At 45.3% G+C, this 144,179-nt stretch overlaps 1 protein-coding gene and 1 long non-coding RNA gene across 3 annotated transcripts; one reads left to right on the forward strand and one right to left on the reverse strand.

The window, feature by feature from the left end:
- Window positions 1-3,844: 3,844 nt before the first annotated feature.
- LOC140216340 (uncharacterized) lies at window positions 3,845-11,711 on the forward strand. 2 transcript variants are annotated; one of them, XR_011892990.1, is made up of 4 exons: window positions 3,845-4,943; window positions 5,935-6,039; window positions 8,711-8,855; window positions 11,602-11,711. It is a non-coding gene; the product is annotated as an uncharacterized lncRNA (long non-coding RNA). The 2 variants fall into 2 exon arrangements; XR_011892986.1 differs by lacking the exon at window positions 3,845-4,943 and having other exon boundaries at window positions 5,630-6,039.
- Window positions 11,712-32,612: 20,901 nt separating this feature from the next.
- pnut (septin 7-like protein pnut) lies at window positions 32,613-111,882 on the reverse strand. The gene is made up of 11 exons (XM_050193649.3): window positions 111,624-111,882; window positions 94,199-94,406; window positions 88,928-89,062; window positions 88,538-88,655; window positions 85,049-85,141; window positions 78,467-78,563; window positions 77,575-77,626; window positions 76,002-76,118; window positions 55,364-55,499; window positions 50,229-50,392; window positions 32,613-37,455 (listed from the first exon to the last, which is right to left on the reverse strand). Exons 1-11 carry the CDS (start codon window positions 111,631-111,633, stop codon window positions 37,365-37,367), a joined length of 1,221 nt encoding a protein of 406 aa, XP_050049606.3. The 5' UTR covers window positions 111,634-111,882; the 3' UTR covers window positions 32,613-37,364.
- Between the last annotated feature and the right edge of the window lie 32,297 nt (window positions 111,883-144,179).

Consider the following 144,179-nt stretch of genomic DNA (forward strand, 5'->3'; position numbering starts at 1 on the left):
TGTGATAGGACAGGATCCGTTCAGGCTAAGGTAACTGTACCAAGTAGATTTAGCGCTTTTAAGATGTAGGCAAAAGGCTAGACTGATAAGCATGCATAGATTACCCGATTACTCAAGCAGGCTAGGCGACTATTTGTGACCACTTCGTTCCAAAGGCGATGCCAACAAATCGTGTAGTATATCGCAGGCATACCGGACACCGGACACCACCAATATGCCACATGCTAACGGCCAGCCCTCTCATGAAGAGGTTGAAAAGCGGCGCACCTTCTTTTCTCACAGCCCTATCGGTCACGCAAACGTGAGCCAGGAAGAACTGGCTGCTTCGAAAAGGTCGCGTTACTTGCTCGGTCCACCGTTCCCTCGATTTCCAATATAAACTCCACGTGGCTTATTTGATGTGGTGCACCCAAGTACCAACACGCGGTCTAGAAAGCGATTTCAAGCTTCCACCGAATCGTTAAATATAGTTATCGTCCTGTTGTACGCATATTTCGATCGATAAGCCACTGAGGTCTCTCTCCTTCACCTCTGCCACCCCCCACAATATCTCTCATACTGGCCCTACTGTGGAGCAAAGCATACATTATACCACTACACCTGGGAATGCCCATACCCGCCGGGCTCGCGACACGAGGGAAATACCACGGCCGGTCGTCAGTAGCAGCGGTGGGCGACCGTGGGCTAAGTCTGCAGCAGACTCTTCCACATCACCGACCACTGATGCAAACGTCCACACCGGTGGAAAGGTGAGAAAAGTTGAGTCTACGATTGATCGGCGTATCCGGCGTGAAATCAGCCACCCACCCCATTCGAAGTGTTAACTCTTCCATCAGTTCATCGAAACTTGTGGTCAGAACTCCCTCACCATTGATATCGGGCTGTGCAGACAGTATCAATGACTCCTCAGGAAAGCATATCTCCGTTACAATCATAGCAGCGGATTTCTTGCGCCATTTCAACCTGCTTATCAACATGAAGCACCGCAGCGTGCATGGTTGATGCCATCACCGGTCTACTTGTCAACGGTGGTGCTTCGTCCGCTGCTGCCTTAAACCTCACCTTAGCCAAACCTCTTTCAATATCTGAGCCGCCGCGGTGGATCGGCGGCTATGGTGTTGTGATGTTAAGCACGCGGTCGCGGGATCAAATACCGGCCGCGGCGGCCGGATTGCGATGGGGGCGAAATGCAAAATAGCCCGTGTCCCGTGCATTGAGGGCTAGGGTGCCTCGATGCGCGCGCTCCCCTCCGCCGCCGTGCAGGGTGAAGACAACCGGGTCGTCTGCTACGGCGTCCACCATTATGATGCCCGCTCCGTAGGCAGTCAACGGGCGTCGCGCAGCTGCATGTACAGTTCGCTTTGATAGCGTGTGCTGCTTTAATGATTTGTCGAGTACACAAAATTTTCGCATCAGCAGTGTGAAGGTATCAATTTAATATTCTGTCATTTTTATTTTAAAGCGGAATTTCCCACTGGACTTGCTGGCAGCAGAAAACTGCCGTCCACGTCAGCCGCGTAGACCTTAAAAGAACGTCTTGTTCGGCTAGCTGGTGACTGTTCACCTTGGTTAAAGGCACGAAACATACGCAGGCACGAGTCCCGCCGTCTTTCGCTGTGTCTGTGTGTGAGTTTCGTGCCTCTAACCAAAGCGTAAAGACTGTTTGGCGGCCAGCTGAAACCCGAATTTGTTTAACAAACCGCGTGCCGCAACGGGACAAAAGAATAATTGTTATCGCACACCCTACTTTCAAATCTTGTTTTCGAATCAGTCATCAGTTGGACCATATACGACTGAATGCTGCAACGCTGAGTAGAAAGCAATGATCGTAACACTCAAATAACCACTCTGCGGTTGAAACGAGACCGTGTGTAATTGATGTTCTACCAATATTGAATGGTTGTTTCGGGGTCACGGAAACTGCAGTGAATGTGGCAGCTTTTCATTTGTGTCTGTTTTACCTGTCTGTCTTACCTGTTTGTGTCTGTGTTACCTGTGCTGACATTTGCGAATTTTTTAACGTCGCATATTTCAACCAATATCACATCCACGGCCTTTCGTTGTGATTTCGTAGCATCGGGTGTGATGGATCTGTGGTAGAGGGCATCGGAAATTTCGACCACCTGAGGTTTTATTAACATGCACCGATACCGACCTAGTAGACAGCACCATGTGTTTAACCTCTATAGAAACTCGGCCGCCGCGGCTGGGTGACTCCCACGTCCTCAGGATCAGCAGTCGAGCGCGATAGCTACGGAGCCTATACATCCGGGCCGCATTTATTGCTTCATTGTAGTTCGAAACGTAATTTATATTTGTTCTGTGGGATATTACACACTAATATTACGAAATGAACCCTTTCTGGCGCATTTTTTGTTTAGCTTGAGTATATCCCTATTGGAAAATCCTATTTAAATTCAAACTGGGTTATACAGGTTTAAACTGGTTTTAACAGGGACCTGTTTAGCAACAAACAGGTATAAACAGGACCAGTTTACACACGAACAGGTTTGAACGGGGTCCCGTTTGGCATGCAAACAGGTATAAACTGGACCAGTTTACACACGAACAGGTCTGAACGGGGTCCCGTTTGGCATGCAAACAGGTATAAACTGGACCAGTTCACACATGAACAGGGCTGAGCGGGGTCCCGTTTGGCATGCAAGCAGGTATAGGCACGACCAGTTCAAGCAGAAATGGGTCTTAACAGGGGCCCTGTTTGCAACTAAACTGGCTTATACTGGACACAGTGGCACCATATAGGGTCGCCTGTTTGGCACAAAAGCTGGTTTATTCTGGAGCTTTGTGGCAACCATACTGGATGGTATCATGCATACGAGTTTAATGCTTGAATAGAACTGGGGAGGAACTTTTTATTGTTCGACATCCTGACAATTTAGCCCCTAGTGCTAAATTGGGGCCATTATCAAGCTCTACAGAAATTGCGTGACCACCTCGGAACATTCACAGACCAAACTGCGATATGCTAGCTGCGAATTTCAAACCGATTCCCGGTCCTGCCCAGTTGAAAAAGACACAGGAATTCCTGCTGCAACTACAGCAATTTCTGTTGTACGACAGAAGTTCCTAACGTTTCTGAAGTTGCGACAGACATTTCTGACGTTACGACAGCGATTCTGACGTCGCAACAGAAACATTCGGTCGCGACGGCAAAGAGTTCTGAAGACGCAACAGAAGCACTTTCCGTCGCGGCCCTTTAAAATGTCAGCTTCGCATCGGTGGTGTACACTGTACTTTTTTTCTTGCGCGGTATTCAATCGTGCTTCTTTGGAGCCGGCAGTACTGATAGCACCGACACCGGCATTAAAGTCGACGTTGCCAATTGTTATAATTGTGCCGTGACGACGCGGCACCAGCAACGCCCTACCGGCCTCCTCAAAATCGGCCGCTGATCAAAATCATACCATCTGCGGGAATGGCTGCGTATCCGCTTTGTTTTATTTGGTAAGATGGGGCACACAGGCCTGTGGACTTACATGTGCGGTTACACTGACACATTAGTTAATTTCCCAGAAATATTGCACAAGCATATGCGAACCGGGAAAGAAGTTTTGGATTGTTCCACAAAGTTGCGTGAAAAGCTGTCTCGCTCGGGTCTCATTAATCTGGTACAGCGCTGCCGTGAGAAGCCAGTATTCTGTCGAGATGAAGACTCACCCACGAGTGTTTATGTAGCTATATTGTATTGAACACACGAATTATATGCGAGCTCAAAAGTGTAAAGAGCAAGAGACAACTGTCGAAATTAGCAGTAACAACCCTCAGTGTCCCCGGTCACCGTTGTCTGTTTCTGAATTTCGTATGAAATATGGATATCGTAACAGCAAAATCGATGGTCTAGCACTCCACGATGTACCTGTCGATGGTAACAACACTTTTGCTCATCTAGAGATGCGGCAGTTGACGCGGTGAAGTGAAAGCGCATCGTGGCTTTTAAAATGCAAATGTAAACAGCAACCCAGACAGCAATTTACACTCTTGACATAGCTTCAACATACGCCAGCAGTGATGTTCGGCGTGGTGCAGTGGTAAGATGCTTGTCTCGGAACCGTCAGGTCCAAAGTTCGAATCCTAGGCAAAAGGCATTTTTTTTTCTACTTTTATTTTTTTATTTTATTTCGTATTAATAATTTTACATAACCTTAAAATGACCTCTGTCAATTTTTAATCAAATATTGATCAGGAACTACAGAATTTTCGACTACAGGGCGTCACACTACAGAGAACAGAACGACAGTCACAACGTCCCAAAATACGACAGACTGAAAATTTGCTGTTGTGTTATTCAAGTGGGTGAGACGTCTATACGGCGTATACGCAGATTGCTGTCCTCTCTATTAAAAGCAACGTTGCTGAAACACGTCGTACAAGACGCTGTACGACTCGCATAACATCGAAATACAACGCCGTCACCATCCATGAGATCACCGAAAGCACGGTCGCTTTCGGTGGCGGCCTACAGATGGCAGCACAGGTAGCGCCGGTAAAGTTACAGGTGATATTATTTTGCCGTCCTCAGTTGTCGACACATGTGAGTGCTTGCTGCATTGACGCCGTCCGATGTAGTTGTTTAATCGTGTGTACGCTGTGCCGAGAGAAATTGTGGTGCATTTTGTATGCATTGAGAATCACAAAACCCCTGGGACCGCGTAATGTAGCCCGCAGTATCCTTCGTGTGGTGCGCCGATGTCGAAGATATGACCCTTCGCGCTTCCTTTGTTCCGGGCTCATGAACAGGATGTCCTCCTCTGGCACTGTCGCATCGTATCGCGCTGTACGGAAGAATTTGGTGAAAGTTGTGCTCTTACGTCCTGTAGTTGATCCGCAATTCAACAGTGTGTGCGCCGGAAGGACCGTTGGTGCAGTCGATGCCGCGGCACCTGTGACGCTAAAAGGAGCGTTTTCCGAGTACGCCTAGAAAGGTAAGTCCGGCGCTTGCGCGCATTCTTCCTGTCTATGGTTCGTGAAGTGTGCGTTGTTGTACGTATCGCAAGATCCGTACAACAACCGGATCCGGATTTGTAAAGCAGCAAGAATTATAAATGTGCTTTTCAAATGGTTGTTCTTCATGTCGCAGTGCACATTTAGCAAAAAGTTCCATGGAAATTGCCCTAAAACGTATTCATGTTACCAACAGCTCTATCTGTGGTTTATTTACTTTCACCTATGAAGCACGCTAGCGCGGGTGGTTCTTTGATCTAAATGGGCACAAAAATTCAAGCAAAGAAAGTTACTGTTTGTGTACATAATTTTTCATTAAGAAATGGTATAGTCATTTCTAGAAGTAGTACGTCGATGTGTCGTCGTCACAGCTAACAGCTGCGCGAGATAGCACCCGATTTCTTCGTCGACGCATGGCCAGATTTTTAGCTTGTATGGAAATTCTTCTGTTTATAGTGTGTCGTCAGATGACGTGTATTAGTGTCCTGTGTGTTTTCGTGTACTTGTAAAGGATTCCGATCTAGCAGAGAAGCCGAAATTACATAAGCAATGTTTCTTTTTAATCGAAAAAATCTTTCTCTTTTCTGTATTGTCTCTCCAGAAATGAGGTGGTCTGTTGTAATTTTAAGCGCATCGTCCTTTGGGAGCAGTGCTTTGTTGCGCCGCATGGACAAGTTAGGTTTTGGAACGCTTTTCATGTCCTAAGGAATTTTTTGATAGTACAATTCACATTTCACGTTATACAGCTGTACGTTTGTGTGAACCTTTTCATAGTAGATTCATGTTCTCTACAGTTCGATTTACGTGTTATTTAACCGCCTGTGATGTTACAATCAGATATTTGCACAACCAGTTGCAGCTTCATGTAACTGGTTGTATGAGACTTTTTTCAAAATATGACGTGATCTTTTTATATCACAAGTTTGCAGTTTCAGCAGGGATTACAATAAATAAGTATTTATTATTGTTTAGGGATGGCAAGATTTTGTGAACCAGAGGCACCTCCACATATGCACCTGCGGCACTTCTGCAGCCTCAACAGCACGGAAAAGTACCTGATGTGCATGCTGTGACAAGGTGTGTGCAAAGCAGTTGCTGCCACTTACAAGAGCTGCAGATTTTGTTGGTATCATCCATGTTTGGAAACTCCTGAATTTTTCGTGGGTTTACAAATGTGGGCTCATTTTACAATTTTATTAATGTCATTTTAGAAAGACAATGAAGTTGTGTTGGTTAAGATGTTTTAAAGCTGTTGAGAGATTGACGGTATGAAATTGTTAAAATGCATGTAAAAAATTAATTATAATGGTACTTGTACTGCTTTATTATTAGCGATGCAATATCTCTAACGAGAACATCAGAGGGGCACGTGCTTTTAGGAAGTTTAGTCAGATAAATTCCTGAAGCAGCGTAAAGCTCTGTAATCTAAAAAAAAATGTTGTCAGTTACTGGTTTCAAGTTCGCTGCTGCTTTTCGTGCTGCACGACAAGTTAAATAATGGTTGATAATGTGTGTGTGACGTAATAGTTCTGCGCAAACACACGAGGTGGAGAGAAGTAATTAATAAAGGGAAAATCAGACATCCACCCGCTCGTACCATTTGCAACAAAGGAAACCTGTATGTGTTCCTCAAAAGGAAAGCCGCACAGTTGAAGAAAAATTCGTCCTGGTCCGGGACTCGAACCCGGGACTACCGCCTTTCCGAGGCAGCCACTCTACCATCTGAGATAACCAGCTGGCTAGCACATGGCAGGGCGAAGTCGAATTACTTGACAACGCGAAGCAAAAGCAAGGGTTTGACATAATATTTTTTTCTCCTTTATTAATTACTTCTCTACACCTTGCGCATTTCCGCAGAACTATTACGTCAGACCCTTGCCTTTGCTTCATGTTGTCGACAAATTCGACTTGGCCCGGCCATCTGCTAGCCGCCTGGTTATCTTAGATGGTAAAGCGGCTGTCCCGGAAAGGCGGTGGTCCCGGGTTTGAGTCCCAGACCTGGACGGTTTCTTTTTTTCAATTGTGAGGCTTTCCTTTCGAGGAATCCGTACGGGTTTCTTTTGTAGCAATTGCTACGAGCGGGTAGATGTGCGATTTTCCCTTTATTAATAATGTGTGTGTGTATGCAACAATGGGGGTGCTGAGAGCAAGCTTTAAAATAATGTGTGCTATGTCCCCAACAAAGAATTTAGTGTCTGCAGCATTTTTACAAAATATTATGTTCACAGGTTGGCAGGTATGACATAATGTACAACAATAATGTACAACACTTTTGCTGTAGATGCATTTTCATAACGTCCATTTTCTGTCTACTTGAATCGTATATTTAGAATTTGGCCCACCTTCAGTTTGATCAAGTTACATAGGTAGCCCCCTCTGAGTTAAATATAATTAGGAGCTATTGTAGATATGCATGATATACCTACTCACTGTATTGTGACAGATATTTTTAGGGACTGTGTTGTGAGGCATGCTTTACCTGTATGTCTTGCTGCAGCTTGCCCGACAAAAGCATAAATGCTTTGCCCACCTTTATTATTATGCTTTCATGTAGACTTCTAACATCTGTGCCCACATAGACTCCATGTTCTTAATTACATTTTTCTAAGTATTCACTGTTGTGCATTACATTATTGTGTTACATTACTGTGCATTACATGTTTTTCTTTGTTTTATTTTGGAGGGGGGTATTCATTTCTATAATAGTACAGAGAATAGGAGTTCAAAACAAAAAGCCACGAAAGGTGGCTTAAAAGTGTATGAAGCTTGGAATTCTACATTCCATCCCCTAAAGCGCTACCAGTAGTAAAAGATTCCTAATTGTCTTTTTTAGAAGCTAGCTGCCAGATACATAGTCCCATTAGGAGAGTATGTTATTTTTTCTTCTTTGGTCTGACTTGTTTTTTTGAATGTTCTCCTTGTTCAGAATTTGTTTTCTTGCCACCTCATGCAATACTCCAACTGGAGCCTATGAGCTATGTGTATAATAAATAAGTAAATTCCTAAAGCATGCAACAAACCATGCAGCATAGCATTTAAATGTTGCCAGTTTATAATGCTTCTTGAGTGCAGCGCATCATGGAGCTTGAGGCTGATCTCTTCAGATGTAAAACAAATTGCAGGGTATGAAAATGTGGTCCTACAAACTGCTGGTTACACATGTCAGTCAGCCTGTTGCAGTGGTCACAAGTGAGAATGTAACCAGAAGCTGGGCGTGCTCGGCCATTTTGCATATGGCACAGGATAAAGCTTCACCTCTGCCATTGCTTCTCTTATAATAATGGCCTCCGAGTATACATGCCGAGTTATGCTTCTGGGGACACCTATTAGTTAACCTTATCAGGTAATACCATTAGCCTTATGGGTGCTATAATGTTGCAGTGCCTGCAGGATGGCCAGCATTACAACACATTAAAATTATTGTACAAGTCATGCAATGGTATCGGGATTGGCCCACCAAGTGACAACCTTTAATTACATTATACCTGGGATCAGCTCACTCAGTCAGGGAGACATCCATGCATAAGGGGAGGGGTATGGCAAATAGAGGGCGTTCGATTAATCTTTCTCACATAGATAGCTGATACATATAATCTTTCTTAAATTGGATGCTTTGTTGCTCAAAGTGAAGTTACTTATGGGCATAATGTCAGCATTTCGATCCTATTTATGCTTAACGAAAGTTGCTTTGTTCAGTGTCACTTTTTTTATTGTTTCGCTTGTGATTCTAAGCTCACTTGTTTTATAGCTGCTGTAGGTATGGCTGGACCTGGAGAAGAAATGTAAGCAGACCATGCTATGTTGCTGATCTGCGCTGATCTCCACATCCAAGTTGGTCCCGCGACAGTTGGGCACCATTGTGCCTTGCTTCATTGACAAGGTGATATAATATGGTGAGCTTGTACTTCAATATCGGTATTGAAAATATTGTTAAGGAAAAAAGACAAGGATTGGTCTTTATGATAGATACACTCATGTTCTTTCTTTAAGGTGTTCTTTTGACACTGTTCTGCATGGACAAATTTTTAGAGAATTATAACAGTCCTTTATTGCAAAGTGCCATGGCGCTAGTTTATGCGTTAAACTAGCACTCTTTCACCAAAAAAAGCCTTATTTAGCACACAATTCACAAGGAAAGAAAGGAGGCAACAGGACAGAGTGCTACTAACAGTTCAGTATTATTGCTCGCACAGTGATATTGTGCAAAAGGTGAAAGGGGGAGAATAGATCTGAATACATGCTGTTCGCACAGAAACATGGTGAGCGTGACACTTGTTTTACAATGATAAGAAGCAGTCTCACTGTCTAGTAATTCTCTGCATGGGGAGCTAGCGCTAGGTTCCTCGTCATACATATAAGAAAAGCCTCAGATATCTCTCCAGCGCTTTTGTCTTTATATTTTGTCACGATCAAGCAGCTTTCAAACATAGGTGCATGTGCGCCGAGAGCAGTGCACTACCACTGCTAACTGACCCATGCATCAAGTTTGCTTGGTCACGCTGCCAGTCATTTATACATTGGCCGGTTTATCCGATGTAGCCTCTACTGCACGAAATGGTGTGATAGACACTGCACCTGTGTACTGTACGTGCTTTGTTACATGATTTTTTTTTCAGAGATAGTGATGCAGGCCTTTTCATTATTTACATGCCTACACAACAAACCAAGCCAGCATGAGGCAACTGTTCTCGGCACGAAACAAACTTGATTCGTTAGTTTTCGTTCATTGGTGCGATCACACTAAGGCAGACAAGCTTGTAGGCTGTGCTTCTGCAATTTGTACAGCACACTGACAGCACTGGTGTGGGCTTCATCTGTGGGCTGACTTATGGCACCTTCTACAGCGCAGACCACTTGTGTTGGGCGAGGCACCAATGTTGACGTTTGTTCCCTTGTGCAAAACAGCAGTCCTAGGTTTTGAGTAGTTGTAGGAAGACAAGGTAAACACAACTTCCATGGCTTGAGTGGGCTCATTTCTCTTGGGGCATCTAGCTTTTTTTCTTGCAACTGTGCAGAGGTGCTTCCCTAGAGTCTGTGTGAAAATGGCATACAGTTGTGCATTCGGGAACTCCTGAACAATGATCTGCTATAGTTAGGGCTTTGCGAAAATGCACTGTCTACCAATTGGTAGAAGGTGCATTATTCAGCCACTGATTTCCTGTTGGCATGCTTGCACTCGTGCTGTCAGTAATTTCTTGGCTTGCCGAATTATCTTGAGGCCCCACGCTGATGATGCTACCGATGTCGTCATGTGCAGACTTTTCAGGATGAGGTTTTTTGCTTTGCAAATGTTGTTGAAAGGTAGGTGGTGCTTACAGGTAGCTATTCTAGATATTAGTGGAATGAATTGGCCCATCTTGCTTAATCAAACATCGTCACGCCGACATCAGTTGCACAAACAAAAAACCTGGCCTACTCGCAGCGTCGTGCACGAAGAAACAAACAAATCAGCTGCTGGATTGTCTTGACATGGCATACTAAGCTGAGACCGGAACTGCTGTAGCTACAAACCAGGCAGAGACGATGATGATGAGCAGGGATTTGCAGTAGCGCCACTTCGTGGGGCAGCAAGGAGGCTCCGTTCAAAACAAAAATGTCGTTCAGCAAGTAGAACCATGCAACGGTCAGAGTCTGTGCATGGTGCTCTCGATCAAGTTGGCTCAAGGAGTGTCCGAAAAATCAGACGAGAGGTTGCAAGGCGACCGAACTTTCGGAAGTTGTTATACATTATGGTCCATGGGGAGAATGGCGGTGCCGTGAAGCAGACCGAGTAATCAAGTCCGAATTTTCGGAGTCCGGAAAATCAGTCGGCGACTGTACCTATACCTATGTGTCTATGTATACCTAGGTGCAACAGTGTTTGCTATGATCTGTGCAAGAATTGCTGTTGCCAGTAGATGCCCAACATGTCGGGTGTCAAGTTGTAAAATACCTTGCAAAAGTGATCTACGGAAAAATACCGCTTCTGCTATATTTCGCTTTTGCAAGAAATTTTGCGGCTGCTGGCACCTACCTTAAAAGGCTTTATATGGTCTTCGCATTGCCAGGGCCTTCTACTTTTGTGAGTTTGCTTATCTCGAAATTTACCCCGGTTTTTATAACTTCAAGTTGGCGGGATCCCTAGTCTCCTTTAACGTGTACCCAATAGACCTTACATAGGGGTTTTGGCATTTCCCTGCCATCTAAATGCAGCCATTGTGGCCGGGATTCAATCCCACGCCCTCTGCCTGAGCAGCGCAATGTCAAAGCCAGTACACTACGGTATTTTGCTGGCAGAAGGGTTTAGTTTCTGAATAATTTATTATCTCAACCTGTCGGTGTTGTTTTTAAAGGTATTTCATGTTTGTATTCTGTTGCTTCAATACTAGTAATTATTGCTAATCAAACGATGTGTCCATCTTTTTCCTATAACACTTGCTTCAATCGCCTGCTAATTATGACAGCTTATTCTCCCACAGTACTCCATGTTCCCTTGAAACATAGGCATTGCATGAAACCACATATTTTTCAATAAGATTTATTCATTATCTCCTATGACCAGAATGCTGAACCTTTCTTATCTGTGGGAACATAGGCGAATTTGCCTATGTGCCAACCTGTTGCATGAGTCAAGATAAATTATTGGCTTTACTTTTTCAGGTGCCCTGCTCGCTCTCACCCAAGCAACCCACTCCAGCGGTCTTCTCTCGGCAGACTGGATGCATCGAAATACCGTTAGAAGGTCCAATAAACAGTGCTTGGGACATTTATGACATGCTTTTTTTTAAGCCGGATGACTTCAGGCTTAATGAAAGCTCAAGTTGGTGTACAGAAATACCTACGTAAAGTATACTTGTCTTTTTCACTTACAAGTACATGCCAATACTTTGCCTGACATTTTTCACCCCAAAATTACGCTTTACTGTGGATTTGTGAACAAACCATTACAACAAAAAGCACTGCATTAAAACGAGTACAAGTAATCGAACAAATACTAAATCTGCAAGAATTACATTTACATACTAGTAGTAAATATGAAAATGAGGTACAGTCTTCTTCAGGGTGCATTTTCTTGTAGGTCATACATAGAGAACGTACTCGTGGGTCATACAAAACTTGTTCATGATGTATCACATCAGTGTTGGTAGTGCTAATCAATTTATGCCGAAAATTGTGTTTATCTTCGTATCAAGCAATGTACCAGGCAAACCTACATGTGAAAGTGGCATTCTTGTTGCAAACAATGCAGATCTACTGCTCTTCAATGCTGATCGCAAATACACAAATGTACAAAATAGGTTTAAGAGTAAATTATATTAAGCAACATCAATCCATTCTGAAAGGACCAGGTATGAATGCAGCAAAATATAGGTCTGAACAGGGGCAAACAGGTCTGGGTTAGATAGGACGGGATTAAACGGGTCAGGATTAAACAGGATTTAAACGGGTCAGGATCAAACAGGATTTAAACGGGTCAGGTTTAAACAGGATTTAAACGGGTCAGGTTTAAACAGGAATAAACAGGATTTAAACAGGTCAGGACTGAACAGGATCAAACGGGGTCCCGTTCCATAACCCTATTTGATGAAACCCGTTTGAAAACAAATAGGATTTTCTAGTAGGGATAGCATGCGCTTTCACTGAACGTTTTATTTTGTGGCCGTATTCTGTTTAGCAGTGCTTCCATAGTTATTCTTAATTTTGTGTTGAATTCTTTTACCTTACTGTAAATATGCAGATGAGGGTAAACAAAATATTGAATGCATACCAGATTATTTGCCACCTTACATGTGGCATATATAGCACTAAATCACGACTCTCACGTAGTAATTGACTATAAGCCAGACTGTTTAGCATATTTTCTGTACGAACATATTGTCAACTGGTAATTGCTATAAACCGGTCATCGACGCTGCTAAAATAAAGTGGCCACACGGCTTCTCAACACTGAGAAAAAGTGTATTCAATAGATAGCAATTTCCGATGTGGTAGCCTGTTTATTTGGTCGGGAACGTTAAGGATTTCAAAAACAACAACTGCTACAACTCACTACAAATTAACTGCAGCGCATGTCTTGCTTCCATGCCCACTAATTCTTGCAGCTTCGAGCTGGCGCAGGTGAATGCGTAGCCTTACTCTTGCATAACTTGATATCAGTTGTGTTCCAGAGAATGTCACTGGCATGCCTCCAGTCTGCACTGAGCCCTCTTGATTAAATATTCTGTCACAGCCTTTAGAGGAGACTTAGGGTGAACAGGTTGTCAGTCCAGGACGTGAGTCCTCTAAAGTGCTCTTCGCAGGATGTGAGCAAGCTCATAACTTCACCGCTCGGATAACATAAGTTCTTACCATCATGAACATACTCCTTTAGTGCAGTTAAATATGCATGCTCATGGCTCGTTGAGCCCAGCATTGTAGCCCTGCGCTGCTCGCAGTTCTTCGTTTTTTTCAAAACTCCTTTCACAAGAAAGCCACCAATATGGTGCAAAATGCTGCACTTAACTGAAGTCACTGCTTCTTCCAGTCATTCCGTGAGTGGTTCGTGCACTGGGGCACGCAACACCCGGGCATTTCGGACCAGAAAACGCCGGGCACGTGTCTCCCTCGACCGACCGTAACGAAATGTGGGGAGCGCAATTGGCGGCCGGCGGTCGGAAGGTAGTACTGACCCCTTCACAGAATGACTCCACCCTCCGAGAGGGCGCGCGCATCAAGGCACCCTAATTGGATGGATGGATGGATGGATATTATGAGCGTCCCCTTTGGAACGGGGCGGTGGGTTGCGCCACCAAGCTCTTGCTACTATGCTGTCTAATATCCTACCTAGGTTAACCAATGAAAAAAAAAAAAAAACACTATGAACTACCGCGTCCAAACTTTCTGATCCCCTATTGCGAGTTGTGCTTTTGTACGTCTCCGTCTTTTGTCGTTTCCCTACTTTTCTTCCACCAATCCTCAAATCGCCTCTTACTAATGTCTATTGCGGACCTGTTTGCTTTACCACTGCTCCCGCTGAACCCAAGGGCTTCAAGGAGGCCAGTGGTGCCTAAATCGACCGCTGGGTAGACGTCTTCACATTCTAATAAAATATGCTCCGTCGTTTCCCTAGCTTTACCGCAGCAAGCACATGCTTCTTCTTCCTTCTTATATCTCGCTTTATAGGTGCGTGTTCTAAGGCATCCCGACCTCGCTTCGAAAAGTAATGAGCTTCCCTTTGAGTTATCATAAATGGTTTCTTTCCTGATTTCGTTTTTTCCTCTTAAGTAGTTACTCATGGCAGGTTTCTTTTCCATTGCCGCCACCCATGAGATTAATTCAGCCTCTCTGACTTTCCGCTTGACCTTCCTTGTTGCGGTGTTGCCCACCCCACAGGCCGCATACTTGCTGGTAAGCTTCCTAGTTCTTTTCTTCCACTGTGAATCAATGTTTTGCCTGTACAGATACCTGAACACTCTCCCAGCCCCTATACTTTCTTCCATATTCCTCAGCCGTTCTTCATACTCAATTTTACTGCGAGCTTCCCTCACTTCAAAACTAGTCCAGCCCATATCTCCCTGCACAGCTTCATTTGTAGTCTTCCCGTGAGCGCCCAATGCGAGGCGACCCACTGACCTTTGGTTCCCGTCGAGTCCTGATTGTACCCCTGATTTAAAGCAAACAACCGCATTTCCAAAAGTAAGTCCTGGAACCATTACCCCTTTCCACATACCTCGGAGGACCTCGTACCTATTGTATCCCCATAGCGCTCTGTGCTTCATTATGGCTGCATTTCTCTTCCCCTTGACTGTTATGGTTTTTTTCCTGTGTTTCCATATATCCATTGCCTTCGTTTATCCATATACCGAGGTATTTATATTCTGTTACCCGAGGTATTTCTTGGCCCTGTATCTCAACTGTCTGTTCACTGTTTTCATTGAATACCATAACACCTGATTTTCTAACACTAAATTTCAAACCTAAATTGTTGCCTTCCTGTCCACAGATATTAGCCAGACGTTGCAAATCACTTTGCTCATTAGCGAGCAACACAATGTCGTCCGCATAAAATAAACCTGGGAGTTGCTGCTCTATTACTGTACCTGCCTGTTTGTATGAGAGATTAAACCCGATATTACTTCCTTCCAGCGCCCTCTCCATCCTCACCATGTACATCATAAACAGCAGCGGGGATAAAGGGCACCCTTGCCTCAGTCCCTTGTTGATATGAACTTTCTCCGCGCTCCTCATCCCTTCCCATTCAACGCAAACGGTATTTTCTAGGTAAATCTCTCTCAAAAGCTGTATACAATCGTTACCTAAGCCTTCCCCTTCCAGAATATCCCACAAAATGTTGCGGTCTACGTTGTCGTAGGCTCCTGTAATGTCTAAAAAGGCCACATACAACGGTCTGCTTTCTGCTTTTGATATTTCAATGCACGGAGTAAGAACAAACAAGTTATCGTCCAAACGCCTACCTATTCTGAAGCCATTCTGAAGCTCTCCCAAAATGCCATTATTCTCTGTCTATGCTTGAAGCTTTAATTTGATTGCCTGCATTGCTAGCCTGTATATTACCGATGTAATGGTCAACGGTCTATACGAGTGAATTCTGTATTTCTCCCCCTTACCTTTATAAATTAAATTCATTCTACTTTGTCGCCTACTGTCTGGTATCCGTCTATCTTTTAAAGTTTTTTCCACTGCTTTCACCAGAGCTTCCTTACTTTTTGGTCCTAGTTCATTTATCAGCTTAACGGGAACCTCGTCTAGCCCTGTGGCTGTGCGCTTAAGAATTTTCTCTTCCGCTTTCTTCCAGTTTAAGTTTGTCAGAACCAGCTCCTTTTCCTGAGTCTCTTTCATGCTCTTTTTTTCCTCAAATACAACCTCGTCATTGCCTTGGAAAGATTCGGCTGTTATTTTTCGGATGTAATTTATTGCCGCTTCTCCTTCCAGTCTGCTTTCATCTTCGTCTAGGATATGTTGTTGTATTGTTGTTGACTTCCTGCCTAATAATTTTATGTGGTTCCAAAATATTCTAGGTGCGGCCTTCTTTTTCTTACGTATTTCTGACAACCAACGTTCACTTTCACCTTTTAATTTTGCTTGCACCAGTATTTGAACCATAGACTTTTTCTCCCGGTATACTTCCCATTTACTAGTTACTTCATCCTGTGACAACTGCGCCTTATTTGCCTGCCTGTGCTCTCGAGATGCTTTCTGTCGTTCGGTGATCGCTTCTCGTATCTCCTTGTTCCACCAGCTTTTTGGTTTCTTTTTTCCTTTCCAACGAACATGTTGTTTCTCTTTCCGTATTTCTGTCGTTATTACACCTAGAAGCTCACCATATTCCCACTCTTTACTTGGCCATTTGCCAAGTTCTTCCTCAACTCTAGTGATTGTATTTGCTATTTGTTCAGCGTTCAACTTTGGACTGGCCATTTTGCTCTCCTTGCTCTCTTTCCCAACTACATATCCCATTTTCAATATCATGCGTTTATGGTCACTCCCTATGCTGTTAAACCCTTCCTCATCGATGACCATCTCTCTCAACTTATCATGAATTCCTTCTGTCATCAGACAGTAATCAATGGTTGATTGCCGGTTTCCCACTGCCCACGTGACCTGTCCTTCACACTTAGGCCCTGTATTCACGATCACGAGGTTATGTTGCTCACAAAGGTCCAGCATTGACTTCCCGTTATTCTCGGTATAGCCATCTAAATCCTGTATGTGGGCATTCATGTCACCTAATAGGACAATTTCAGCACCACTCCCGAAACCCTTAATATCAGCGCTTATGCATTCCACTAACTCTTTATTCTTCTCTGTGCAATTTTTTCCGGTCCACAAATACGCAACACCCAGCCAAGTTTCTTTCCCACTCATTGTACCTGATAACCAAAGATGCTCTTGACATTGTGAATTTACTCTTTTCCATTTGGCTCCCTGATGGATGAGCGTTCCGACTCCCCCTCCCTTTCTTTCCGACTTAGTTCTGTTGCACCCTTCCCAAACGTAATTCTCAATAACTGGCGGCTCTTCTGAGTCTCTAAGGTGCGTTTCTGTAACCGCATACACCCCTATTTGTTCTCTGTGTAACTGCTCCTCAATCTCTGCCCACTTTTCCTTTCTTATGCCGCCCTGCATGTTTATGTAGCCTATTGCATGGCGAGCTCTTTTTCTTGTTTTCCTCCTTTTTCTATTATCGACGGCGATGCTCTTCTGATGTTCCCCTAGGAGACCTTCTTCATTACTATCTACTCTGACCTCCTGAGCGCCTGCGGGCCCCCTAAAAAAGCAACAGCGCGACCCCCAAGTCGCCAGCCCACTTCTCGTGCTAACCTGTAATTGAAGTGGATCCCGTCTCGTTTAAAACCACCACAACTTCTCACTTCCCTGTTTACTTCGACAACCTCGAAGCCTTTCTCTCGGCTCATTTTCCAGATTGCCTCATTAGCAGCCACTACGGCTCTTTGTACGTGACTGTCACGCACAGGCACCTCCGGTACCGTGCACACCACGATCTGCACCTGAGGGGATAGCTCACGCAAGTCGTCCACCCCCTTCGCCAAGCGCTGGGCTAGTCCTGGCCCTTTCCTGTTTAGGACGTCATTTAGCCCACCTGCTACTATGACGAGGTTGCGCACGTGGGCATTTTCCGCGAGCTTTTCTTTTGCTCGCTCCATGATAGAACCAAGTGTGCGCCCTGGAAATGTCCCTACCGCCACTCTTCTGTCGCCTTTCACCCTCTCCACAATTGCTTTTGAGCACCCAGCCAGGTTTGAATCGCCAGCGATAATGACCATTTCACTTTCTCCTACCTCTCCCTGCTTCCCTTTGTCATTTTCCGCGTGATTCGGACTCGACAAGGGGGATTGTCCCCTGGGCTCCTGCTTTTTCCGCGTAGCGGCCTCAAGGTAGGTGCTGCTCTTTCCAGCTAACACTTCATCACCCTGCCTGCGTTCGACGTATTTCTCTGACCCTCCCTCGCGTGTCGCGTCGGGGGTCTGCGTTCCATTGTCACGCGCATTGTCGTTCACAATGGCGGCCCTGTTCAGCTTTTCCTTGGCTGCTTCAAGCCTTTTTTCAACTACCTTCCGTGCCACGCTCCCTGTTTAGCTCATTTTTGAGCTCTTGCACCTGTGTGAGAAGCTCTTCCTGGAAAGCCTCCATTTTCTGCAGCCTAGTATCGACATCACATTGTGTGCCGGTTGTTTCGACGCCCTCTCCATTCTCACCCGTCTCCTCATCTGCCTTGAGGGACCCCCCCCCCCCCCATACTGCCTGCTTTACCGGCTTTCTCGCCATGTATTGCACGGCTTTTTGCAAATACTATAATACTATATCAATGCAGAGCACGTGCCTTTAGAAAAAAACGATACGCACAGGATCCAAATCCTCAAAATGCCGCAAAGCAACTGTCACCACTGTTTCAAAAATAAACAATGTCGCGGAGACCGAAGGTATGACACGCTCTCGCACGCGCTCAACCACGCGGCCACGCTCTCACTTTTCTACCAAACACGCACAGTAAAACCGCTAATAGCTATTTGTCTTGCCACTTCCAAGCTACTAGTTAAAGACTACAAACACTCAGCGTCCCACCCGGCTGCACGTGTTGAAACACGTGGCACGAAAGGACGCTCTAATCATCCTGCAAAACAAATTTACACGAAGCACACCCGCGCACTCGAAATACGAGACAAAAAAAGGGAAAAAAAGGAAAACCCCCCAATTACTATTTAAATGCAAAAAACCAGCAAATAAAAAACAGAAGCAAGCTCAAGGCATGCACAAAAACTTATGATTTCGTCGTCGCCACGGAGCCCCGAAAAGCACGTCCATCCGCCACAAAATCCAAATTGGGGGCACGTTAAAGATGCCCCCTGGTGGCCAAAATTAATCCCGTGCCCCCCCCCCCCCCCCCACTACGGCGTGCCTCATAATCAAATCGTGGTTTTGCCACGTAATATCCCAGAATTCAAGTACTCTGTGCTACTCGCCAAGTTTATTGAATTGCTTCTCGGGCACCGCTGGACAAGCCCCCAAAGTAAACCGCAACGCGCGATAGTTTTAGAATAGGGGCCCCAAAGAAATAGCGTCGAAGCCACTGCGCATGCGCGAGACGCAAACTGCGTTTGGGTTTAGCGTTGGGAACGCTATTTCACCGATTTAGCCGGAGCCCAAATAGCGGCCCCAAAAGCTTTGCGTCAGCAAACATGGCGGCACCCATCGAAGCGACGGCTCTAACCTAGCACTAAACTGGGTTATATTCGTGGTAACGCGTGAAGTTCGCAAGCTAGAAGTGACTGCGGTTATCGCTTTCTCTCAACTGGTGTGTGTTATGAAGATTGATTCATTAGACGCCGCTGATCCCGAATTCGATTGTGGATCTTATGACTCATAGGCCTAACACGGCTAAGCTTGGCTGGTGAAGGCACGTAAAGTTGGTTAGCTCAAAACTAAGCGCAACTAATTGTTTGCTGCTTACAGAATAACCTCTAAATTGTAATTAAACGCGAATACACGCAAGTCAAAATTACTATTCCTATCATAAAATGGTATATTTTATTTAATTATTTCTAATAGCTTTTCTTTGACGCCGTAGTGGCGCTGTCAGCGCAAGACGCTATCCGCAAATGTAAAACCATATTCTAAATCTCTTCACTCCTGCGTGCCCCAACGCTAACACCCGCAAAGCTCTTTGGGGCCCCAAACTATTGGGGCCCCTATTCTAAAACTCTCTATTGTCACTAAAGACCCACCCATGCACTGCCACCCGCGCCGGCTAGGCCTCGACGAGCTCCGGCTTACTCGCCACATGTTTGAGCGACCCCAACACGGATGTCGCTTGCAATTCACATCCGTCATTGCCAACGGTGTGCCCCAAAGCAGAAGGAGATCTTAAAATCAGTCTTAGCGAGCTGCCCACACTTCGTATCGGTTGTGTGTTTCTAGCCTCTCTCGCGGGCCGATACGCGACTAGCGGAGGACGTAGAAAGACACACAGAGTTTAAAGCACTGTCTTTGTGTGTCTGCTTCTTTCTACGTCCTTGTTCAGTCGCGCTTACACATTCTATCATGGATTCAAACCAACTAGCCCGTCAACGTGTTTTAACTAAATTAACCAGCACGGTGTCACGCGCGCACAGGTAATATGAACACATCTCGCTCGATGACAGCGGAAACTATCTGTGATAACGCTGGAGTTAGGAATCGCGGCAGCAGCCACGAGCCGATTGACCTACGTGCATCTGTCGCTTCAACGCGAACGAAACGTCGAAAGCACAGCGTATACGAAGCTATCGGCACTACGCGCACTCTGCAAACATCGCAGATCGCTTTGAAGATGGGGCCCACGCGGGCGCGCACTTTGGCCACGTCGCAGATAGCTTTCAAGACACACGAGCGCCGGCAACGCGTCCCTACGGCGTTCGCGATTCGCGTGGCCAACGCCATAGTAGACGCTGAGGTTGTCTCCACTCTGTACGCAGCGGCGGGCGACGACGTCGAGGCACCCTAGCAGCCAGGGGGCGCGAAGTAGTACTAACGTGCTGTCTTCGCGCTCTGCATTTTCATGATTTTTCAGTGGTCTTTCGCTTGCAAACGCCCGGAAAACTTTACCACCAGCTTCACGAAGTTCCTAGGAACACTGGACGTCACCCAAGTGGGCCTACGACTTCTTGGAAGGACAGGGGGATTCCAGACAGCTCGCCACCACGTGAACGCTAACGCAACGCCGACGCGGTGAGCCGACGGCAGCTTCACCGACGCCGGAGATTCCGGCGTTGGAGGTGTGGAGTGTCGAATGTCGGAGGTGTGAAAGTCGAGAGCCATGGCTCTCGACGCGGCAACCGAGCGAGAATCCCGCTACCTACAACAGGATGGAATAGCGGACGACCAAATGGACCAAGCTCAATACTACTATGACTCGGTGAGTCAAGACGCTAACTCTCACTCCCGTGAAGATGAGAACGCTAACTGGCAGGCAGTGAAATCCGCCAAACAACGTAAACAAGAGGCATTGGAGCGGAGACACGACGACGCAGGGCCCCAAAACCAATTTCAGACGAGCACGTCAACCTATAAGAAATTGCCATTGCCGAGGGACGATTACAATATCGTCATTCGCCCGAACCAGGGCCTCCCTCTAAGGAACATTCTCACTCCCACGCTTGCACAAGCAATCATAGAGGCATGTCAAGCAAGCTTCAAGGATGACCAATTCATCTTTAGAATTAATCCTGGATCAAACATAGCGATCCTATCGACCAAACACGAGGAAATTGCGGACAAAACACGCCTCATACGCAAGCTCGTACTGAATGGCAGGGCCCACGCCGTCCGCGCCTGCGCTGCAAACGGAGACGACACTCTAGGAAGGGTCAATCACGGTGTACCGATGAACACCTCGACAGATACTCTCATGGCCCATCCGAGTGAGAACGCAAGGGGTAGAGATCATCAGAGCCCGAATGATCAGCACAACCAAAAGTGCAGCCATCACCTTTTTCGGTCCCACGCTACCTCGAACAGTCTGTTATTATGGAGGGGAGCTCCGTTGCTACTCATTCAGACCCACAATTCAAGTTTGCAAGGTCTGCCGAGAGAAAGGACACCGCACGGACGTCTGCCCAAATCCGGACCGCCCTATTTGCTGGCTGTGTGGACTGACAGATCCAACAGATGGACACCCATGTGCTGTTAGTTGTCCCTCGTGTGGGGAGGCCCATCCCACAGGGGACCCAACTTGCAAAAAGAGACTTAAGCCACTGAAACCTCGACAGCCACAACAGGAGGCCACCACGCCCATAAGACCCCCCGGGACAGCAACAACCACCCACAGAGGACCAAGAACATGCGCTGGTTCTGCTCTGAAGAGGAAGAAGAAGCCTACAAGTCGGGCGACGACAAGCGCCGCTCCCGGTCGCGGTCCCCGGGCCGACGACCCCGAACGCCACCAAGGAACAAGGCACAAACACCCAACTCAGCAGAAGAACCACCGCAACAATTCGCCAGCAGCAGGTGGCAAAAGCATCGGCGGGAGCCATGGACACACCCAACAAACACCATCGGTCAAGGTAAGCTGGACGGAGGTTGTGGCTCCCAAACCTGCATATACTACACCCATCACACAAAACGTAGAATATCAAAGAGTAATCACAGAAAACAAACAACTTAAACAACGCCTAGACAGATATGAGAGCAAAATAGCCAACCTCGAAAAACAGCTGGCCCAGCTTATGGGAACCACAAGACCCATAGTACAGGCTACCCAACAGCAAGTAAGTAGCCCAAACGAAAAACCACCAGACAACGGGCACACACAACCACAACCTACACCACCTGGAGATACTGTAGTTAACACAGGGACACAACAACCAGAAGCAAACCTCACGGTACAACAACTACAACAAATTCAACAACAAATACAGCAGCAAACTCACGTACAAATGCAACAGTTCTTGGTAGAATTTCAGAAACTAAAGCGATACGTTCATGAAACCCTTAACAAAGAATCGAATCGTAAACGTAAGCACACCAAACAGCGTTCCCAGGAGTCCGATGACAAAAGCATGCTAACCTCGGACGCTGAAAGCACAATCACCACCTCTTATCATGGCAAATAAGCGGCCTCGAACAAAAGAGAATCTCACAATATGGTCTTGGAACCGTCATTCCTTGCACAACAAACACGCTTCACTCACACTATACATACAGGCGGCGCTGATACCCCCAGACATAATCTGTCTGCAAGAGCTGGGAGCTGGGAGGAGCTGGGAGCTGGAAGGCCCAAGGCGATTACGGGCTACAGATTACACATAGAGCCAAACCACCAGAAGGTAGCGACACTCGTTCGGAAGGAATTGGCAGCAACACTTACAGCGGTACCACATGAACACACTCCACACCACATCGTCACGATCTGGCCAGCCAAAAAGGGACGGCCAAAGCAGATAATATGCAACCTATATAGTCCCCCGCAAGACCGGAAAGCAGAGTTTGGCCACATCTTCCAACATCTGAACACCATGCTTCAACCACGTGACCGCTTAATCATCACAGGGGATTTCAACGCATGGCACACGACATGGGGATATGCAAAACAGACCCAAAGGTACGAGACTCCTAGAGGCGATACAGCGATGTGACTACGTACTCCTCACGAAACCGGGCAGACCGACCCGTATGGGAAACAGCGTAAACAGGGATACCACAGCCGACCTTATAATCACCAACAACGCCATATCCATGCACTGGAATGCGTTATAGACGACAACCTGGGACTATGGTGTTAGGCTGCTGAGCACGAGGTCGCGGGATCGAATCCCTGCCATGGCGGCCGCATTTCGATGGAGGCGAAATGCGAAAACACCCGTGTACTTAGATTTAGGTGCACGTTAAAGATCCCCAGGTGGTCAAAATTTCCGGAGTCCTCCACTACGGCGTGCCTCATAATCAGAAAGTGGTTTTGGCACGTTAAACCCCATAATTTAATTTTTAACAACCTGGGAAGCGATCACAATATAGGGGAAATAACCTACGAAACAGCTCAACTACGACGCCCGCTCGGAAAAGCCAAACTCACTAACTGGACTAAGTATCGAGAGCAACAGCAAGTAGGAAATGGGCCCAAACCAGAAACAATAACTGAATGGACTCACTACATCAAGGGAATCTATGAAGAAAACACTAAAATATATCAGACTACGCCAGACACCCCCGCCATTGACAACCACTTGACACACCTTTGGGAAGCTTGTCGGGGCCTAGCCAAGCGGTGGCGCCGACAGAAGCTAAACAGAAATCACAGAGGAAGCAAACGTATACGCCCAAGAAATCTGCCACAACAACTGGCGTACATTCTGCGACTCATTAAGAGGTACATTAAGCACGAAAAAGACATGGAACATCCTACGGAGTTTTTTGGACCCCTTTACCACAAGAACTGAAACAAACGCTACCCTCCAACGATTAGCGGGGGAATTTCAAGGAGAACAGGTTCAGTTAATACAAGAACTGAAACAACGGTACACGGGAGAACGCAAGCGAGGCGCAAATCCGATACCAAGTCAAGAATACAAAGGAGCACCTATAACCACGAGCTGGACGCACCCATAACCTTTGCGGAGGTGTATGCAGTGGCACAAAGCTTCAAAAGGAACATAGCACCCGGATTGGACGGCATTACAAACGCCATGATACGGAACCTTAGCACTGACACATTACAAGCCATCACGGAACACTTCAATCAAGAAATCGATCTGGACACCGGGTGGAAAACTACCCAAAGAATAGACACTGGCGCAGATTGTACTCATACTCAAACCAGGAAAGCGGAGAAGCCTTGATCAGCTACGACCAATCTCACTGACATCCTGCATGGGCAAAATCTTTGAACAAGTTATCCTTGCCCGTCTCGAACAATGCACATAAGAAGGGGGCTCCTACCAACATCTATGTACGGATTCAGGCGAGGGATGTCTGCCCAGGTCACATTCTTATTGCTCAAAGAGGAGGTGCTCAACCCACCACCAGGTAGCCTCAACAACTTACTCCTTGCGCTCGACACCGAAAAAGCCTTCGACAACATCGCGCATTCTACCATACTAGACTGTATCACAGCCACTGGATGCGGGGAGCGCATATTCCGCTATGTTTCTGCATTCATTCGCAATCGCAAGGCACAGATTGGCATGGCCGGCACAAACTCACCACCATACGACCTCCCACTGAAGGGCACGCCCAAGGGTTCCATCCTGTACCCGTTCCTCTTTAACATCGGCCTCCGAAAACTAGTCCTGGAAAACTGGAGGATATACCGAACCTAGGCTGTGCCTTTTACGCGGACGACATTACACTATGGGCAACCAAGGGCTCCTATGGAGAACGGCAAGATATACTGCAAACCGCTATAGACAAGATTCAAAGCTACCTTCAGGCAGCAGGTATGACCTGCGCCCCCCCCAAAAATCAGAATACTTGCAAATAAGACCACTGCGCACCCAGTCCAACCGTGCGCCTAGCTCACATTCACCTGACGATTGCCGGACAGGGCATCAACAGGACCCCGGTAGCGCGAATCTTGGGCATGCACGTACAAGAAAATCGAGAGTTTTAGAATAGGGGCCCCAAACGTTTTGGGGCCCCAAAGAAATAGCGTCGAAGCCACTGCGCATGCGCAAGACGCGAACTGCCTTTGGGTTTTGCGTTGGGACAACGCCTCCTCTAGAAAGATGCCTGCGGCGTCGCTCGCTTACCCATTGTAGCCGTCGCGCCTTGAGTTGCGGTGAGTTGTCAAGAGATGGCGCCACTTACGTCCCTATCTCCGCCAAGGGGACTGGGGCGGTGTGGTGTCGCGGCGGTAGCGGCGGCCGCGCTGCCATGCGGTGATGTGCGCATGCGCGCATGTGTTGCAAGCGACCACCGCAACGATCGCTAGCTACCGCCTCGAGTGGAAAGGAGGAAAAGGGGAAAGGTAAGGGCAGAAGGTTTTCGGCGCACGCGGCAGGCATCTTTTTAAAGGAGTTGGTTGGGAACGCTATTTCACCGATTTAGCGGGAGCCCAAATAGCGGCCCCAAATGTTTTGCGTCGGCAAACATGGCGGCACCCATCGAAGTGACGGCTCTAACCTAGCACCAAACTGGGTTCGATTCGCGGTAACGCGTGAAGTTCGCAAGCTAGGAGAAGTGACTGCGGTTATCGCTTTCTCTCAACTAGCGTGTGTTATGAAGATTGACTCATTAGACGCCGCTGATATTGAATTCGATTGTGGATTTTATGGCTCGTAGGCCTAACACGGCTAAGCTTAGCTGGTGAAGGCTAGTAAAGTTGGTTTGCTCAAAACTAAACGCAACTAATTGTTTGCTGCTTACAGAATAACCTCTAAATTGTAATTGAATGCGAATACACGAAAGTCGAAATTATTCCTATCATAAAATGGTATATCTTAATTATTTCTAATAGCTTTTCTTTGACGCCGTAGTGGCGCTGTCAGCGCAAGACGCTATCCGCAAACGTAAAACCCTATTCTAAAACTCTTCACTCCTACGTGCCCCAACGCTAACACCCGCAAAGCTCTTTGGGGCCCCAAACTATTGGGGCCCCTATTCTAAAACTCTCTAATAACAGCGTAAAGACGGCAATAGACAAACTCAAACACACTGTCAAGAGTATTACAACCCTCATAGCTAGAGTAGCAAGAAGTAAAGATGGAATGACAGAAGTTGAGACACTACGCCTCGTACAGACCTTCGTCCTCAGCCGAATCACCTTCGCCTCACCCTTTCAAGCTACACGCAAGACCGAAATAAAAAACATCGACAAGCTCATAAGAATCGCATACAAAGCTGCACTGCAACTTCCGAACGGCACGAGCACAGACAGACTCATGTCGATCGGCATAAATAACACATATGAAGAACTGGCCGCTGCCACGCTAACACCACACACCAGGACAGAAAGCTGCTGCGAAGACTGGGATACCCACTCACCCTCCAATACTGCGAAGACGAAACGGTCATCGTACCGATGCACCTACGGGAACGCATCATCGTGGAACCGGTCCCCAAGAACATGCATCCGCTCTACAACCAAAAGCGGCGGCAAGCGCGAGCACGGAAACTCCTCGGAGAACGAGCGATCCCGGTACCTACTACACCGACGCTAGCCTTTACACCACTAAAAGGCCGTATAGAAAACAGGCATTCGCAATGGCAGTAACCAACCAAAACAAGGTGGTGTCCTGCGCGTCTATACGAACCAGATCAAGCGCCACCGCGGAGGCAGCAGCCATAGCCCTAGCAATAAGAGCAGAACGAAGGGGTCGCCTCGCATACATCCTGACAGATTCACAAGCCGCCTGTCGGTTATACCTCAGAGGCACACTTCCCAGGTGCGTCACTGATATCCTGGGCCCCGGATTGACCGAGGACCATGCCGTCGCCTGGTGCCCGGGGCACACGGGCCTAGGGGGCAACGAGGAGGCGAACTGCGTAGCTAGAGGACTTGCTGGCCGAGCTGCAGAACCCTCCTCGGGACCCCCTTCAGATTACCATGAGGAAACCATCACTTGCAGGCAGATTTTGGAGCACCAACGCCCGACGAGACGGAAGTGCGCCCTCATCCCAACTTAAGCAGCCAACAAGCCAGGGACTGGCGCCGCCTTCAAACAAACACATACCCGCACATATCGAGACTACACGCAATCTTTCCAGAGGTATACACAAGAGAGATATGTCCCTGGTGTAACGACCACTGTTAAGAACGGCCAGCTGCAGTGCAAGTTTGCCACCCAATTGCGACTGGGGAAGCAACATCTCGGGAGCATCGCCGCCAACCTCTAGCCACAGCGCGACTAAATCGACTTTGTGTCGGGGAACAAGACGCGCATCCCCCACTCTCCGTCGCTCCAGCTAGGATGCGTTCGGTGAAGCAGGCTTTGTGCTGAAACCGCCGCCAACCTCTAGCCTCATCGCCGTTGTGACGGAATGAGTTCGGCGGGCCAACTATTGTTCCCAAACTCCCCAACGCGGACCTGATCTGCTACGGGTGCGCGAGTTGCCGCGGGAACGCCGTTTGGCGCTGCTTCCCATGCACCGACCAAGACGCAAGACAACGCGCTACTCGGAACGGCTCCGAGTTCTACGGGGCCCCTCTGACGTCGGTTCCGGACCTTCGCACGTGTGTGCATTTGTGTGTGTAGACCGTCCTGCGGGGAGGCGGCTAGTTTGCAATGACGAAACGAACGTTTGCATCACCTTGTATCGGGAGAGGACCGAGTGTTTAAAAACCGCTGTTGTGCGGCTGCTCAGGACATTCTCTCTCAAACAGTCATGTTAGACTGATATAAATACTGTAAATAAACCCATATTCCTCGTTCTCGATGAGAAGCAGTCCTTCCCTTCATCAACGTCCTCAGCGTGGATAGGACGACGGCATGGGCTAGCTACCTTCCAATTCATGCCCGACTCCAATCTTGACAACGGATCACGAGCGATGGGATTGAACCCCAAATCCTGACACCACACAGGCACACTGACACACATTACTTACCAGTGTACGGAGCGCCCAGCCCAGGCAGTATCCAGGCTGGTGAGCGCATCACAAACGCTCAAGACGTGGTCTTGGGAGGCACGGCTTTCCGAGCTGGCACTGGGAAGCCAACTGGCGACCCTGGACCAGGCCCGGCGAGCCGCTACGGCCAGTGGGGCTCTACAAGAAGGCTCCACCCGAGATTAACCCCACGGAGTTCCTTCGTACAATAAAGTTTATTCTCTCTCTCGCTCGCGCACGCGAAATTGAACCGCGTTCGCTGGCTCACCCTCGCACGCAACCTCACGGCGACGCCGATGGCAGAAAAGCGCCTGGAGTGTCCATGTAATTGATATTGCAATAAAAATTAAGCAGTGAGGCGCTCCTCCTATACCCCTCACGTGAGAGGTGACATGATAGAGTGCCGTGCGCCGAGACTTTGCTCCATTGTCAACCCCAACTCACACGGGAATACATTGTTTGATTGACCGTCAACTAAGTTCGAAATCGCCTGTACACTTTGTTTTTCACCAGTGATAGCCCAACATTAGGGCGCGTCTGTCATCTGTTCATACCAACCACAATGCACCAATGCAGCCCGCCTGGCGGATTAAAGAAAGACACACACAAAAGGTGCAAGGGGAATCTTAAGATACTGTTTATTTGTTTCATTTGTACAAAAACAACAAAGCAAATTTTTTACAGGTCTGGGAAGCTGACAGCAAGTAAAGATCGGTCACTTTGAAGCACATTTCTCTCGAGTCGCCTACCACACGACACGCGGTCGCGGCATCGAGTATAAATAGTGGACGAGTTACACGTGGCTATAAATAGCGAGACGCACACACACACACGCACGCACGCACACATAGACGTAAAAAAAAAAAAAGTTCGAACGTCGCGAATACCAGAGAAGCAAAGCAGAGAATTCTTTGGCCACCTGAAACAAGTCTCTTTCTCAACACATATTTACTATATTTATAATTTGTATATATATAGTATGTGCAAATCGAAGAAAAAGCCGCGGGTGTACAGGTCGCGGCGCTCTAACGTTTGCCGCTGCCTCGAAGCAGGGCTCGGGCGGCGGATTGGAAGAGCGCCGCTCTCCTGCGGAAGGGAATGTTGTGTGGCTGTTCCTCCGACAGGTGCGAACACGCCGCGAGCCTATGGCACACGCTCTCTCCCCTCCCTGGCAGTTTCCGCGTCCGGCGGGGAAAAAGAAACGCAGCCGATTAAAAACAGGCGCCGACACAGAAGCACGCAACGACGACACACAAGCTTGAGCTGATTTCGGCCACCGCCTCCCCCTTGATACACCTCCTCCTGTGACCGTTGTTCACTATCATTCTACACCCATCTTGGGGATGTCACTTTCTCCACGCAATAATAATCATAATTCTTGTGGGCTCGACACGACAAACTACACCGGAAGGTCTTTTCAACAGCTCACGCTGCGCGGTGACCACGTTGCGATCGCAGGCCACTGCGCATTTTCATCGGTAACGGCGTGGTTCACATTACAGCCGGGAAAACAACGCTACCATTGGACATTCAAGCCCTCTCGCCCCATCAAAAAAATCGGGCATGCGTAGCACGCGGTTGCCCCCTTTAGCACGCGGTTGCCCCCTTTAGATACCATTAGCATTGCTGGTAAGTACCAAGCACACAGCGTTGAAATAAAGGAAGTGCACCCCGAAAAGTGCACACATTCATGAGCGCCGAGTGAAGTACGTGTACAGCGTGCGAGGGCGGCGCCGCGCTGCGACGAACTGGCGCAACGGCCTGAAAGTCGCACGGCTGTCCGGAGACAGTACGCAGCAGCAACGCCGCCTGTGCCAGATAAGGTCACAACCTTCTGGAGGAAGTATGTCATACAGCGTCGGGCATCGACGCTCTCCCTACCTACACAGCGTCCGAACTGTAAACCACGCGCACTCGCAGAAAAGGCGCGCGGCACGTCCGTCGTGCGTCAAGTTGAACGGGCCGCGACGAACGTCGACGTTAGAACTACGTAAAGCAGACGTGCTAGAAAACAGACAGCGCATTCTGAGGTGAAGAACAAATCTGAGGCGTGCTTGAGCGACAACAGCGTCCAGCAGTGGGACGCTGCCTGAGCAGCGAGGCGCGTCGCGTGCTCGGCTCGCCACCTTTAAACCGCACATAGGCTAGGAGATCTGAACACAGCAGCGCGCGAACCCGGCTCTTGTTTTATATAGAGGAAGGATCATAAACCGGCGAACGGCGTTGGCACAAAATGACGTCGTTGAATTCTGCGCTAAAGAAAAGCGCGCAAGCAAATGCACCCCCCCCCCCCCCCCCCACGCCTGCCACACACGTACCGACCCCCGCGTGTAGAAACAAGAAAAGCGAAGGCTGTATCAGTTACAGAAACAATTCCATGTGCTGCACAGTTCATTTGCTTTACCAATGTCCACACGCACGACCTTTCGCCGAAAGCTGTGCGCATGTCCTCACATTTGAACTGACGGCGAATGATCGCACAAAGCAGCTTATCTGGGGTGCGTTAGGACTGCTATCCACTGGTTCCTCCCGACGCCTTTGCCATACGAGTGTGCACCGTTCACGCAAGCGTGCGCATACGGTGGAGATAGACAGAAACATTAAATAAAAATAAAGATCCCGCCGCCTTGGTCAAGCGCTTCCCAGGGCTGAAGGAACCCAGAGTGCAGACAAAAAGAGGAAAAAAAAAAAAAAAAGAGAAAAAGAAGCTGATGCAATGGAAGCGTTGGGTCCCTTTCGGCTGGCGGTTCCTTCCCACGGTCGAGCAGGCTCCCTCCAGACGTCTAAAAGAGGCCTTTCTTTTTTTCCTTACGCTTCTCCTTCCCGTCGAGTTGTCTGCGAAAACACAAGCAGGGAGGGAAGGGAAACGGGTGCTTCAAGTCAGTAACACTTCAGAGGCCCAGCTTCGTCGTCGCGAGCCACCTACGCAGCGACCAGGAAACAAGCTGCCTTTTCTCACTTTCAGTCTTGCAGCAACTAACAATTTTGCACAAGCTCAATTCTAGCATTCCACTATGCCTTTTTGTGCTTGAGGGCATCTTCAACAAAGAATTTCCACTCCTACAGCACAAGCCAATTAACTCGCCCTTCAACCTTCACCTGCTGGCTCACCATGTTTTTTAAGATAAGACTGACAATCACGCACAATGCACTACGATCTTTCTGGGAATGCCACGAGCTGAATGCAATGATATTTGTCAAATAAAAGGAAACAGGGCTGCCCAACAGTACTGGAATAAACAACGAAAACTGCCTAACATTTTGAACTTTGGAACTTGCAAACTTGAGTTGGTAGCGTTTTCCACTTGGCCTGGCACCGCCGACACAATTGTGGCTACTCTCGCAGTAAGCAAGTTCAGGCTCGCAGGTTATTACTTGAAGCAAGAATGGTAAAGTGGTACATGTGCAAGCTCTCCCTGCTTATACCGGGTGTTTCAGAGAACGCTTTCAAAAATTCTTAAAAATTGCCTGTGGCAAATAGTGCAATTCTAGTACTTGATCTAGTCTACTTGAAGAGGCAGACATTACTTGCACGATAAATTGAAATGCATAATAGACTAATTAACAAATATGCATTAATTAAGTTTTTAACTAGTTACCTTATGGCACATATTGCAATTTACAAATTCTATCCGTGGAGTTCACAAGGCGGATCCAATTTAAATTTCAACCAATTTCAATATATTAATTCCCAAAATTTGTGATGAAATACATTGGCGGTAGTTACTTTTGCACTTCAATGCATAAAATGGACGTTTTGTTAAGAAAGTTGGTGGAACAACGTGCGCCTTTACCGCAAGTTAGATGGTGCATATCTTGAAGATAGCGTCATCCACACAGTTCTTTTCAAGTGGATATGCCCTGCAGTTTCACTGGCTACAATTTCTGAATTGCAATACGTGCCATAAGGTAATTAGATAGAAAGTTAATTAGTACATTTTTGTTAATTAGGCATTAATGCATTTCAATTTATCGTGCAAGTAATGTTTGCCTTATTGAGTAGACCAGCTCAAGGACTGCAATTGTACTATCTGCCACAGGCAATTCTTAAGAATTTTTGCAAGTGTTCGCTGAAACACCCGGTATGTACTTGCAGTGCAAGTATCATTGTATTCATGCACTCACAGCCATGTTAAGCTTGCCTGCAGGGTTTCACAAAGGGCCTTTCGTGGCAGTGGGATATATCGGCAGAAGCATTAAGATATATTGTTTCTTACCATGGCTTTTGAAAGTTACAAAATGTCTGAGCTATGATGCACTTGATTTAATGTTACCCCAATTCTCTTTAAATATATGTATGTGCAGTACACAAAAAATAAATTGCAACTTTTGGTATCATTCCAGAGAAAACTGAAAGCCTTAATCAAAACTCAGACCATCAGTACCAAGAACTGAAATTTAGCTGTGGCAATAACCATCATAGTGGCTGCCAAATAAAACCAGAGTTCAAAAGGAAGTTCTGGTTTCCATCACTAAAGACACACATAACATACAGCAAGGTTATCATGCGAAGGTTGTACAATAACTGATCAGCCTTCCTCCTGCACCAGGATGTTCTAGAGACTAATTAGAACAGACTAATATTTTTGCTAGCGTCCCAAATTTATTAAAGGGAAAACAAAATTCACATTTGAAATTTCTGCTTTACATTACCAAATCAATTTATTTTTCAAGGCATATACATTTTGGCAATGGGTACCTGGGTAAAAAGCTCGTCATCTTATTTTAAATAAAGCAAAGCAAACCGAAACAAAATGTTTCCAACAGCATTCAAATGAGCAAAACTTAACATTTCAATGTGATCTTTCAATGACTATATGCAACGGTGAAATGCAAGAGCAAAATATAAATATGTTGATTTTTAAGACTTCCAGTGGCAACTTCAATGCCTAGACTAAACCAGTCACTAAGCTTTCATTCCCTCCTTTTAATTGCAATAAATGATTGCTCACCACTGCTTATGCATGCATTGGATAGCAAAACAATGCCCGAGGCATACTCACAATATAGTCATTACAATATGAAAAAAATCTGCATGATAATGATGCAACAAGGCCAACATGACAACTGGCTATTATTTTAGACCACGAACAAGAACCATAGGATCTACGACAAATTAGTTTGTTGCTTTTTGCCCCTAAGGCATGAGCCATGTGTGACCTTTGCCAAGTTTATATTGAGAGATGTGAAATTCAGGCCCAGGGAGCCACAATTTATTCATGACAACATGATATAACACTACTTAAGGCACGAGTTTCTAAGGCCCAGGTCTGACATGAAAATAACAGTGCCTATGGTAATGTTATTTAACAATGTTGTGAATAAATAAGCCCCTAAGGCATGAGCCAAGTGTGACCTTCACCAGGGTTTTATCATTAGTGGTGAATTTCAGGGCAGCTACAATTTATTCACCAAATCATGAAATAACAGCACCCTTGAATGATGCAGGTATGAAGTAGTTGAGGATACAGGTTTCTTTTGGCCACATTCCTCATTTATGGATTCAAGCAAAACCTTTAATTTGCTCATGCCAGTAGATATTCAGAAAGCTGGTCATACTTGAGAACACTTCAAGATTGGCTGGTACTTTCATAGCTGGCTATCATCACTGATTGGCAAATTAATGCCGAGTGATAGTGAGCCTGTTTCACATCAAAATTGTTTTGTTAGCCCTTTCTATACCACTAATAAGTATAGTCATGAGGCCAAGCTCTTGGAAATCGCTGAAAAATTGGGTATACTTTGGTCTTTTCCTCTGGTACAGATAGGGTGATGTGGCCCACAATGCGAATGGGTGACAGATTGCAGAATATACTCAGATTTGAAACCATGGGGACACATGTGCATACACAGGTGCAACTGATAGAAATGCATGACTATTCTTTCTCTATGCATTCTCATCTTTTAACAGAATAGAAAACTTGTATCAAACTGAGAATGTGTGCATTTTTTGGTGGGATTACTTATTTTTCTTTTCTTACACCCTAATATGGCCCAAACAATTTCATGAATACTCATTCATTAGTTTTTTAACCTCAAGTTGTTCCTTCCTCAGAAACTTCAAACTTCTGATTATCAATCACAGGCTCTGTGTGCTCTTCATAAAGATATGAACTCCCAGGCTTTGCTAGTCCCGATTAAAAATTCAGTACTGTCCTTCAACTTCAGCCAATGGAAAGGCGACACACACACACACACACACACACACACACACACACACACACACACACACACACACACACACACACACACACACACACACACACACACACACACACACACACACTTAGTGAAAGGAACTGCAACCCTGTATGCTACGCAAACGATTTCAACGGGTTATTGGTAACTTTTAACACAACTAGGTGGTTCAAGCTGAAAAGCATAGCAATTCATGACCCTACAGCACTAATGAAGCCAACAGCAAGTGCTTTTCTTAATATGACACCAAGAACTAGGCAGAGAGGATATAGAAACTGTATCACTCACACAGTCATTTATTCGACAATCACCCCAGAGTGCCAAACTTAGTGCTATAAATAAAATTTGCTTACCCCCCTCTTATCTAAACTTAGTGGATGTGTATGTCACATAAAATTTATCATAGCTCTGTGTAGCTTTATCTTGACATCAATTGGAAATGGAAGGTAGGAGCACAGCAAGCTTCAAGTGAAACTTTTTATCTGAGCCTCTAGCTAAACACGTAGTCAATTATCTACACTGACGGTATTAACTAGGCCGTCGAAGAAAATAAATGTGCAGACTATTTGTGGAGCGGTCAAGGTCTTTTAACACAGGTTTATGCCATGAACTACTGACATGAAGGCAGTGCCTATTACGAAGTAAACAGAAGAGGAGCTGTAGGTAAACCTTGATGCAAGTCAAAATGAGGGCTGCCTAGGGGCTAGAATTAGAATATAATGCAAACAGTCAAAATGCAAACAAATGCACATTTGTAATTTTTGGGAGCACAGGATATACAGCCAAGAATATGAGCATCAAAACTGAAGGAGAGCATGCACTGAGGAAGCATCACTTGCTGCCTAGTAAGAATACCATGAGAAAAGATGCAAACATGCAGCCGATATTTTAAGCTGTAGCATGCTTAACTTCCCTCATAATGAGCCACAGGAGCCCACATTACTCGAGCTTGAGCACTTTGGTGCATGTATTTAAATTTAGTGGTGACACACATGACAATTTCTTCTAACACAAGACCCTGTCATTACTTTTTAAGATTGTTTTTGTTCTGACAGAACATAAAACTATAAAACGAAACATAACATAATCAACAAAATAAAAAATAACTTTTTGGTATTTGAAAGCCCACCAAAAGGTAGTAATGGGAATGCAAAGAATGATGAAACACATTATCAGGAACATATTACACTTCATACCAATATGTGCGCAAGGCTGAAGCAATGGGTGACATCTGCAAAAAAAGTAACACCCCCTTTCTTTGTTAGAAAATAAAACATTCACACAACACACTGATATCAATGTGCTAGTTTGTTTTGCTAAACACAGCTTATTGTCAAGGTGAAGCTTGAAGTTTTTACTCCTACAGACTGCAGTCAAGATTATCGGCGACAGCATACTAGCAGTCACCACAACCAAGCGAAAGGCCACCAGTATAAGGCCACTTACTGAGATCAGGCACTTGCTTCAGCTGTACATTAGTTTGCAGAAGCAAATATGTGTGCGTAATCTTAGGCATGTTTGTTGATGACCACTGGTGTATATAAGTTGTGCTGGTGGTTGTGCTGAATCTCCCACTTAGTGGATGAGAGAATTCAGATTATGTGGTAGACTGAAAGTGTTATGTGGTGAAATCTAAAGGCACATGTGCAAGATGGGAAGGTACTGGCTTTCCTGACATCTTTAATCTCTAGTGTGTGTTCTGCTGCTCACAAATCCCTTCTAATGTGACAGTACAAAATGTCATGTTCGAGGAACAGCTCATTCTCTAGAGTGAGCTGTTATCTTTAAGTGGAATGCACAGATTATACTCTAGTTCCCCATATCACATACTACTTGTCACAGCTATAACAAACAACCCATACAGTTCTTGTGCTTATTACTTAGTTAAGAAAGTAGACTTTGGAAATGTACAGATAATAATCAGGTCACACATTACCTATCTCATTTCTCTTTTCCAACACTGACAAAACAAACCAACTTGTAAGTGAAATGCTGGTTCAGAACTAATAGGTGTTGGACTAGAAGAAACAATTTGCTATTTGGTCATGTTTATCACAAAATCATGCCCCAATTATTGTTATGTACAATAAAGGTATAAATATGTTAAGCTACAACAAAAGCAGAGAAAAGGAGTGAAAGTTACTAGCATTTCTTCTGGAGGAAAGGAAATAAGTTCAAGCTGCAACACAGTACCCAAGGCATAAAATGCTTGAGAACAAGGAAGTCACTAACATGCACATATAATGGGCTGATAAACAAGATACACAAAACTTTAACATACTATATAATCAACAGTAATGGCAATAAAATATGTAACAATGCAACAAAGGATGAAAACAAAAATAAAGTAACAACAATGTGTGAAGCATGTGTGCACTTAAAAACAGTTGTGACCAGATCATTTAGCTCAAAATGACAAGGATGTGCTGCTACTGAAATAAGGGCTACAGTGTTATTTACAATGCAGACTTAAATAACCAGAGCTCAACTGTAACACGTAATGAAGACTGCAACATGGGGGAAATGTCCAACCTTGACATAATGCCACCGAAAGTGCAAAGAAAATAAAACATGCAAGAATTTCTTGTCATAAATATCATGTGCATGATGCTCAGTGGAATAGCGCTGCAAGTTATGGAGGCATGTTTTTTCCCCTCATCTTTTGGCTGGCATGGAGGGCTGTGGCACAGAACACGCAAGAAAATGCAGAATTGTGAAAAGTGTCACGAGTTTCATAATGAAATGACGAAAGCACAATCAAAGAGGTGCCTTTCAAGAGATGCAAGAGATGTAAAAATAGAAATTAATATTGTGAACAAGAGTGAGTGAACCTGCATGCCTGGGAGAGTCTGCAAACAGCGGTTCTATAGGGTGTTTGAAGGACACCAAAAGGGGCAAACAAAATCAGTAATCTTGCACATATCATTAAGCATTCACACACCTTTAGAAAATCATCACAGAAGTGAAGAACTCAAGTAAAACATGTAACACTGACAGAAAAATGATAACTTGATAGTGTGCTGCATACACAGAAAAATAAGCGCAGATAGACAGAGAGAGAGAGAAAAAAAAAGGGGGATGTGCCGGTCCATTGAACTCTGGGTGAGACGTAAGAAACTATAGCCGGCCAAAGGCAAGGTGGGTGCCGAGGTGACGGCAGAGGGGTGGTAGTAGGGGTGTGCATCGCTCTCTACATCTGCTTGCAGTTCTTTCGGACGGGCGCAGCATACTGCATGCATTTGCGGCTACTGAAGTGGTCCTCAGAGACAGAACGGCGCAATCTGAAAGAGCCCAACAACATCGACAAGGGCCACTGTACAAGCAGGCACTGTCACAAGCTGCTTCCTCTGCACTTGCACTTTGTGTTCATAAGAGTGCACAATTTCAGATGCAAGTGCAAATCCCCTCCTGTCAACGATTAGTGCTTGGGCATCGCATGCCACAAACTGAGGTTGGTAGCAATGACCTGTATTTCAGCAAGTCCATTATCTACAAAGTATGCAATGAGTATGGACCCTTTTTTGGGCGCTGTGGCAGCAGTGTGTTTGTGACACCTGAGCCTTCGTGGTCGTATGTTTTCGGCATCCAAATTTGTAGAGAAAACAAGTGTTTTGACCTTTGGTTGACTATAGGTATGTGTTCCTGATGTGTTAAAATATTATAAACGTGCTTCCTGCGTCGAGACCACATATGTAACTGTCTTATGCATTTCAGAGTTTCATTATCAATGTATGCTTTAACTGCATAGAAAAAGTGGTGCCAGCAACACCTATTTGGAGGCTATTGCCACTTGCGATTATCTTCGTTACCCATTAAATTTAGTGGGCTGCTCCAGAGGGTTCCAGAGGCCGTACCAGAAGTCTTTTGGGAGTTCTGCGTGTATACATTAAAAGGGTTCTCTGCAGTGATCCAAAAATATTATTTGGACCAAGGTGGACAATTATCTTTTTTGTGCTGCTCTTCTGTCAAGATGTCAGTTATAAAAGAAACACACAACATTCAGAAGTGCACATAGCCAAGAGAAGGAAAAAAGCAGTGTCTATTTGGAGTCTGTACATTTCAGTTAAACAAGATGATACTGAACGAACCACAATAAGGGCTTCGACTACGTGCTCAACTATGTGAAAATGCTGACAATGTTTTGATAGATGGTGTTTATTTCGCTTGAAGTATTGAGTGTACATTGCCAAGCACTACAACATGAGCATGAAAGATCAATATGAACTTTTTGTGTGCTCATAAAAGTTGAAAATTTGGATAATGAATACAAGGAAAGCATAAAAAGGACTACAAGCATTAGGCGAGAGCCATAAGGTGTACAACACTCTGTAAAATAAACCTAAATGTATGCTGCCTCAATATCCAGCACCACTTATGCTAACAGCTTGAAGAGCTTCAAAGAATGGGAATGTGTACTGCCGAGAGGCAAAAATGAATGTGGCTGAGCTATTCATGATTTGAAAGGCAAGGCGTAAAAGACATGGGGAGAAATGAAAAGGACCACACTAACTTCTCTTGCACTTATGTCTCATATGGCTAACCTTGCAAATCATCACTGTGTACACATTATCCTGTTTAACCACGTCTTTTCTTGCAACCCAGTGCAGCTTGCCATCACAACAGTAGCTCATTTTCCTGATCAAATTGACTGAATCATCTGGAGTACGGAGAGCATTTCTGTGCTAAAAAAATCTTGAAAGTAGCCAAGTGTAGTGATAAGGCCAGTGTTACTTCAGACAAGGGCACCAAAATGCACAGCCTTCGAGTAAATCCAGAAAAATAAAGTTCAGAATATAACAGAAACTGTTATGTTCCCATGAAACCTGCTACAAAAGTACTAAATTCCTTCAATAAGTAAGATATTCAAAATAGCTTTCCTGAGCACAAGTTCCTAAAGATTGGACAGAACCTTGTGCAAGTGCACCTCATGTGCTGCTCATTCATGAGCAGTTTTATGCAGGCCTTGTGGGCATTTTTGGTAGTATGTAACGAATTTTGTCCATGCTTTTTTTTTTTCTTGCTGTGTCTTGTGGCAGTTGGCTGCATTTGTAGTTATGGTTTGGTGGCAGCTTGAAGCCAAAGACCAGTACATAAGAACAGTCTAATGAAGCCAGCCTTCAGTGTTACTGCAAAAGCACACAGTACATTCCAGCAGCCACCTCCTCCACCAAGAGATTCAGGACAGTTCTGAGCAAGCTGATGTAACTTCAGCATTCAGTTTCATTCCATTTTCTTTTTCACTTGTCAAATGATATACACACTTGGTTTGTGTTTGGCTTGTTTTTAATACCATGTCCTGCTAGAGGCAATAATTCCTAGGTGCTTAGCTTTCCTGTGCTTCTGCGAAACAAACTGTGCTCATCTAGTCTCATCAATCTAAAGCTATTTTGAGCTTATTTCTTATGCAAGGAAGACTTGAGTATCATTGCTAAATCTCCAGCTAAGTGTTGAAAAGTTCACAACACTGCTGCCAGAAGAAACATGACAGGTTATCATGGTGTATTGTATCAGCAAGGTGCAATATTTTTCACGGATATCACAATAAATTAGTGGCTTTACAACCTTGCTAACAGACTAATTGTGCCATTCCTAAGCCAACCAGAAAGAACTTAAAAGTTTAGGACTTCTACGGAGGGTGATCCCTGGCTGAATAACTGCAATGTGCAACATAGCAGCAGAAAACATTTGTACATAGCGACACATTTTTTATGCACGTCAACAAAACTGGAGGGCAAAAAATACGAGTGCCTCTACTACCGTGAGCATAAGTGTCCGGACTAAGACTGTTGAAAAACAAATTTCTCAGCAGCCTAGGCATGGGCAAATAATTGATGAGTGAACTGTGTCCTCATAGCCCATTCTTCTGCATTTGGCTTTGAGGCTCTAGCTAGGTGACCAAGCAATTAAGCTTTTCCATGGAACCAGTGTCCACATACCTTTGCTTTGGAGTATACAGTGTACTGTAGGTACCAATCCTCCATCTCCTGAGAAGAACTGACCTTTCATCCTTACAAATTTTGTTTTCTGTTAAATGCTCGCGCTCTGTTTGAACAGAGTGAAATCATTGGCTATAAAACTGTCTAAATATACTATCTAGTTTGCTAGTTTTCCTGCACATAAGTGCTACAAACACTGACAAAAATTGTTCATCCGTTCACTCACAATACCTGAACGTAGTATAAGGTTGCTGACTTGACCCCTGCTAATTAGTGCCGATCACATAGACTTGCGGTCCAGTCTCAGCAAGTGTGTCACTCTGTGACATAAAAACTGACAGGCTTGTGCAACCTTTGAGAACCACAACTCAATATCTAAACTAAAGCTATTACTGCAACTAGTACCCCCCCCCTATTTTCTCCTCTGCGAAACCCCTTGAATATAGGGTAATCTCCAGAAATCACCGAGCTCATGCTCCCTCAGTATGCCAGTGGCTCCTCCAGTAGTGGTGACCTTGGAAGCACATCATCTTGGAAAAAACATTGTTAAACTAGCATTTCCAAAACTCCAAAAATTTTTTAATATATACTTGAATGCTTAGAGTGTCTGAAACGTTCATACGCAAACTTTCTTTATGAATAAATTCTTACACAAACAATTTTCGAATTGTCTACTTTAAAAGGTGCTTTTGCGATTTCCACAGTGCTTTGCTGATATATCATGACTGCAACAATTGCTCAACATTTTTTAAATCATACTGGTGCCTTTATGGCGCACACTATCCCTACGAATTGTCAAGCCAATACATCTAGTACAGTGGTGCCTAGCTGGGTGAATGAGGTACATTGTTCAGGAAACATTTTTCAGATGGAAGCAGGCTCACTCACAATATTTAACTCGCAGAGCAAACTCAGTCCCTCTGAATAAACCAGGATGTGTCCACACATTGGCATGCCTGTGCATTGCCTGGCCTCCATTCTCCACTGGTTAGCCTCACTCTCACGGCACTCTCATCTTTCCTTCAAAAATGTTTAAAGAAAAGGGTAATCAAAGTCCGGGAATTAATTAGTAGGCTTTCCACAGGAAAAAACGAGAAAACATGTCCTGCAGAATGAACGTCTCTCAGAATGAGCCTGCCCAAGAAACAAATTAAGTTCATGTGAGGCACCACTGCAGTAATTTTAAAGCAAGCTCTGAACTTCCAACAAGCCTCAGTGTGCACCATAATTAGCACAATCTTTATTTTATCTCGTGACTCCCTCATATGTCCCGAAACTTTGCCAGCATGTCCCCAAAGGTACATACACTTCTTGTACATTGCATCCCCCAGAGACACCAAATAATTCTCTCACAGCGCTTCTATACAGCCTTGAAATGGGTTAATGCAAGCAATACCAAAAGGTAGGATTTCCCACAATGCCCCCACCCTATTCGCATTAGCACTTTCCCCAAAGGGTGCGCTTGTGCTATCGTACCTTTGTACATGTTAATGTTTTCGAGTGCTTTTAGTTACAGTAAGAGCTTCACCACAAAACCTCACTAGTTTTGGCCACATAATGGATTTGGCCACATAATGGCTTATTTGGATGAGCCTCAAAGAGCAGTTAAGTGTGAAGCACCTCATAAGATAATGCTTTGGGACTATGCATAGGTGTGCCTCTTGATCATGCAAAGGTCGCTATGACTAGCACTAGGCAGGGCAAAACAAAAGAATACAAATGTGACGTGTCTTGTGTCGTGTGAACGACATGCATGCGGCACACAAGTAGGATGGAACACATGCCACGCAGTTCTCTTATTTTCATTCAGTGGTAGGCCGGCTGCATTAAAAATGCTGCAGAAACCATCAGCTAGGAGAATTAAATGTACTTTGAGATACGAGTGTAAACAGAGAGCAAGCAGACTACATCACAATGGAGGACATTGCTGGCTGGATAGCTGATGATGAAATAAATGGGCTGTGTGTTCAAGTGCAAGAAGCATGCTCTGGATGTAGACACATCTATCATGCTACAAGCACTGGAGGAAGTCACAAGGCCTTTGCCCTCCTGGAGGAGCTCTATATGGGTGCTCCTTATTTCCCATGCACTGCACCTAGTGCACAAGTTCAGAAATATTGTTTCACTGTGGGTTTTGTGTAAAACACAAATAAGATCATCTGAAAAAGAATTCCTTACTAAGGGCAGTTGATGCAGTAAACATTTGGAAACTTGGATACTTTATTCAAACCAGTTCTCTGAAATTTCATGATGGTAATACATCTCCCTCAAATAAGTCTGGCTCTTGACACTGTATCCACAGTGAGGTCCATTGGACCAATCAGCCAAACCGAGCACATGTGTATGTATAAGTCCCCTAAGAAAATAAAATAAAATTTTACAGACGTAAGGTGCCAGTTTATACAGTAAATTTCCTGGGTATATATTTTGTAAAATGTGAATTTTAATGGAGGATCAAATGCAACCTTACAATGCTTGGTAGTGTGTGTGTGTGCTCCCGAAGCTTGGAGTGCCTAAGTTGCTCTGTGGCATAGTTCACAGGCATACGCACATTGGTTCATTAACATAGATTGAAAATTCGGATGTAATGTTCCTAAACTGCACATTGGGTAATGTGGGAAATTGTAATGGAGGGCTCGGCATTAACTTCGATCACCTGGGGTTCTTTATTGTCCACCTAAATCCAAATACTATGAGTGTTTTCGCAATTTCACTCCCATCAGAATGCAACTGCTATAGCTGGGAACCGAGCCAGCCACCTCGTGTTTAGCAGCAGAAAGCCACCGAGTTGCTATGGTGGGCCATTTACATAGCTTAAAGGGACACTAAAGGCAAATACAAAGTCGATGTGGACTGTTTAAATACCATTCCAGGAAACTTGCAATGCTTGTTTTGCGCCACAATAAAGATGTAGTTTACGAGAAAATTGCATCTGAAGGGTCTGAATGCCTTTTTCGAAATTCAGATGTCCTGCCACCCAACCAGGGGAGTGGCGACGTTGCATACGCCATCACCACCCTTTGCTGCTGTCAACAAGCAAAACGGCACCCGACAGACGGTGGTACCGAGTCAAGACGGAGCGGTGGATTTGCTGCTGCAGCTGCTTTTTTGGTCAAGTGCTGTAGAGCATTCGGGCATCCCGTGATATCACATAGAAGTTGAATTCTCTGCTACTTGCAGTTTGTGCGAGTTTTGCAAGACAACACAACCAGCGCAGCACTATGCAATAACGAAACTAGTGAAATGCGAAAGCGTGGGAAGTGCGGAGTTGAGCGAAAATGAAACCTTTTGACCGCCCGTATTGTTGTCAAGCGCAATTTCAATGAGTTCTTTTTTCTAAAAAAATTAAATAGAACTGGACAAGCAGCATTTCATTTCATCTTATAATACAAAGATTTTTTTTTGCAACGAATGGTTGAGTATTAGTGATAGAATTTAACTGAGGAGTGCTTTCGTTATCGGGCAAGAAATTGAATGTCTCGGGGGAGTTTCTAACAATAGGTAGCTTTAGTTTCACGCATGCAGAAGTTTTGTGCACGTAAACATGCGAGTTCTAGATGCGCTATGCGCCGCATCCGTGGGACGCTTATAGTTTTGCGTACGGAAGAGTCTGCTAGTGTAGGCCTGGCAAACATTTAGATTGTTACTTCCACGTGGTCTATTGGCACCTTCTGCCGGCATATGGGAACGCTACTCCTGCCAAGTTCGTTCAGACGGTTCAATCGGAGCCGTTGTGTGTTTCTCGCACTTCGCAAACTGCGCGTCCATGTTGCGTTGTGCTGCATTCTCTGCCTGGTAGCTCGCAAAGCCCATCATGTATACGTCGGACGCGCGACGCAAGGGCACAGATTTCACATGCGTACGCGAGACACGACGGGCCTCCCTGCATTCAGTGCATGTGCATTTAGATCCCGCAAGATCTTCACGCATGTAGCGCTTCTCGTACGTGAAACTAAAGCTGTCTAATGTCCTGCATTTAGCTCACTTTCTCCATTATTAAGGCTCTGTTCGCAATAATACTGACGCCTTAGAGATTCTTGAGCATTAATCTATCACTTTAGCTTGACTTAGTATTTGCCTTTAGTGCGTCTCTTTAACAACATGCTGCTGGGCTGCTAGGTGCACTGCTGATATGCCAAGTACCCCGGTAGTATTTCATTAGTGAGCCAGGCTGGTCCTGATTTTGGCAAAACCGCATCAACTAAGCCATAACCAATTTGTGATAGAGAGTGAGTGAAGTTTGGTTCATTTTGCCAACCCATATCCACCAGATAAGCACTGTACATCACACAACATCCACTCTTACACCGACAGTGGTGCATTGGCTAGCCTGCAGTGTAGGAACTAAATGTTGGCATGAGTATTTTTCTCTGCCGTCATGCTGCCAGCACAATTTTCTTTTTCATGCGATGTGGTTCTCCTTATCTCTGTCACTCAAAACCTTATCACCTTTGGAAGCATTATGATAACTGGAAGGAACAGAAACTTACTAAAGTGAAACTTCGCTTCAAACGAACTTCAAAGGACATCGGGAAAATGTTTTTTAAAGTGAAAGTTAACTCAACTGAAATAAGTGTTATCACGAGCAGGGGTGGGTTTGCCCAGTCATTTTGGAGCAATTTTTGGAGAAAGTAAAATTGCGTTTTGGAGCAGTTAGGAGCAAACAAAATTGCATTTTGGAGCAGCTTGCAGCAAACTAAACTCCATATTGGGGCAATTTGGAGCAGATAAAATTTCATTTTGAAGCAGTTTGGAGCACGCCAATCTGAATTTTGGTGCAATAATGGAATATGGAATATGGCGGGGCACTTCGAAACCACGGTGAAACACAGAATAAACCAACATAAAGGGAGTAGTAGAAGCCTGCTTTCTAGCTATAGCGTACTAGAATATGGAAGTGTGTGTCGATAGGCGGCACGGTGCATGCTTTCCTATAAAGCCAAGAACACCAGTAGCACTACATTCGAAGTATATATCCCCATGCCGATGCTAATGATGATAACAAAAAATGTTTTCTAATTATGTAGTACAATCGATGCGGTAACAATTTCTGGGTCACCATATGTGATTGCAGACCCTGGGCTGGTATAACGTAAAGCTATTCCAATCTGTTTTCATTGCGATAGCAATTGCATGGACACACCAGGCACATTTCTGCCATCAGCATCACCGTGATGTTCCTTCCATGTAAAGTCCAGGGGCGATAACAACTGCGCCACACGCCGTACGCTGTACAGTATGTGTGAGTGAAAGCTTGCAAGGGAGCAAAGTGGGGAGGGTGTGCACCATCTTCCATCACGCACAAGGCACCGGGGGGAGGGTCTACTCCGGTGGCTGCTAGCAGCTGCTGGGTATGGCACGGCTGCACAGGCCCTATCTTGAAAGCGATCTGTGATGGGGACAGAGGGCGAGTGCGGAGAGCTTCATGTGTGCTGTGTTTTCGCCACTTAGTCTGGTTCTTTATTCTATGGTTTAGTTCATGTTGAAGCCGAGAGGCAGCACGAAGGTCAATTCGCTCGCTGCTGCTGCCGGGCTTCCTCACTCCAGCGTTTTGACACTGAGTTTCCGTTGTCATGGAGTGAGACGTGCTAATGTCTGTCTGCTTGTGACACCATGCTTGTTAATTACTACGCAAATGTTAACAAGATTATATGGCCGATAAAGCTACTATCTTTACTTCGTATGGCTGTCTACTAATTTGCTATCATAACTGATGCTTCACCTTTTGGACAGAACTGCAGCTTTTTATTCCAAATCCACCAATAGGTAAAAATGGCTCAGGTCTCACCCATATGAGCATAAAAACAGATTGGAATACAGTTTACGTTAAAAAACAGTTTTACGTTATACTGGCCCTGGGCACAGAGACGCCAGCCCGCTGAATGCGCTGCAACGCACGCTTCCATCATATCTAGTTGGCTCACAGCGTCGTCAGCCTACTTTTTTGTTGTTTTGTGCCTCAACTACAGATAGCGCCACCCTGCTTGGCCCACTCAACTGTATTCTAGTAGACTCTAAATACAGCTGCCCAAGTGAACGCGCACACGCCGGCAACTTACCACAAGCGCCGAAAAGTCCAGTGCTATAAGCATGAAAATTCTGTGCGAGAGGCGCCATCATGCGGTGTGCAGCATGTGAATGGCGGCACTCTTTTTTGGAGAACGAATCCGCTCGCTGTTTGCGGTAGGACCAACTAGCTCAACTTTCAGGGATTATAAACCGAAACTACAGATGGATCTTGACATAAAGAACATTGACATAAATTATCAGCCAGAACAAAGTCAATTTAAAACTTGGCTGGCATGCTTTACATCAATGGTTTTTCTACGACTAAGACTGAAAACACAAGATGCAGCATATCAGCTACAGTGATGCAAATGTTTGTTCATTTGCAGGTCAAAATATGTATTCTGACACCAAAAAAGTTGAATTCTCAGCAAGAGCAACTTGAAACAATAGTTTTCTTAGATATGAAGGATATGACCCAGAAAGAAGTACTATGCTCATGGAAAGAAACCTGATAGGGAAACTGAAGTAGAACAACCCATATGCACAATTACTCAAGTGTACGATGTGGACTTTGATCTAAGTGTACGAGTCAAAATTACACCGATGCCATACAAACTGGAGATGGTGTAAATGAAAGTATGGACGTTAGTTAGCCCTAAATTGATATGTTTCATTTTGTGAGCACCGTACATTCTGGATGTGCTTGCATTTTAGTTATGCAGCTTAGTACACAAAAAAAATAAAAAAAATATTTATGGTTCCCTCAGATTCCCTGAAAATCAGACACATTTTGGCTCACTTGGATTCACAAGAAACCAGACCGTGCGGGATCACTCATACACATTCTCAGGGATGGCTCTAAAGGGGGCGAGTGGGTTGGCCTATACCCCAATATATTTTCTCCTGCTTATGCATAACAAGGATGCTGCACAGACTGCCTTTGTCATATCGCCAGTATACAACATATACAAAGGGGTGTTCAGATAACGAGTAAGGAGAATCAAAGGGGTGTCCCAACCATATCTCTATAATTTTGTTCAGAGTACAAGAGAAAGCGATGACTAGTTATGCACAAGCTGCTGTTTTTGGCCCCTTGCAGCCCCCAAAACTAAGCGCAGTTCTGATGGAGTAATTTTGTTTTGTTATATTAACATTTTATTCAAACAAATAAATGAAAAAATTGCTGGACATCCCTATGACTGCCCTTATATATGAGCACACCCATAAGTTATTCTGCGACACACTTCCACAGCTGCATCAGCAGACATCAGTGCCAATCTGAACATTAGAATACCAATACTATGTGTACATGTTTTTTTGAAACTGTACAATGACAAAAATCAGCAGCCAAATGATACCCAGCCTCCAAGCCCCCGGTTTGAGTGTAGCTCACCAGTCATGTTCACTTGCCTCCATGACGGCTTTGCATTGTGGTTACCGAGCTGCTGATGCGAAGTGGAGCAGCAGTGCACAGCATGCATTGACAGTGGTTGCACAAAGCAGCAACGCATAACATGCATAATTTTCTGTAGATGATGTGTGCTGTGCGGGCGACACAAGTTCCCATGCATATAGCAGTATGACAGTGCTGGATTCACGTGGCGCTTCTGCAGTGACTGCGTGCCATTGCTCGGTAAAGAGGGCACCCATGGGAGGTATTCTGTAAGTGTTCACCTAGTGGACTCTCCATTTTGCGGGCTGCTGACTATCTGGAGCAGTACGAGTGAGAAGCAGGTAGGCTGGGGGCACCTGCCTCATTCTTGCTAATGCCTAAGCCCAGCCAATCAGCACTTCAGCAGCAGCCGAAATGGACAGTTCACTAGGTGTACACTTATAAAATATCCCTCCAGATGAAAACAAAGCACTACAGGTAGGAAAATGACTAGTTTTGTCTATAGTCTGCCTCAGACTAATGCAACCTTATGGCACTTGATCACTTGCACTGTGTTAGCCTTGATAACCTGTTGGAATGGTACCTATAACAGAAGTCTCAATTCATGAAAAGTGGTTGCAGTCAATTGAACCAGTGCAAGCGAGTGGAAGTACAGTGGATACAGGAAGCGAGTGGATATTACAGGGGTTCACTGCTTTGTGTCATTTGGCACATCAAATATCCTGGCAGATACAATTCGATAATGGTGCACAATGTTTGTGTGCAGTTACACTGGATTGGTGAGGGAATATTACCACAGTCCAAAACAGACATTATTCCAAAATATAGGCTTGACTGCAGAACATCTGCCACTGCTAGCAATCCCGTGATCTTCCATTATCCCTAATGTCTGCCTCTTAAAAATTTCTGGACACAACTACAAACTACCTGAACCGAAGGTCTTCACTTGAAAAGAAAAGCTGCAGCCCATAGCTGTGAACTCCAGCATATTACCGTTGCCCACAGAAAGCAATGTGATATGGAAGGCCGCACTTTATGGATATTAATGAAGTGGCTATTCCACCACACTGTTTAGAACACAGCCACAGGTATCACAGTCAATCAGCACAGCATTCACACTCATGACAATAAGATGTACTTGTACCACACATGTGCAACCTACACGTAACTAAAATGGCACATGGGAATCTGTCTCAACAAATACATGATCACTCCAATCACAAGTAATTATCACAAAAATATCAGAACAATCTTAGAACCTCAAATCACCATGCGAATTCCCCACATTTGCACTAGCTGCTTCCTAGACTCCTACCTTAACATCAGTGTGCCAAGACATGTGAAACACGTCAATAGTAAACAAAAAGTAACAGCCGACAAAAACTGCATATCTGGATAAGATATACCTATCTTCCATTGCAATGCATTCTGAATTAACAAACTACACCATAAAAACAAGAGCACTAAAAATTTGATGCCAATGTGCACATTGTTTCTTAGAAACACAGAACCTTTCATGGCTTGTTTCTGCGACAAAATATGTATATATACAGTGGAATCTTGATAAACAGAAATCACTTAAACGGAACTTTCTGTTAAATGAAACACCATCCTCATGGCTGGTTGGTTTTGTATTCATGAAATTGTAATCAGCTTTGTCTCTAAGTAAATGGAAATCCTGATAAATAGTACCAATTTCCCTGGATCCCTTGAGGTTCCGTTTAAAGAGAGTCCACTGTAGTAGAATCTCGATGATATTGATTTCACCAGACCTCTCAAAATATTTTTATCTGCAATTCATATGATCCATAACAAATGACAGCCACAGCACCAATGAGAAAGTCAGACATTTTGCCTATTCATGGCGATTCCTTTAGGTTGAATAAATCATTAATGGCTTTCTGGACGATTCTTCTGTCAATGTTGTAGAGGGGTTTATTTTGAAATGTTTAGCACTGCTCTTGTTTCTTGTGTTGTCAGTGCTCACTAGATGCCACAGTGAGTATCTTTAAAGTGCACGAGTCTTCACCACAATCATGGAACAGCAATATTGGAACCTCTGATTTCGCAAATGCAAGCCGAAGCTACACTCCCCTGAGAATTAGAGACCTTGCAGGCACCTCAGAAATTAGCATCACCCACCCACTATGGCCCAGCATTCGCGAGTGCTCAAGTCATCTTTAAAAAGAATGCAAAGCATTTAATTCCTTCTGGCCGGGACTTTTACAAAATTTATATCACCCCAAAATTCGGAACACACAATGCACGAAATGCGCACCTTTAAAAGAACAGGCAAGCGAGCAACGATCACGCAAGAAATCTGAGCTTACAAGCGTTGCGACAGCCTATGGATGCACCAAGTGGACGAATTCAAACGATAGTTACTACAGCGGCACAGATAAGGAAATCGATAAAGAAGGAAAGAAAAATGGCAGTTAATAAAAGGTTCTTGCAGGAAAGAAGGGACAGGGAACAAAAACAACTGTTAGCAAAGGTCCACTTGGTCTCTTGCACTTGCAATGTCTAGTTGTCACATGTTTCAATGACCACTGTTTGGACAGGGGAGCACATGTTAATTTCCATACAATAAACACAATCTGCTTGGATGCCTTTCCACTGTTGGTTACACCCCCATCACACTTTACTTGGCACTGCTCTACTCCGAGCCCCAAATACTGCAAGAAGAGTATGGTCTCTATAAAGAAAAAACACTCACTCTTTAGAGCTGCTGTCCACAGCCATTTTGCGGAAGACATCCTCCATATCCCTGTGGGCTATTTCAAAAGAACTCTTTTCCTTGTCGAAGTTGCGCCGCTTCTCTTCTAGCTCAAGCTTCTGCTGCTCCAGCCCCTTCTTCATCTGCTCGTGCCTTCTCTGCAACTGCATACATACCGTCCCAATATTAGTCACACAAGCAGGATACGCTTCCTTTAAGTGTCAAGTGAAAACATTTTTTTTTGTTCAGTTTTCTGTTTCATAAAGCAGGTTCTGGGTGTAACAAAGAACACAGGATATGATTTGAGAAAACATTAAATACAGAAGACGAAGATAATGATGAGTAGCCGGGCAAGGGAACAAGAGTTCAGGATCGCCAGTCAGCCTCTAGAGTCTGTGAAGGAGTATGTTTACCTAGGTCAAGTACTCGCAGGGAACCCTGATCATGAGAAGGAAATTCACAGAAGAATAAAAATGGTTTGGAGCTCATACGGCAGACATTGTCAGCTCCTGTCTGGAAGCTTACCATTATCATTGAAAAGGAAGGTATACAATCAGTGCATTTTACCGGTGCTGACATATGGGGCAGAAACTTGGAGAGTGACAAAGAAGCTGTACAAGTTAAGGACCGCGCAAAGAGCGATGGAACGAAGAATGCTAGGCATAACGTTAAAGGAGTACTGACACGAAAATTTTCGATCTTGTTTTTTCTGCTGCAATAATTAGCTGACCCAGTAATCCCGGCAAGAAACATCATTAGCTTCAGAGTGCGACAGGTAATTATTTGGAGCCGTGTTTGTAGCGACCAGGCCAAGTTTCAGTTTGAGAGAGCAACGAGATGGGCCAAAGAAGCAATGTAAACAGAGCTGGACACGTGATCGCACAAAACTGTGATGTACGCACGCCGGTGCGCAAGCCATCGTGAGCTTTGTGTTGGTAGTTCGTTTGCTATGCCTGCACGTGCTTTGCTATGTCCTCGTCATCATCGTCATTCTCGTTTTCGTCCTCCAGCAGCGACTATTTCCTGCAGGCGGTAGACGACGTCGAATTAGACGAGGCCAACAACATTTGATTTGATCCACTACAAAACAGCGACTCAGAAAGTGCGGCTAGCGGCAGCTATCAATATGCGTACGCACCGGTACAAGCAATACAAGCCATTCGTCGAGGGCGCTTTGGGAATGAAGCATATTCCGGAGCAGTTCGCAAGGTGAGGGAAAAGTAGACACAGCATCAGGCTTAGGGGTATGTAGTCTTGGTGGAAGATAATCGGACTGCTCTAAGCTTGGCCGGTTTTGTTCATACTAGGCACGCTTGAAATGAAACGAGCAAACCTGGCTGCTCTTCAGTGGGGTCCATTCTATGCGTCCAGCAGTGCGCATGAACTTGGACCACTTCTGCCGCTTATCGACGCCGATGGTATAGCCAACGAGCGAGCCAAGCGATCTGATGATCGCTGGGAAACGGTATAAGGCCTAGCTTGCTGGCCGTCCGATCCGAGGCCGACGGCTCTTGCGACCTATTTGAAGCTGGTAATAAAGCATCTATATTCGTCAACACAGTGAACGTCTGCACATTTATGCCGCTCATGAGTGAGAATACAATTAGTCTTCCTGACGGTGTCAGTAGTGATGAGAAAACACGTTAGCTAGGCGAGCCACTTCGCAGAGACGATTGCAGCGACGGCTGCGCTGAGCGCTAGCGAGTCAAAATCACGCCAACGATTTACTATATTGCGCCATGTTTTATAACATGCACACTTTTGAGGTCACTTTATGAGTTATTTCGTGTCAGAAAGAAATTTTAGCAGATTTTTGTGCCACCGTCATCGGCGAAAGAGGTCAGTGCATTACAACCGGGGGGGGGGGGGGGGGGGGGGGGAGAGAGAGAGAGAGAGAGAGAGAGAGACCGGGGGAGAAGTGGCGAGAAACTTGTTTGCAGGGCCCACCCCGACATCAGTGAAAACTCGTGACGTAGCATTTTCTCGGTTCTTTACATTCCTTTCTTGATGTCGATGTTGCGAGGTGCTGTGCTTTGTGGTTGGCTGCGCGCACATACTTTAAAATTGATTTTAAATATGTTCGAAGCTGTATTTGCTGTTGATATTTTGCAGACGGTGTGTGTGTGCCCACATAAATTGATCTCACACATTAACTCGACTTTGAAATTTTGTGTCATTTAAGAGACAAAGAGAGCAGTCTGGATTAGAGAACAGACGGGGATAGCCGATATTCTAATAGTCATTAAGAGAAAAAAATGGAGCTGGGCACGTCATGTAATGCGTAGGTTAGATAACCGGTGGGCCATTAGGGTTACAGAATGGGTGCCAAGAGAATGGAAGCGCAGTTGAGGATGGCAGAAGACTAGGTGGGGCAATGAAATTAGGAGATTTGCGGGCACTAGTAGGAATCGGTTGGCACAAGACAGGGGTAATTGGAGATAGCATTCGTTCTGCAGTGGACATACAATAGGCTGCTGCTGATGATGAGATAGCTTATTACAAGAAGAAACATTCATTAACAACCACACACATAACCACAGCAGATATTGTTCAATATCTATTCTCCCGGAATGCCAAACAACACGGTACACTAAGCCAATTCATTTTGGGTAGGTTTCTTAGCTTATCACTATTGCAGTGTTGGTTTCATACTTGAATATAATGTGCACATAAGTGCTTGTTAGAATTGGATAAATAGGGCGTATAAAATGTAATAATGGCTTAACACTGCAAACAATTTGACTACAATGTTTTCCACCCCCTCAAAAAGCATGACATTTACTAATAGGTTCCATACTGCACAGTATTACATTGTTAAACAGGTTGTAATTTAGGTGAATTAGAGCAGATACTTGTAGCACTACTGTCTGGTATAGAGAAAAACGGGGGGAAAAAAAAAAGCAGAGTTAGGCCCTTCTGGCAACCCTGAATGATTTACTGAGATAGCGCTCGTCCCGGGTTCCTGCTTCGTCCTTGTGTCATTCTTGTGCTATGTATCCCAGTTTGTATGTATCCCACCAACAACGCCCAAACTTCTTCCCTGCTTGAGAAAAGCAGTTAACAGCACAATGGCAACGGCATGGCTAACACAAGGACGACAGCACGACGACAACGATGATGACAAGAGTGGTACAAGAGTGGTACAAGACCTATGACAGTTTGTTGACTGACACCTAAGACGGTGGAGAGCTGCCTTTGTGAGAGCAATGCTGAGAATACTGCGCTGAAAATTGTGCAGTGAATGTCCATGCTTCATATGGCCAAAAATGTAAAAATCAGGCTTTTTAGCAATTTGACTACAGATAAAAATCAATTTAACAAAGTGATGACCACGCTCGAATTATTTCATTAAATCGGGAAGTTCGGATAATCGAGTAAGGCATTTTTTGGTCCTGCGAAATCTAAAATTCTAATGTAGCGACAGCCAAAAGGTAACATGGCATTGTATTTGCTGCTAACCCATGCCTACAAGTGTAAATAGTCCATGAAGGCGGCCCAATTACTGCCGCCCCTACCGTCATCTGGTACATAAGAATGCTAGTGACTGCAGAGTCCGTTGTTCCGAGCATGGGCGTGACGTGCAGCCTCGTCAAAATGAAGCTAGGGCCGTGACTCGGGTGCCTAGATGTTTTAATGCGATAGTGTGAGCGCAAAGCTCCAAGAAAAACCTGCCTGCGTCAAAATTAGAAAGAAATCGCAGCTTTTTTTACTAATTTATTTCTGGAAAAGCTTCATTAAATATAGTTTAATGCAAGCTAGTTTCGTTAATCCAGGTTGATGACAACACTGAACCTTATGGGTACTTGCCAGGGAATGGAAATTTCTTCGTATAGATCGTCAACTTCGTAAAATCGGGTTTCGTTAGATTGCGTTTTAACTGTATCTAAATTACTGTATGACCCTAAAATGTTGCACATCTCATCTTCAGTTCATTGATGCTATCTGTGCCATATATTATCTCAGTATCTTCTTTAGCTTGCCAATGAGAATGATTTGAAGTGTGCACAGAAGCAGGACATTACATTTATTTGTTTCTTGAAACATTAGTGCTTTGTGAAGTAAAATTTAAACACAAGAATCCATAACTGAAGAATAAGTTTCTCTAAAGTATTACAAAGAGCGCCTGCAACCAAGTAAGCAACCCATTTGTTTTTTTTCAAAATTAGCAAATTAGCCAGCAGCAGGCAAGTGTCATTGAAGCACAGTGAATGGGAATCGCACTACCATAAATCAAGGCAGCACCTTGAGTGGAGGAATGTTTAATCTTTCAGCATCACTGACGTACCAATATATTTCCACATTTACATCCTGTCATGTTCCTTTTGACATTTCTTTTGTCAGACAGGAATGCAAGGACCATACCAAGAGAGCATTTGCCATTATCCGTGTCATCTTATTTCTGCACAGCCATAAAATAAACCATTGTGTTCGTTTTATATTATCTGAGTAAAAAAAAAACAAAGCTGGGTGTTGCGTCATCTTGGAAAAAACCTGACATTGAAAGGGTTAAGGACACTATACTCTGTTTCACTGTACCTTGGCAAATGGCAAAGGCTGTGGGACCTCTACACTCCATGCTGAAAAGAGCCATCCACTTCCTAACATAGTTCGTGGTTTCTTTTTTTTAAAATGTGAATCTCTTTGTTCAAAACAATTTTTGTCGTCATCATTAGTCATTTTTTTTAGAAATATAAATATATTTGAATTTTTTTTCCTGACACATACATGTGATGCTACCTGGCTTTCCAGTTTGGAAACATCAAAGTTGGGCCAACAGACAAGGGGGTGGGGGTGACAAATGCCCACGCACACATGGTGCATACGTCATTTGGACACACGTCACTGGAATGTCTGCACCATGGCTTTTAGTTTTCTTTTTGAGCATACGACAGCTCTCACTCAGGCCTGCTGCAGTGGTGGGTGGAGTGATACACCGGGAGAAGTCATGTGGAGTTCTACCATGATACTGTTGGCCTACTGCGCCCGCAGCCTTTCCCCGTTTTCCACGTTACGGTGGATCAGTATAGGTGAGGCTGTAAAATTTGCCATAAGCTTCCTGCAGTAGTGTTTTCATGCAAACACAATTGCTTCGTAGGGAAAGAGCAATAATAATGAGAAATGCAGGGGTGACTTACGTCCGCTTCAGACTCCTTAAGCTTCTGCATCTTCTCACGGACCTTCATCTCAAACACCTGCTCCATCTCTTTCTCCATGCGTTGCATCTTAGCTTCGTGGTCTTTCTTTTCCTCTTCCATTTGTGCCAGTGGATTCCTGCAGGGCAACCATAGCCCCGAAATGGCCAAGAGGGTGACAAGAGAGTGCCCTTTTAGTAATTACAAATGTGACATACAAGGTCACATGCTGCATGCACATTTATCTACACTCATTGTAGTAACTGAAGACTGCACGCTCCTATATGAAAGAAACAGACAAAACCATTAATCTCACAGGTTAGATATGTACCAGTTAGTTAAGCGATGACTGTCTCTAATGGTTACAAATGCATGCAAGATGAAATTACAATTTTTGCTGTACAATGAGCATAGCAGTGGCACACATGAGAAACTGTGTGATAATTGCACATGCAATTGCAACTGTGGTCTTAGCTAAGGTTCACTAATTGAGTCTAAAGTCATTAACTTAATGCACACGTCACGACTGTGGAATTCAAGATGACCAATGCTCGACATATGTCCCCTTGGTAGAAATCCAGGAACTAGCAAAAGTTGCAATATATGCACCCCAAACTTGTGGCTTCCAATGTACAATTGCAACAGGTGCTCTCAAGTAACTTAAAAGCTAATTAGTGAAATTAAGTTAATGGGCCCCTCACTAGGTCTCAGCACTGCAAACAAAGTGCGTAGATCTTGTCGTGATGATTGTGTAAGATAAATATTAGTTAGGTATGTCATGAAACCATCCAAAAATTTAAATGAGAGCCTGTGCCCCTTTATTTTTTATTTTTCTAACCAACAAAGACAACGTTGAAGGCTTAGCCTAACAGATCGCACTTTCTGCCTGCAACATCAGGTCAGGACAAGATAGATGCTGCATAGAAATATCCAGCTGTAACGTGAAAAACATGGGGATTCCAGTGAAAGAGTATGCAATAGCGCCATCGGAAATGCACCGTGCAGCAAGACAGGAAAAGAGAAATAAAGGCTTGTGGTGTAAACCTGACATGGCCTCTTGCCTTTGATATGGGAGAAGGTGTGGGAGGAATGTCACTAGTGGACACCAGTTTAGGCAATGGGAGAGAGCTGCTGCTGTGGAGAGGGTACCTTGCCTATTGCATTATTTGCTCCTACGTCTGATATTGCTAAACCTTAGTGAAAGATTGACGTGATAGCTCCCTCGACAGTGCTTTAGAACTCGGTGAATAATGGAAATTTTCTATGGGTCTAGCCTTACAACGTTAAGCTGTGCTTACTGCACAGTTTCCGGTGTCTTATTAAAAAATTAGAACTTAAATCCCCTATTTTTAATACTTGTAGACAGTCATCATAGAAGCACGTCATATGTAGCAGAGGTGAAGATAATCTGCCAGAATCATTACATGAAGATGGTTTACAGAACCAAAGTATAAGGTTGCTTGCTGCAATTTTCAGGGTCTAGAAAGGTCTCTCACAAAGGAATTCAAGGATATTTACTGACTTTGAAGGCCTTGTGCTGCTAAATTCAATGACATTGAGGGTTGCAACGGGTAGCAGCATGTGCACAAAGCTAAACTGATGTTATTTATGCACAACATTTAATACACTGTGTGAAAAGAGTACACTGTCTTGTAACCAGGCTCACATTAAGCTCAAGAGAAACCTTGCACATTTCCTTTTACTCCTTGTTGTTTTGCTTTTCACTGTGTTCCATATGCCTCTGGCCTTTAAATGTATGTGATGTTAGATCAAACTTTTCCAATCCATGGTGTGCAGCTCATACCTAATGCAGCACCATTATTTGTCTGCTTTAAATCCAGAAGTTGCCACTTTTTCTTTTGTGTATGCAGTCCTAGTGAATTCTAGATCACATGGCAGATGAACCACATGCAATACAATGCGAGATGAATGAGGTATCCTCGATATTGTAAACAATGATTAGACAGTTCGGGCTGCAACTCTTACCTACGGTTGCATAGGCGTGGATAAGGAGCAGTGTCTATACCATATTGCAGTGCTTCGTATTTAACTCAATGATGGCACGAAAAACAGATTTATTTTAGATGCTTTAAAAATTTTCACTTTAGACCGATCTGAGCATCAAGCTTCATGATGGGAAAAGAAATTATGAAAAGCGTTCAAGCTCCTATAAAACATTTGAAGCTTGTTTTCAATTAAAAAACAAAAAACAAAACAGTGAGATGTAACCAGCAAAGGAATGTGCCAATGCACCAGCTACCCTGCATGCAATATCCAGCACAGATAAATATCTAATATCTGCGCTAAATGACAGGATAATGTTTTCTGCTCGTAATCATGAACCAACCAGCCCAAATGCATACCCATCCGAAATCTAATGCTACAAGTCCCACGCTCAAGTGAGCACACCTCTTTTCAGTCAAAGAGATAGCACACTGATGCGAGTGATATGCTTGTTTTTATCTGAAAGGCCCAAGTATTCCCCTGGCCTTCTCAGACTCCCCTCACAGAAAATATGGCATTGCATCAAGCAGGGCACACATAAGAGAACAAGCTTGCATGCACCATTTCAGTCAATGTGGTTGCACACTCCTTTAACTGTAGTTGACATTTTGGCAGTGTAATACACAAAAGATAACAGAAATACTACTTCAAGCCTCTCAGTCAAAGAAGCATAATGACATGTTATCAGTGTGCATTACCAACTCCGACTGAAAAAGAGTATGCTTATTTGAATAGTGGCTTATATATAACAATAACTATCAGACATTCGTTTGCACAACATGTGGTGTTAAAGTAGCTACTGCAGTGGCATATACACACTTTCGAACTTCTGGAGTTTTTCAAGGTCCCATATGGAGACCGAACATTGTTTTCAAATAGTAATTATGCATCACTGTGCATGAATTTGCTCATTGCAGGAAACAAATTTACCTACATTGAACATATGGTGCACAATATACAGTAACAAGAGTGTTAGTAAGCAGGTGTCATAAACAAAGATCTTAAATGCTAAAGAGTGCAGGAGCCAATTTTTGTGTTTTTAAATAACAAAACTTAGAACAGTATAAAATATCTTTAAAGTGGAAATAAATGGCTACCTTCAAAATCGTTCCAAAATGCTGTGGTCAATTATTTATTAATATTCTAGAATATCATTCCTGACCAATGGAATAACAGATTGCCCTAAGAACCATATACATTCTAATCTACCTCCTTATGCATCCATTTTTGTGTAGGAGTATGGCAATACCTGATACAGCAGCTACTCAGAAAACTATAAAGACAGCCAGTGAACACTAATTACAACCTCTAAAATTTGTTTTAGCAAAATGTATGAATGCTAATCTCCTATCAAATACGTGTAATAGCACATATTGTAGCAGTTAGGGCACACGCCTTTTTGTGTTTCACTGTTTTTTATGGACTAGTTTCAAGTGGACACTTATTTAAAAATTAGCCTAAAACATCGTGAAATTAAGTGTGAAATCTTGTCAAGGTGCCATTTCGTCTGAGTTGTGTTAACAGTATAAACCTGACACTCTTGCAGAGAAGGTGAAATTGGATAGACGCTATTAACACAGCAGCAAGTCTACTAAGCTGAGAAAGAGAAACAAGTTTTAATGAGATGCTGAAGATTTTAGCCTAGCGTTTTGCCTGACATGCCACTCCTGATGCTGGGCGAGTCCAAAGCTGAGCCTTAAGTAAGCCAAATACTAAAACCTGATATACTTACTAAAGCTGGAACTACATAATGGAACCACAATCTCTGCTGATCACCATACATTAAAGATGCCACTGCATTAACCACTGTGCCCCAGTATTTTGTACCCTACTTCTCATGCCACAGGGACAAATGGCAACAGGCTTCGAATTATACAGTGTAATCATTAAAATAAACATGGCAGTTTCTTTTCGTCTTTCTCATTATCATTTAAGAGCAGTTTTATGAAGTCTGAAGACTACAGATATAACATTCCTCCAATGCCTTGCCATGGCACAAGGTGCAATGAAGGTCACACACCATTATTCAGTTTCACTGTCGACCATACAACCATTGCTATGCATGTACAGCCATTAAGTACAGTCTCAATGCTTCTGACACACCCACACACGTAAAAAAAAAAAAAAAAAAAAAAAAAAGAGAGCTTGCAGAGGAGAAAAAATATCGATTTTAGGTGATAGGTATGCTATCTTGCAGCTATGCAACATTGCGTTACTTGACCAAATTTGTTAAGAAGGAGGGCACAAGCAGGAGTCAATCCTGCATCATCTTGTGCAGTCAGATTAGAAAATTTTACTAGTGAGCACTACTTTTTATGCATGCCTTAGGCCCTTTGCCCTAAATGATGTGCTTGAATTACTTTTACAATACAGCTGAACCTCGTCATAACGAAGTCGCATCTGCTATGAAAATACCATCAGTATCTACTATATTCACAGTAAGCACACACATTGCCATTAGGGGTCAGGACAAGGTCCACGTGAAAGAACCTGCAATTTTTATGTTCTGTTGACGGCTTGCAGCACTGATACATGGTGCGAGAGCAATAAGAAATTACATGCACTTTGCACCATTACTAATACACAACTGTGTGATCAGCACGGTAACACGAGATCAGCACACTGAATCGCCAAGTTTGCGGTCCAACCAACCCAATATTCGAGCATGCGTGTCCAGAATGTGGAATTTTAAGTTGCTCTTGCCGAGTACAGCTGCTGACAAATTTTTGGGCATAGAGAAGGATGCACATGGACCCGGACATTAGTACTTAATAAAAGGAAATGAGACATCCACCCAAACGTAGCAAATTGCTACAAAGCAAACCCATACGGGTTCCTCGAAGAAAAATTCCTCCTCGTCCGGGACTCGAACCCGGGACCACCGCCTTTTTGGGGCAGCCACTCTACCATCCGAGCTAACCAGGTGGCTAGCAGATGGCAGGGCGAAGTCGAATTTGTCAACAACTCGAAGCAAAGGCCAGAATTTGACATAATAGTTCTGTGGAAGCCCGCCAGGTGAAGAAAAGTAATTAATAAAGAAAAATGAGACATGCACACAAATGTAGTAAAATGCTACAAAGGAAACCCATACGGGTTTCTCAAAAGAAAAGCCTCGCAGTATAAGAAAAATTCGTCCTAGTCTGGGACTTGAACCCGGGACGACCTTTCTGAGCTAACCAGGTGGCTAGCAGATGGCAGGGCGAAGTCAAATTTGTCAACTCAAAGGCAAAAATTTGAACGTACTAATTCAGCGGAAGCCTGCAAGGTGGTGAGAAGTAATTAATAAACGGAAATGAGATGGTAATAAAGGCAGCCGCTCAGATGGTAGAGTGGCTGCCCCGGAAAGGCGGTGGTCCCAGGTTCAAGTCGCGGACCAGGACGAATTTTTCTTCTTCAACTGCGAGGCGTTTTTTTTTTTTTTCGAGGAACCCGTATGGGTTTCCTTTGTAGCAATTTGCTACGTTTGGGTGGATGTCTCATTTCCCTTTATTAATTACTTCTCTCCACCTTGAGGGCTTCTGCAGAACTATTACGTCAAGACCTTAATACTATGGCTGTATGTGTGATCTCATGTTTTACTGCCAATGAAGTCTGCAGTTGACAGTGAGCTTCCTGCAACGTATTGTTGCCAGCAACTCCCCACCGGCCTATGGCAAATTTTCGTCACAGTTGTACTGCTGCTAGGCCTAACCAGCACTGCTTCTTTGGAAGTCCATAACAAAAGTTGGAGTTTGGTGCAGAGTTGACATGGTGGCAACCTTAAATTGTTTATGGCCGATCGCACGCACTAATTAGGTCCGAAATATGAAGTGGCACAACATGCGGCATTTGAAATTTCGGTTGCCATTATACATTGGCTCTAAGGATAGGTGGCGATGCCACGAGAAATACAAGTAAGTGCAAATGTATGAAAAAAACGTGTGTGAAAAACAAGCAACGATTGTATTTGACACTTTTGCTACCGCAATAAATACATTTAGCCATGGTGCAAATAAAAATATGCTTTGCTATAATTTACACCAAAGTCAATTTCTCATTATTTTATTGCAGCGAGATAATACTCCACTAAAATAAAGCATGACTAACCAAATTTAGATGTTCCTTGTTACATCAAATTATTCATTATATTGAGGCTCGACTGTGTTCAACGATACTAAAGTTGGCAGTAAAAGCTGCTTCGCTGTCTTAACCTTGCAAGTGATACCATCTTAATTTGCAGAGAGCCACTCCTGGCTTCCTTTTGTAGCTTCAATAGCACAGAATACATGCCACCTGCTGCAATGTTGATAAATAAATCTAGAAATGACTGACTTTTGCACAATCAAAGGGGTTTTGACATGCCAATGATGAATGGTTAAAAACAAAACATGAGCAGTACTTTTAAGAACTGCCTCAATATTATATGGCATCTACATTCTTAGTCACAGCACAAAAGGGTTTTTTTTTTTTTTTTTTTTTTTTGTACATGGTGGGGTAAGACAACGTCGGAGGCTTTGAGCAACACAGCATGTTAGGAGATGGAAATTGCACGAGGCAACATGTAAATGCAGAAAATGAGCATGCCACAAGTGAAAAGAATATAAAATAATTTTGGTGCCTGCATCTTTTTTCCCACACAAAACCGAATGCTTCAAAACAAAGGAATTATTTTCATAGGAGCCTTTTCTCTTTTTCCGTGTACATCAGTTAATCTCACTGAGGTCTGCACAATCTATTGGTAACTTACTTTTTACTGTTAAGTACCACGCATTCATTAAAGCAACCCTTCTTTATGCTTCTACATTAAAACCAGTTTGAACCTAGTTTGAATAAAACTCCTCTTTTATTTGGAAGCACCTAAGCCAATACTAACAAAGTAACACTGCATTTTAGCACAGTCCTGTAAACACAAGATGCTACAACCAGGGTGTCAGAAGAAAGTTCTTTTCGTTCTGGTTTTAGTCTCATTCCACTGAAACAAGTTCCGTTCCAGTTCTGCTCCGCGACAAACAACCAAAAAAAAGAAAAATTGGCCTGTAATGATTCATAACGGTTTTGGTTCACATGCAAACATTTTCTAAGCAAAAGTAACGATGAAAACATGGTATTTATTTTTCTGAATAAGTGAATTATGGATTCTGAGAGCATGCTCAGTGCATTGAGTCAAGGCACTGAGCATGATCTCAGAAGCAGCACGTCATCGAGTGTACTCACCGAAATGCGAGACCACTTATCCAATAAAACAAACTTAAACAAACATAAATGAACGATTAAACTTTGGTAACAAATCGTTGAACCTGTAGAAAATGAAACGAAAAGCTCTTCAGTGCGCAAGTGTCCTGGGCTTGCTACGATGCCGATCTGCTAGTGCACCGAGTGGCAGGCTTGATTAGTGGAACGCTCGACCGGCTATTGCTAGCACTATCCCTGTATGAGATACGTGGTTACGTGGACCCCCGAGATACACGCTCTGGGATTCTCACCTGTGCTTGCATTTATTGCACCTTATTGCGCCTGCTAGCCGAGTTGCCATCCACAAAACATGCCGATGGGCGCGCGACAAATTGCGGAAGTCCGACTCACCGCGACCAGATAACGAGCGAGTATGTTCGCGCCATGCTGAACACCAACGCCTGGTCATTCACGAGTCACATGAACGGCGGTGCGTTTGAACGATCATGTTCGTCCATTCCGAGGTAGGCCTCACGAGACGGTCTCGCAGAAGCATGGATCAGCGCACATGCAGAACGTTTGCGCCGCTTGCTGATCCCGAACCAAAGAGAAAGAGCTTTCTCCTTCTTGCGCTCAAGTAACCCCGCCATAAGGTGGCGTTAGCAGAGTAACACTCGCGCCATCTCTCTTACTACCCTGCAAGCACACCGACCGCCGCAGTAAAGCCACGCGGCGAAGCCGGATTACAGGAGACGGGAGCTATGCGAGAAAACAACATATCAGGGGACGTGTGAGAGTCTCGCATCCCCACAGCGCTAATGCTGATGTTGTTTGACATTAGTTTTTGGGGATTCACGACTTTCCCCTTGAACCGAAGGCCAATTAAAAATATTTCACTTTCACTTCGAAACAAAATAATAAATAACATTATGGTTACGCTTTCATTCTGGTCAAAAATAGTTCTATTTCGTTTTTCTTTTCATTTCATTCCGACACACTGGCTACAGCAAGCCTAAAACCCCAGGCAACATACTACAGTTAAATCTAATTATAAATAAGATAAAAAGTAGTGATTTTTGCTCTCTTTTTTTTTTTGTTGCTATAGACACTACTTTGTTTACAGTCACACATGACACCGATGGTTAATAATTTACAAGTGCACTGCATTTTACGATAGATGAATCAATGCAATTCCCACAGCCTGCACAACAGCCGAGTGACTGCATGCAAAAAAATTTTTCTCAGTGCTTGCAGTTAGAGTGGACTTTATTTGCACTAGAACAAATCACTGAATGCATGAACTGGTTTATTAAAAAAAAAAAAGGTGCCTGTTCTGCTGTGTTCACTATTAGCGTAGTTGCGTGTTCCAACGGGAGATCGAGATCAAATGACCATGCATAAGGTATCCTGGGTATCCGGTGGCATGGGTTGTATTCCAATTGTGGATTTGGAGGTGTTGCTCTACGCCAGAAAGAGGTGCTTGCTCATAAAGTTAGTCGTCTGCTCCGACTCTGCCACTGTAATTCACCATATATTGAAGGGACACTAACGGAAAATACTAAGTTGAGTTAACTCGATAGCTTATCTGTCAAGAAGTCTATCATTGTTTTCTGGGTGCCAAGATAGGACTTTGTTGCGTAAGAAACTGCCACCAAACGTCCTGCTGCAGCTCCTCAATTTGAATCGCCTGTGCAAGAATTGAGGCCATGATGTAGCCTCCACGTCACCTCCTCTTTTGCTATCTGCGAATCGGTCGCTCCTCTCTCAACTCACATTGGCGGCATTCCTCGAACCGCCTGCCTCCCGCCTCGACTCAATCTCCTAGCAATGGGCCATCCAGTGCCTCGATGTCACAGCACGCGTCATACAGTACAGGTACCATACTTCACGACAGACAGCTAGCGCCACTGATTTTCCATTTTAGTCATTTTCTCGCTTACAAAAGCCTTGTCACTACGAGTGATGAATTCGTTATTACAGAAGTTTGAGCTTTTAATGTAGTGCAACGTAATACAGTCAACGATATATATATATATAAAAGAAAAAAAAAATGAATGCAGGTTTTTTATTGCTCACAAGGGCTCAAACTGCTACAGGCATGCCTGAAATAACTCTGAAGGTTTGCCAGCACACTTATTAGGTGTATTGGTACTTGTACTGTGATGGGAGAAGGCAGGTGCACGTGTTTATAATTAAGGAATACGTAATGTGCCAGTGACAATGGCCCCTTTTCCATTCTTGGTATAATTCACCACAATACAGTTCGTACGCTTCACCGCATAACACCGCTGTATTGCAGCAAAGCTTATTTTTGCAGTATGCAACTTGCCATACTTTTTGCGCTTCCAAGCCGTTTGCAAAGATAACAAAGATGGAATCAGTGATATTGCTGACAGCGGCGCATTCTTTCAATGAAAAACACGGCACCAAACAGCAGGAAGCTGGGCCCCGAACATCAAAGTTGCTGGGCCTAGCGTTGCTGCAGTGGCTATGGCTGCCAGTGTATCGGCATGCGAGAACACCGATTCGAGGCTGTAAAATAATCAAACTGGCAGCAGTGATGGTTTCTATTAATGCTGTTCAGATCTGCGGTCACAGCACAAAGTCTGGAAAATTAGGCGGTGAAGGGCATTTGAAATTTCAGATGTCCTTGGCGGTGCTGCAAAGGCGTCTGAATTATAGGGCATATCCAAAAAATCTGGCGTCGAATAAATTGGTCGTCGACTGTATTTTCCTTTAGTGCCCCTTTTAAAGACAAATGGGTACACAGCTAGAGCCACAGCTGGTTTACAGCATCTGTGCTATTGATCACTTGAAGCAACTTATGGAAAGTCCCTATGATTTCACTGTTAATTCTATGTTATACATCTACTGTACTCATTATCCCTGCTTTTAAAGAACCCTGCTTAAAGAACTTGTGAAAATTACCACCTGCAGCCACTGGTTGTGAACCTTCGGGGTTCTGCTTCAGTTTCTAACAAGCAGTAATGGTGAAGCTTCGATATCAAAAACATTGATTTATGATACTAAGTGATACATCCACCTATATTTAAAATAAAATTTTAAATGTACGTTATGGTGTATTTAACACCATCAGAATTAAGCTTCTTACGCGTCCAAATTTTCACTGTAGCTGGCCTTTAATGAATGATTTGTTGAACCACGTTAACAACTTCAAATAGGATGCTGAAATTTATAATGTACTAGGTCACACTTAGGACACGCAGAGAGGTACTCCATTTGCTAGCGTCCATGTTTAGTCGACTGGTGCTTTACCCTTATGCTTGCATTTTTGCCATTACTGCTAAATAAGTACATTGCATGTACCATCAGCTTAAATATTAAGATACGAACAAGAAAAAACTGAGTGGAACACACTTAACTACATGAGAATAGGATAGGCAATCAGTACATAGCCAGTTTCTAAGCATGCTGTAGTTCCAGATGTGCATTTTGGAATCAATATTAAGCCACTGTTACAAACATTAGGCAAACACTGAAATGCTACCATACACTCTGGTCGATTTCTGATTGTTCGCATTTAATTTATGCAAACAGTACACACACACAGTAAGACAAATATCTGGCTGCATTTTCAACATTTCACTTATAAGTACGTTGAAGAAAATAGGGCAGTGCAGGAAAGCCACTTTTCAGTATTTTAAGAGTGTCCCACTACAAATACAGTACAGTTAACTTCCGTTAATTCGACCCTGACGGTACGATGGAACTGATTGAATTATCCAGTGCGTTGAATAAAACAAGATGCACAAATACTGCCAAAACACACTGCTAACTCATTTGGTAGTATTTGCCCAATTTAACATGCCCCAGAAACAAACGCATGCCCAATTTCTGTTTCCAAAACAGAAAACTAGGGCCCTATAACGTAAGACTATTCCAATATGTTTTTATTCCAATCTCCTGACGTCAAATTTGCGTAACCGCCGACGCAAGCATCGGGTGGTGACCAGCAGGGTTGTCTAAACAGACCAATCAAACACTCTCCTTGTTTATAGGAGGTCCCTTTTGTTTGCTTTAAAAAGGAATAACATTGCCTACAGTGAGCGGCTTGTCTTATTAATTGGCTGATAAGAGGCGAGGCGCACGCCCAAGTGGAGAGGGATACGATGGGGCCGAGCCAGGGCACTGAAAATCTATAACCGGATGAAGAGGGTGGCGCGAGCGTCTGTGATTGGTCCGTTTTCCCTTACTTAGCTTGCGGTGGCTGGTCGAAACTCGCGGTGGCATGCAACGGAAGGTTAACAATGCCGCTAAAAAGGATCCTCAGCAAAGAAGAGTTGGCTGAGCGAAATCGTAAACGTGCCAAAAGTGCTCGAAAATGTTACATGGCCACACAAAAAGTTTTATTGTACGGAAATAAACCCATGCTCTCTGGCCAGTCGGAGTAGCCAGTGCTTGAGCGATCGGCGACAGCCATCTTCTATTCCTTTCGGAACGAGGCAGTCTCCGGCAATTAAGAAAGAAAAAAAAAAAAAAAAAAAAAAAAAAAAAAAAAATCCAGTTTTATTCGGCGTAATAATGCGTCTAACACGTACACGTGACTTTGACCCGGTGAGTTTTCGCGGTTTTGTGATGTCACGTGGGAGGCAGGTGAAGTGGGTGCAGCCCGAAAACTTTTGACCAATAGCAGAGGGCTTATGGCTATAAGGCATCAAATCAGAAATAAATATTCTTTTTTTATTTCAGTTCAATCATGCTTAATCAGAGTGTACATGTCATATCTGATGGGGAGCTATCGCGGATTGCGTGACATCGCGTGAGTGACAGGCAAAGTGCGGGTGGCCCAAAAATGTTTTTGACCAATCACGGAGGGCTGATTGCAGAATTGGAATAGAAAAGTTTGGAATAGCTTTACGTTATAGCGCCCCTAATGCACATTCATTTTTCTTTTAGTAAGAAATAAAATATGTTGCAGTTTCACCTGAAAGGTGAAGGACCAATTGCAATAGTAAATTATTAGACAACTAGACAAAGCAAGGATCACTGGCGTGAGGGAGAGTGGTAGCAGCAGCAGCGCCCGAAATGCCCTTTGTGCTGCCTCTTGCTTCAATGCGAGTATGGCGAGAACACAGCACACATGAAGCTGTCAGTCCTCGGCGCACCTAGACTCTGTACCCACCTGAGATCACTTTCAAGATAGGGCCGGCGCGGACACACCCCACGAAGTGTTTGGATGTCTTTTCTGTCTTTTAATTTGATCTGTTGGTTAATTAAAACTATTATGTCGCTCCTGTCAAAGTATAATTTACAGAAGTCAACTGCATAATGGTAGTGCGAGGTTAATGTATTAAACTAAAAAATTAAATTATGGAGTTCTACGTGCCAAAACCACGATCTGATTATGAGGCACGCTGTAGTGGGGGACTCGAATAAGTTGGACCACCTGGGGTTCTTTAATGTGAACCTAAACCTAAGTAAACGGGTGATTTCACATTTCATTCCCATCGAAATGCGGCCGCCGTGGCTGGGATTTGATCCTGCGAGAGGTTAATCTATAAGTGTAATCCCCACAGTACATTTCTCAAGATGCCAGTACTTTCCCTGCACATAATTTTCAATATATTGGTCCCTCTTATTATGCAAGAAAACTGCCTCTGCCAGGCTAGCACATTATTTATGCATAATTTATTACCTCCATTGACATCAAACTGCCAAAGAGAAGACCATTAAAATTTAGATCACAAGGAATAGCCTTAAACACTGCACTTCACTGTAGATAATTATCCCAGCAGCGATTCACTCCCAAAACATGTGAAACACAAAGTGCCATGTACAGCTAGCAAACACTACAGATTTCATAACAATAAAAAATTGCCGAGCTTTTACTTATCCCCTGCTTATCTAGCCTGGTAAATTAATTTTTTTAATGAGTGATGCTGAGTGAGAAGTGGAGGATACACAACATGGAAGATAGCTCCATGAAAAACAATGTCCCAGGTTGCCATTGTAGTAAAATGGAAATTGAAGCACTGTCAGCATGGTCAGGCTACCAAAGTTTGTAGCTTATGGCTCTACTGAATGCTTGATAACATGTTGGAAAGATCATTTAACGAGATGTCACCGTGTTTATTCTATTATAAGGTGAGGGTGCCGTAGAGGGACTCAAGAAAACAAATAAAATATACATACTAAAATAAGGCAATATAAAGTACACTCTTAAGCAAAATTACACCCTTTTGCCACACAACAATAATTGTCATCTGTCTTGTCCGCATTTCCTTTCTATAACACGGCGAGTCCGGTACTTCCAAGTCCCGAACGGCATGCCTGTTATCAGCATGACAGAGCATTCTTGACAGGAAAGCAACGAGCGCAGCGTTTTCAAGGAAGGAAATTCAAGCAAGACAGATGACGATTATTGTTGTGTGGTAAATATACATCCCAAAGGGTGTACATTTGTTTAAGAGTGTAGCTGACAAAGTTTTCAGATTGGGCAGGGATTGACTCGAAGACCGAATGATCAGTAGTCCGAAAAACTGACTCACCAAGGCAAAAAATTATTTCGCATGTGGCCAATCTTGTGAATGCAGTGCTGAACTTACAAGTTTACATGCGAACATGTCAGTCTGTATTTCAGCCATTTTCATGCTGTTGATATAGGCCGAGAAAAGTATGGAGAGAGCTGGCACCAAATTTGCATCTCCTGGCAATTCGAACAAAGGTTGTCTGGTTTTTGTTAACAGGATAATCACGGTTTCACAACCTTCATTGTGCAGCCCTTCTTTTGCTTCATCGTGGCCGACATCGGCACAGACAGCGAGGGTGGAGCTGGTGGACGATTCTGAATGACAAAAATTCCTAGCAGAAGACGACAAAGCCGCCTGACACCATGCCACTGTTTTACGGTAAGCAAGAAATGTTGGACGTGTGAGACAGGCACAGTGTGCAGGCTTACTAGCTCTGGCTTGGCTTGTTTGAATTTTCAATGTCCGAAATTCGCCGTAGATTGCTACTGACACTGAAAGTTCAGTTCATTCCCAATACTACAACAGAGAAAAAGGTCTAATAAAATGAGTGTATTCTTGGAAAACATTTCCTGGCGTGTTTCACAACACCTCTCTACCAGCTGTCGAGACCAGGCTTTATTATCTCAATGGCTCATTGATGAGAACAGTGATCAAAGGCATTCCCTTTGTAATGGTGTGATAGCAAATACTGCCTTTCCTGCCAAAGTTGTCAGAACCTGTACTGCCATCTAATAGTGGTGTCATACGTGCACTTTCAATTACGATCGAGCCTAAGCAGGATTGACTTCCTCAATCATGATTGGCTCCATTTTGTGAGATTTCACAAAGGAGTCAACAGAGATAGAAAACTTCGATCCCGATCAAAAGCGCCTGTGTGACACAAGCACAAAAAGTGGATCAGTGGAAATTTGGCACTACTGCTGCCATATTGAAACAGTAATGAAACTATCAGCATTGTATATAAGGCAGGGGATGACTCCAAGGTTAAAGGTCTTGAGAAAAAGACCTCGCCTTATTTTCGAATAAATGTGGCATTTGAATAACCTTATATGCAGCTATTGCACATAACATTGTAATACTGTGACGAACTCGTGTTAGTGCTACACTGATGAAAGTAACATTATGCAAAGGATATGCAAGTATTGAAACCTGTAAGCCATGTTTCCCTATGGACTCTATTCAAGTTCCCTAAACGGCTTCGTTCACTGCATGATTGTAAAGAAATTTGTTACAGCTGTAAGACTACAAGCACTGCAAAGAAATGCATTCTTTCTGCATAAGTAGGCTGAACAAATAGCACACAAACTCATTTACTCATAGCTTTCAGTAGTGGTATTACATTGTACAGGCTCGGGTCCTCAAGATAAATAGCTGTAAAGTAACCAAATCCTAAACACGGATTCCAGCAAAATTAAGTATTTACTGCATTTGTTCATCTTGTTAGAATCATTTAAATAGATGAAATACAGTATTGCAGCATAATATATTAACTTTCTATTCATGATGAAGTTACTATCTCTGCATCCTTGATTCCATAAAAATTCTGAAGCAGTTTTTGTCTGCCGAGCGTACAGAAAGCCCCACTAATACTAAAAACTCTAAAAGCTCTTCTATGCTATTCCTACAACTGATCTGGCTTAGGGCAGGCATTTATAATTCATGCACATCATTTGGAAGAAAAAAAAAAGTGTAATGATGGTACTTTCCCCAGAAAAAAAAAAATGCAAGGACAAGGTCAACCATGCCCACAAAATAAACAGACGACGGTGCTACAATGCAAACTTTACACCAACCAAGACATCACAGGGGACTAACATGCAAATTTTTTGCACATGCTTGTGATGCCTCCATACGCTAGAGCAAAAGAGCAGCAAATATGCAAAGAACAGAAAGACAAAGCATAATGCAAGGTTCAAGTACAAAAGAGTTTCCAGTACACCAAGACAGAGGAGAAAGAAATGAAGACAAAGACAGCGTTCCTTAGAGCATTTAATATATATATTTTTTAAAATCTCAAACACAAGCTCAAAAGATGGCACTTACCAGAACACCATGTAAGTGTTCAGTATCCTTTGTGGGCAAGAACTAGCAAACAATCAGCGTGTCAATTCCACTGCCTCTTTTGTCTTTACTGAGGAACACGCAACATGACAAGGTAACAGAATGAAGGGTTAGACTACAAGCGAAGAGAGGAAAGACAAGCAAATTTGTCGAGAAAGAGAAAGAGGAAAGGAGAAGGAAGCATCTTTCACTCTACGCACACAGATCCAAGCTGTGCTCATAAGCAGAGTGCGACTTGAGTAAACACAAGCAAAACTAAAGGAATACAAGCCAGCATAAAGAAAGAATAGAATGCAACAAGCCTTCAGCACAATGATGCAACTAGTTCAGATCTTGTTATGTCCTGCACTTCCATGATTCATTTTTCCATAAAAAGCTGTCCATATGCAAACAAAAACCCTTGCTTTGCTAGCATAAGTAATTCCTATGCAGAAGAACAAGACTGATAAAGCCATTTGAGTGGCAAAACCTTCCATTACACAGCAACATGCAATTTTGCTGTTTGCTAAGTACTGCACTGTACAAATGACCAGGAACATGACTACATAGCTGTTCTGTGATAGTTTACCATGGTTTTTCTGAAGTGTGACAAATTCCTACATGAACACCAGAAGTAGATCGCAGCAACTAGGAACATTTCATGCTGTTAACAGGGTATGATCTAGGTAACTCCTCCTTTCAGAGTGCAAAGAAAAAAAAAATTGGGAAAGGCTGGCAGCTTTCATATTCATTAGAAAATTATTAAAACAACAGTTTCATGATAGAAAAAGCAGACAGGCACCAAACGCTACCTGAACAGCAAAAGAATGACCACTATAATCTACACTAATTAGCATGTAAAGCAATAAAGTGGAAACTGATGGGTGCAATTAAATAGCGCAATTCATGCAGCACCAACCGAAGGTTAAAAAAAAAAAAAAAAAAAAAAAAGCACACTTCTCTCAAACACATGAGGCCACGAAGCCAAGACAGAAGCTAAACAGCACCATTGTAACATTCTTTTATTTATTCATTTTTTTAACCACAAATATGTGCATTATTATAAGGTGCTTGAAACAGTTGTATGAAAAAAAAAAAGAGAGAGAGAGAGAGAGAGATAGAGGAAAGTTTGGCCTTAATTATCTATTGACAATTATCAACTAGCTGAAAGGTCACAATCAAAAATATGTAAAACATTTTTTTCCAAGTTATTCAAGAGTACCAATACTCGGAGGTGAATTCAATCAATTTAGAAGAATCACTGTTTACCCTTCACATACTAGAGAGTTCTTGACTGTCCGTACACCTATTACTATTTATGGAGTACCAAACACTACAGGCAAAGATAGCAGCAGCAGTGGTAGCAACATCTTGCGAAGCTTAGCTCAGCCACAATGCATTAAAAATGTTTTTGATGCATCATGAAGGTTATTATTGAAGCAATAAATAAAGAACAAAAAATTTCTAGGACTCCAGCAAGTCTTCTAACTCAACAATTGCAAACAGCAGCAATGAGCCTCCAAAAATATAAATAATCAGACATGCACAAATTGGTCCCAACAACAACATGGTAGCCCTGGAAAACATCCAAGAGAATTTGTGTGACACCTAGAGAAGTGTAAATGAGGCAGAAGTTAATAAAAAGATGGTTTTAAGAAATGAACACCGGTAGAACAAGCAATGCCACTCGGGTCAACTTCCCAACAAGGGGACTTGCTGCTACCCCGATGAAACGAGTACCCTTGTTGAAACTTTGGCTTCAGTGACATTACTTGTTCTACCAGTACTGATCACTTCAACAACTGGAAACTCGTGGACAATGCTAAGTGTCTCCACTACAAACTGAACAAGTATGCAGCTTGCATGCAGCAGCAGACATACGGGAACATTTCTTGTTCCCTCCACATCTGCTTCAAGAACCTGTGAATCTCGGAGAGCACGGGCAGCGCATTGTGAACACCAGTAGACAGAGTGAAGAGTACACCGCACTATACATGCACCGATTTCGCAGGTACCATACATCAATAAATTCTGTATATCAGGGTGCCCGAGATGTACCTGACAGAAAACCGTTGTTATCTGTCAGCGACATGCTATGCTTATGGCTCTTATGGATTGCCAACATGTCCAAATAGCAACATTAGCCTGAACCAAAGCGTGGCAAAAATGAATGAACAAAGAGAATCTGTTTCCTAGCTCATAACTGCTATTCACAGTGTAAAAGCTACTATATGGTGATGACTATGTTGCTGCCAATGCCTGTGACGCCAGCTGTTAACTAGAACATAGTCAGTCATTACATAATAGTCTGTGTGTAATATGGTTAAACTCAACGTCGCAAGATGGCACCACCAGTGCTGCTGTTCGCATACAAGTCTCCAGCATTTAGTACATATTGTGCAAAGCAAAACATTACAGACAGGCCAAGGCGCTTGTAATAAAAAACATTAAACTTCACAATTGAACCAGAGGAGAAGGACTTGCTTACCAAAGAAGAAAAACATCTTTTCAATTGCTGCTTGATAGGAAACTTACTGCAGTATCTTTGTAACAGTTGCATAAACTGTGTCTCAGAAACAACAATAAAGAGCTACAAATGTCCCAAAAAAGCTCAGACACACCTTAAAGCCACCACCAGATAAACATGAACGACAAAATATGTGGTCACAATAAATTTTTAACTGTGCATGACTTCAGACTTTTCTAAGTTACCTGGGAAAGGATAAAACATCTACACCTGCTTATCATATTTTATTACAGGGATTTTAAGCTTCTTCAGAGCAGCAACCCAGTCAACTTCATTTGAGGGCACTTTCTGCGAGAAAAGTTCAAGGGCCTGATTCTGTAATAGAAGTGCTATACTGTTTTTCCATTCTTTTCCCTCTGCATTGCTGGTCCATAACTGCTCATTATTACAGGAACCTGACCCTCAATGTGACAGATGAAAAAACAGAATCAATAAAAAGCTACAAAATGCTGCTAAGATCTTAGGTTGGAGTTTGTGTGGGTTATGTTCTGACACAGGCTAGAAATATATACCGTATTTACTCGCATAATGATCGCACTTTGTTGTCAGAAAAATTGACGCAAAATCAGGGGTGCGATCATTACGCGGGTTAATTTTCTCATGAAAAGAGAAAAATTTTTTTTTTTTTCGTCCCGTGTTTGCTGCGGGACACCAAAACAAAAATGGCGGCCGGTGGAGCAAGCCAAACGCGCCGAACACTATTTTTTCTTCTTCTCGTGAGTACATTACGTGCATTGAAACAGTTCCTTCCATATCAGTAATGAATAATATTGTTAATATCGGCAAGTTTGCGGCAATAACGTAGCCATGTCCACTTTGAGGGGACAGAAACAGATGGGCGCGCTTAGCTGCCAGTGACATAGAAACACATGGCCGACATGCTGCAGAAACTGCGGCATCTGTCTTCACTACTATCCTAATATGGCACGTTTCCGCTAAGGGTGGGTGAATATCTTAGCTGTGTTACAAGCGTCGGCATATGAATAGAGTACACTTTTAAAATATCAGGGTAAACGTGGCTACTATTGTTTCCGCTCGCGATTTGTTGCGTACCCACGAGTGCAAATGAGAAGAATCGAAAGGCGTCTTTTTTGTTGTTGTTGACCACAACCATTATAAAGCCTAACCATAAGAAAGGCAAGTTTAGTTGCAGCATTTTTTTAATCATGGAAGTGCAGAAATTGATGAAAGTAATGAAATGAGGCATCTACTTAAGAATGTTTGGTGCGTGCAGACTGCTTGGTTTGTCTTGAAGAGTCATTCGCGTAGCATTCAACAGATGGTAAGCGTGATCAATATTAGCTAGACTTGGCACACGACATATCGCTGCGACAAGTTCGGGGTACGATCATTACACGGGAAATTTTAAAAAAATCTAACTTTGACCACAATATTCAGGGGTGCGATCATTACGCGAGTGCGATAATTATGCGAGTGAATACGGTATCTGACTCAAGCACCCATGACCATATTTAGCCAATGCACACATCTGACAATAATTACCTCAGAAGACTTGAAGCGTCATAATATTTCGGTGGAACAATAACACTGGCAAGTATACACATGTATTCTTGCTATAACTGGTTAGCAATTTTTCCAACGATAAATCTAACTTTGAACACATAGTATGTATGCCAATAAAACCTAGGCCTGGGGTAATCTTGCAATGGGGACCACTACCGTAAACATTAACAGCCTGCATGGTGAGAGCTGTGGTACCACGGTATGCCAACAAGTACCAAAATGAGTTTTTTTTCATTTAACTCCCGTTTTTCATGAATTCAAGCGTGAATAGCTACAAAAAATTGCCAAGCCTAGCTGTAGCACAGCTACTTTATGGCCGCTTGCCCTCATTCATTCTGGCAAACACTTATGCTGAAGCACTGCAGGTACCTCACCTAAAAGTTTGATGCTACAAAACTAGACCTAAAACCTCAACAAAATATCTGCACTTCATGCTGTCATTTCGATGGCGCATCAAAATGCTTAGGGCTGTAAACTGTACAGTGTGCATCAAGTACACCACCTGTATAATTATAACGCTCTCCACACTTCCTATAGCTCTCTTTTCAAGCAATTTCTTTTAAGGTGTGACCCTAAACCTTTTACACATCCAAAATCCCTTCTACATAATCAATATTAAATGTGCCTGGAAGTGATTATGATGGGAAATATTCACTATTGTAACATGTCTAATTACTGCTTAGAGTGAAAATATCAACTGTATCTTATCAATTTTCTACTCCTTACGAACTGCCAAAACATAGCACTAAAAAATAAAAAAAAAATAAAAAGAAAAACTTTTCCTCCCTAAAATACGTCCAAAAGAAAAACAAAAGCACCTTTCCTCAATCTTTTAACACAGCATTGATGACAAAACATGTTACTGGGCACTTGTGATTTTCAGAATTGACGACGTAGGACTCACTTGTTGGATCTGCCATGACCTGGCTCCCCAGCACCGCCAACACCAGCAAGCTTTCGGCAACGGTAGTTTTCATAGTGGACACTGTTTGTGATGTCCTTCAGGTCCTGCATGTGAGTCCTAGGGGGAAAAATAATTTGATCTTGCAAACCTGCCCAGGGTTTGTACAGGTGGTTTGAAGCCCATTTTGCACATGCTTAAGTCTTTCCACACCTTCTCAGCATAGCAAGACTAATATTTTGCTGCTGCATGGTTTCTAGATGGATAAGTAAAACATCGCTTGAATGAAGCTACTTAATTGACTAGGTCCTGCAAAGCATTAAAAATGAGGAGGGAGGGTATCGTTTTTCGTCCGGAAGCCTGCGCAGTGGCTTCCGTCGATTACTGCGTGATTATGCAACAAAATGGTAGCAACCAGTCTGCCTGAATTCTGAATTTGCACTTGAACTTGTGCTCTGCCGTGACTGTAAAAGCATTCCATTTCATCTAACGCTGAGAGCAAAGTATCGGTGGTGTCTTGTCATTAATATTGAGATTGGATGCTTGTTTGGCGCTGTTAGGCCTGAGAAGTTTTGCTCACCAGATGGAGCTATGGCAGTTCATGCTGGCGGCATGGAACAGATTTCCACTGGCGATGACAGCATATTAAAGCGAGATCTAACCCACTGCGATTAAAAACATTGACCTTGTGGTACGTTTGAGATGTCTGTATGAGCGCATCATAGTACGTATTCGAAAAATGTAAATTTGTGGGTACGTTTTTAACGACGTCGTGTCCATGTGGTTGCTCCGCGCTGCGACGCAACAGCACGACTGGGTGCGTTTGTTGCTGTTGCTTGAATATAGCGTGCATGCGGTTGCTGCTTCAATTTCCAGGCTTTCATAAACACACAGTTTTAGTATTACCATGAGGCCTTGACTCAACATAAGGTGTGTCACTTTATATGTTATGTCTTCGTCGTGGAGGTTTCATAGCAGTCTCAACGTTTCCATGAGTCTGGTAGGTCATAATGAAACTAGGCATTAGCAGTGGTTACAGCAAACACTAAATAGTATGTATTAAAGGTTAAATTATTTGCAAAATTACAGGATTTCTTGGATGAGTATGCTGTCAGAAATGGATTAGCCGCCAAAGAAAGCAACCTCACCAATCACTTACAGTTCTGAATTTGAGACTCTGAAAGTTACAAACGAGCAATCGCAAATATGTTAACAGTTTATCACAGCAGATGCGTGCACGGCGAGTTGAATGACAGCTTCATCAATAATGCAGGGCTTTGGACTACACACAGCAACAAATTAATGGATGACAGGGAGAAAATAATGGTACCGACCATGTCTGAGTTAATGAAAACAAATAGACATATAATCAGAGTGTCAATTCATAGTAGTCATGACCAGCAAGGCATATCACACACTACATAAAATACTTTATTAATTAATCCTCAATTTCCTATGTGAAAAAGCACAGAACCAATGAACAATGCACCTATTCATTTTACAGTAGTTCCATTATGTACAGAAATTACTCAACTGAAATCAAATAACAAAAACAGATATGCAAATTATTTCATACCTAACGAGCATATTCCTCAAGGCAATGTAGTCACAGTGGTCCATGTTCTCAACTGAAATAAGAAAGGTAGAGCAGAAGTTGAGTCTCTGATGATCAGAAATGCAGGAGTTGCCATTATTGCAAAAGATTGGAAAAGTGGGAAAGTTCACATGTGTTGACAGTACTACAGGGCAAGGGTGACAATAAGAAATAGGTACTCATGTCTTATATATGTGGTTTTTGTGAAGCAATACCCTAAACAGGCAGTATATTTTTTTGTTAAAAAATTGTATGTGGTGCACAGCATTTTCTTAGCTTGGAACCTCGAAAAATGAAGAGAGCAAGTAATATACCATACATGTTTTCTTTCATGGTTCCAATTAGTCTGAGTAATCCTGTCAGTAAGCCCTGTCTGTACTTCACCCTAATCAAGACAATGGGAAACATGCGTACCACCAACTACGACAACTTTTTCTTACACTAGTAGTTTGAAGGATTTTAAAATACGCAGAAGTTACAAGGCACAAAAGTATGCAGGGAGATGAATGGATTTGACGGTCATGGGAAATGTCACAGAGCAAGTAAGCCCCTGTAAGTACCCCTGAAAGATTAGGAAAAGCTAACTGCAGCCGAATAATTCAGACAGTGGCCTCGACTACGGGATAATGCTTAGTCATGTACACACATTCAGATGCAGTCAAAAACTGTAGCTACATAGCAACTCAGCTAGGGCAAAATGATGACTATCCTGTACAAGGTATACAGAGCTTTGATTTGAAGCTTGTTTTTATAGCTTGCTGCTTGGGCGATTGATGCCAAGCTCTTGAAAAGCCCAAAGCATGGTTATGATGAGCGAGCACCCATGTCAAACACAACTACTGAAGTGATAGTGTCTGTAATCCGCAAGTCTCACCTTCTGCAACTCCCCAAGGATACTTGCGACCCCTGACTCTCCGACCATTTACTTCAACCACTGTATTGCTGCCTACAACAGCAAAGGGTACACGTTCCTGTAAAGAGAAACGGGAAACGCTCGAACAAGGATATGGTTTCATTCTTCCCCACTACTAATGCTGTAGTACAACCTACAACAGTTATGCCCTGCATTAAGCACAGTTCCATGGTAACTGCATATAAAGAATGCAGCTAAAGCTGCAATGCTTTTAGAAAGCCATTCAACAATATTTGTCCTGTTCTTAATTTCTTGTACTTACTTGCACTATCTTGTTCTTTATAAATAAACGCATATTTTTGCTCTTAAGCAGACCAGAAGCTGGAATTTGTGAGTTCAAATGGAGAAGCTAGGAGTCAACTAGGATGAACAGCACATAACTATAGAAAGTGAATTTCTTAAAATGTTTTCTAGCCCTTTCTATGGTTGTTTATTCCGAGTGTGGCAACAGTTGCCTCACCTAGTATAAATACGTACAAGCCTGCCAAAGGATACATAGTACCATAGGCCACAACTGCGTCATACGTTATAGCTTAACGACAGTTAGCATGTCAAGGTATACAATGCGCAGAATTATTTACAAAGCTTGGATAGAGGTGCGTAAATACTGCAAATTTAACCCAACTATTTTTGTAAAAAGGGGCATCATGTGCAGAATAGAGAAGTCGATAATCATAATAATACTGATAATCATGATAATGACTGATAACAGGTGGAACTAACAGACTGAACAAGAACTGCATTAATTCAGAAATAGAACCTCCACAAACAGCATTCTCGTCAGTGCTGCGCTATACAACATGCGATTACTGTTTGAGCACAAGAGATGGACACAAATTAAACTGAGTGCTGATGCCTTTTACAGAAACAGTGGATCCCAAATGAAGCACAAACCCTAAAATGAAGATGCCAATAATGGAAGAGTAGCGCTTTTAAGTTTACTTGGTTTCTACTCATAGGGCAGAATGTTAACAAAATTAGATTAAATGGAGCCCTATTTTGTCAAACTTAGTTAATGCAGCTGAAGTTGTCATGGCTCCTGCAATCAGTTACACAGCATATTGAATAGAAGCATTCAGACAATCCATGTTAAAATGTTAAACTACTAAATATCCAAGCAAAGCTAATTTATCAGATAAGTGCCCAAATATGATGTCGATGACTACTCATTAGTGTTCACTTCGGCCTTCTGAATTTTGTATCATTGTTGCCATAGTGCGAGTACTAATAAAAAGACAACACAAGACACTCCTCACTCTGATAATTGGCAATATCAAAACAGTTATCTGTGATGAAGGGAAAAAAAGTGAGACTGCAAAAACAGGCCATAAGTCTAGGAACATAACACAGACAATAGTGATCCTGTGCACAATGGCCATGAAGAATACTGGGGCAACCTTTTGTGCCAGCACACATACCTTGAGTAATTATAGACCAAGAAAATCGCAGTACAGTGCAATTAACCCTCTACCTCTCATGGGCGAGATGGGCTTCTCAACTCACACAACTTAGACCACTTATGACGTAACCGCTTGTAGTGGAGAACCGGCTGAAATGCAGTTCATTCTGACCCCCATTTACTCTTCTACAGAACTCCATGTATACGCATACAGCTTACGGTGCAGTCATGCAATACAAAATCCCGGTTATAATGTGGCTTCCGCAGGCACAGTTTTGAAGGAGGTGCACCAGCAGATGGGAGGGGAGAGTGATGCGGAGGAGATGACGTGGAGTGAACAAATAAAAAAGGCAAAAATAGAGAAAAAGAAAAAAGAAGAACCACGGCAGCAGCGCAGTATGGGTTCGTGGGGGTTACCTAGGTGAGATAGAAACCTTTGCTTGGCTGCACGTCAGCAGCACACCCTCCACATTGAATGCACGCGCATTGTCGCTTTTAGGCGGCTTTTGGCACTTTGGCTCTTCAGTTCGTGTGAACCCGTCGCAATGTGCGTAGTCATGAAGTGTGGATATAGCATCTGTGATTGTGATTGCTGTCAGTATGAGTGGTGTTCTGTAAATTTAGTTCGAAGCTTTTAGGCTTTATGCCCCCATGCGAGCTTCCACTGTTCCTACCAGTACGCACACATACAAACTTGGGCGTTCGCTTGCAGCGCCGCAGCCCCCCCCTGCCCCCTTATTGCCCGAGAAACCAAACTCCGGTTCACACACGCTGCTGTCAGTTCAGCCCATGCGCGTGATTGCTTGCCCATTATTCTACGGGTGTGAATGTATCAAGGATGAGCTTCCCACGAGGGCATGCTGCCCGACACCACCGCTGGCGACAGCACACCTCGTCGGGAGTAGCCGACCAAAGTTGCTGTTTAGTGCCGAGGCAACGAAACGCATCGCAGTGCCTGTACGACACGTGGAAAGTGGAGGAAATCGACAACGAAAGTGAGGGCACAGATGCTACGGGCAGCACTTGAATGGTGGCAACTTGGTTCGCGGTAACCATGTTTTCAACATGCTGACCAGACTGAGAAATCGAACGAGACACTATACGGCATCCGAAATTTCAGTCGCTGTTCTACACTAGTTTTGTAGAGTTGGTGGTGGTGCCATGGGAAATTTTGAATAAACAAGCGGACCTAAAACGTAGTCTGCAATTTATTTTCTCTATGAAGATTTCTTTCTTTTTTTTTTTGTTACTTTACTTCATGCGAAAGTCATGGGTTCTCGGACATTAACCTTTCAACAATCGTAAATTTAAATGGATGCACATATCCTGTCGTATGCTTCGATTCTCAGATGCACACGGCTGCTTGCTCTACCATGTTTTGCATGTGTGCAGCCAGTGAAAAATGTTTTGGTTATAGTGCACATATTCGCAACTCCGATGACTGCGCTATAAGCGGTCTATGCTCTTACCAGCTAGAAAAGATGAGTGTAGCTCATTTGTAGGGGTGTGTGAATAATGATTTTTGAGAAGATTTTTAGAATAGTTTTCGAATAATGAATAGCTGTTATCGCAATAATTATAATATGATGTTCACATCTCAGTACTCATAAAGTTAGTAAGTTCTTGTCATTACATGATACGTTATGAAGTGTTTATTAAAAGCGCAAATGGAGCATTAGGAGCAAATGAGTAGTTTCTTTGCATGCACAGGGCTCTTCAGAGAATGCTAATGATTGCTGTACAGCCTGCAAAGTATGGCTACCTAAGTGTCGTAGCCTGCTCCACTTCGTATGTTCTCATGTTTTATGTCCATGCTATGCCCACGGGAGTGACAACTTGCCATACTTTTGCCCTAAATTTATGCTTACTTGAGTACAGTTGACGTTTTTGGAATATTAAAAAAGTATTAGAAAAATATTTGCATTTATGAATAGTGATTATTCAATTCAAAGATTGAATCAGGTAGGACACTATTCGATTGATTATACGAAAGTTTTCAATATTCACACACCCCTAAAATTAAGTAAGGTAACAATAAAATAAGTAAAGCAGACATCTGTGTTAAATTATTTGTTAATGCTGGCGACAAGAAAAATACTAAATTAAAATGAAATTATGGGGTTTTACGCGCCACAACCACTTTCTGATTATGAGGAACGCCGTAGTGGAGGACTCCGAAAATTTCGACCGCCTGGGGTTCTACGTGCACCTACATCTAAGTACACGGGTGTTTTCGCATTTCGCCCCCATCGAAATGCGGCCGCCGTGGCCGGGATTCGATCCTGCGACCTCGTGCTCAGCAGCCCAACACCATAGCCACTGAACAACCACGGCGGGTGAGGAAAAATACTGTTCTTGGCAGGTGTTTTGCGAAGTGGGAAGTATTCTCAACGAGTTGGACAACCTACCAGTATCGCTTGATTCTTGCCATTTCCCAAGGTACATCCCTGCCCCATCTAAATACCAACTCTCACAAGATGCTGCTTGTTTTTATCCAGAAATATTAGAAAGACATGTAAAAGCAGAAAAAAAGAAGGAGAGCTGAATGCTGGTGCCAAGACTGCAGTGAACCTGCTCTGGATTATACCTTGTTTTGAAATATATTGCATGAAGTTGGGCCTTCCAGCATAAGTGTACCATGGATGAGAGTCCAGAGCTCTGCCTCAAATCAAGGATGCGAATATTTGCTTGCGATCTTTTTTGTGGCTCCTTTCCGTCAACATTCCAAATGCCGATGAGGCCAACTCTCTTTTTGTACGAGGATGAATTAGTCTTTGCCCAGATTTTCTTTTTTTTTTTTTTATAGCCAAATTATGGCTGTACTGCGGATTCAATTCCCAGCAGTGGAGATTTCCAGCAGTGGAGTGCCATTCCCAGCAGTGGAGCTTTCTCAGACTGGCCCGGCCTTATCTGCCGGTAGCTCCACGGCACGGCGCTCCTGTTAGTTCTTGAAGATGGCGGTTGTGCTTCACACGTCCACGGTGTATGAGGAACGAAGTGCAATTCATTTTCTATGGACAAAGGGACGAACGCCCATCAAAATGTACAGGGAAATGCAGCCCACATATGGGGAAAGGTGTCTCACTTTGTGGAATGTGAGGTGGTTTCACGTGCAACAATCAAGCCAAGACAGCAGTCCAACGGCGGTTCCACAGTCAGCTGGACGAATTCTACCCCAGGGGCATCTTAAATTTAGTGCTGCGATGAGACAAATGTCCGAACCGGTGTGGGGACTCCGTGGAAAAATAGTGTAGGGTATGTAGAATAGCATGTATATTTGTAATTACAGTCGACGACCAATAATTCGGACTCCACGGAGAACATAACTAAGTCCGAACTATTGAATGTCCGAAAAAATGAATGTACCCAAAAAAAATATTTTATTTATATTTTTTTGCACCCAAGTAACCATATACAGCAACCAAATACGCCTGTATTTCTGCCAGTTTTGTGCTGTTGATGTACGACCATGCAAGGACTGCAAAGTCTCGAGTCATCTGCTTGTGAAGGCTCCGGAGCACACGGCACATCATCATCCTAGCTAGAGTCGCTGTTTGATGATGGGAGAACTTGCTCAATTATTTCGTCATTGTTCAGTGCAGCAATCGGCAACACTGCACTGTTGACGTCTGCACAGTCTTCAAATGTAATGGCTGCAAAAATCGACCCACCGTAGCCTAGCAAGACACCAATGATGTCTGCATTTGAGCTTGTTGTGGAAGGTGGCAGTTGAGGACTTTCAGTTGCAGAGTCAGGCTCATTTGGACTATGAGGGCACCTGCATTGGTGCCATTTGACGCGGCCTGTCTACAAGTTGACGAGAAAGACTTCCTGGAGCCAGCAGAGTGCTCTCTGGAACGCAAACTAAGTAAACAAGCACATAATGGCGGTACACTGGCCGAAAGGCAAACAAAAAACAGAATGGCGAGAGCAGGCCATGCGCGGGGTTGCCGGAATAGTCGGAAGAGGATGTGACGATCGCAATGTTGATGTGGCCTATAATTCAGGCAAAGCCTCGAAGATCGGCATTTGCAGTTAAATCACTGAGGCGTAGGGCTTCTACCAAGGCAAGACCTCAGATATTACCATCAAGCGTGTACTCTCTGAGGCCATACTTGATACCTTGCCTCTCTGAAGCCATAGTTGATGTCTCGTAGAGGTGCCAGAGGAGATAATGGCGGCAGAGCCGGCTTGCGCTACAGCCCCAGACGGAGTCCGCATAATTGAATGCAGAGCTGGTGGCGGTCAGAAATATCGGTAGTCTTTACACATCAAGTCTATGGGGCCGTTGGCGGTGTCACGGAGCTGTCGGAATTACCGAGCATGTCCGGGTTATCGGTGTCCAATTTATTGGTCGGCGACCGTACCTGTACTTTATTTTGGCTAATAAAAAAATAGGGGCAAAGACTTTCTGATTTACCCCCATATAAAGGAAGGTTTTTGTGTGCTCGCGAAGAAAAAAAATTAATTTGAGCAGATTTCTGGACTTTCCTTGGTGTGCTCACTTCATTGGGCACTTACAAAAAATCAATACTTTGGGAACATATTTTTTTAAACAATGCCGTAGATAATGAGTTTAATTCTTTTTTCACTTACCAGCAGTATCAAATGTTGACACTTTTAAGACAAAGCAACATTTAAAGTTTTTCGTGGCTAAAATGAAACTTCAGATGAAGGGATATTTACAAATGAACTGAGACAAACACTACCATAAAGTCAAGATGATGCTACAATGTGTCCCAGTCTTTTCTTTTTTTCAGGTTAGCTCATGCAAAAGGCCACCTTGCTTCACAGCATGCTGCTACAGTTGAATAAATACATTTGTTCAACATGCTGTTCAACATGTTTTAAAGAGCACGTGTTTACTATGAGTGTAATGAACACCTAATTTAGTTGAGCATGCCGAACAACAAACAAATAATGCAAAGCAATAATGTTGCTTTTTTTTTTTTGCTTAAGGCAAGTGATGAATAATACTTTGACCATGCTAGAAGTATATGTGTATATATATATAAAGGTCCTATAACTTACTCAATGCAGCAGATAGGTGATTACCATGCACTTGTCAGTTTTTGCTTTAATTATGACTCCTAGATACACTTTGGAGTGCAGGTATCAGCTGAATATTACGGAAGGATAGTTACCTTAAGTGGCTTTTGTAGTTTGCTCTCCTCTTCATCTTCTGGATCAGGAAATTCATAAAGACGAATTTTGTTTTGCGTGATCTCATTCAAAATCTGTTAGCAAAACCAAAAGGTAAACATATTAGAACCACATATGCACAACAATCATGCATGTACATGGGTAGCAGTGAACATAGAATTTGCCATTGTCTTGTGCAGTTAAAGATAACAATGATATATGCGCACACGGATGGTGCACAAACCTTGCTAGTTATAAGAGCCACTTGGTGCCAACTGTGACACATATTGCTTGCCCAGAAAAATGGCTGCTTAATTATCTGCTGTTAAATTTCTATGTAGCTTGCATAAACCATTGTGGTGGGTTAAAGTAATCCACAATACCAATTTTCGAGGTGCGAATTATTGAACTTTTCCTGATTAAATACATCAATATACACTGGAGCGAAAGAAACTTCTATGTATGTAGGAATGTATAGCCATTGTTAAGAGAACTAAAGCAATCTAAGCAACAAGTGTCTAAGGGTCTTAGCTAAGTGGTGTCGTGCTTGTGGAGCTATTGTGGAGCTATAGGAAGCTATTGAAGATGGGCATAAGAATTTATCTCCCTCCCCAGTGCTTACGAGTAAGAAGATGCTGACAAGGTGTTAGCTGCAGACACTCAGTTATAGTTAAACATTAATTCAAACTCCTCATCTGGTGCTGGCAAATGTAAGCATAATTCAATGCCAAACGTCAATTTGAAGGTTTTGGCCACGCATCAATTAATTTGGTCAAAACTTTTGACCGCAGCATGTGCGAAACACCAGAAATGCACGCTGCAAAAGTGGTCCAAGCATCAAAGCAAGTGAAACAGCAAGGCATGCACCGGCAGAATCCTTTGGGAAACAACCACTCATGTTTGGGTCTGTGTGTAAACTGCAAGAAGCATCTGGGAACAGTGTTCTTGCTTACCTTACTCAATGAAGATTAAATTCTTGGGTTTTACGCGCCAAAAACCACAATCTGACAATGAGACGTCGCAGCAGAGACTTCGGATTAATTTTGACTAACTGAGGTTCCTTTATGTGCACCCAATACATGGTACACGGCCACCATGACCAGGATTTGATCCCGTGACCATGTGCTTAGCAGTGCAATGCCAAAGCCACTACCACATTTACTAGATTCTAATGTGCCCTTCATTGTAACGCACACCCGTTTTCTGCGAAAAAAAAAATGAAAAAAAAGGGGGGAAAAAACCCCCACCCTCAATGGTAATGTGCACCCGTTTGCCATGAAATTAAAAAAAAAAAAAAAAATCCTTTACAGTAACTGCGCACATCATCCTTTCATACAGAAATACAACTTTCTCTCATTTGGAAAAACAAAGATTTACTCCCCAATACACTAAAGTGGCAATAAATAGAAAAAGTTGCAGTTTCGCTCAAAAGGTGAAGCATCGATTGCGATATCAAATTAGCAGACAGCTATATGAAAAGTAAGGATAGTAGTTTTATCAGCCGTATCACCTTTTAAACATTCCCTTACTAACTAAATTAACAAGCAAACATGAACACGTCTCACTCAGTGACCATGGAAACTCTTATCAAAACACTGGAGTGAGGAAGTGCTGTAGCAGGAGCGAGCGAATTGACTTTTGTGCGACTTCTCGCTTCAATGCGAACTAAGCGACGAGAACACAGCGTGGTGCGCCTAGATCCGTAGACTGTCTCGAATGTAGATCGCTTTCAAGATAGGGGCTGCGTGGCCATGCCATATGCAGCAGCTACTGGAGCAGAACGCCTCTTCTGTTTGCGCCAGTCCCGCAAGCAAGCTTCGGGAACTCCGAACGCCCGTGATGCGGCCCGATTTCAATCTGTCTCTGCACACATGATCACTTTCCTTTTAATTGCAGCATCACATGTCTTCGCAGTCGGCACTTTCATGCCTTGTTATATCGAAAATTTCCTAATATTGAAGTTCGTTATATCGAGGTTTAACTGTATTTAGAACCTCAATATAACCAAGTGCATTTATACACCATTTCAATATAAAGAAATCTCACTGCTGTCCCAAAGCAATACCGACACAATAAATGGAAACTTATTCATGTGCAGATGATCAAATGGTTGAACTACAAGCAGCTGCTTGTGGGCGTGCCTCTCAAATCGCGTGCTGGGTGATGAAGAGCGTCTGTCAAAGCGGAGCAGCGTCATGTCCTGTAAAAAGTCTAAGTGCGATAAAACAACACCACCTTGATAGCAGGCCTTCACACTGTTTAATGACGTCATGATACTTCACCCAGAATTTATACTGCTTAATGCAGTGTGACGAAAGCAGCGATGCAATAATCAGCGCAGCCGCATTTTGAGCGTGCCCATTTAAATCTATGCAAGTCGGGCCACTTAGTATGACGTCACTCAACCGATTCTGAAGGCCTTATACTGTCTAGGTGAAGGTGGTTAATATCCTATCATGCCCTGCACGAAGTGAAAGCTTGCAAGGGTGAGCCGAGAAGGATGGCGGCTCGATAAGTGCCACCTTCCTGTGCAAGCAAGGGGAAAGGGGGAATGGAGCAAGCTTGCGGTAAGGGGCAGTCTTTTTCTAGCCCAGCTGTCAGCGTGGCTCAGCACATACGCAGCCTGCGCGCCCTGTTTTAGAGGTAATCTGCTGTGTGTGTAAAGAGTGGGCACGCAGAGATGGTGTGGCATCATTTGCAGTCTTCCCGCACATTTAGTACTGGAGGATGTGTAATCTCAAGTTTCAGGGAGCAGTTGAAGTAAGAGACAAGAAGATCGAAGCGTCATCCCAGTGCAGTCGACATTATTAGCCATAGGGGCAGAGTGGTTGCGAAAGCGTGGCTGGCTTTGCTTCGTACCGCTGATGTGAAGATGTCGCTGACACTGCATGAAACTGTATCTTCTGTCGTCGACTCTCAAATTCAACAAAATCATTTTTTTTCTCATTGAAGTTTGCTTTTCCGATTGCCAGTTAATTCAGAAAATCTTGTGGCCTTTTTCATATAAAACACCTATCGGCGATTGTACTCATTTGCATAAAAGGTTGATTTCAATATAGCGAAATTTTCATGCAACAAGGCAAATTGCTTAGTACTACTAGTATCACATCACAAGTCTCCTGAGTACAGGACACGCAAGAAAGCTCAAGTTCTGTAAAGCTTAGACACAAAGCCTCGGTTTCAAGGGTGGTCTGGCCAGCATACTCGCATACTCTTTCGCAAGACACATGACCTAATTGCTCATAAATTGAGCTATTTTGCGAAACCAATTCCCACGAGACTTTTATGGCAACAGTACACAACCTTTCTATACTATTCACAGTATGCAAAAAAGAACTTCAGTGCATAACATTGGTCTCGCTGAGGTCCTCCAAGTACTAGCCAGCACATTCGAGCAAGAAACTACATTATTAGAGCAGGGCAGCATTCCAAGATGGGAAAGCATTTTAGTGACTAGCCAAATGCAGCCCTAGGCTTCAGCTAATTCTCACCGTTCGCTTGAATAGACTGCACTCCTCTGGTGTCATAGTGTCTGCTTTGGCAATCACAGGGATAATGTTGACTTTGTCATGGAGCCGCTTCATGAATTCAATATCCAGAGGCTTTAACCTGCAATATGAAGACATCCAGAGATTGTACTATAGGAATGAGTTGCAGATGCTATAAATGTGATTACACCGTGACAGTAGTTGCCCTTAAATTAAGATACTGTCCATTAAAAGCCAATAGGCAATACCTATTGAAAGGCAAGCAGAAAGAATAACACTGGCTGCACTAAGAGGAGCTCTTAAATGCTGTTCTCTGTGTGCAGCACAAACTAATAAATTAAGCTTCTTGCACGGCAGTGAAACCTAAGTGAACAGCAAGACTACAGTACTAACCCATGTCCTGAAGGTGCAATGAAGTACAGACAACAATGAACTCTGTTATCAGGCAATGTTGTCCGATGTACTCGTGATTCTGCATCAAGGTACTCTGCATACTTCGCTTCAATGTAGTCAATTATAGGCTGCCAGCTGCAATATAGAAAAATATTGTTATAAATGTGACATAAGTCGAGATTGTGTAAAAAAACAAGCTTACATTCCTGCATTACAGCTCTGAAGAAACAGTTTGCTTTTTGAACCACACATTAAAGAAAACTAGCATAATATTAGACAGCAAGCGATCAGTTATTTGCATTATCTCTCTCATAGTCTGCACTCTCCAGAGATGAACACCAAGTTAGAACTTAGCAAAGGAATTCTGGCAAAGTATCAACAGTTTTCTGAATTTGCAGCACCTGTTATACCTTATTCTGAACATGGCACTAATTATTATTTTTTATTGATACAAGGTTTTACCACAAAAAGCAAGATGACCAAAGTCTGTATATATTTTAAATGCAAGCAATTCATATGAGATACAACAATCCTTCAGGGTGTACTAACACTGTTAATTTACTTAAACTACAAATGCATTAAAACTTCATTTTAAGCATTTCATTGATTACAAGATGTTTCTCTATTTCTTCAATACAGTAGGCGAAAACAGAGTCCTGAAGGGTCAGAAATATAAACAGTTATTATAGGTGGTTCCTAATACTGTACATACTCGTCTAAGGGCCGCACCTTTTTTTCCGCGATTTTGATGGGGTGTGGCCCTTCCACGGAAGTGTGAAATTTTTGTTCAATTTTCGATCCACGTATGAAAAAAGCTGTTTAATCGTGCCATATATACCTAACGATGGGATATCTGGCATCTAGCTGCGGACATCCTCGCTAGATGTCTTCATCGGTATCGCTGCTCGGGCTCGGCTCATCGCCGCTGCTCGGGTCATCTGTACGTTCATGTATCCAATCGTCCTCAGTGCCGTCCATGGCACTAGAAATCCCGGTGACCTTAAAACGCTTTACAATAATGCCCGTGGACACCGCACGCCACGCGTTTAAAATCCAAGAGCAGACTAGCTGAAGTGACGCCCTCCTTAGTCGTCTGGTCGGCGTTTTCTCGTGGTGGCCCGCTGCCATCCATTCAGAGTACTGGTGTCTGAATTCTGCCTTAAACGGCCTATTAATAGACACATCCAGTGGCGACAGCATGCTTGTTAAACCACCGAGGATGACCGCCAGCTGCATACGAGATTCTGCAAGACGAGCCTTCACGCGCTCTGTGAGGTGGCCTCAAAAGCTGTCCAATACGAGCAGGACCTTCCGTCGCAGCAGCCCTCCCGGCCGATTAGCCCACACTGTTTTCACCCAGTTCACCACTAGTTCATCGGACATCCAGCCCTTTTCTTGCACTCTGACGACGATTCCATTCGGAAAGCTCTCCTTGGGTAGCGTCTTTCATTTAAACACTACGTATGGGGGGAGCTTCCTTCCTTCCGCTGTGACAGATAGTATTACACTGCAACGCTGACGCTTGGCACCGGTTGTACACACAAGGAAGCTCTTCGCACCGGTTTGGTTGACCGTCATGTTTTCAGGAGCATCGAACCAAACAGGCATTTGGTCCGTGTTTTCTATCTGGTGTAGGTGGTACTCGTGCTCCGCTTGCAGCGCGTTAACAAAGCGGTGAAACTTGATCACTTTGTCATCGTACTCGCGTGGAAGTCTTTGGCAGAGTGTTGTCCGGCGGCAGATGCTGAGTTGTCGCTTCATAAATCTCTGAAGCCATCCCTCGCTTTCCTTGAAATACGCACGTGAAATGTTCATGTGGCGTGCGATTGCAAGGGCCTTGACGCGGAGCATCTCGGTTGACAACGCGTAGCCGTCTTTCCTGATGTCCGTGACGTATTTCACGAGTTCCTTCTCGAGTGTTGGAAATTTGCGAGGCTTGCCACGGAATGCTTTCCTAGTCTTGTTTGTTGTGGCCAGCTCTTCCTTTTGGTTGCACTAGTGACGCACGCACTTGTCAACGTGGAAATTCCGATCGGCTGCACGTTTTCCATTCTGTTCGGCGTATGCGACAACTTGAAGTTTGAACGCAGCATCGCACGCGGTTAAGCGTTTTTTCTTTTCTATCGCAAGCGGTTGTGCTATAGGCAGTCATCAAAATTAACGGTGGCACAAAGGATCAATAGCGCCGGCGAGAAAAGCGACAAGATCTCCCAGATGTATATAGTGCCGCGTGCCCAAAGCTCACAGATAGCGCCACGTGACGAAGCCGCAGGACAGCTATTGCCATTTGGTGGCTCCTGCGAAATGTGCCGTACGCGAGATGTGACGACGCTGCCGTTTGCTGGCGAGATTTTCTTTTGTTTTTTTTAATTTGGACTGCCAAGTTGGCGGGAGCGGCCCTTATACGAGCACGGTCCTTAGTCAAGTGTACACGGTACATGCAATGTCACTCTCACAGTTTCAATTTTTTAGACCATTATCATAAGAATAAAATTAAGGAACATGACAGGACCAGATGCACATAATACATGGTTTGGATGGTTACACAGGATGGCTCACCTGAAATGAAGCAAGCTTTAAAGACACTGAAGTCATCTATGCAGATAGATTAAATTAAATGTATGTTGTTAGAAGCTGTCTGAAGAAGCCTGCAGGGTTTTCCACAGCCTGCCTAATTAAAAGCTGGCCACAGAAAAATTGATTATATATCACTATTAATTTTATCCTTTGATTGTCAATACTAAAGCTATTTTGGTAACATACAATTCCAGCACTTCCTGCATGCTACGGCTTTCTTAAATGTATGTGCAGCTAAAAGGAAGCACACAAATTTTTCTTTCTTTTAATCGAGCAACAGCCCACTTGAGTGGCTCAGGAGTGCTGCTCTTGAAAAGAACACAATTTAACTTTAAGAGTGACATGAACAGGCTGCCCAATAAATGTGACATGCTTGTTTTCTTGACAATTACCATGATGTTCATTTCAGCAATTACCTTTGCCTAATTCGGTGAGCAGTGCATATTGCAATTCTCAATGAGAATTCAGCAGCTTCTGCTATCTGCTTGCTGCTATCAAAACATGCAGCGAGTATTCAATTTTGGGCAGGACATGAAGCCAGGTGCTGGCATAAATTTAATGGCCATACAAATATGAATACCAAGTCAAGAACTAATACCAATACAAGAATACCTGTGCAACTTCAGGCTCATGCATGGAGCCTGCTTAACTTATTTCACATTTGTTGGCCAACTTTTCAAAACATGGCCACACCCAGTTCTAAAGGACACTCAATTCTGTTTGCTAAGACACATCTACAAAGGACAGCCTTTAAGCTGTCCATTTTTTTTGCACTTGACTGTTGTGCCAGTTACCTTGGTAACACAATAAGCATTTTTGTTGCAATAAATTTTAGCCTTTTACAATATTGTGATTTTGCTTGGTAGTGCTTTTTGTCGTCTTGGGTCACTTGAATGTTTGCTGTAATTTTGTTGCTCCTCATAAATGTATCATTTGACGCTAATCTCTAATGTTCTTTTCCTGTTCCTTTATGGCCTTTCACCAAGAATCTACACTGAGTGGGCAATTTTCTACTTTATTAAATCTTACTATTTTTTAAAGTGTTCTCAAGTTTTTCTAGTAACACAAACTTAACATTAATGTCTAAGGATAGCTGATAAAATCGTGATTATTTAGGATATTAGGCCAACCACAAAATATATACTGTCAGTATTTCCTGAAGGAAGCCGACAAGCTGCAGTTGGTTTTAATGCGATGAGCATTCTTATACGGATGTCACATGGTGCACTTTCGAGTGTGATCAGGCCTGATCCGGATCAAATTTCTCGGTTGTGATTGGTGTCTTTGCGCAAGCTGTGCGAGGGAGCCAAACACGGTCGAGAATTTTGATCCAGATTGGGCTTGATCGCGATCGAAAGTGGTCGTGTGACACCAGTATTAGCCTACTTTGGCCACTTTGCGTCGACATCTGTCTATCTAGCCTCTTTAGGCCACTCTTCACTAGAAAAGAAAAAAAAGCTTGAAAATTTCTCCAGTGTTGGGTTGATTTCAACCCATGTCATGTGGGTTCCCCAAGCATAGTAGCGTGCATTACGCTTTCATGCACTGTGTCATGAATGCCCACACTGAGCGAGGGACTAATCATCAGCATTAGTACATTAGTACACACCAGTGCACCACCTGTGCAATCTTTGAGGCCATTCAAGAGGAGGGGACTTAATGTGGGACTTCGCACTCTCGCCACTACACCACTACATGGCACAGTGTGTTCAGCAGAGCTGCCTGACATTTAAGCACTTGGAGGCCACCAAAAGCGGGAGTTCAGGCGCGCACTGCTAGATGGCGCAGCGTGTTCAGAGCGAAGCACGAGAGAGGAGCCTGGCTGCAGTACACAGCTCATACATGATGTGTTTCAGCGGTGGCAATATGGTGTCGCTACATGGCTTGAATGCTAATCGCCATCAACAGTCATAGTAAGATGAGTTCTGCCAGAATTTTTTTAAGTGCACAAAAACTTTTTAGCTGCACTTTGCAGGCATCTGGCTGTGAGCAAGCTTGCTTTACAAAACTGGATTATGCAAGTGGCTTGCTTCTTCGTGGAGATCTAGATTGCGGCTCAGCATGGTAGCATATGACACAAGGCGAGCTCTGCTGAAGGCACTCGCTGTGCCTGTGTGAATCTACAGCCACTCCGAGAGTTTGCCACAGGGTTCCCTTTAAAAGAACCCCTAAACACAATACCACACAAGTTTGGATTAACTGTGCATTCAAGTTTAGAATGCAGCTTAGGTGAAAGAACAGAAATAGATATTTCATAAACTACTGTATAGACTCGTGTAAGGGCCGCACTCCCCCCCCAATTTTGACGATGTGCAGGCGTGCACTGGGACCGAACCTTTTGGTCAAAATGATGTCGGCGCAGCCTTCACTTCTGCACACCTTAGACCATTGCATCAGAGGTCAATGTGCAGCTCTCACCATCTAGGAGTGGCATGCAAAAGCACGCAGTAAGCGAAAATTCGTCAATGCACGCGCATGGCATCGGGGCGCCACACATGATTGCTTCTGCATTGGAAAATTTTTTTTTCTACACATTTCGGGCTGCCAAAATGGAGGTGCAGCCCTTGCACGGGTCTATATGGTATTCCTTCATGTGGCTCTCTGCATTTCGCACCACACATTTGCAACACATTCATAATTGTTTCAAAAAGCACGCAATACAAATGGCAAAGAAGCTACAGAACTGAGCCTCACCACTGAGTGTTGTCGACAGCGTCGCCAAAGCCTGGTGTGTCCACAATGGTCAGCGTTAAGTTTACGCTGCCTTCCTTTAGAAGCACTCGAGTGGTTTCAACCTCTACAGTTTTCTTTACACGGTGAGATGGCCCCGGATATTCATTTGAGTATATGTCCGTCAGGAACATAGAATTGATGAGCGTTGACTTTCCAAGCCCAGCTTCACCTGCATAAAGACCCCCCGAAATTTGGTTACACAAATAAAATTAGGCAACTAGTTGCTGGCCAATTTAGTCAGCCAGACCAAGTGGACTAAGGTCTGCTTGTGACTGGCAATTGAGCACGTTGATACAAGGTCAAGCTTCATTGATTGGCTCAACAACCATGGTTTATGCATTGCCAATGGTGCTACCGCAGGTACAAAAACGAGTGCAGGCAAACCTTGTTACGAAGTTCACGAGATTATACTGCAAGCTAGCACCTGCCGCGGCTACTGCCTTTCGTAGGCCATTATGAACATTTTACTAGCTAATTTAATGATGGAAGGAATTCACATGTGCATTTCAGTTAAGTAGAAAAGGTGCTACCTTGTCTTGCCTGTAGTATATTACACTGCATAATCAGTCTTGGTGCAACATATAGATGAATTGTACCTTCTTTCATAATGTTGGATTAACAGTTGATAGCTTAACAGCCACCTCAAGGTAGACAGACATGCAGAAAGTATTTTATAAAAATTGTGGTCCAAAGCTTTCAGTTCATCTAAATATACAGGTGCTTACCAGTACAAACTGCGCTCCCAAAAGTACTACTAAAGATATGTTGTTTGTTTATGTTGTGACATGCTGTTCCGCTTTATCGTTTCTTCCTATTTGTTAATTTTTGTGCAGTATAGTGACTTGTAGATCAGCTTCAAAATACAATGAATATGACCCCAAAATGTGAAAACTATTTTTTACATTTTTTGAATAGATATGCTTTTAGAATAAAAACAGCTTAATTATGGTCATGGAAGTGGCACTTATACACTACTAACCATGATAATGCAGCTGGGATAGTAATTGTTACTGTGCATTGGAGTTAGTGAATGAGCTCCATTGGTAATGGTTACAAAATACAGAAAGCAGTAACGATTACTAATGTTACCATTACAAATAATGGTTTCTGACATGTTGGGAACATATGGGACAAGCTGTTCCTGACATATAGTAACTAATTTCTACTACAATGGCAAAGTGTAGGCCAGGTTGGCTAAAGTGGTTGGATTGGACCTTTATTGGTGGCCAAATGTTGGCCAACAATAGCCTAACGTCAATCTCCGAACTTGAGCTCCTTACGATTTCTGACCAACCTCGACGAGGTTGGCCAGGGCAGGTTTCACACAAAGCATTGTCCCACTGGGCTCCCCACTATGAAGTCGCACTGCTCAAGAAAATATGTTTGTTATGCATACATGCGTTATTGCATACACGCAAATATTGATGAAAAAAGTTGTGATCAGGTCTATGCAAAAGATGAGCATAAAGACGGCATAGACGAGCCAGCAAAAAGTCACCTCCAGATTTTGATGGCCAATTGGCATCTTGTTATGCCGATACGAGAAAAGGGAACAATATTTAATAACATGGGTACATGCTCTGCACCACTGCAAACACGCAACCATACAAATGGTGTAGTCACACGGGATCGGTGTGATGGCCTGCTGACTATGTTCCGACTATGCCAGGCCACCCCCACCAGACTTTTCACATGTGGAGGGGATTGCAAGTGGTTCCATAGTCCTCCACTACGGCTGTTGGTCTAGACCATGCACCTGAGCTCCCACTCGATTGACGATAAGGTCTAGAGTGAACATAATGACCGAGAACTTCCCGCGACAGCTTGCCACCAGCAACTCTGCCGGCCACACTGCCGTTTCAGGAGTTGGCAACCAAACTTTCGGTTTCGTGCCAAGTCCAAATGGCAGAAACCTTGTTCATGGCAGTTGTGTTTGCGACATCATGAGCACTGTTCATGCCTGAAACACCGTACGGTGTCTGAAATTTACGTTATTGCAGCTATACATCGGTGCTAGGGGTAGGTGGCGGTGCTGCACAGAAGAATCGCGCAGGTATGAAAAATCAGGTGTCTGGAAAGTTTGTCAACAAATGTATTTTGCATTTTATTGCAATAGCAATTACTACTGCAGAAATTACAGACCATCAACATTTCAAGAATGTTTTAACTAACAGTAACTAAATAGTTCCTTACCTCATGTTATTTTTTGTTGTTTCTTCTTGTTTGCTTGTGCTTACCTGTATCATCTCGTCATTTTACATTGTTTTGTAGTTTGGTGATTTGTATTGATTTGATTTGTTAATTGAGTATTGTATGTGTGTTGGTGGCTTATATAACTCCATGTATAAGTATCTTTTCAGACAAATGCTTTTTGCCACTCCCCTCTGTAATGCTTCGGCCCTGGGGGTACAATAAATAAATAAATAAATATAGACACTCCAGGCGTATTTCTGCAGTCGGCATCGCCATACCGTTGCTGTCTGGCTCTGTATAAAGTCCACGGCCGATAAAATCATTGCCACACGCCGTAAGCGGTATGTGCGAGTGAAAACGTGCGAGGGTGAGCCGGCAAATGCGGGGCACTATTCTGGGGCCGAATGTTGTAATGGTTCGGTTGGGGGAACCGTTCGTTTGGTCTCACCTGATTCGCCAAAATTTTGGTTACGTCACAGGTCGTCAGAGGCAGCGGGGCGGTATCGCAATTTATGATTACGTCACGCATCTGTCAATCATCTTCAAAGCGAACCGGTCATAGGAACTGGCGAAGGGCTAGTCCGCTTTGGGTCCCATTGCTCTGGCTTGGCTGTTGGCTTGCGACTCTTGTTGCGCGCGCCGGTCGCGCGACCCCGGAGACATGCGGGCGTTGCGCACGCGTGCGTTGGTTGCTTAGGAGGCTATTACTTGCCTTCATCGTCTGCTTGGCGTTTCTCGTTCGTTGTCGACCACGGCTGGAAGTGCGATACGCGTTCGAAGAAGTGACGGATAATGAGTTGCACCGCCCTTGACGGCTTTCTAAGTAGACCTTTTGCAGGCTACGCTATCAAATGGAGGAGACTCGGGTGCAAGCGTACCAGTGGTCATTCCACGCAGAGGAAGGAATATTGCGCGCTGCAGTTCATCGCCACCGGCCTGCAGCTCCCAGAGGTCGGTCGGATGCGAAGCATTCATCGAATTGGCCTAGATCTCTGCTGCCGACACTGTCCACAAAGTTGCTCTCGCAATTACTGTGTTGGCCGGTAGAAGGGCTGGGTCAGTTTCCCGTGACCTCCGCTTCAAAGCCAATGCCAAGGAGATATTTGCATGGTGAGATCAAATTCCCAGTGCTATCGCAAGCATGAATAGCTCGCAGATTACTGTTCAGCAATCAGAAGGGTTCAACCTAGACTGGTTCAGCGCTTCCTTCATTCTGCTGATAAAACTATACAGTCACGATGGGAAGATATTGTGGAGATATCTTATTTGGCTGCCCTTCTTTCTCTAGTTCAGGAGTGCCACACTTTGTCCCTCAATTTCACGGCAAAGCGCACCATCAGCACCACACTTCGATTTTACTTTGCGCAGGCAATGCAGGGCCCTTATATCGTAATATTTGATTTCAAGTTCCATTGCTTCTATCACGCGACGCGCCGTGGGGCAGATCACAGGGATAGCGGCAGCACGGCGGTGAGCGAGTCATGTCGGAGCCAATGACGAAGGGCGAAAAAAGAAGGAAAACTGATATAGTCGGCTAGTAAAGGTGTCCCTAAAGATCAGTTCACGGTTTTGTCGTGCTCACTATTTCAGAAGTGCCGGCAGTGCATTCCTGTTGCGTGCATCGGGCGAGCTCCTGGTAGCAGACGACATAGCGCTGCGCTTTGCCAACTCATTTACGCTTGCGATACCGCCTGTCGGCTGAGAATGAAAAAGAATGACATTAATAACTTACTTCTGCATTGCGTAAACGCCCGGTACCACACGTTTATACTTCAGAACTTGGCATATAATATTTAATTTATATTTTACATTTATTTAGCAAGCTGAAACATTCTGCAATTCCTCGATTAGCTTGTCATATAATGATGTACACTTCAGAGGTGGCACCCTCTCATTATTGGTCGTGTCCTCCCCCTTTTCCACCACCGGCTTGGGAGTGGCACATCTAGTGACGTAAGCGGCGAAGCGAATGGTTCATATTCCGAACCGTTATAAGATTCGGCCTCTGGACATTCCGCCATTTTCTTCGATGCATGACGTAGACGCGACGCAAATAAAATGGCACTGATGGCCCCATTTTGCTTTTGTAACGTGATGCCAACTTGACGTTTTGCCCAAGAAACTGAAATGAAGCCACCGAATGTAAGGTTCTTGGTAAAGCGAAACAGTTTTCCTCCACAGTAAAAATAAAGCAGCTAGCTCGAAGCGCATGATTATTCTGTCGAAAACGCTTCTCGCTTCCGTCGCCGTACAAGCCATCGTCTGCTTCATTAGCTACGATGCGTGTCACCAGGAAATGGAATGAGTCATCATACGTTGGCGCCAACGCACTTGTTTTCTGCCTTGGTACAACATACGCGGCCTACCAGTGGTGATGCGCGCACATTCTAGATCACGTTATCGCTATCTCGCGAAACGCAAGTGACTCAGCCCAACTCGGCTGGCTGAGAAAGGCCGAATATCACCGATAGCGTTGCGCGTGCCAGAGATATCCGCTTGCGCGATGCGCAAGTGCCGGCACTGCCATCTTTTGTTCACTTCGCTGGTTGCTCGCACCGCGGGAGGAAACTTCGAGGTGCCGCCTTACGTACATTTTTTTTTAATAAATTAAAAACACGCTGTTGTCATAACTTTTGATTGTGCAAAAAGGCATTAATCTTGATTATAATACAAACGCAGCAGTGAAAAGTGGGCAACATTGCAGAAAGTTTGCTATGTTCAACCAATATTATTTCATATAAACGCGTTCTTTTAAAAAATGATGGCCCAAAGCACAAATGCCAACACCTTCGAAGAGTGATGCAAATACTGTGAACACGGGTTATGAACAAAAGATTCTCATGGCGCCAAACGACGGGGAAAATGTGGCGATACGCATTCCTCTCGGTCGCCATTGCATATGGCTGCTCATTAGCATAATTTGTGCGGCTCGTCACACCACAAATTATGGCGGAAAATCTCTGCAATGGCGGCCCAGCACAATGTTATGCAACATCAAATTGATGTTTACGAAACGTCCCTTCCTGTGATGCTCCCCACAGCATATTCCTTCAGCCAATCAGCAAGCTGGCATGGCACATATCTTGGATCGCCACCACATATTCGCAGATGCATCGCACTCGCTTCTGTACGCTACCACTCACTTTCTTTTTGAAGCGCTAACATCACAATATAGCTGCCAAGGACCAAATCAATGTATTAGTCGATAAAATTTGCAGCTCCACGTCACCTTTCGTCATCTTGATGAAAAAGCAAAATTGCATTTTTCAAAACTTCCGTTTCCCGGCACAAATTTCAAGGCATGTGGGCTCCCCCCAACCAATGGCGGATAATGGCGGCCGTGCAGCCGCCATGCGTGTCGAGAATAGCGCCCCGCGGCTAGGGTGGCTAGAATGGGGAGGTGTGAAGACCAGCCTCCGGAAGCTGGCCCCAAAACGCGTTCCTGCCGCGTGACGGTGCTGCCGGCCGGGGCGCCGTTTAGGGCGCCGTAGTTTCTCGCGGCGTCTGCATACCTCCGGGCGGCCAAATGATTTGGTAGCGCTTACTTTTTGCGTTTGAAGGCATTAGAATCTGACGAGATTTTTTTCTCTACATTGTAGATGCTGAGAGAATTTAATTATGTGTTTCACTGCTCTCATTCCACATGGAAACAGCGGGCACTGACTACGCAGCCGACACAGCAACGGTTTTTGCGACCACCTCTTGTCGAGATTAGCGCGCTTATGCCTTGCCGAAAGTATAGTTCATAGGAATCACCGTGCAAGGCCAGCGCATTGGAATAACCTTGAATGTGTCGCCCGCACATTAGTCACATATTTGGGATTGTAACATTACTTTAAAGGGAGGAAGTTCATGCAATATATCAGCATTATGGTGAAGAAATTCTGGAAAGTACAAAGCGCTTGTGACTTAATGCATGTTCATTGGAAATAACACAGTTATTGCATAGCATCACATTTTTACAAAGCGCAGGGCTTAACCTTGTTGGTTTTGTTGTGGATGACACACTGATTTAAAGGGACACTAAAGGTTACTATGAAGTCAAGTTAAAGTGATAAAGCAATGCTCTAGAACGTCTAAGGCGTCAATATAATCGCGAACAGCGCTTTAGTAACCGAGAAATTGAGGTAAATGCATGACACGAGTTGAGACCCCCCAGCGACATTCCGGTACTAGCCCGATGACGAAGGCACTCCTCACTCCTTTTTACTTCTTTTATTTTTATACTAATGAGTAGTTTTAACTGATTATAATCCCATTGTTCTATGGGATGTTTCTCTATTGCTTCTCTATGCCGGTGGCTATTTGCGCTATTTGTTCATTTAATTTTCCGTACTCTTTTTGACTTCCCTGCATTTCTCTTTTTAACAGGGCTCCCAACTGTAGACTAATACGCTTATGATCACTTCCGAGGCTGTACTTCCTCTCTTCGTCTATTTCCATTATTGCGAGCTTGCTATACATCCCTTGCGACATAAGCAGTAGTCAATGGTCATTCGCCTGTTACAGGATTCCCACGTGATTTGTCCCTCACACTTAGTTTCTCTATTTACTATAACTAGGTTGTGTCGTTCACAGAAGTCAAGCATCAACTTCCCATTACAATCTGTGTATCCATCCGATCCTCGATGTGGCCATTCATGTAACCCAGCAGACAAATATCAGCACCTTCTCCAAACTGCTTTATATCGTCATTGAGACACTTCACTAGATCCTTGTTTTCTTGCCTGTATTTGTGCCCTGTCCCTAAATAAACTACTCCTAGCCATGTCTTTTTACGGGCAATTGTACCCGATACCCAGACATGTTCTTTGCAAGTTGACTTTATTCTTTGCCAATTTGTTTCTTGATGTATCAGCATACCTACACCTCCTCCCTTCCTCTCCGTTGTTGTTCTGTTGCTCCCTTCCCAGACGTAGCCTTCAATAAATGGTGGGTCTTCGACATCCCTGAGATGTGTTTCGCATAGCGCATATACACCTACTTCTTCGTCCTTTAACTGCTGTTCTATTTCTAACCACTTCGCTCTCTTTCTACCGCCTTGCATGTTTATGTACCTGATCCTGGTGTTAAATTTCTTTTTTGTAGTTTTCTTCCTGTACCTCCTAGCGGCCATTTTATTGGCGTCAGCCTCTATTGCTGCACTTTCTACATTGTTTCTACCTACCCCTACGCCATAATCTGCAGTGGACCCCCTAAAAAAAAAAAAAAGCTCACGGCGCCCCCGCGCCCCCGACGGAAGCGCGCCCTCTCCTGTCGCGCGCGAGGCACGGGGATGAGGCGAGGGAGGGGGGGGAGGGGAGTCTTCCTCGGAGGCTGTAAGGATGCTGCTGCTTACGGCCCTGGGAAAGGCCGAATATCGAAGAAATTCAACAGGCACACTTGGCGAAAAGCGGCAGCAGGAAATACGTCAAGCTAGTATCAATGTCGACCGTTTGCAGCCGCGAGCATCGAAAAAAAAAAAAGAAAGTGAAATAAAATAAACAATGTTTTATTTTTTTAATTATTCCCCAGCAAAACGAACATATCTGCGCATTAATTAAGTTATACTTTGCGACTTGCTTGCATTACCTAGCGACAGGCGAATGACGCGCCAAATGCACGCGTCATGCGTCAGACACGCCGCCGAAGCGAGCGAGGCCGGCTGCGCACGTGAGCGTTGGCCTGTTCGGCACCCGTCTGCCTGACTTTTTTTTTTTTATTGCGAAAGCAATGCTGCTCGCACTTTCGGCCCATCGGTGGTCGTGGCGCCTCCTTACACAGCTACGCGTCACGTGACCGTGTGACGTCACGCCAGACCGAGAGAGCCGGGGCCCCAGCTCGCGGCATCGATGGTGGAGGCGAAGCCTTGCGCGCCGCTGCTGCGGCGCTACCGAGAGAGGGCGCTCGCTGGTGTGACGTCACGCAAGGCGGATAAATGGGGCTACAGCTCGGCTCCTCGCAGTGGTCGGCGCGCTGCCTTGCGCTATGTCGGATTATGTATAGCCATAAGTTTAACAAAGGGCAACCATGTCCACACCATCAGCCGAACCAAGGCGCAGCCAAGGGTATTGCTTTCGCAATCTTCTAGGCTTAACCAAGCTAAGCCTTCAGCCAATTTTTTTACTTAGCCTGGTTTTTTTGGGGCTCCCGGCGTGTTATTGCGTTCTTTCTGCAGTTCGACACGGTACCACTGCACTCTTGGACTACGGCAAGGTGAGAAATTTTGTTTGACAGTCTGCACCGCATTTCAAGCAAATTTGGCTTTTGCGGCACGGAACCGAGACTTGTGACGCTGTGTGACGCAGTGAGCGAAAAACAGCTCGGCCGTCATGGCGTAGTTAATTTGAGTTAATGAGTCGTACTGGGAGATGTTTGCGACACCTTGTGTAAGTCCCACATTATTGTAACTAATTTCGGTAGTTTTTGGGCGCTCTCGCCGCGCCTGGTGTTGTGACGTAGAGAAAAGCAGCTCGGTCGTGTGAGGCAGTTTCGCGTGTACAGAATGTTACTGCGACAAGTTCTCGACGCTTTCTCTGACCCCAACATGAATATAGATTTCGTTACATTTTGGAATAATACAAAGGCACATTCGCCGCGCCTGTCGTGACGCAGAGAAAAGCAGCTCGGCCGTGGTGACACAGTTTGGCGTGTACTGAATCTTAGTGGGGCAAGCGTGTGACGCTTTTTATTGCCCCGCAACAACATATACCTTCTTTCGGTACTCACGCTTGTCGAAAACGCGACGAGCGATCGCCAAGAGTGATAACATGGGAGTGTGTTGCTTGCGCCGGCAGATCGCGCAAATGATAACTCCAAGGAGCTCAAACACCAGGAACTTGTAACTCGAAAATTCTGTCTTCTGAACGAGTGAAAACAGGCTTTGCACTGAAGCATTTGTCTTGAGTGCGAGTAGCAGGAATTCTGCGAGCGTATAGCATGGTCTGGTTGAGAGCCTGTGTTGTGGCCACCTCTGTGTATACTGTTAAGGACGGCCCACTGAGGTGCAAGTTTTGCTAGCCAGTTGTGACAGCGGCGTCGACTTTTCCTGGAACGCCACCGCAACCCTCTAGCCACACGGCGTCACTAAGTCTACTGTGTCCGCAGCAGGACAATGCGCCACGTCCGCCACTCTGCGTCGCGGGATTGCTAGGATGAGTTCAACGAACCAGGCTTTATGACTGAACACGCCACCGCCGACCTGGTCTGCCGCGAGCGGGGAACTTGCCGAGGGAACGCCTTCGGAGGCCCCTTCCCACGCGCCTTTCAAGACGCAAGACAATGGAGCACCGGCGGCCGCGCTGCGGGGGTCAGCTCGGGGAATAAGATGCGCCTTTCCTGACGTAAGCCCCGAGTTCTGCGAAGACCGTCTGACGTCGGTGGGGACCGTGAAACCGTGCGGAAATGTGTGTGTAAGCCCTCCCGCAGAGAGGTGGCTCTTCCACTGGTCGAACGTTTCCCTCACCTAGGGATCGAGGGAGGGCCGAGTGTTTATAAACCGCTGTTGTGCGGCTGCTCAGTGTACTTTCTCTCGCAGTCATGCTACACTGATGACCTGCAACGCCCTTATGTAGATACTGTAAATAAACCCATATTCTTCGTTCTCGATGAGAAGCAGTCCTTCCCTTCAACAACGTACTCAGCGTGGATAAGTTGGATGACGGCATGGGCCAGCTACCATCTAATTCATGCCCGACTCCAATCTTGACAACGGGTTACAAGCAGAGGGATTGACCTCCCAATCCTTACAATACGTAGCGCGTACTATCGCGTCGGTTGAAGCCAAAATGTTTGGAAACGTGCAGTTGCCCGTGTATTTGTTTATGTATTTGTACTATTAAAGTGCAGGAAATAAGGCCCGGCAATGGGGGAATGCATGTAAATCGGACGTTCTCGTGATATGTACTGTATAATTTGGGATGAGTCGGTTATTTTCTACGCCATGTACGTAAACGCGAATTGCTTTTGTTTGTAATGCCGCCGATTACCCACTTTCGCATCTACACGCATTATTCCTATAGGTATTAAAGGGCCCCTCACCAGGCCCCATAGCAAATTTTGGCTATGCGCTGGAAGTTGTTACGTGTCCTCTAGGGAGCGTTCTGCAGCAAAAAATTTCCAAATCGGCTCATTAATAGCCGAGATAGAAATATTTCAGTGCCGCGAACCCATGATTTCAGCAGGCGGGCTCCACTGCCACGCAAGACGCTCTCTCCACAGGGTGTCTACCAACCGGGAAAACCGGGAATTTTCAGGGATTTTGAATAGCCTGGAAATACTCAGAGAAAACTCAGGAAATCTGTGCTAAATCTGGGAAAATTAGCTTGAATTCTACTGAAAGGGAACGAAAGTCGCGGTCATGCTGGCTCGCCTAACAGAGGGGGATCGTAACGAATAGGTCTTTTGACGCCATGTAGTGGGCTGGAGGAGTTGCCAGTGTACAGTCAACGACCGACTTTCCGGACGCCCGATAATTCAAACGGCTTCGTGGCACCACCGCGTACCCCATAGAGTCAATAGAGTTTTAGTTTAAGGGACGCAAGCGGTTTGCGTACGCAAGAACTAGAGGCGACGGTACTGCGCATGCGCAGACCGCTACGTCTACTTGCGTCCTTGGGGCGGACGAAAACATCGCTGCCCCTAAGCGGTCACGTTACCTACGTGACTCTCGAGGTGTACGAGGACTTCCGAGTAGCTAACGGGTAGATAATCTGACAAATCTTTCGCCAAGTGTCGACAGACGTCGTTCTTATACATATTAGAGAGTTTTAGTTTAGGGGACGCAAGCGGCTTGCGTACGCAAGAACTAGGGGCGACGGCACTGCGCATGCGTAGACTCCTACCTCTGGTTCTGCGCATGCGCAGTGCTGTTGCCCCTAGTTGCGTACGCAAGCCGCTTGCGTCTCCTAATCTAAAACTCTCTATTAGAGAGGTTTAGCGTGTCCGGTATTCGGGTAAACGCAGGCGGACGGTGCGTTGGATCGGGGGAGTAAACGGGAGCGACCTGCATGGTGCATTTGCCTGGTGGCGCAAAGCTTAATTTTAAATTTTTTTTCAATTATGGGGCTTTACGTGCCAAAACAACTTTCTGATTATGAGGCACGCCGTAGTGGGGGACTCCGAAAATTTCGACCACCTGGGGTTCTTTAACGTGCACCTAAACGTAACGTACACGGGTGTTTTCGCATTTCGTCCCCATCGAAATGCGGCCGCCGTGGCCGGGATTCGATCCCGCGACCTCGTGCTCAGCAGCCTAACACCATAGCCACTGAGCAACCACGGCGGCTGGCGCAAAGCTCAAACGGACAAAAACAGATAATATTGCTATAACCAAGTATATTCTACTTCGCTGCTGGTGTAAATTTTCGGCACTGGCGTAATCGTGTTGCTGCCAAAAATTTACACCCGCAGCAAAGTTAAATACACTTGGCTATTGCAATACTAGCTGTTTTTGTCTGCTTGAGCTTTGCGCCACCAGGTGGCTGCACCATGCAGGCCGCTTCCGGCCGGCATGGTGGTTTACCCGAATACCGGACACGCTAAACCTCTCTATTAACTGCTTTTAATAAGAATAGCTTTAGTGCTTTACTTTATATGCTTGATTCCATGTTTTAAAAAAATGATAACGCAGCAAAGATCGATCCTGCGTGGCGCTGTGAGCGCATGCGACCTCACTGCGGCTTGCGTTTGGGGCCGCCAACCTATAACGTGTTTCTGCTTGCGTACGCAAACGAACCCAAGCGCTAGGGGCCCCAACGCCTTGCGTCCCCTGAACTGAAACTCTCTAATGTATAAGAATGTCTGAAATTTCGGACGCAAGAACCCTTCACCGTCCGATTTTCGGGACTTCTTGCTGTGACCGCAGGTCCGAAACGGCATTAATCAAAGCCACCACTGCCGCCGTTTCGATTACCTCGCCGCCGCGGTAAACGCCATGCCTAGCTGCTTCAACGTTCGCTATTAAGCTTCTTGCCATTCGGCGCAGTGTTTTTCATTGGAAGAATTCACCGCTATAACCCATGTGCCGACTCTGTCTTTGTGGTCCTCGCGATCGGCTTCGAAGCTCGGAAAGCACGGCGCGTTACATAATGCTGGTTTCCGAAAGTCAGCTTCGCCTCAATACGGAAATGTTACGCGGTGAAACATACGAAAAAGTATTGCAGTAAAGTATAACAAGAATGGGAAGGGGCAATATTACGGGACAAGGTATTCCTTAATTATACACGCGTCCACCCGCCATCTCCTGTCACAGTACGAGAACCGATATGCCTAATATGTGTACTGGTAGGCCTTTCCGGACGAAGTGTTGGCTGACGCCGAGATGCAGGTGTCCCTCATCCAAACCAAAATAAACTCTTAAAAGCAGTGAACCGCAACACCGAGGCGTGCGCGGGCTGAGAGTATGTCAGGACAGTTGAGGTTGACTTACGAGCTGTTGAGAGAGAATCTCACTTGTGACAAAGTTCGGGCCTCATACCAATGAGCTTGCTATTAAATAATACAAAAAATATCTCATATTCGAAAACATTTGTTTCTGTATGCATCTCCTTTTTATTCGTATTTGAGAATGTCCGACTAGATTTGCAATGAGTTTTACCGTTTTTTTTAAATATATTTCATTCGCTGTGCATTTTACTAACCCCTCCCTCCTGATTTCTTCTTGAATAAAATAAATGCGACTGCTTACTATTTTAACAGGATTAATTTTTTTTGCATGCTTCCTAGAGAGTGACAGCATCGGGCGACAGGGTGTCAGCCTGTCTTGATGTAAAACGAAGTTCTGTATCACTCATGGAACTTTGCAAAGGCACTCAGGGATAACCAGGAAAATTCAGGGAATTTGGAAATGTCAACTTGGTAGACACCCTGTGTCCACTCGCCCCGTCTAGCCTACGCAAGCGACATTCCTCCCCTGCGTTCTCTCATACCGGATCCCGAGGATCGCGTGACGTACCTTCATTTTTTTTGCTCCTCGCTTTTTTTTTCGGCGCTACGCATTTTCGTCGACGGCGTCGCACGCGAGCTATGCACAAGGAAACATGACTAGCGGTATAATTCAGCTCGACACAAATACTGAGGCAGAACAAGCGGATCGCAGAGCTGATCACGCGCTGGAACAGGGTAGAAAATGGGATAGTTTCGGTACCTGCGCACGTGACCGCACGACTGCGGGAACAAGCAGACGAAGCTGAAATACACCTCTCTTGCTTCGGTGCGAAGTAAAATAAAAAACAACGCAGACTTTCCGTTTGTGTGCTTTATTATTTCTCTAAACTTCAATTGGTCAATTCAAGCAACAGACCACAAAAATAACAGATCGTGCCTTGAATAATTCTCGAAGTCACGTGTGACCACGAGCGACGTCACACTGCGCACACGATTACGTAGGCGCAGGAGCCCGACTACGTCACCGTCCCTCTCCGGGCGGATTCGCCGCGGGTGAAGAGGGAATCGGTGTTCCGATTGAAATTTCAGGCCTTTCCGCGGCGCGTAGCGATGTAATACTTTGCAGGCACGATTATTATCGCGCAATGTATGCTCTGCGCTTGTCAGCTCAAGACGGCCAGACCTGGTGAGGGGCCCTTTAATACCAAGATGACACATGTTAGTCATTTACTTATTTCAGCTGACGTCGTCCGGTGGAGCGTCGTACGGGAACTACTGCTGCTTACTTGGTTTCCCCAACGTTCGATGAATGCACAAAAAAGCCCGGAAAGAGCATTTATATAGAGCAAAATAAACATTTCCTCATATCACAAGGCGTTTTGCGTCTACTTTTTGAAATTACACGTGGCATAGATTCGATGGAGGTTTGTACATATAGTTTGCAATCATTTTAATTAAATAAACAATTCCGCATTAAGACCGCGCGCGATTAAGCAGCAGAAAAAAAAAATGTGCCGATCAGCGCAGCCGGCATAATGTGCTCCAGCTAGAGTTCAAAACTCGCGCGTACAAAACAGAAAGTGTTGTTCAGGTACTAGGTCTATTCGATTCAGCCAAGTTTCTCTGCACCTTCTGCACCTATTCACGGTGCACTGCACCTAGACTTCCCCAAGGTGCAGCAGTGCACCCTGCACCCCCGTGCTCGATTGAACGGGGTGCACTGCACCCTTGAACCTTGCAGTGGGTGGGTGCAGCCCGGCACCCCCCTGCACTTTTTCGTTTGAGGTGCCGTGCACCTTTTTCTGAATCGAACAAACCTACTAATGTCGGCGGCTTGGTGCGCTGCAGTCAACTCGCTAAACGTGCATTTGAGGGACCACCAGCCGGTTGTGCGCAGGCGCAAGGACAAGCGGGTGCGAGAGAGAAAATCTGGGGGCTTTTGCGCTTTGAATGTCTCACTTTGCCTAGGTGCCACGGAGAAGTTTCTTTGCTCGCGTTGTACGCATTTGTCCCCTAGGCGTGCCGGCATTGCGGAGTGAGGTCGAGTTTACGCTCCGACGCTGGCTGCCCGCCCGGTGAGGCAGTGGGCCCGGACGCCCCATTTGATGATCGCTGTGTCTGAAGGTACGTCGGACAGACTTTCTCGCTCCTGCGGCGCTGGTGCTGAGTCAGTCATGCCGCATTAAACCTTTCTTGTCCCTTACGGCACTCTACCTTCAAAAACCTGATTTTTCCGGGAGTACAGTATAGGGGTAGTAGAGGCCTGGCCTGCTCTCCTGATGCAGTATCTTCGCTCTTGGCAGGCTTTTCGTATGCTGCTGTGCGAGACTTTTCAGGATCATTTTTGAGTGGTCCCCTTTGAGTGAAATAAACGCACAGCGCCTTAGCAACCGCGGTTGAACGCCACTGCCTGGTATCCCGCCGTGAGGATTATTGGCTTTGCTTCTCAGCCACGTTAGCTTAGCTTAACGTTAAGTTAGGTTAGCGTAAAAGGCGTTAGGGTGGCGCGGCGTATTCTCACAGCGGTTAGGCCGTGACGATTATTGTCTTTGCTTCTCGGCCACGTTAGCTTAGGCTAACGTTAGGTTATGTTAGCGCGAAAGGCGTTAGGGTGGCGCGGCGTATTCTCATAGCGGTTGTAGGGGCGTCGAGCGTCACGGGCGACCTTTCAGCCACTTGCGTTCAACGGCGGTTACTAAGGCGCACTGCCTTCCAAATTTTCAATATATGCGGCCCGGCCTCTACTACGGTCCCTACTGCTCTCACGGAAATATTTGTGATGTTATTTTCAAGGTACATCGCCGTAAGGCGTGAGAAAGCTATGATCCGCCACGAGTGACTTTGCAGGAGCCGCGTCCGAGCGTAAACAAACTCGACCCCACTCCGCAATGCCTGCACGCCTAGGGACAAACGCATACAAAGCGTGCTAAGAAACGGCTGGCGATCCATCAATTGAACGACTCGTTGGGAGTGTCTGCTCTTGCTGAATTTCTTTCTCTACGGCCGTATCTTGAAAGCCATTTGCTACAGATCTGCCATGTTCGCAGAGTGCGCGTAGTGTTGGTAGCTTCGTATACGCTGTGCTTTCGACATTTCGTTCGCGTTGAAGCGAGAGATGCACGACGGTCGATTCGATCGCTGCTGCTGCCGCGATTCCTCACTCCATCATTCTGACAGCGAGTTTCCGCGCTCATCGAACGAGATGTGTTCATGTTTACCTGTGCCAGCGTGACACCATGCTTGTTAATTGAGTTGAAACACGTTGGCGGGCTAGTTGGTTTGAATCAAGGATAGAATGTGTAAGCGCGACTAAACGAGGACGTAGAAACAGACACACAGAGACAGCGCTGTCTGTTTCTTTCTACGTCTTCATTCAGTCGCGCTTGCACATTATAATTGTTCATTTAGTTAGCGAATGTTTACAAGTTTATACGGCCAATAAAACTACTATCCTTACTTTGTATAGTTGGCTACTAATTTGCCATCGCAATCGGCGCTTCGCGTTTCGGGCGAAACTGCGACATTTTTTGCTACCAGAGTACTTATTATCACAGGCATGCAAACAAATATTTGCTTCGCTACAACCGATACTGTGTTGGATCCCATATATTTATTTCGTTATAACAGTACAGCACTGAATTAAAGCTTGACCAACGAAATATTTTATTACTTCTATATATCCGATAATTCGCTAAACCCGTGTTCGTTGTATCGAGGTTTGACTATAATTTTTTTACAATACTTTTCATGCAAAGGTTGCGCGCGAATATTACTATACATTAGGAAGTTGCCCTTATGTGTACAAACACATAGTATAATTAAATAAATCTTTATGTACAGCTTTACTTCAGTAATATTATGAGCAGGGACAACTCTTTTCAGAGAGCATGAGAGAGAGTGTGTGCATGAGTGTGCAGTGAAAAACAAACATGGTGAAACAAACCTGGCCCACAAATGCACATAAATGACATTTATATTTTTACATGAATGACATCAATATCTTGCAATAAAGAAGAAAAAGTTAACTCCCAAACAAAAGTTGCGTACAATAAAGCAAGGCACTTTCAAGAACACTGACATTCCCTAAGAAGGAATACAAATGCATAAGCCACACAAGACCAGCTGAAGTCGTAACGTGCCTAGCCTACTACGGAATGAGCGTAAGGAAACGCTACCACTCCTCTTGGGACTATTTGCTCCGCTGTCAACTAACAGCGCCATGTGCGCAACAGACGCAGGGCGAGAAGTACGAAACGCGAGGGACGACGGCAGCTGTAAACAGGCGCCGACCCCGACCCATCCGCCCTCGAGAAGAAAATCACATGTATAAGGAAAAAAAAAAAAAAGCGTAGCGGGCAGTCTCTCCCCACTCGCGTACAGGACGGCGGGCACGGGCGATGTGCAGAAAAGGCAACGAGAGTACAACGGCCACCGTTATTTCCGAGCGATGCCGTTGAACAAGAGAACACGGACAACAACGGCGCCGTGTCGTCTCAAGATGCCGGGAGAGGAGAGGCGCGAGAACATCTGCGCATTCATGGACGGCCACGTGCGGACAACGGCAGCGAGTGTTAGCACTATTTACCAGGGAGACTGAAACGAAGCTCGCTAATAAAACAGAGACCAAACAGCGCGAATGCACACAGAAAATGCGCGCGTGCCTGTGAGCGCGCGGCGATTTTGCACGTGTGAAATAACCGGCATAGCTGCACATTTGGGGTGTCGGGGCGATAATATTTAGAGCAGATAGACGCAAGTCAAAGAGTGCTACTGGTCGCCCCATGAACAGGTGACGCACTCTGTCGACAGGGCGTTGACTCTCACTCACCGACCACCATGAGGGTGAACTCGAAGCCCTTCTTGACCGCCTTGCGGTAGACCTGGTTGGGAAGGTTGGCGAAGCCCACGTAGCCCTCCGCAAGCTCGCGGTTCCCGGTAGCCGACGTGTACGACGGCGGCGCCGATCCGCCGCCGCCTCCGGACGAAGTCAGGCTGCCGGCAGAGTCCTTGCTCAGGCCCAGCAGGCCGCCGGAGCTGGGCGCCGCCGGGGGCACAGGGCCGTCGCGGAAGAACAGCTCCCGCTTGGTAGACAGCTGCGCCGGGTGGGAAACGGGAAGAAAAAAGAAGGAATTCAAGCAGCGGCTGACAGACGCGCATGGCGACGCTATACTCGAAGGTCTGGCAGAACTAGCACGGATTTCCCGAAGGGCCCGCGAGCCTGCAATCTGCAGACTAACCGATGGAGGCACGACAATTGCTTTGCTGCCGCGCTGAACAGCACGTTTGCTCACTTCGGGTGGCTGTGGTGTTCTCGGCTGCGGCAAGGCATCACCGTAATCCTTACAGCATGCAAGCAGAAAAACGAAAGTTGAATCACTATCTATGTGCGCGGCAAAGTAGCTGCCTTGCATAAACTTATGGCAAAATGTAACTACTAAGTTAAAACGAATAGCGGCAGTGCTGGAGTCTGCGTTACAGCCGACTGTCCTACCGACTTCCCCAACCACAGAGCACGCAGAAGGATCCAGAACTTTCCCAGATGGACATTTGAGCGAATCGCTTAAACAACTTGAGTATACAGTGCTGAAAGACAATGACGCAGGAATGAGACGAATGACACGCGAATCGTTTGATTCCTTTTACCACTATACCTAAACGCGTCATATGCAATATATTCAATTGTTACCTTTAAACCCCCTTTTTTTTACCCACAGAGGGTCATTTATTTGGTTTTCCACGACAAAAACAAAGAACAAATTTAAGAGAGTATAAGTAGTTGGAAGAATCGGAAAAGAAATGCCCACCGTGAAGGATCCGCTCATGCATTATGCAGAATACTTTATAGCAGATATAATACAATATCACAAGGGACAACAAAACACGAGCCGGTGCATGGAAAACTGGCGAAAGCTGACAAGTAACGCAAGAAAAAAATTGTGCAGAAGTCATCGACGATGATTGTCAATGCAAGCGAATAGCCCCAGCGAGCGAACGTTCTCCTTGCCGAGTCCGACAACCGATCGACTCCGAAAACGGCCGAAAGAGGCAAAGAAAGCTATTCGTCAAAAATAAAAGCTATAGCAGAGTCTAACTAAAGCGCTGTGATCACGTTGCTGCTCGCGATCGCTTTGGACGTCTTGTTGTCAACTGCCAAGGCACGGCGATTAAGCGCGGACGTGCAGCTGATTTCCAATTGCATCCACTTTGAATGCAATGAAAGGGGGTTTGCATCCCCTTAGAAGCGGGTGGCGACAACTAGACTTCTAGCCCGCGGAGGAAGCAAGAACTAGGAGAGAGCATCAGGTAAGTGGTAAAAAATGAAGCCAGAAAAAGTCCGCTAAGCACGTGATCATGGGCGCAGTAATCTTTTACCGCCGCGCTCCACAGCTCTTCCGAAAAGACAACAGGTGCGGTAGCAACGTGGGCTGTTAAACTCTGGGGTTTTACGTTATGATTGCGGGGGACTTCGGATTTATTTTTGACCTCCTGGGGTACTTCATTGTGCTCCTAAATCTAACTACACGGGCGTTCTTGATGCACAGGTATTAACAGCTATTTCTATATGTCCATTTCTTCCATATGTCCCTAAACACTCATTTTGTTCTCCACTTCTGCGACTTCAAAAGAGGCCCAAACCATATCACCCAGCAGTGCCTCATTTGTCGTTTTACCGTGGGTCTGGAATACAAATCGGGCTACCACCCTTTGGTTAACATGCAACCCCAACAAGATCTCAAACTTTTAAGCACAGAATGGCGTTTGAAAATGTTAACGCCTGGCACCAGTACTCCTTCCGAAATTCCTCGCACCACTTCATATTTATTATAGCCGGCTCCGTGTGTTCATTACAGCCACGTTCCATTTCCCCTGACACTTTGGCTTTTCTTTTTTTTCTTTTTGTGAGTTCGTTTTTTTCTTCGTTCATGTACACACCCATATATTTCTGCTGTTTGACTATAGGTATGGAACATGCTGTTGAATTGATACTACGTCTTTATTTGTTACTTCATTAAAGACCACCATTCCCAATTTATATGTGCTAAAATTAAGGCTGATATGTAGCCTCATTGCCTCATCTGTTTGTAATAAAGGTGGACGAATGTCAACTTTTTCGAATACGAAACGAAAAAAAGTAACTATCAAATAGTGAAACGCAGCCGCATGCATGTACAGCAGGAATTTCGATTTAATTAGGTACCACGCCTCGAATAGTGTAAAAAAGACAGCTAACTATCAGGGACAAAAGAACAGTTTTAAACACAAGATCACTGTCATTACAAAACCTGCACTAACAGCCTCTAAACCACTTTAGAGCCTGGTTGCAAACAATCTCTCCAAGAAAGAATGGCTGCTGTATGACTAGCTTTCCAAAAAGCACTAAATAAATGGTTGCCGAAAAAATATTGTGGAGGAGGAGGGAAAAAAAAGCTGATGCAAAGTTGTGTGAAAAGGTCCATTGCGAGGAAAACATCACAGGTTGTTGCGTATGCACCCGCCGTGGTTGCTTAGTGGCTATGGTGTTGGGCTGCTAAGCACGAGGTCGCGGAATCGAATCCCGGCCACGGCGGCCGCATTTCGATGGGGGGCGAAATGCGAAAGCACCTGTGCACTTAGAATAAGGTGCGCATTAAACATCCCCATGTGGTCGAAATTATTCCGGAGTCCCCCACTACGGCGTGCCTCGTAATCACATCGTGGTTTTGGCACGTAAAAACACTAAATGACAGACTAAAGCGAGAATCGCAGGTTATGTAGGCCTCTGCTGCGAAACCGAAAAGAAGGCTTGCGTTACCCATTTTGTTTTTCATTGCTTCGCAAACTTTTGTCGCCTCATTGCTGATAACTTGCGATACTTTGTTAAGCAGACAGAAAACTAGTCTTTACCATTCGATTGTTGCGAAATATCTGGCACCCGCTGCGATAGCCCAGTCGCTATGACACTTCTATCTCCGTGGCTACAGCATTGTGCTGCTGAGCTCGAAGTCGCGGGTTCGATCACGGCCGCGACGACGGCATCCGAAGCCCCCCTCCCCTAAACGGCGTAAAAATCAATGATTAAAAAAAAAAATGTATATATACTGTAGAATCCCTTTAAGAGGAAGCTTTAGCTCGGGTGCTCCCATCTAAATACACGTAAAAAGAGAAATCGTTTTTCTCGGCAACCACTGCGCCAAATTTGACGAGGTTTGTTGCAATTAAAACAAAAACTTAAAATCTAGTGACTGTTGGTTTTGAATTTTTGATTTAGATCAATTTTATATTAAAAATTACCCAAAATCGCACATTTTATGAAAACGAAGCATTCGAGTTTACAACTCCAACTCGGCAATGAAAAATGATATCACAATTCTGTGAACTGCATCTAATAGTACATCTAAAGCGGACAAAATTGATATGTTACACGTGAACCCCAAATATTTAGTGATATGGAAATGCAGCTTTTGGAGAACCCTTGTACACAGCGTAATGAATTCACGTTAGATATATATTGATACATCGAATTCGTCCGCTTTGAATGATCTAATGGATGCCGTTTAGAGAACCACGATATTTGTTCTTAATGCAGAGCAATTTGTTAACTTCGTGCTTCTATATTTTTCACACTTCCGAATTTTTGAAAATTCATTTAACAAAATTCAGATCCTAAGACGAAATTCCGCTTCCAACAGTCTAGAATTTAACTTAAAATCGGTCCAGGGGTCATCTCAGAAAAGCTTTTCTGCGTTTTACATGTATTTGAATAGGCCGCGTCGGAGTTAGGCCCGAACTAAAGCCTCCTCTTAAGACAAGGTCGAAGGGTCCATGAAAATTTGTTCACCTTATCAGAAGAATTGGCAACATGATCAGGCGCATCCTAATATCTTACTCCAAAACAATAAATGACATAAAAAGTATTTATTTAGCTGAACTTAATCGAAAACTTAATAGAAAAAGGAGAAACGAGGCGAAGTGTCGCGGAGGAGGAAGGTAGGCGGAGGCGCGCTGGGTGGACCTCCTCTAGCAGTCGCTACAAGTTTTGTTACCGATACGGACGTACCGGCTTCGTCTTGTGATAACATCCTCCTCGCGCGCCATACGCTGTGTGCCAGTGAAAGCGTGCGACGGTGAGCCGACGATGGCGGCTCAATCTCGCGTGCGCAAGGGAGGAAAAGGGGTAGGAAGCGCGCCGTTTTCCGTCGCGCGCATGTCATCGGGGGAGGGGAGGGAGGATAAGTTGTACTTCGGCGGCGCGCGAGCTTTATCTTAAAAGCGATCTGCTTTGGGGGCACAGTCTAGGTGGGGCGACTGCTCGTAGCTTTGCGCGCGCTGTGTTCTCGCTACTCGGTTTGCGTTGAAGTGGCAGACAGCACGAAGGTCACTTCGCTCGCTGCTGCTGCTGCTGCTCGGTTCCTCACACTAGCGTTTTGACAGCGAGCACCCGCGGTCATCGAGTGTGATGTGCTCATGTTTGCCTATGCGCGCTGACACCATGCTTATGAATTTAGTTAATATGCGAATGTTCTACCCTGGCGGCTGCTGCTGCGTTGGCGCGGCCGGCCGCACGTGCCCTGTCTTGAATACGATCTGCGATGCGCACGGAGGGCCGATGGCTTCGTGTGCGCTATAGCACCCATACGCTTGCGCGTCACCCGCATTCACGAAGTGAAGCGTCACTGTCTCTTTTTGTTTCCCTTTCCTGTTTTCGCCTCTGTCCACGGGCGATGTTCGCCCCAGGCCTCCAGTAGGGTGCCTCGATGCGCGCGCCCCCGGGCGCGGCGCATCGAGGCACCCTATAGCCTCCAGAATCGGTAGCGGTCTCTCCGAATGTTCGTCTTAACCGAAGAGTACGTCTGAAACGGTTCGTCTTAAGCGGAATTTTTTTGCATTGAGTCTATGGAAACCAAACGTTCCCATGTTCGTTATATGCGAGAATTCGGCTTAAGCGAGTTCGTCTTAACGAGAGTTCACCACACACACACACACACACACACACACACACACACACACACACATACACATCATCATCATCATCAGCCTGATTACGCCCACTGCAGGGCAAAGGCCTCTCCCATACTTCTCCAACTACCCCGGTCATGTACTAATTGTGGCCATGTTGACCCTCCAAACTTCCTAATCTCATCTGCCCACCTAACTTTCTGTCGCCCCCTGCTACGCTTCCCTTCCCTCGGAATCCAGTCCGTAACCCTTAATGACCATCGGTTATCTTCCCTCCTCATTACATGTCCTGCCCATGCCCATTTCTTTTTCTTGATTTCAACTAAGATGTCATTAACGCGCGTTTGTTCCCTCACCCAATCTGCTCTTTTCTTATCCCTTAACGTTACACCTATCATTTTTCTTTCCATAGCTCGTTGCGTCGTCCTCAATTTAAGTAGAACCCTTTTCGTAAGCCTCCAGGTTTCTGCCCCGTACGTGAGTACTGGTAAGACACAGCTGTTATACACTTTTCTCTTGAGGGATAATGGCAACCTGCTGTTCATGATCTGCGAATGCCTGCCAAACGCACCCCAGCCCATTCTTATTCTTCTGATTATTTCACTCTCATGATCTGGATCAGCAGTCACTACCTGTCCTAAGTAGATGTATTCTCTTACCACTTCCAGTGCCTCGCTACCTATCGTAAACTGCTGTTCCCTTCCGAGACTGTTAAACATTACTTTAGTTTTCTGCAGATTCATTTTTAGTCCCACCCTTCTGCTCTGCCTCTCCAGATCAGTGAGCATGCATTGCAGTTGGTCCCCTGAGTTACTAAGCAAGGCAATATCATCAGCGAAGCGCAAGTTACTAAGGTATTCTCCATTTACTCTTATCCCCAATTCTTCCCAATCCAGGTCTCTGAATACCACACACATATATATATATATATACATACACACACATATATATATATATGGTTACTTTCCGCTTTTGGGAAATACCGAATAGTTCCTTGTCGAGTACAAATACGATTGGTTAGTCTGTAGTGTTTCATTTGTATTCGAAACTTCGGATATTCGTCCACCCTTGCAAGCCCCTGTATATCCCCTACATTGTACCCTAGTGGTACTAAAGTCGACTGCATTCATTAGCCCACGGACCCTCTGTTGCTATTTTCCTGTTCGTCTTTTCTTTTTCCCCCTGTTATCTTACCGTAAAGTGGGAACAAGAACGGGGTAGAGCGAATCCTTGCTTGTCATCGGTGAACTAGTTCTGTGCATGTTCAGCCTTCCGAGAAGGCGACCTGGGCCGCGATTTTGTATCGATGATTTCCACTCGATTCTATACTACTCTTGTCCACTGTCCACGGCCGGCTTATCCCATTAATGGCGCGGACCGAACGTCCCTTTGGTCACTGACGAAGCGCGAAAAGGAATAGTATCGGAAAAGGCATCGCTACAAAATCGCGGCCTTGTTCTCGGGTGTCCCTACACAGGGTGTCCCAGCTATCATGCACCAGTTAAGTCTACTAAAAAGGTCTTCCATGCAGATGAAATCAATTGTATGTCGTTAGCAGCCGCCTGAAGAAGATGTGGGATATTCTTAAAAAAAAAAAAAAAAAAAAAAAAAAAAACCCGGACGCAATTTTGTTTACGCTGGCGTAAGCTCTCTCGATATCTAGATCCGTCATCCATAACGGCTTTGATCAATTGAAATCTCTATGCACTCGGTATACAATATTTTTAAAGCGTCGGCCTGGCCTAAGGCCATTCTGCAAGTCACCCTATGTGCCATTTTTCTCTACACACTTTAGCAGGTTGACTTTGATGACTTAAGACTAACTAGTCTGTATGAATCCATTTGATTTTTTTTTTTGCTTTGTAACTGGACACAACCAAGTTTCACGCCACCCAATAAGAATTTTAATTGCTTTCTTCACTTGCTCAAAGACGCAAATCAGCTGTATCTTCCTCTTTGGACCCAGCTGTTTGATTAGCAGCTAATCCCAATACAGCTAATAGCTGTATTGGGATTTCATTGGGTACTACACTGCCATATAATTTCAGAAAATTTCTTTCCCCTTTTCCCAGTATAAACCTTCTGCGTTTTTCTTTTTTTTTTAAGCTCTCCGGCTTATTGGTTGCTGGATAAGTCCGAGCTTGGACTATCCTTCATTTTCCTTTTTCCGGAATATATGACTAACAACCCCTTTGATGAGGGTCCGCACATTTTTGGTAGTTCTAGGGCCCTAACATGATTTCAGAATCTTTTCGACCCGCCTGTTATTTCTTGAGCGAATGTTATGCCCCCAACGTTCAGCTGTTTTTTTTTTTTTTTTTGCACTAATTTACTCCCGTCCGGTTGCTTTTCTCGGCACTGGTTTCATCTGAAGAGCACTTCTTATTCGCGTAATCCCAACTTTTTGTCTTCTCTGCGATTTCTAGACGGCTGTTTACGCTTTTCTACAGCTTGTTTAATTTCTGTAATCCCAGTTTTTTTTTTTTTTTTTTGCTTCTCTGTGATCCCTAGACGCCTGTTTACGCTCTTCCATAGCTACTTCATTGTTCCACAGCCTTTGTATGAGCGCTTTCTGATAACATTAAAAGACGAACAAGAAGGAGCGACCGGAGAGAGAAGCGTGGGCGCTTCTGCAAGAGGAACATGCGGCGCCGCGAACCCGCAAACGCGAGCAATCGCAAGGACTGCGAACAAAAGAGGAAATCGAAAATGAGGAAACCACAGAACTCGGCACAACGAGGAAACGACCACGGGTCGATCCGTCTTCCGAGAGTACCCCCCACTCTCTGTCCTCGAGAGCCACACACCGATGACAGGACGCGGTGGGGTATCCTCCGCGACTGCTCGAACCATGGCTGGAGAATCTCCACGCGTCCACCGTAGGACGTAGAATGGTGCTCGGAACTCTGCACCTAACTGATCTGTCTATAGATGCGACCGATAAACTTAGCGAGAAAGCCGCTAAATTTTGCGAGTCTTTAGTCACCATTTTGCCTTCTTGAATTCGCAGCGACTTCTTGCTGGCCAGATTTAGCGTTTCCGGCAGCATTGTCAGAGTAACTGCTACTCGGATCATCGAAAATGCCAACTGTAGACGCAGCTGAAATGAAGTGGCCTTATGGACATGTTAAGTGAAATAAATTGACAATGTTTTATTGTTAAGTGACTCGCGTCAATCACATAATTAAGCACTATACAAATAGCCAGTAAACTGACCTGGTAATATTCCTCGACGGACAAGACGGACGTACGTAGCGCAAATACGTCCGCGTCTTGTCCCTTACGTTCGTCAGTGTAACACTAAGCGCAATATAATCATAAAGGTATGGTAATAAGGAAGACGTCTAGGATCTCTAGGATTGCTAAAAATTAAAACATATAAAGACAAAATTACGAGCAAGTCATCTTCACCATCACTTCGCTTTCGCCAACGAATCGTACTGGCCCCCAGAGAGCTAGGATTACGGATGCCTTGTTGGTACGGCTGCGCCGAACACTGCATAGTTGGAGAAAGTTTAATGCTCGCGTAGACGTGCTTCTGGGTCCATTCGATTAGCCTGCACATTCGCTATTCGTTTCACCATTGCAACACGGCGTAATCTGCCCGTCTGCGCCTCGCGCAGGCTTCGTGCAGAACGCGTTAACGGCATCTTGTGGGAGAGGCAGTGCAGGGCTCGCACAGGGCGAGGAGCACGGCGAATACACGTGAACACACGCTAAATTGCCTCGAGCGGCCAGTCGCGCGGCAATTTGGAGCGTGTTCGCGGGCTTCTTCCACGCTCGGAAAAACACTATGTGGCGCGTATTGAGCAACAGAAAGCTGCTGCGGGAGTTTTTCATGTTGCTCTACAATTTTCCAATTGACACTTTTCGTCGAATTATAGTATTTGAGAAGTTCATTAAATGATTAAGACTAATTAGGTAATTAGGCGGAATGCGAAATATAGTCTTAATATCTCCAAACGACGGCAAACAACGTTACCTTGATTCTGTCCAGCTAAGTGGCATTCACATATTTTTAAGGTTTGGCTAAAGTTACGTGGGACACCCTGTATATAATTGTCCAATGCCAGGCGAAGTTCGAAACGCGTTATAAAGAGAAAAGCACAGGTTTTAACATTGTAATAATAGCGCAAAAAACGAAACAATGCATGACGGACGACACAGGCACTTTGTCGTGCACCTTGCTTTGAGCCGTCTGTTGCGCTGTTATTGCAATGTTGAAGTTGAACCAAATAGCACACCTTCGTAAACTTAGGCAGGCGTTTTCACCGTCTGGTCCCTGAACGTGACTTGAGGCAGAACAGTTGATACACACCCTGTCAGCCTCGCAGCAAATTACTGACCGTGTAGCAGCTCGCCCTACTACACGGTTAGTACAACAGCAAAGATCTTATATTCAAACACGCTTACGCGCACTGAAGCGCAACAAAGCCACAGCGAAACACCAGGTCCGGGATAGTTCCACGACTGAATTGGTTTCCTTCCGGCGCTTCTTCAGCGATCCTAATGGCCTACGTTATAACCAGGATCAACCGGCCGTGAGCGGCAGACGAAAAATGAGTGGAATAGAGGCGAAAGGAATCACTTCGCTATATTATACGGGTCCAACACAAACCACTGCAATGCTTACTCGGCACAAATCTCACTCCCGCTCTCATTTGATGCATATCGTCGTATTTGCTGGAATCCAAGCACATCTTTATTTTGACGCCCACGAGTAAAGCGCAGAGAGGATAAACGTTAAGACTTGCGAGATCCGGGCCTCCTGCAATGCAGGGGAGGATGCTTATACACGAGGAAGATAAAACGGTGCCTAGCTTTATTACTGCGATAGCAATTATATGGACATTCCAGGCACATTTCTGCCGTCGGAGTCGCCGTCGCCGTGAGGTTCCGTTTAAAGCCCAAGGTCGATAAAATCGTCGCCGCGCGCCGCTCAATCTCGTGTGTGCAAGCGAGGTAGGCGGGCCCGGAAGCGCGCCCTCTCCTGTCGCGCGCGAGGCACGGGCGTGAGGCGACGGAGGGGGTGCGCTCTACTCCGGCGGCCGCTGCTGACGGTGCGGTCGTGCGGACGCCGTATCTTGAAAGCGATCTAGCGACGTGGCCAAAGAGCGCGCCCGCAGGGACCATATCTTCAAAGCGATCTGCGATGTTTGCAGAGTGCGCGTAGTGCCGGCAGCTTCGTATGCGCTGTGCTTTCGACGTTTCGTTCGCGTTGAAGCGAGAGATGCACGAAGGTCAATTCGATCGCTGCTGCTGCCGCGATTCCTCACTCCAGCATTTTGATAGCAAGTTTCCGCGCTCATCGAGCGAGATGCGTTGATGTTTACCTGCGCGAGCGTGACACCGTGTTTGTTAATTTAGCTAAAACACGTTGGCAGACTAGTTGGTTTGAATCCATGATAGAATGCGTTCGCGACTGAACAAGGACGTAGAAACAGACACACATAGACAGCGCTGTCTTTGTTTCTACGTCCTCGTACAGTTGCGCTTACACATTGTTAATTCAGTTAGTAAGCGAGTGTTTACAAGCTTATGCGGCCAATAAATCTACCATCCTTACTTCGTAAAGCTATCTACTAATTTGCTATCGCAATCGGTGCTTCGCTTTTGGGGCGAAACAGTGACTCTTTTTTTATTAATCTTACCACTGCGAAAAAAAAAAAATAGAACGGAAGGAAGAAAGGAAACAGTGCTTAAAGGCACAGTAAACGAAAATATTAACTCAAGCTATCTCGATAAATTCTTCCTCTAAAGTCTATCATCGTTTTCTGCGTACCAATATGCAAGTGTTCCGTAGAAAGTTGCCGCCGAAGGCCCCTCTTGGCTGCTCAATTTGAACCACCCCCGCCGAAACGGACGAGTTGACGTAATCTCCATGTGACATTCCCTACGACGTCCTCCGCGAATCAGCCAGTGCTGACGTCACAGAGAAGCTACCATAGTCTACAACAGGTAGTGTCACTCCCGATTTTCCAGTCTGCAATGGACTCCACAGGGTCTGTGCCTAAGTTCATCTGTTTATGGGCATATATTGCATCGGCTAGGACGCTGCACAGCAGTTCGCCAGTTTCAAAGGGTAGAGCTACACATGATCATAGTTTTCTCGCTCACGAAAGCTCTGTCCTCGCTACAAATGACGATTTCGTCATTACAGAAGCCTAATCTTTCAATCTAGCTCGATTTAATGGTCTCCTTTAGTGTCCTTTTAAAAGTGGGAGATTAGATTAAAAAGAAAGAAAGAAAGAAGGAAAGAAAGAAAGACTATATATAAGCGCAGACAACAGCAGTACAGGCCACGTGCATGCGGCCGGTTGAGCGGGTTGGTATAATTGCATGGTGACAGCGAGAAGGACATGGACTAGAGAAGAAACAGCGCCTGTTGGATCTATTTAATCTCGAAATTAGCGTCCTTCGCGCTTTCTTTATCCGCCACCATACAGGCCATGCCACAATTTGTTCTCTCTCTCTCTCTAATGCGACACTAAATATCAGAATGGTACTTTCACAACAGAGACCCGTCGCTATATACAGGGACACCGATACAGCCGAGCAGTTGGTGTGGAGCGCTGTCCTGCTCTGAAACCCATACTGCACAGGTCACACTCGAGGAGGTGAAGCACGCGGTTCCACCACCAACGCCGGCCAACAGTTGCATCATGACTCACCAGCTATTCCTTGTGACGGCACGTTTAGCAATGTATAACGGTTTCCAACGGTATCCGTCATGAACCCTTAGCGAGCTAAGGCTTTTTTTTTTTCTTTCGATAATTCTCTAAATATTGAGAACCGAATTTAACCGATAACAGGAGCGCTGACACCAAAGAACCGATATGCAGCATTAAAAGTAAACCCCATGAGCGCAATTTTGTGCGCGACAACTACGAGCGACGGCTTCGCGCGACGGATCGGGCCGTCGCTTGAACAGATCGCTCGGTCTTGTCGCGCGATCGCTCGGTTTTGCAAATCTAGAATCCGTCGCTCGTCGCCCGGAAGTGCTATGAGCGACTAGCCAATAGTAGGCACCGGAACAGGATGTACATTAGTGACGTACTACGGGTTTGCGCACGTGCGCGCTTCTCAGTATACAAACGGAACGAGCAAACTACCAAATTTTGATATGTAAACAAAATAAACCTATTGCAAGACCTTCAGAAGACTTTATGTTGCTGTGCACAGCCAAACAAATTAACTCAAACAATTATAGCAAGTGCCACGCCAGGTTTGGCGCTAACTCGATCCCCTAATAGCGACAACACTGGAGAGCTGTCGCGCGAAGCGGTCGCTCGCTTGGAGTTTGACTTCTGGGCGACGAGCGAACGCGACAGCCATCTCCATCGCGTCGCTTGTCGCTGTCGCGCAAGAAATCGCTTGCATTACATCGAGCGCGACAGCACAGGAAGCTTTTTCGTTCGTGGTGTGACGTGCGATAGCGCGCACGATTTAGACAAGGCAGCTCACGAAGGGCGCAGGGGAAAACGACGATCGGCGGCTGATGTTCGCACCTGCACGGACGCGCACAAACAAAAACAAGTGTCCGAAGAACGTTGCACTTCAGTGGCGTCCTGCGAAATTTCAGCGAAACGTTTCTTATCGAGACAAGAGGCTCACCGCGGCAACTTGAGCAGCAGCCGGCGGGCCCACGGTTCAAAGACCCGTATCGCGAAGGGCAAAAAAAAAAAAAAAAAAAGGTAAAATAAAACATACACAACGCGACATTCGACCTCGGCTGAAGGAGATGCAAGGCAGCCCAAACAGACAAGAAGAGCTGAGGGGGCACGAGCGCAGGGGCACAACGCTTCCCACGCAGTTTCAGCACTGAGAAACATGAATGGGGCGACACGAAGCCGACGTGCAGCCATTTGTTTAACATGGAGCATTTAGTTATAACGCTATTTTTTTTACAAGAATACTCATTAAATTTATGCTTAGCTCGGCAAAGCTGTAAGTGGTTCACGCGATTAAAGCTAAAAGGGTAGAGGCTTGGGCGAGTTGGCAATTCACGGCAAAACGAGCAAAGCGCAGAAGACGGGGACACAGAAACACACACACCCGCGACGTGGACCTCATTGGAAGCCAGCGTCGCGTGTGCCTTTCTTTCTGTAGCCCGCGCTGTGTTCGTTTTTGCCACGTGCATAAAACTCTTAAAATCGACTAACGAACGACTAACATTAACCGGCTTTAAAGCAGGCCGATCAGAAAAGTTCAGCCAGCCGAAATTGGTATATATGCCGAGCGGTACCACCTTTGCTGAACAAATCGCTCTTTAAATTGCCGCCGCGAACGATGCTTATGCAAGCCCGCACGGTACCAGTGTGCGCATGCGAATGTTGAATTGACAGCCGGTGGAGACGCATATCCTCCAGAATCGCGTTTCTCGCGACGCAGATTTCGAACGCGAAGTGCGAGTTCACAGACTAGAGATTGGGAGGCGGCGCATGCACAATAATGTGCGCCACGGCGGAGAGCGACGCGTAAGTACTGCCGTTTCCTTGTCCGCACTGGAAGGCACCCGCTCACCAAGCGAGCGACGTGACGTGCCGCCGTTTGGGCAGAATGATGCCCCGCGGGAAGGCGCGCACACACACACACACACACACTCGTACACACTCACGGAGCTGGTCAAGGTCAGGGCCGCAAAGGATGGCAGCTGGGACGACGGAGGCAGCGGCGGCGGCTGCTTGTCGGGCAGCGGCGGTGGTGACGAGGAGCGCGACGACGACGGACTCTCGTAGACGCGCGGTCGACCGGAGAAGCGCTCGAGGCCCGCGTAGCGGTAGCCCAACCGCGCGTTGGGCACGTCGGCTGCGCCCGAGGACGCCGACCGGCGAGGGAGCGCCGGCATCGGTGCCACCACGAGACTCGGGCGAGGTGTATCAGGGGAATCGGCAGGCCCAGACGCGTGCCCGCTCAACGTACACTACGATGGGCGATGGACGGGAACGAAGGACGGTCCGACACTACCCGGCGGTGCTTCAGGGGGAAATGATTTGTCAGAGTGAACGGAGAGAGAGGACGCCGCCGCCTGCAGCAGCAGCGCCGAGTGCAGTGCGGCTGGCAGAGCTGGCGAGAGCCGCGCTAAGGCAAACACAGAGAAAAGAAGCGAAGGAGGGGCCGAGAAAAACTGAAACCATGCGGGGAAATGGGCGAGGAGAGACAACGGCGAGAAGGGGGGAGGGGGAGCAGAAAGAGAGCAGCATCCATGCCACCCGGCCCCCACCACACGCCACCCGGCCGAAAATACGACCCCGGCCATGCGGCGAGCACGAAGAGCGCGCCCCCGCCTTTCCGCCCCCCCCTCCACCATCAGGACCAGACTTCCGACAGTGCTCGACAGCGAAAGCTTCCACACACAGCAAGCGGCCCAGACGTCTAGGAGCGTTTCGCCGCTTCCCGGCCTCAGAGTGCGGGGGCTAGGTCACACCTCGGAGGCACGGTTCTGAGACAGCCGACACCGGGTGAGTTCGTTCGCCTTCGACGTCGGCACAAGAGTCGCCCACGCGTTGGTATCCCACCAGCGTAACACCTTCCAAGCAAAATTCGCCCGCACAGTCCACGCAGGAGGCCAGGGTCAATGGTGGCAATAAATAGGGCGGACACGAGCTTCGCCTCAAAAATGGTCGAGTACGAAGACCCCGCGCGCAAGGAGCGGAGGATACAGGACAAACATCACGCACTGCAACGAAAATTACAGCAAGAGGCACGTGCCATGGAGCACGCACATCGGACCCGCTCCCATCTGGGCGCAGCCGCTACACGGGCGAGCGAGCGCCTCCCCCTTTGCCCCGGCAGACGCGAAAAGACAAAGCGCACACACCTACGGCCGCCCAACGTGCAGAAGCCGCCGCCCCGGTGAGAAAACAGTCTTCCCAGAACCTCCTCACACCGACAAAGAGCGCTCTCTTCCAGCGTAGACGTCGTCATCATCATCATGCAGATGAGGCAGGCAACGCCGCTTGCGCAGGTCGCAGCCGAACGACGCCCCGCAAAAGGACGGGGTATAGTGTTCGTAAAGACAAACGAGGACTACGGGGGAGAAGGTGAAGTGACACTTTGTGACTGCCGTTAGAATACGGAAACGAGCAAAAAGAAAGCTCACCGGCACCAAGCCATTATGCGCCATTGTGTAAACGAGCTTTGGAAACTGCAGACGAGAGCCGAAGACTTACGTTTAGACCCACTTGGAACGCGTGGTGGCATGGGTATCGCATAACAAAGTGACAGGTATTGCGTTCGACTTGACGACGACGGGATGGCGAGGGTGGGGTACGAAGTTAGACTGATGACGGCGGAACGACCACCACGGCATAACAACAACGTATGGCAAGAAATTAATGGCTGTATAACGACGACGACGGCACCACAACAACATGACGACAATGAGATGACTACGATAGTAGGAAGACGATGGCGTGAAAAGGAGTGCATGACTACGACTGTATAGCGACGCTGGCACGACGGGAATCGGACGACGATGGGATGATCAAGACGACGGCACGACGACAGTCGGAATGCGAAGCTGGAATGACGTAGACGTAACGAGCACGACGGCATCGCGACAGTAAATACATACCTATAGTGGCCCAAGCTAACAGACAACTTTGGCCATTGGGTCGGCGTAAGAGGCATGACGACGACGGCACGACGAGAGTCAGATGAAGCTGAAATGACAACGATGGAACGATCACGACGACATCACGAGCACATACCCGGTGAGCCACGCCGATGGACAACCTGGGTCAGTGGCTCGGCGCAAGATTACATAGATAGATGTTTGAAGCAGGCAAAGAATGCTAATGTCACGAAAAAATAATGCCTCGGTTGATGTCTTATTTGTTCCGCCTGGTAATGACTTCGCGCGAGGAAAATTCTGCAAACGCCATCAAAGCATTTTTCTTTTTTTAAGCACGAGCTAAATTCTTGCAAGGTAACTGCACGATGAGTCTCGGCGTCCGCCGCACAACAGCATTCTGTTCGCGTCGCTTACGACAGCCCTTTGGAATGCCATCGCGGCGACGCGCTTGGCCAAGCGCACCAGCGTGTCGAAATGGGGCCCCGGCTCTATTTGCGCGCCGGGGCGTGCTATACCCGGCGTCTCGATGTGGTTGGCAGTGCACCTGTAGAAGTGAGGGGACCTGCCGAAGTCGTTCCGCTGCAGAATGCTATTTTAGATCGTTTTGGCATAATGCTATAAGAGCTTACCGCCCTAACCTGGTGCCAGCTGTTACACAGCGTCGCATGGGGGCAGATGGCACATCGCAGGGGCGATAAGCTAAAGTCGTCTAATCTAACCTGATGCCGACTTCCCAGGAAAAGCGAACAGCATTGAAGGGATTTTTTTCCCGGCTAATTATGTAAGAGAAGTGGTTGTTGCGCCCGATCACTCTACGCCTCCTGTCATGTCTTGGTTGTCTTGGTCTGTCATGAAACCGGACCAGGGCAGTCTAAAGCACCACTTCATGTGACGTCAAGCGGTGCCACTGTGATACGCATGAACCGGGAACAGGAGCGCTAATCATGGCAACAGCATGAGACAATACGTTGAACTACCAATTTTTAAACGTATTCGGGCCACACAACTCGTCATGGTAAGAAAAATACGAAACTACTGAAGAATTTACGCAACCAGATATTAGACAACCGCTCCCTGCAATTTAAAAGCTTGTTCCTAGGATTTTTTCCGACCCGTTAAGGTCGTGACATCAGCAAAAACAAGGCGGCCAGAGATATCATCCGTTTGAGAACAATTCCGGAGCGCGCTTGGCAATCTTTAATACGAATATTAGGAGATCAACAGTACACTCGTCCCGTTGACGAAAGTGCCCTGGCGAATGCATGACAAAAGATCTCGTAGAGATACTGGACCGAAAAAAAAAAAAAACAACAGTACGAGGTTGCCCTCCAACGCGCGACCGCTCCACGTCATGACAGGGCCCTTCACAGTCCCACGTGACGAGGCCGCCATCGTCGCGGACAACGTTGGCACGTGTCATGCGCAACACACTTCTGAGCTTGTGGCGATTTTCTGCGTAGCACGAGCGGGCTGTGCGCAAGGCAAAACGAACAGCAGAAATTGTGTGTGGGGGAAGGGTTGAAACGCGAAATGCACTCGAACGTGTAATAAAAATGATCGCCTACTTCGCACGCCCACTGAAGTAGGTGTAAGCATGAAAATGATGCTAGGCACACCGCCACCGCAATTATTTATCCAACTATTTATTTATCCGCGATGGGCACAGGACAGCGAGTTTATGGAAAAAAACAGTGGCCAACGCAGCTGCGCGCGAACCGCAGTGTTTGGGAGGCTATCGAGAGCGTATCGCGGCAGATTTCAAGCTGAATACTTTCAAAATGACGTCAAGATGAAGCTTTTCCTCGCTGGCCACTCGCGGCTGACCTTTTTGACACGTGTTTCACGCTTTATCGTGCGCGTCGACATGGGCCGGGTGAAGTTGAACCAAGCTGGACTCTCGAACCAAGCTTCGTATCGTTCCGTTTCATTTTCCATTATTTTCGCCCTTCGACATTGCAGGGATGGAAACGGCCAAGGGAGTTTGGGAGCAGCAAATTTGGCACATTGGAGCAGGTTTGGAGCAGGAATTGTTAGTTTTGGAGTCGGCTAGGCAAAGCTCAGCATGAGTGAAATACAGACAAATCAAGAGAAGATATTCTCTATTTGACTTCGCAGAACACTATCAGGCTACGGTGAATCAGTTCTGGGGAAGCCCGCAAGGTGGAGGAAAGTTCACTAAAGGAAAAAAAAATGTTATACACCCGACAAAGGAAACCCATATGCGTTCCTCAGAAACCACTATTCAATTACATACCGGACGTGCCAACGAAATTTATAAACAAAAAAAATACAAAGGAACTTACGCGAACAGTATCCATTGTACGGTGATAGGCTTTTGTTAATGTTGGTAAATAGGTTCTTTTTCGTTGTGTACAAGCAACTAATATTTAATTAGCTAACAATATTTCAATCACTTACTGGATAAGGATATTGGATAATGCAAATCCTAAGTTGCTTTAAATGCAGTTATCGCTCATGTTTCATCATCCTCCACACCTTTTTCATTGATATCTCGTCGATTAGGTGAGTTTTATAAAGTTAGCTAATTAGACCTATTCGTGCACAATGAACAAGAAATACTGCGTCCACCATGAACAATACCCATCAACAAGTGAACGCCGCTGGCGTGATGACCTCAGTTATTTCTTGGTGACATCCACTTCGCATAGCAGAATAAATGCGTAGTTACTTTGTTGGTCCATTGTAAGGTTCGTTACGGCGCAGCACAAGACACGGACAAAGGGAAGGTATCAAACGACGACACGGCGTTGTGTCCTTTTGTCAGCTGCGTTTCTTTTGCCCGTGTCTTGTGTTGCGCTGTAACGAACCTTACAATGAATCCTAACCAACTGGCTCAACTTGCCGCCTTCATAATTAGTTGGTCATTGCATGTTTGCCAGTATTCCATAAATCTTGGCATGAAAAAAAAAAAAAAAAAAAGACCAACTGACATTTATTAAGAAAAGAACTAAAGAAAAAGGTGTGCTGTGGCCTTCCGATCAGCGTCACCCACCAATCTTTTGCACAAGCTCCATTACTAGGGCTGCCCCATTGAGTCAATGTAAAACTGCGACCAATATTTTGAATGTCAAACAATGGTTTCTTAAAAATTTCGGGCTTGATCTGCACAAGTCGCGTCGTGAACATCATTGCCGCGAACGCAATTTCTGTTCATCGCACATTACCCGACCCTTTAAAACCGCCACGCGGCCGCTACTGTAGACTTAAACCGAAACTTAATCGTCGGTTTGCGTTTTGCGACCGCAAAATTCTCATTTTGTACGGTGAGGTTGTGCAGAATATAGAGTACCCGAAGTGCAAATTTGTGTTACGATTACGGTTGCTATTAGATATTTCTGGTCAAGAAGTTTCACGAAAGCAAGCAGCTCGTTTGTCAGCGTGCCACTCTACCATCCCGGTAACGAAGCGCGTGCACGTGGGAAATATATTTTAACGTTACACGCATGTTGTTCTGCCATTGATCATCATCATCATTATCATTTATTTTCCCTGAAGCGGAGTATTACATAAGGGGGGGGGGTTACAGAAGATAAGAATAGAAACAAAGATATGGTTACAATTTACTACAAAATTCAGCCTGCGGATTCGTATGAGAACAGAAAATAAAAAAAAAAAAAGAAAAGGCCAAGAGGCACACTGAATACAATGCAAAAGCAAATCAGCAGAACAGTCACAATGTGAAACGGCAATCTTCAGCAATCGACGAAGATTTACCAATAGGGCGTACAAGCGAGCCTTAATTGTATGACGACAGATCATACGACTAATGCATTCGGCTGAGAGCGCGGCTTTATTTCTGACTGCCTCATACGAAGAACGCCAGTTCAAATTATCTTTAGCTGGTCCGCATAATACGCAAACGCCAAGGCTTATATAAAACATTCGTAATGCATTGTATAGCACAAAGGATTTTCATTTTCCTGCGGCCAAGTTTCAATGCGCCGCCAGGCACACCCACACTGCGAAGACACCGATAGTCCAGTACACTCTAGACACCGACACTCAAACGGATTGCTTTAGCTTGGCTTTTTGGGCTATATGCTAGCTAACACATGGCTGTGTGGTTGTCACTGAACACGAACATCTCGCAAAATTTAGAGACTTCATTCGAAGTTGGTGTTTTGGCGCAAGATGGCGCAGCACTTCCATCCCCGTCATTGGTTCGGACATGCCTCGCTCGCTGGGATCGGCCACTAGGCGCGCCGCGTGCGAAGAAAAGAAATGAAAACGAAATGGAACGTTGCCAAACACGGGCCCAGCGCACGAAATAAAGTACCACATGAGTGTAGATTTCACGGAGACAACTTAATTGGGTGTTTCTGAACACGCCTTTAACTCTTCCATATACAGCTTACGCTCTGAAAGCAACATTTAAAATTTACGTAACTGAACTTCACCATAAAATTAGTGCAATTTGGGCGTCACTGTCGTTGTTTATCTGTGTCCCCCCCCCCCCCCCCCCCCCCCTGTGTGCATTAGTTACAATAAACTTCACTTAGCGCACTAGAATAACAATTTGAGTAGCTCAAGACGAGTGCGAATAATATGCCGTGGGTCACATTCCTTGTAAAGCCTGGTTCAAGTTACGTGAAGCACACTGTACATGCCTTATGAGTGCATGCTATACTCGCGGACAAGCTTTAAAAAGAATTCTGGGGTTTTATGTGCCAAAACCACGATCTGATTATGAGGCACGCCGTAGTGGGGGGACTCCAGACTAATTTTGACCACCTGGGGTTCTTTAAGGTGCACCTAAATCTAAGTACACTGGTGTTTTCGCATTTCGCCCCCATCGAAAAGTGGCCACCGTGGCCGGAATTTGATACCGCGACCTCGTGCTTAGCAGCGCAGCACCAAAACCACCAAGCAACCACGGCGGGCACAAGTTTTCTTGGCTATGAAGCGAAGGCTACGGAACCAAAGCGCGCTTCCTTCACCGCTGCTGGAAGTAGTCCCGCGGTTTCCATGTTTTCTTACGTGGGAAATAGAAAGCAATTGTTCTTGTTTTGTTTTTTCACAGCATCTAATTTGAAAGGATACGCAACGGTCACCAGCTACTAGTACTTTATTGTGTTTCTTAGTTTGCTCTTTGAAGTTTTCACACATGCGAAACCGTCGCACCTTTCACGCATTCCTCAAAGGCAAAATGGCGCTCGCGCCTCCGGGCGAGTGTTCGTCGCTTGCTGTCCCGCCCATCAACTTCCCCGTGTGGCTACTGACGCAGCAAAAAGCCGTCGAAGCTCACAAGTGTTGTGTTCGCAGCGTCTACGCGGAAAACCATGCGAACCCATCTGGAAATCGTAGACGCCGACCGCCGGCTCTACCGACGCCAGCGCCGCCGGTGAGTCAAAGTTCCAACCTTCGCCGAGGTCAAATGGCCGGGGCTCCGAAGCAGGCTGCGCTGCTCGCTGTTTGAAACTCGGTGCATATCGGAAGCGTATAAACAGTTGATTAACGCCGGGTTAATTGCCTCTGCCTTCACTAAAGAAGTTGTGCGATGTCGGAGAAACCGAAACCGGTGTAGACCTCACCCGGACTACATTGCGTCCGAATACAGTCATGTGCAGAAGCTCCGTCCCCGTAGCTTTCGTCAATAGGGCCGCGCTCGATACACATTGTTACCGAACACTCAAAATGTGAAAAATCGAAAGGCATTCGATTCGCTAGTCGCTCATCTAAAGGCATGCATTGCAATGAGGTTTTATATTAACAGGACTGTGTACGCTCGAGTTGCCTATAAGATTACTATAACCATACAAGCATGCTGTCGAAATTTATTGTTTAATTACGTAGAACAGAGATGCATCCACTGGCACTACATTGTAGGTCGGAACATCATGGCTCTATAATTTGGTTGTAACGTCTTGCGTGTATGGGTAGCGTTAGCAGTCTCTAGCCCCGTTTACATGAATGCGACAGTGGCGCATCGCATTTCCAAGCGCATTTGGGAAAGGCGATGCGACGCCGTTTACATGTAGCGCATTAACTCTCGCGAGAACGTAGCGCCACATGGTGTCGTATAAGGGAAGTGCAGCCGACTTCCGGTGTAACTGGTTTCCGGTAGTGGGCCGAGTGCACGTTGGTGGCTGAGTGCCGAGAAATAGCGTTTTAGTTTAGCGTACGCAACTTATAGCGTACGCTATAGTGTAGCGTACGCGAAGCAGTGCACGTTTTTTTACACTTTTCGTTGGCCAGCGAGATATTCGGATCTCAGAGGCCATATGCCGTCGTTGCGGCTATTTTCCGACTCTAGCGATAGATAGCGCTGACATCTCGAATGTTTCTTTCGTTAGGCTTCGACTCGTTCGAAACGAGAAGCGATCTAGAAAACACCACAAGGTTATCCATAATACTCTGTCGTCGAAGCGGCCTGAGACTAAGCGAAAGCCGTTTACACAATCATTTGCTGCGAACGAAGTGCATTTTACAAAAGCAACGCCAAATTCAATTCGAAGCGGGCAGCCGGGACCACCGCCATGTTGGTGGTTAATTCCTTCCCATAATTCCTAATGCGACGATCCTGCGTTTACATCACGACCTACTGTATAAATACAGTAGGTCGTGGTTTACATGCTCCGCGAGAGTCGACTCGCGCCCGTAAATCTACCCTCGCCTGGCGCATTACTGCTGTGTACATGAATGTGATGCGCTAGAAAGGCGACGCGATGCGACACTGTCGCATTCATGTAAACGCGGCTTCTGTACGTCAATGTGTAGTGCGTATCTGTTCTGTGTATGGGTTGCTCTGTTCGTGTACGATGTGCTCATATGTAAAAGTGCCATTGTGAGCTGGGGCGGGCTCATGATGAAAGAGAGAGCGAGAAAGAAAAAAACCGCTGACAAGTTTTGAAAAATTACCTTAGGAAAATGACTCCAAGTAAGGTCGAACATACGGGAGGGAAATCGGCGTTTCTCCATAAGTGTCTTTTTGATTATAGTGAAGCTAGCCCTACAAGCTTTTGATCTATTAACAGTTCAAATGACGCACAAAAATAAATTTTCAATTAGAACACGGTGGCCAATCTGTTTATGAAACTCAGTAAGAAAATTCCATGAAAATTCAATTTACACATCATACAGTCTTGGGAGAAAAATTAAGATGAATAAAAAACTGTTTCTGCGCGGGCTGCCGTGGAGCGCATATTACTTTCTAAATTGACAAACTGTGATAGAGAAGTTGCAGACACGACGGCACTGAATAATGGGGCGCCCGCTAAACAGCCGGCATAGGTGGTGGCCCTGTCGACTGCTGCGCAACGGGGGGGGGGTCCGAGAGCAGCAGAAGGGGCCGCTGACAGAGAACAGAAAACTGCTGTCAGCGACCGCCGCCGCTGTTTATACAGACATCCCTGGGACGCAGCGAGTACGAACCGCGTCTGACTCGGAGAAACACGCATCCAGGGGCCAAGGTCTGGACGCCGCCCTAGGAGGCGCGCCACGAAGAACGAGCACACGACGGTCCCAACACCGCCAGAATATACCCGAGTAGGCCTCAAGTACGCGTAGCTATCAGTGTTTCAGGATTGGTGTCGTGTAGCTATTAGGAGCTGATGAAGAGTGCTTAATGATCTTACTCTACGGTATAACATTTACATTTAGCAGCCTTTAGTTCTTCTTGTCTCCGACTCTTGGATGCCTTTTTAAGCAGACTTGCTCAGCTTTCTGACGTTCTAAGGGACGCCGATTAAAGCCTAGCGACAATACTCCACAACCCACAAGCAGCGTTTCTAAATAAAATAATAAAGCAATTTTTCTTCTTGGCGGAGGGGAGGGGGGGGGGGAATTCCGCTTTAGCTAGAAACATCAGTGAAAACAAATTATCGACCAGCTAAGACAGCAATTATTACGCAGCTGACAAATTATCTACAGAGAAGATCCGATGAGTTGATGTGGTAAAACATTCTCTGGAAGAAAAAAAAAAGAATTTATTTCCTGGTAAAAATAAATACCGGGAAAATACGCCTGAATTCTGGGGGCATAAAAACTAATAACGTTGAACAAGGCAACCGAGAGTGAGTAACCCAAGCCTCTTTTGCGGACTGCAGGCTATTTGGGCTCGCTCGACGCTGCGTGCACCTGAAACCGTGGGAACTGGCCGCTCCACAAGGCGCATTCCTTCGTCGGTCCACCGGTAGGAGGACGTCGCTGGAGGCTTCGTTGCGAGCTTGTGGTGCGGACAAGGAATCGGGAGAGTGCGAGCACGAAGGCGCCGCTTTGGCGAGGGCCGTAAACCATCGCTGAAGCTCTACCTCTGGCTCACGTAGCATGGGTAACGTGAACAGCTGTTTCCACAGCGGCGATCCCATTTCGTTCATCCATGCGGTTGTAGTTGCAACCACCGTTCCCAAATTTTGTTATTTCAGGATCGTTTCTAACCAGTCTGCTAACAAACTCGACGCTGCGCGGCGCGCGAGCGGAGACAAGGAAAAGCGGCCACAAAGCAACGGCACAAACGATTCGTTTCCAGGACAGTAAAACGTCTCGTTGACTTGGCGAACGCTGAACAAGTCCGTAAAACAAAGGCACCATTTACTTGTTCACTTGCCAAATGAGGCAAGTTTTGCAGTAATTCAATGCAGCCTCTTTAATTCTTACACATGAAACAAGATAAAAGCCAGCGTCGCTGAGACGCGGGCCAGGTTCCAAACATTCCATGTGGTGGACGAAGCAGCTGGGGATGTGAAGAACAACATGGTATAGAGGCACATCACGCCACGTGCTTCCAATGCTCAGTTCTCGATTCCACGGGACTCGCGAACCATCGAGCAGGATGCACGCGGAACGCAGAAACGAACACCCGGACAGCCTCTCCTGTGCACAAGAAAACGTCGTCGCGTCGCAAGAACTAACCCCCCGCAAAGGCTGGTGAATCGAGAGCCGGAGCTGAATGAATCACGCTGTAACGTTACAGATATCGTTGCGCAACTGCATCGGGCGCAGCGCACCCGTTGGGTCGAACGCATCGGGCATTTGCGTGCAGAGACAGGCGGCGCGACCGCGTTCCACGTCGAAACCACGGGCAACCGGAGGGAACAATGGGAGTTTATTTGCGCATACAATACGATGTGGCACGCACGTGTAGTGAAAATACCTCTCGTCACGAACAAAGCCCCTCAAAGGTCGCCACACTCCTAGCACCACTAGACCCTCTCCCCCGCCTCTGAGGACAATGTTGTCGCGGGAACACTCAACGCTTGCCAGTCTTTGGCACGCAGTGCAAATGCATGCGAAATGGGGCGAAACGGCGCACAGTGTGCCATCCCGGCGGGACACTACAGCACACTCAGTTCCAGGATTAAGCGCTAACGAAAAGCGGCACTCCACCGAGGACGATAAAACGGCCCGTCCAGGACGCAACCTGGCCATTCCCCCCGCAGAGAGCGCGCACGGCTCTTTCTCGGCGTGCCGACGCATTCCCATTTGCCGCGTGCGAATGCATTCGTCAAAGTTGGGCCCGCATAGGGGCACAAGTGACGAAGTCCAGGCGACCGACAAGGATCAGCTCACCACGCGGAGAGGGCCTGCTGTGAGCTGCTCTTGAGGTGGTGTATTTGCCCGATGCACACAACACTATGCTGCGCGCGGTTGGGAGACGTTGCCCGGCTGCCAACAGTATTCTACCACAGGTCGCCGACAGTGCGCGCTTATCACCCGGTGGCGCCGTCGCGGCTCGACATAGACAAGCGGCAGGTATGAAAACGAAGCCGGGCTGCACGCGAACGCGGCGCGCGTATCGCGAGGTTCCAGGCACCAAGAGCGGCACTAGCGCGCCGCCCGCATCCCGGGAAATATCGCAGGCACCACTAGCGTGTCGACGGACGTCCCGGATATGGCGCCCCTACTCCCAGCCGTGTTGTGCGACGAAGGTCACTGTGTCGCCGCAGCAATGCGCAGACAGGAAAGATTGCCAGCCGCTAGGCGGAATAAGCAGTTGCCAGAGTTTTCAAGCCGGGAGGCCATTACGAGCTCTAGGTGACAAGTCATGGCCTGTATCGGCTCAGCGATCTGCTCGACAGCTGACATTCAATTAGCCTAATGGCTGCAGCGGGAGAAACACGCTCGGAGCGGGGCATAACAGCAGCGAGATGCCAACAAGGAACGACAGCTTCGCTTGCGCGACGAGGGCGACCACACGGCTGATGAGGCAAGAAAACAAAACGCGACCGAAGCAGGCGACCGAGAGCCGAAGGGGGTCAAAAAAAGACAGAACGACGATTAAGACGCACAAGTAAACGGGGAGCACAGCGGCAGGAGAGGGAGCTTGAGCGCGACCATGTGGAGTGGGCGGCCATCTGGCGCCACAGAACGGCGGCAGCAGGGCGGCTGCCGCTGTGCGCACCCTGCTAGTTGTGGATGGGCCGCTGGCGACGCTCTTCGCTACAGTGTACTAGAACAGGGTTTACTAAATATTAATTATGGAGTTTTACGTGCCAAAACCGTGCCCTCAATTCAGGCAACACCAACGCTGCCCCAGGCCTTGATGGACTGACTGTTCCCATGCTCAAAACACATTTTCCCCCATCCCCCGACCTTTTTCCTCTTTATTTTTAATCAATGTCTAAATCTATCTTATTTCCCTGCTCATTGGCGTAAAGGACGTGTCATTTTTATTGCAAAACCCAACCGCCCTCCTGACTCTCCTTCATGCTACCGACCTATTGTTATGAACTCATTATTTAGCAGAATTCTCGAACGTCTTCTAAATTTCCGACTCTACTTTTTTCTTCATTCCAATAACCTACTTCATCCACGTCAATTTGGTTTTACGCATGAGAAGAGAGCGTCCACCGCTTTATACCGCCCTCGAAAAACTTTAAACACCTATAAGGACTTGAAACTGCACGCCATTCTCATCTGCCTAGATTTCAAAGGGGCTTTCGACAGCGTTTGGCACCCGGCCGTTCTCCAATTTTTAAGCTCCCTTAATTGTCCTTCTAACCTGTACTATCTCCTAAAATCCTTCTTAGAGAATCGCGCGATCACTTTCCGATGACAGGCTGGTGAGGTGTGTTCCACGCCTACATTGGGCAGCCCTCAAGGGTCACTCCTCAGTCCGCTGCTGTGGAATATTGTTGTTTACGGATTACTTGACCTTCCCTTTTCCCCGGACGTGTTTGCGCAGGCCTAGGCCGATGACACTTATCGTGCTCTCTGCAGCCAATCGTCGCACCTTAGAATCTAAGGCATCTCTGACTCCCAATCTCATTTCGATCTGGGCAAAGAGCACTAAACTCACTATCAGTACTGACAAATCGTATTTCCTTTACTTCCCCAAGAGCCACTCCTCTTCCTCTTCACGCGCCCGTCTTCCCATTGTTCGCCTTAACGGTATCGCCCTCCAAGTCCAGTATTAAAATTCTTGGTGTCATCTTTGACACACATCTTACCTTTAATGCGCATTTAACATATCTTCGTACCAAAACAGGCCTTCATTCTTTCCGTCTTCTCCTGTTCCTTAGAATGCACTATTCGATGCCTCCCTCTGCTCTCCGCCTCCTCTATAATCAGGTTCTGCTTCCTTCCATAACATATGCTTCTCCTGTCTGGTGGCCGAATTTTCACACGTCACAGTTTAAACTCAAAATTACCTCTATACAACGTATTCTTCTTCCGACAATCACCGGCGCTTTTCGTACGACGCGTACCTCGTCTCTCCAGGTTTTGACCAATGCTCTACCGCTCCCCATTGAACTCGACCGTTTAAATGCACACTTTTCTTTATTCACGCTTAAGGCTCTTACCTTTTATGGCCCTGCCACCTACCATCCGTCGCTTGTCAAATACCCCCTGAACCCTTGGGACTGTCATCCCAGTCTCAAACATTGTTTTTTTTTCATCATAGCCTTCAACTCCAAGAGGTAACCGCTCAGCCGGTCTACCACCTGTATACTGATGGCTCCTATACTTCTCACTCTGCTGGCGCTGCTTTCCTACCTTATCATCTATATGGCCATATCACTAAGGTCGGCAAGTTTAAACTCATCGGTGCCACTTCTTACGCCATTGAAATTGTCGCGCTGTTAGAGGCACTAGCCTACACACGGGCTCTGCCTCATACCACCCTCTGCATATTTACTCGGATTGTTTGTCATTGCTTACTGCATTGATCACTTTCACAATTAACAATACCTATGTCCGGGACATCAAGCAACTCCTTCTTTCCATTTCTACCTGGCGACGGGTGTATCTTTTTCACGTGCCGGCACATCAGGGCATCGATGGTAATGAGATGGCGGACCTCTTTGCTAATTCCGCCGCCTCCCATGGACTTTCTAGGTTTTTCCTGGCCACCCCTTCTTCCATAAAATCTAAGATGCGTGCCTTTTCCTTCGCCCAGTGTAATGTTCATTGGACGCGTGAAAACAGTAACACTGCACTTTTTCAACGGATTAAAAACGTTACTCGCACTCCTCCTTTTTTCCCGCCGAAAATACCCATCGTTCACCTCATCACCGCTCATGGCCGCTTCCCTTTTTACTATTTCCGCTTTCATCTTTTATCTCACAGTAATTGCGCATGTGGCACCCCTTGCTCGGACTTGCTACACTATTTCAACGACTGTCCTCTCACTTCTCATATTGCTCATCTCCTCAAAGAGAATCACCAGCCTGCCGTGACACCTGCTCTTTATCACTCTCTTCTTACCGGCCAACGCAAACGGGCACTCCTCAATCGCCTTTATCGCGTCATCTCTTTGTTCACTTTTCCTGACCCCTCCTAATATGATCTTTCCTTCAGCCATCCATATTTCGTCATCGGGGTTTTTTTAATTTATTCTTTTCTTCTCTTTTTCCATTTTCCCTTTTCTTTTCCTCCCACCTTGCTCTTCGCCATTCGCTCTACAGTGTCCTTAGTTATGCCAACTAAGGTGGAGCTCGTCTCCGGGGACACTATAGACGGAATGCCTGACCTCCCGACTTAGGCCCTTTTTTGTTTTCCATCCATCTCCTGTCTGCCTCCTTTGATGAATGCTCATTATACACTCACCGAAACTGCTTTGATACCGCTTTCAAGCCTCTCGCAGTTATGCAGTCGCGCTGCAGTCAAGTGGACCCTGCGCTCTGCTTCTGATGTCCGGCGCACTGTCGGACCAACCTGAGACCTCCGATCACACGTACAAGATGCGCGCCGCACCACGAGCCTTCAGCGCATTTACCACTGCGTTAGTCAACGGGGGGCCACCTACCAAGTGTCAGTCCCCGTCTCCAGCCTCTTTCAGTCCGGTTCACCCGAAGATCTGCTCCTGCGGTCCGGCATCCTGCTGGACCTGCCCTTTCCTGTCAACCTGATTTTTTCTTCTTTCCTTTTTTTTTCTGCTGTCTCTTTTTTCTACCTCTATTTCCCTCTTCCTGCCTTTCTTCTGCTCTGTGCCTTAATAAAATGCTGGTCGGAATCTCGAGACGACACATGCCGTGCCAATGCAGACTTCTACTTCGACGGTAATACCTCCTCCCTACTTTTAATGTGTATTCATTTTATGTCGGCTTACCTAGTTTTTTTTTTTCTTTCTGCAATTGGCTTTTTCTCAAATTACACTTTGGGTTTTTACCCCTCTTCATTTATTTTCGATTGGCTTAAACCTGTTATAGCTTGGTGGTGCGTGTTTCCATCATTTTTATTTAGGTTGTTTTTGTAACTTGAGGGGCTCAAGAATACGCCGTAGTGGGGGACCCCGGAATAATTTGGACCACTTGGGGTTCTTTAACGTGCACCTAAATCTAAGTGCACGCGGGTGTTTTCACATTTCGCCCCTATCGAAATACGGCCGCCGTGACCGGGATTCGAGCCCGCGACCTCGTGCTTTTAGCAGCCCAACACTACAGTCACTAAGCAACCACGGCGGGTTACAACAGGGTACTAGCAATAATATAGTGTACCAGCATTCTAGCACACTGTAGCTGCGCCTTTAGGACGACAAAAGTAACCACGTCACCTGACTTGGTTCACCTAGGTGAACCAAATCAGCGCTGCAAGTACGTTTCTTTATTCGTTAATGATCAAGAAATCGGGCGACGACAACTGTCTGTAGAAGATTTGGGAACCGAGTTGATTTTGCTGTTACATTGCAACGACACAACTGTCCTATTCCTGCTCCAACACGGCTGCAACTGACTTGATATGCGCCCTGCTTGCTATTAAGTGTGTTAACGCTTCCCAAGAAAGCGCTTCTCGCACTCGCCATCAGATGGCTTAGAGCGGTGCTTTTCGCACTTGCATATACATGTCGATTTACAGAGCACATAATTTCGCCAAAAAGCGCCCATGTCAGTACAAAGCCGTGCAAATTTGTTACATCGGCACGCGTACTGCGACCGCTCATAGTTTGCTTGAAATATACTGGAAGCTGCGTCTGTAGGCGACATCAAATGTGAAAACCTGGCAAAGCCCACTGAATTGCCCATGTAAGCTGCTCCGTAGTATCACGCTACGTCGCGCTGGTATGAGCGACCGGACAACAACGAAAACGGCGACAGGGAGACATACGTATAGTAGGAGCTGTTACTATCATTATTCTTCAGTTATGATTACGAGTGTTGGTTATACGCCGATTAATATCTTCACTAGTTCGGAATTCTGTACCTACCCAAGATCGACACGTTTCCACCTTGACAAGCCATGTTAACACAATCATCATGTTTCCTTATTCCACCTGTTTTGATTGTTCACCTAATTGATGTAGTTTTACTGCTGGTAATAGTGATGTTGCATTTGATGTTGCAACCTGAGGCAATAAAAATAAATAGATATGTACTCTTTTTATGCATACAATTTATGTTCTCGATGAACTAGACTTCGATTAAGACTTCGCGTGTATGATCGCTCATTTAGAGAACGCGTAGTTTTCTCGAGGGAACGGCGATGCTAATACTGACACCGTTGGCCGCTGAACCACGCCTTTGCTTATGCTGCTGCATAGAAGGGGCCGCCACTTGCTACCCGTTTGAGATATGAGGAGAACAGTGCATCTCGAAAATTTAATGTGTCAGCATAACAATATGTACGGACACACCCATGCGCACGCAGTGACATTTCATTTCGGGAAGCGCCGGCGAGTGCGACTGGCAGAGCGGCAACGTGCCGATGTTGATAGTGCGCCGTGTCGCCGCTTCTCCCTTCTTGTGTGCGTACTCCACGAAGTGAAGAACTGATTTCAAATACCCATAGCCGAACATGAACTATAAAAGCAGTTTTCTCCGTCCCTAACGGAGGCAAAGCCGCCGCCCAGTTGAACGACGAGCGGCTGTCATTCAAGGCCGCGAAGTTGGTGACAGATAGGGCACGGCTCAAGGTAGACGCAGGCGGAGGGAAAAAAAAAAAAAAAAAAAAAAAAGGCAGGCCAGAGGGAAAAAGAAGGAGCACGGCTCCGGGAATAAAACAATGGCGCCTGAGAAAGAAGTTGCTCGACCTGCGACGTCTTTGTCCAGTCTTGCTTACTCCTCCCAGAAGCACTTCTTTTCATCTGTGCTATAAACGGGATTGAAAGCGTTCTGGAGTTTATACGCAATACGGACAGATAAATTACGTCTTATTTACCGCCCGATAGATAATGCGACATGCCGCGACGACGTGGAGTTGGGGTGCCTCTAAGTCCGGATTGCATAGCACATGAAACCGCATGAAAGTAGCCCAGACTTTCGCATGAAATAGCTGCAAACCTTAGAATATGTAACATAGCCCAGACAAAGCAAAAAAAAAAAAAAAAAAAAACATACTAAAATCTGGTGAAATATACTAGAAAATTGTTCGATTACTCAACAAACAGTGATTGTTCATTAAGGATTCGCAAACTTTATATAAACCAGCAGTCTCGTTTATACTTGTAGCACGAATTATCTTTGTCATACACAAATCGAAATGTTTATCAAGCATTAATCAAATATTCACGTAATGGCACGGAAATTTTGGTTGTCGATATACACAAGTATACGTCGCTGCGGCGGGTAGGTTTGAATAACCGAAAGGCCCGAGAGATTTGCCCGTGAAAAATCGGATCACCGACTGTATTCGTAGGTACATTGAAGTCAACTTTGCTCTCAACTAGACGCAAATAAATGTCGGAAAATGTTGGTGCGAATACAAAGATCGTAAACAAGCACTAAATGTCCAGATTTTTACGATAAAATCGTAAAGGTTGGCAGGTATATAACTGCATACTACTTGGAGAAGTATGGTACCACGAACTGGCAATTGTTGCTTTTTTATTTATTTATTAAGCCTCACAGATGCAAAAAAATAATAAAAATAATAATGAATAAGCACGTGTTCTTTATACAACTAATGAAAAACGATTGCGTTACATTTCAGCATGGTCAACAAAAATGTGACGCATTCAATCAACAAACATCAGTGCAACTGGGTCCTGGGGACACTGGGTTATAGAAATAGAAAGCCAGACCCCCCCCACAGAACGGCGAATTAGCGGCCAGTACGGCGTACTCTACAACGTACACCCGTGAGCAAAAGTATACAGACCGCAGGGTCGCCGAAGAAACTGAATTTCTTTGTAATTAACAAACATAAACTGGAATTAACGAGCGCACTGAAAAGTTCGCAATGCTAAGTTTGGACTGCAGTCTCCAATTTCAAGTTGCGTTCACAGGCTGAGGAAAAAAGCGGCTTTATCGCGCCACCCTGGTCCGTATACTTTTGCTCACGGGTGTACACTTCAAAAAGAAAATCACGTACCCTTGAAAAAAAAAAAACGAAAAAAAAAAAACCAAGTGCTCTTCCACTGTCTTCGGAATCGGCCCACGTACGAAAAATTGTTTGTCTACGCGCGGACGCGATCCGCCAGATCCTAGCCATAGCCAGCTTCGCTGGAAAAGGAAATTCCTGGGTTTTACGTGCCCA

The sequence above is a fragment of the Dermacentor andersoni genome, chromosome 1, assembly GCF_023375885.2.
Source record: "Dermacentor andersoni chromosome 1, qqDerAnde1_hic_scaffold, whole genome shotgun sequence".
In the NCBI taxonomy this organism is placed as follows: domain Eukaryota; kingdom Metazoa; phylum Arthropoda; class Arachnida; order Ixodida; family Ixodidae; genus Dermacentor; species Dermacentor andersoni.

What these genes read in the sequence shown, in the direction of transcription:
- pnut (XM_050193649.3), bottom strand. An exon ending in AACTACAAAAGCCACTTAAG is followed by an intron (nt 78,564 to 85,048) that starts GTAACTATCCTT and finishes TTCTCTTTACAG; the next exon opens with GAACGTGTACCCTTTGCTGT. An exon ending in TTAAGGAGTCTGAAGCGGAC is followed by an intron (nt 50,393 to 55,363) that starts GTAAGTCACCCC and finishes GTATGTATGCAG; the next exon opens with TTGCAGAGAAGGCACGAGCA.